The 144,179-nt window shown below is 37.6% G+C and overlaps 9 protein-coding genes across 21 annotated transcripts; 5 read left to right on the top strand and 4 right to left on the bottom strand.

The window, feature by feature from the left end:
• Positions 1-206: 206 nt before the first annotated feature.
• On the bottom strand, positions 207-8,462 carry mtdha (metadherin a). Of its 8 annotated transcripts, none has more exons than XM_081376642.1 (12): positions 7,902-8,462; positions 7,210-7,335; positions 5,975-6,059; positions 5,648-5,809; positions 5,449-5,496; positions 4,616-4,783; positions 4,220-4,300; positions 4,019-4,102; positions 3,456-3,577; positions 2,809-2,910; positions 2,590-2,704; positions 207-1,849 (listed from the first exon to the last, which is right to left on the bottom strand). In XM_081376642.1, exons 1-12 carry the CDS (start codon positions 8,250-8,252, stop codon positions 1,782-1,784), a joined length of 1,512 nt encoding a protein of 503 aa, XP_081232768.1. In that variant the 5' UTR covers positions 8,253-8,462; the 3' UTR covers positions 207-1,781. The 8 variants fall into 8 exon arrangements, with proteins under 8 accessions (XP_081232768.1, XP_081232767.1, XP_081232764.1 ...); XM_081376641.1 differs by having other exon boundaries at positions 5,648-5,812; XM_081376638.1 differs by having other exon boundaries at positions 5,963-6,059.
• A 1,033-nt stretch (positions 8,463-9,495) lies between these two features.
• rrm2b (ribonucleotide reductase M2 b) lies at positions 9,496-14,692 on the bottom strand. The gene is made up of 9 exons (XM_081376409.1): positions 14,492-14,692; positions 13,742-13,891; positions 12,435-12,551; positions 12,185-12,318; positions 10,981-11,075; positions 10,750-10,883; positions 10,486-10,590; positions 10,281-10,394; positions 9,496-10,193 (listed from the first exon to the last, which is right to left on the bottom strand). Exons 1-9 carry the CDS (start codon positions 14,537-14,539, stop codon positions 10,041-10,043), a joined length of 1,050 nt encoding a protein of 349 aa, XP_081232535.1. The 5' UTR covers positions 14,540-14,692; the 3' UTR covers positions 9,496-10,040.
• Positions 14,693-14,847: 155 nt separating this feature from the next.
• Positions 14,848-21,064, bottom strand: azin1b (antizyme inhibitor 1b). Its single transcript, XM_081377394.1, has 12 exons — positions 20,848-21,064; positions 19,609-19,752; positions 18,840-19,016; positions 18,556-18,729; positions 18,264-18,436; positions 17,189-17,317; positions 17,026-17,107; positions 16,868-16,942; positions 16,609-16,774; positions 16,412-16,527; positions 16,107-16,324; positions 14,848-15,973 (listed from the first exon to the last, which is right to left on the bottom strand). The coding sequence occupies exons 3-12, from the start codon at positions 18,939-18,941 to the stop codon at positions 15,898-15,900; spliced, it is 1,311 nt and encodes a 436-aa protein (XP_081233520.1). The 5' UTR covers positions 18,942-19,016; positions 19,609-19,752; positions 20,848-21,064; the 3' UTR covers positions 14,848-15,897.
• A 1,517-nt stretch (positions 21,065-22,581) lies between these two features.
• atp6v1c1b (ATPase H+ transporting V1 subunit C1b) lies at positions 22,582-31,441 on the top strand. 3 transcript variants are annotated; one of them, XM_081377673.1, is made up of 13 exons: positions 22,582-22,792; positions 23,336-23,475; positions 23,562-23,629; positions 23,819-23,904; positions 24,142-24,236; positions 24,320-24,411; positions 24,669-24,767; positions 27,973-28,041; positions 28,899-28,991; positions 29,746-29,839; positions 30,031-30,128; positions 30,208-30,331; positions 30,918-31,441. In XM_081377673.1, the coding sequence occupies exons 2-13, from the start codon at positions 23,341-23,343 to the stop codon at positions 31,011-31,013; spliced, it is 1,149 nt and encodes a 382-aa protein (XP_081233799.1). In that variant the 5' UTR covers positions 22,582-22,792; positions 23,336-23,340; the 3' UTR covers positions 31,014-31,441. The 3 variants fall into 3 exon arrangements, with proteins under 3 accessions (XP_081233799.1, XP_081233801.1, XP_081233800.1); XM_081377675.1 differs by having other exon boundaries at positions 22,649-22,792; positions 23,542-23,629; XM_081377674.1 differs by having other exon boundaries at positions 22,686-22,792; positions 23,339-23,475.
• A 1,274-nt stretch (positions 31,442-32,715) lies between these two features.
• LOC308696868 (brain and acute leukemia cytoplasmic protein) lies at positions 32,716-34,664 on the top strand. Its single transcript, XM_081375785.1, has 3 exons — positions 32,716-33,024; positions 33,294-33,418; positions 33,599-34,664. The coding sequence occupies exons 1-3, from the start codon at positions 32,841-32,843 to the stop codon at positions 33,713-33,715; spliced, it is 426 nt and encodes a 141-aa protein (XP_081231911.1). The 5' UTR covers positions 32,716-32,840; the 3' UTR covers positions 33,716-34,664.
• A 2,229-nt stretch (positions 34,665-36,893) lies between these two features.
• Positions 36,894-82,344, top strand: spire1a (spire-type actin nucleation factor 1a). Of its 4 annotated transcripts, none has more exons than XM_081377553.1 (18): positions 36,894-37,360; positions 40,813-40,847; positions 57,076-57,309; positions 60,124-60,249; positions 65,229-65,300; positions 65,398-65,562; positions 66,257-66,343; positions 66,501-66,630; positions 71,090-71,137; positions 72,820-72,989; positions 73,102-73,195; positions 73,312-73,454; positions 74,296-74,313; positions 76,808-76,945; positions 77,107-77,177; positions 77,269-77,296; positions 80,351-80,505; positions 80,588-82,338. In XM_081377553.1, the coding sequence occupies exons 1-18, from the start codon at positions 37,048-37,050 to the stop codon at positions 80,835-80,837; spliced, it is 2,277 nt and encodes a 758-aa protein (XP_081233679.1). In that variant the 5' UTR covers positions 36,894-37,047; the 3' UTR covers positions 80,838-82,338. The 4 variants fall into 4 exon arrangements, with proteins under 4 accessions (XP_081233679.1, XP_081233678.1, XP_081233680.1 ...); XM_081377552.1 differs by lacking the exon at positions 74,296-74,313 and adding an exon at positions 75,527-75,553; XM_081377554.1 differs by lacking the exons at positions 71,090-71,137; positions 74,296-74,313 and adding an exon at positions 75,527-75,553.
• A 2,714-nt stretch (positions 82,345-85,058) lies between these two features.
• klhl38a (kelch-like family member 38a) lies at positions 85,059-89,426 on the bottom strand. The gene is made up of 4 exons (XM_081377557.1): positions 89,052-89,426; positions 86,887-88,243; positions 86,703-86,808; positions 85,059-86,474 (listed from the first exon to the last, which is right to left on the bottom strand). The coding sequence occupies exons 2-4, from the start codon at positions 88,240-88,242 to the stop codon at positions 86,185-86,187; spliced, it is 1,752 nt and encodes a 583-aa protein (XP_081233683.1). The 5' UTR covers position 88,243; positions 89,052-89,426; the 3' UTR covers positions 85,059-86,184.
• Positions 89,427-89,932: 506 nt separating this feature from the next.
• fam91a1 (family with sequence similarity 91 member A1) lies at positions 89,933-111,273 on the top strand. Its single transcript, XM_081377556.1, has 24 exons — positions 89,933-91,126; positions 92,306-92,390; positions 92,580-92,731; positions 94,466-94,523; positions 95,829-95,896; positions 96,104-96,217; positions 96,369-96,459; positions 97,273-97,335; positions 97,555-97,661; positions 97,771-97,809; positions 99,244-99,356; positions 100,441-100,550; positions 100,713-100,822; positions 103,621-103,707; positions 104,012-104,141; positions 105,527-105,675; positions 106,090-106,224; positions 106,477-106,590; positions 106,695-106,767; positions 106,982-107,119; positions 107,432-107,539; positions 107,659-107,782; positions 109,157-109,226; positions 109,747-111,273. Exons 1-24 carry the CDS (start codon positions 91,055-91,057, stop codon positions 109,930-109,932), a joined length of 2,496 nt encoding a protein of 831 aa, XP_081233682.1. The 5' UTR covers positions 89,933-91,054; the 3' UTR covers positions 109,933-111,273.
• A 2,137-nt stretch (positions 111,274-113,410) lies between these two features.
• lratd2a (LRAT domain containing 2a) lies at positions 113,411-116,451 on the top strand. The gene has a single exon (XM_081376922.1). It carries the CDS (start codon positions 113,878-113,880, stop codon positions 114,685-114,687), a length of 810 nt encoding a protein of 269 aa, XP_081233048.1. The 5' UTR covers positions 113,411-113,877; the 3' UTR covers positions 114,688-116,451.
• The last annotated feature ends 27,728 nt before the right edge of the window (positions 116,452-144,179 follow it).

Here is a 144,179-nt window from a genome sequence, read left to right on the forward strand (position 1 = left end):
TGCAGCAAAATAGTGTAAAATTGAGTTAGAAATGTTATCAACCCAAATATCGATGGATAAATGAAGACACAATGTGCTGTGTTTGCAGTCTAAAGATGAAAATATTATGACTTTGCTGTGGGGTTTTTAAGCAGATTGGATACTTTTAAACTATAACATTAAATTTCTTAAATATAACAAAATAAATACACTTTAGGGTTTAAGACTACAAGATGAGCCCAAACGGCATTTTCTTTTATTTAACAAATCAGCAGCTCAATAAGCAATCTTCTTTTATTTAACAAATCAACATAGAAATATTGCATTGACTTAAGTAAACATGATCATTCTTAAATCCATAAATTTGTAGAAATACATAGTTTGAGTATCGTCTAGAATGATAAACTAAGGCAGGCATCCGATGCTAGACCAGAGTCCCTCAGAGACACATAATCTACTGAAATTTACAAAACAACCATGGGCAAAACACCACTAAGTCAACCCAAATATGAATAAGCATTTTATCCCCCCCCCCTCCCTCCCACATCCATTCATCATCATCATTCATTAAAGCCTATTTACAGTGAGTGGTACTTGCACAAGTGGACAGAGAATCAGGACGTTGTTCATCACTATATAAATGGTTAAGTTCATGCAAGTGCAACACTGACATCAATCAAATCTGAAAGGAAAGGTAATGCCAAACCTGCTAAAAAGACTTGAAAATGAGGAAGAGAACAGAAAGCATACACTATTAAGTATAGATTAAGGCAACAGATTCCTGATACTGATACTGTTTTAGTGTCATGGAATTAAAGCTGCGCTAATCATCAACAACTTTCCCAATCAAAATCACATAAACCTACTAACTTACTCAGTCAAAACAAACATGAACAAAAATGTAATGTTCACATTGTGCAAGAAACAAAAAAGTAAATACACTTGGTATTTTACAACCTTCAGCACAGTGCAATTACAAAGAGTTTTACCATATAAAAAAAGCCCTTATAGTTCTATACATATGGCGTGGCTTTTTCTACTTTAGTTTGCAGGAAATAAAGCATTAGAGTCAACTAGTAGTTGATTAAAAAGGAAAGAGTTGTAACTCTAAACATCTCCAAGATCCACATACCCAGTTACATGGGTAAAATACATATACTCAGGACGGAAGAAAGGCTCTAAGAAAATAGGTTTAGCATTAAAAAAGGTTCTCTGTAATAGAACTGTTCTCTGATTTTCCACCACAGCGATCTAGAGGATTACAGTAATTCATCTCACAGAAGAACTGCTGGAGGATACGTGGGCTCACAGCGCCTGTCTGTGGCTTCTAACAGCAACTGCAACACTTCAGAAACTGCTGGACGGCAAAGTGCAATTCAGCACAACTAAAGTGCCACAGGAACAGTAATAGATGGAAAGAAAGTCGATTTCCCAAATGGTATCAACCCTCCACGTTCAAAATCAATTAAGCATCTGTTGGAAAATAATGATCATGAATGTTTTGCTCCACTGAAAGCATGTCTGATATTAACAAACCTCAGTGTGGCGTAATAGTGCACATAAGTAGTGTTCCAGCCCACGGACTGCTCACCTTTACTCTATAGTTTTCATTCTTTCATTTCATTTCATTTCATTTCATTTCTTTTTTTCTTTTTTTTTTTGCCGAGTTCTTCCAACTCAGTTTTGTTTCTATTTTGGATTTTATTTTAAAAGCACAGTCTTTTTCAGTATAAAATTCTGTACTGTGGAATTATTGCATAAACAATCTATTTGCATAAGCTTTCCTGGATTTTATTCACAGTTCATGTTTCTCTCCTGGCCTTTTTCTTCTGAACTTGCTTCGGTGGTTCCCAATTCTGATCAGATTTCTCTGTGGGAGCAAAAATAAATAAATCAGCAAGATTATCATACATTATTAATATAATTATATAGCATCCAAAAGTCAAATCTGAAAATTCTATTTTCTATTTTCAATCTATTATTTTTTTGTGGGGAGAAAAGTGTGGATAAATGACATATAAACAATATTCTGAAATGTGTGTATAAAAAAAGCATCAATATTGGTCTGTGTGGTAAAATGCATTTACTTCACACATTATATTGATGGTAAAGAGGACTAATTACGCCCTTTTACAAAGTATTAATTCTGTTTTTGGGGTCTAATAGAATGTGTTTTTATGCTTGAATGTAAAAAAAAAAAAAAAACTCTTTTTACATATTTCACATTGTTGCAGGACCTCTCTTTTCAATCTGTCAGTAATGCTCTGTTCTCTATGAAGCCCCTCCTGCCTGAAAAGGGCAATGTGCTCGGATTGGTCAGCTGGACCTGTGTGTTATGATTGGTCAATGCTTTGAACAACTCAACTAGGTCTCACCCCTTTTTTCCAGTATGCCTTTGAGAGAAATTATTTAAATGAAGAATATTATGTTGTACATGTTCCTGAAAGAAACCTCAAGGTGTTTAGAAACAGTGTTTACTGATATAGAGAATACCTCCCTTTAGAGTGGACTTTGTGCTTTGTAAACAGGGACATCACATACTAAAAAAGCCTAATATGCCCTCTTTAAACAATCTCACTAGATTCACCATTTCATTTGTGATTTACTCACTTGAAGAAGACTGTGGAGGGATGTTTTGCTTGGATCCCTCATCCTTTGGAACATGAGGAGGATGAAGCTTGACAGTCACGCTCTTCTCTGCAGGAGCAGAACCTTCTTGAGTCACCTTGAAGAGGAACATACAATTTGGTCAGTCATGCAGAATTCACAAAGTGTTGACGTTTAAGTGTTCGCATGTCGATTCTCGGTTTATTAAAACACGATTTTTACCTCAGCGGTTGAACCTTCTTCCTCTGGTCTCTTCTTTTTCTTTCGTCTCTTAGATTTTCCACCTCCTGCAGGATCTGCCTGCTCCTTGTCATCATTTGATTCCTGCAACCAGAACGAACAAACATTTAGAAAAATCTACTAAAAGTACATTTATAAAAGAGTAACATCAATTAAGATACTGAATCATACACATTTTCTATTACTTTATGTTTCATGTTTTAAACCTTGTATGATAATGATAGACTATTATTTCTCTGTAAGATGGCAAGCATTCATGCATTCTTTCCAGATTTGCATTTGTAAAAGTAGTTTTTGTGATTTTTTACCACTGAATATTTGCGCTCAATTTCCATGTTCTCTAATCAGCCATTTTATATAGAGTCCGACTCGTACATAAAGTTTAAGTACGTAAAAACAACTTTTCTTTATTTAACATTCAGTATTATAATTAGAAGATATTTAATTATGTATTTATCGAAATCAGAATTAGATTTTAAACTGTCTTCCCAGTTAATTTTAGCTTCTGGTTAAATCCCCACCCACTTCCGGTTTTATCCAAATAGATTAAAATCATTTAGTGATTTTTACAGATACATATCCAAATACGCGCTCCACTGCACACCCCGAATTATAACTGTTTTTTATACCACAAGTGGGTTGGAGACTGGAATCTCTTTCAAAACAGGAGCATCAACTTTGGGCTCATAATTCCCCCATATCTCAGCTGGAGCGTTCCAGTCCGAGCTCGGGTCCACAGCGGAAAGACCATCTGAAATCATACGGAGACACAGGAAATGTTAACAGTCCTTTATGATATATACACTATCATTTAGAAGTTTGGGGTCAATATGATTTTTCTTTTTTTCAGCACGGACACAGTGAATTCATCAAGTGTCAGTAAAGACAATTCTAATTCTGTTCTTCTGAACTTTCTATTCATCAAAGTATCTTGAAAAAATATGCATCACAGTTTCCACACAAATATTAGGCAGCACAACTGTTTTTAACATTAATAATAATCATAAATGTTTCTTGAGCAGAAAATCAGCATATTAAAATGATTTCTGAAGGATCATGTGACACATAAATGCAGCCTTGGTGATTTTTGGTGATTCAAAATTTTACTGACCACAAACCGATCTTTTGTATTAAAATGTAATCTAGAAAATACTGTCTCTCATTTCTGAGTCTAAATAAGTTTTGATCTTACTGGAGCTGGACCATTCATTGTCAGGGGCGGGTGGATTGTCCCATTTCCCAATTTCAATGTTTGATTTAGGCCGAGTCTCTCCACCTGTAAAACACATGGGAAAAGATGATTAATACTTGTAGTGTTTATTAGCATACAAGGACAAAATGATGTGCTCCTTAAAAGAATGTCCTCTTAGTGAAAATAAAAGGTTACACATACCTGATGGGTTCAGTCTAAGCATTGTTAAGTTCACTGGGTTTGGTTCTGCCTTAATTTTTCCATCAAAACTAGTCCATGCCCCTGACAAATAACAAGACAGCATGTTTATCCACAGCGGCTGTAAAATTGAAAAATATTACTTGATAAACCAAATTTTAGTCAACTGCTCATTTGCAAAATATAAAGTACTGTGATAAAGGTGTTGTTACTATGCTAAACATCTTTATATAAAATTAAGTAAAGCGTAATAACCTTAAGGTTTGAATTCATTGGAACTACCATCTAATCATTTACTACACATGCTCGGTCACAATTATCTGAAAGCTAAAAGCCCTCAAATGCAGCCGTCACTGTTACAAACTCAAGGCAGGGTCATAAACAACTGTGATCTATTACCTTCGGGCTCTAGTTTCCAGGTGGCGTTATCACGGTTCTTTTGCCCAAGGGTCTTTCTCCCAGTAGACCACTTCTCGTTGTTTAAAGCGCTTGTTTGCGTTGACTTCACAGGCTCCTCCATCAATCCTCCACCGTTAACAGAGTTCACATCATTACAGTTAGACGTCACTAAAGAAAAAGGTGAAATTTGTAAGGTATATTCTGAGTGACACCGTTCAGGGTTTCAAGTTTAGGGCTGCTAAAATGTTTTTGAAAAGTCTCGTGTTGACAAATAATGCATTTGTTTGATCAAAAATACAGTAACAACCGTAGGGTTTTGAAATATTACTACTTAAATGAAATGAATAATTGTATCGGTTTCTTTTTGAATATATTTTGAAATGTATTCCTGAGATGGCAAAGCTGAATTTGAAGTTTTCAGTGTCATAATCCGTTTAGATATCATTCTGAAGATGATCTGGTGCTCAACAAAACATTTTTATGATTATCAATGTTGAAAACTGCTGATTTTTTGTGGAAACCATTATAATTTTTTTTCCCCATAATTCTTTGATGCCTTAAGTTCAAAAGAACAGCATTTATTTGAAATAGAAATCTTTAGTAACATTAACGTTGTCAATGACATTTTTAATCATTGCATAATTTCTGAATAGAATTGTACATGGAATCTATGCCTTTTCAAAGTGTATAAAAATACATAACAGCAATTCTGTAAATTCTTTTAGTTGACAAGTCAGTCTATTATATTATCTTTAAATAATTTACTACACTTTACACAGGAAAAAAAGGAATGATCACATTTTTTATTCTGTAAATTCTTTTTTTTTTTTTACCTGGGGCTGTGATGACGTCACCCTTCCCGGCCTTGGCACGTGATGACTCTACAATAAGTAAAAAAAAAAAAGATCTCTAATGACTAAAAATACTTTGCATCTTAGAGGAAACTCTTGTGTATTCACATTTTCTTCAATGCCATCAGCACAGAAATGTCCCCAGTAAAATCTAAAAAAAGGATTCAAAGGAAAGGCGTACCTTTGTTCTTCTTGGTGCCAGCTGCGGCTGTAACCACAGGTTGCTCCACTTTCTGGCTGGCATGATCTCCAGCTTCAGGGCTCCCAGAGCTGTCGCCAGGGCCCTTCTCCTTTTTGCGCTGCTGACGTTTCTCTCGATTACTGACCTTGGTTTCCCAAGCACCTGCTAAACACAGTCATACTGAAAAAGAACCTTCTCAAAGCAGCTCATTTGAATTTATTTAAGCAAGATATTTTGCATTTCAACTTCTAAGTCTGATTACCAACAAACAATTTTCATACTGAAAAAGTGAAGTTGCCACTACAGTTTGGTTACCTAGTTTCATACCTTCATCGGGTTCCTTGCCATCGGTGGAGGAAACAGCTTTGGTTGGCTTCACCTCTGGTTTTGTTTTCTTCTTGTTTTTCTTTGTCTACATAGGAACCAAAAAAACACTCATTTACAACTTCCTGACAAGTCAGAAAGCAAGAACCTTCTTATTCTCACACTTACTACAGATACAAAGTGCCATTTCGGACATATTAAGATATCTTAAAAAGCTTATTTGGTCTTGTAAAACGTATGCCTAAAGTTTGAGGCCTTGGGACAAAGTACATAGTTTCCCCTCTGGATGTACCCTACATTTGCTGTATCTGCATTATCAAATTACAGCCTGATACTGACACCCGACCTCTCTCAATCACTGTTTACACACTGAACCAAGGCTGATGCAAACGTTCAGAGCACTACTGAGCAAAAGAGTCAAACTTACTTTCAGAAATGGTCTATACAGTTAGCTTTAATGTGCCCTTGAAGTGGAGTTGGAAATAACATTTACAAGTTCTGAGCACAAGAATGAACAAGCAAAGTCATATTTACAAGCGTTGGAAGGGGTGTACATTTGAAACACTATGGAAGGAGTGTGAACTAATATAGATAATATCCAGGGCTTATAGGGATAATATCAGCTACTGTGGCTAGCAGTTTTCCAAATTTACTAGCCACGAAGTATTTTCACTGGCAACAATTTTGACATCGATACCATAGGGAAAAACTAGATATTTTTAATATTATCTCATAACTTGGAAGCAGGTATATTAGGTATATATTTATAGCATTTTGCGGGTTGGCGGGTGTTAATGTCAAGCATATATATATATAACATTATATATCTATAATGTTTTGTATACATTTAGATCAGTGAGCAGAATGCAAGTCTGTAGTGCAGGGAATGGGATGACATGAAATATAAGTACCCCACAAGATTTTTAGTTAATATTTCAATAACTTAACAGGATATTTATACATTCACAGATTTCTTATGTCGGTTAATAATCAAATGAAATGTAGGTACATTAAGTTTTTTTGTTATCTCAAAGTTACGCATAAACATTCGGAAAAGATAAATCATTGCATAATTATGCTTAATGATGTTAGAAAAAATGTTTTGCAGAGCAAACCACCCTTTCCTAAAGTAGCTGCCAAAATGCTTTGAATACTACTAAAGTTATTGTTACTACAAATATATAAACAACCCAATAGACTTCCTCTATGAAACCAGAATGAATACTAGGTGGAACAACCTTTGTATCAGCAGGTGTCTGTGCTGGAGCTGGTGCTGGTGAAGAAGGGGGTTTCTTCTTCTTCTCCTCGGTGACTTTGATTTCCTGCTGAGGTTCAGCCACCGTCTGTCCATTCGCCTGGGCCTTCTGCTGCGAGCACATGACAGTTACAAACCAACAAACTCCACATTTCCTTCCTCTATGAACTGACAGTGCTTGAAAACTTCCCTTAGGGCACGAAAACTATCACAATGTGCGTAAACCTTACACAAGGTGGTGTTTAGCAAAACCGAAAGTTATGAAAGCGTGAGTTAACCGGTCAACTCTACAGTGCTACGTGGCTCTTATATCGCCTTCGTGTCTCTTGTAGCACGACACTCGTAATATAACAACAACGCCTGATTTGTTCATTTAATCTTAAAGGGGACGATAAACAATTTAGAATGAAATAATTCAGATAGGGAAAAGATTTCTATATCAGCAGCGGTTTCTAACTGGTTTTGACAGGTTAGCACGTTAGCAGCTACTCGTGCTAATCTCTAACAAGTTGCATATGATTTATAGGACTGCATCTCAAAACCTTAACAAGCTGCCTCTCCATCTTAAATTCGGGTGTCACATAAGTGTCCAAAAGAGCTGTCTAGGAAGGCAGTTGTCTTGGTTTTGAGATAACAGCCATTAGCTCTAGGAAATCACGATCACAGGCCGCTTACCTTATCGGATGCTTTCTTTTTGTTCTTCTTCTTCGGTTCGCTCGGCTCGGTCTTCACCGTCTTCGGTGGCAGGGCGGTCTTGACCGGGATCTCGGCGACGGTGCTGGGACTCACAGTAACAGGGACCGCTCGGCGCTTCCTCCGTCCACAGGCCGCGAGCACCACCAGCACAATCAGCCCGATAAGAGCCGTGCTCAGAATCAGCCACGACGGATACTGCTCCGGCTTTATCCCCAGATCAACCCCCAGCTCGGCTCGGAGGAAATCCAGGCCGGAGGACAGCAGCCCGCGGATACGATCGGACACGTATTCGGCTCGCTGTGTGGCTAAAGTTCGCCAGTCCTGGTCCATTTTAAGCAAGCGGACAAGAACCGCACGAAGAGACGAATAATGAGCTCCTGCTGCTGGCAGGGGGAGAGAGTCAGTGAACGGCAGGAGGGAGTGGCTTTAGAATTGCTTGCTTTCTTACATGATAGTTGTGTCTCAATACCTATCGATCTGGCTACCTAGACAACACTTTCGGGCGTCATATGAGGGCGCTGCATTGTTGGACTGGAAATCAAAGAGAAGGGAATCGAACGGAATGTAAATATTCTAGTTCCGATTCTGGTTTATCTGAACGAGTTATGTCGTAGTAGCTCAACTGCTATTACTGTTGCGAAAAAGTATATATTTTTCTTTTAAATTATGCCTATTGCCAAATTATGAGATCATTTCCGATTTCAGCAGAAAAGATAACACAAAAATAAGTACATAAAAGTGAAATGAATCTAATTCATAGATGGTTATGATTCATTAAAAAGTCAAACGAGTCATTCATTCAGAAATCCGACTAAACACTCTCAAGACAAGAGTATATTCTGCGGAATCACTTTCAAGATACATTTACGCAGCCGAAAGTCTTATAATTCTGTACAAATATCTTTGACTTACATGTCATTAACCGGTTAACGAAATATTTAACCGGTTCTGAATAAGATCAGGTTCTCGATCCTCTTAACCCTGAACACAAGTGCGTTCAAAGTCCACTCAAGTTAAAGTTCACCCAATTTTTTTTTTGGTAATTTCCTCACCCTCAAGTTGTTCCAGACCTGTATGAATGTATGAATTATTTATTCTGCTGGCCACAAAAGAAGATATTTTGAAGAATGTCAGTAACCAAAAAGTTGATGGGCCCCATTGGCTGCCATAGTATTTTTTACTATGGAAGTCAATGGGGTCCATCAACTGTTTGGTCAAAATATCTTCTTTTGGGTTCAGCATAAGAATTAAATTCCAAAAGGGTTGGAACAACATGGGGGTGGGTGTAAATGATGACAGAATTTTCTTTTTTGGGTGAACTACAGATACCTTTAAGATGTCCAAAATGCTGTCTATGTAGGCAACTAGCTACTAAAAAAATCATGGTTTTAGTTCAATCAATTTGAACGCTCACTGTTGGGTTGAGAGAAAAAAAGCAATACCTTTTACCTAAAATCTTAATATAAAAAATGAAAATTACATGGCGTACCAACCTATCTATAAAAGTGTCTCTCTGTGTTCTTCTATATTTTTACTTCTTTCTTTGTATTTCTTCTATTTTTTTCTGTTCTTTAATATTGCTTAGCTGTCTGCAGTTTCTATTCGCACCCAGACAAATTTCTTGCAGCCGACATCTTATAGGCTAATTTGACAAACTTTTATTGTAATATAAACCTCAATGTTTCAAGCTTTTCTCTGAAACGGAATATAATGGATTTTCACACTTGACAACATCAACCCAAGGTCATTTTCAGCCCTTGTTAATGTAACTGTAAATTTGAATGCCCTCGTGTCATGGGTTATCATCTTCCATGTTACACAAGTATCAATATTCATGTTTTAATCTAAAACATCTTTGAAATTCTAAAAGATTTACACCACAAAATATTTGTTTTTGTTTCTGCTTATGAGAACCCATAATTAGTTTTCTGCCTGCCTGTGTAACATGGAGTCCATCACTTTCATAAAAATAAAAACCTAAATAAAACTTGAAAAGTCAACTGTTTAAGCTGTTTAAGCTTGGACTTAAACAAAAAGTCGTCAATTGACGACTTTATTTTCTGTAGAAAGTAATAAAACACTGTCCAATAAATAAACACAATTTCTTCTAGCTCGTCGTTAGAAATCTGCATCAAGAGTGAATTCACAGTCCATCATGTTTGACATCACCCCAAGTCGCTGGTATTCGCCAACTCGCTTCTCGAAGAAATTGGTTTTTCCCTCCAATGAGATTGACTCCATGAAGTCGAAGGGGTTTTCTGAACGGTAAACCTTTTGAAACATAAATTATAAAGCAGTTATATACATATACAGATTATCAGACAAAATAAATAAAAAAAATCTTGATAAAATACTGACTTTGGGCAATCCTAAGTCTGTTAGCAATCGGTCAGCCACAAACTCAATGTACTGCTTCATGAGAGAGCAGTTCATCCCGATCAGATTGACCGGTAAGGCTTCTGTGAGAAACTCCTTCAGGAAAGACAAGCAAAGACAAATAAAATGACATTCATGCCTGAAACAATGCATTCCACATTACTAGAGCACAGCAATGTGAACTTACCTGTTCAATGCTCACAGCTTTTTTGATGATGTCATTCACTCTGTCAGCAGAAGGTTTTTTCACCAAGTAGCTGTACATTAGACAGGCGAAATTACAGTGCAGACCCTGTGAAGGTTCAGAATAAACAACAATAGCCTTGATTAGTTTTTCACTGTTATCTCCACTATATTTGTATCATTGACCCAAGATAACACACTTTGATCAAACCATGATCTAATTATCTTAAAGCCTCTACTGATAACATTATCATATTTCTGTTTTAACCTCGTCTCTGCTGATGAGTTCATTGGAGTAGGTGAGTCCGGGCATCAGGCCTCTTTTCTTCAACCAGTAGATGGCAGCAAATGATCCGGAAAAGAAGATGCCTTCCACCGCAGCAAAAGCTACTAATCGCTCTCCTAAGAATAAATGAACAAACAAAAGCTGCAGTTGATTAAGTCTAATAATAATAATACATTTTGTACTCTTATTTTAGGAAAGAAAATTCCCACACACCAAAAGTTGAGTTTGTGTCAGAGATCCACTTTAAGGCCCAGTCTGCTTTCCGCCTTACAAGAGGCATGGTCTGAATTGCATTAAACAAATAGTCCCTTTAAGAAGAAGAGATTTGGATTTAGAGAGGATCCTTACATTGTATTAAAATAGCATTTTGTACTAATTTGGGGAGGAAAAAGCTATTACCTATTTGAGTTCAAAAAATGACTTTTCAGCTTTAATGCACTTATCATAATAACAAAAGCAGTCAAATGTCAAAAGTTTTATATAATTCAGCCTATTATTCAACTTACAATCTGCAAAGGAGTGGAAAAATATGCTCAAATACTCTTTTTAGCTTTAGATTTTTTCACAAAATCTGTAATTTTCTATATTTCTGGCTCATGTTTGCATCCTCTTCTGTCATTGGCCATAATTCTAAGCTTGCAATCAGGATTAGGCATAAAATAGTGTCATACATGTGAAAATTGTCTGAGAATTCAGAGGAAGGTAGGAATCATGCTGCTGAACACAAAAAAAAAAGATATTTTGAAGAATGTCGGTAACCAGTAAGCAGTTGATGGACCCCATTGACTTCCATAGTGGGTTTTTTTTCCAGTCAATGGGGTCCATCAACTGTTTGGTTACCGACATTCTTCAAAATATCTTTTTTTGTGTTCAGCAGAAGACAGAAATTCATACAGGTTTGAAATAACTTTAGGGTGAGTAAATGATTTTCATTTTTAAGTGAACTATTCCTTTAAGGGATAATACAAGACTTCAACTTGCAAATGGTTGTCGAAAGCAAAAAAATGCTTTGAAAATCATTTCGTGTTTTGTGAGAAAAGTGTGGAATTTTTGGAATCAGCACCCCAAAATGAGTGAGAAAAAGTATTGGATTTCATTCAGAAAATATTATGAAAGGCAGTGCAATTTATGTTGTTATGTTTAAAGTCACTAGTATGTATGAACGTTTATAACACAAGTTGTTTTTAAGACGATTATAATCTTGCTCATGATATTCATATAAAACACAAGTAGAACAATCAATACCTTCATATCTCTTACGTGTTTAAGACGTGTTTTGAGGCTCATAAACCACATAAGGAAAATGTTCGCAAAAACTGCTTAACTGAATCTTGCACCTGTCACCTGTGCGTAAGCGCATTAAAAGCTGTAACTGACATTGTTAAAAGAAGAAAAGTACACTTCATTTTCATCTCACCTCTCTTTCAGATCCCTTATGTAAGTGTTGATGAGCATGCTGTACATTTCGGAGTGCACATTCTCGATGAGGATCTGAAACCCGTAGAAGGATCGAGCCTCCGGGAGCTGCACCTCTTGACTGAACCTCTGCACCTGTGAGAAATAAAGACATTATGTTTATTGGAAACATCTTGTTCGGCTGATCTATTTCATTACATTTTATATAGGTTTCCGTCATCTTAATGGGGGTTAGAAGGAGATGCACTTGCCAGGTTCTCGTTTACTATCCCATCACTTGCTGCGAAGAAAGCCAGTATATGGGATATGAAGTGTTTCTCTTCAGGCTTCAGGTTGTCCCAGTGAACCAAGTCCTTTGATAAATCCACCTATACAAACCCATTAAAACGTTTAGTGGTTTCACATTCAGCAGTGACAAGTGCAAATACTCATTTTAATTAAAAGAACAGATCACCAAAAATAATAATTTATTATAATGTAAATTCTTACATTAATGGACAGGTAAAAAAAAAAAAAAAAAAAAAAATTGTATTCATCAGATGGAAAAAATCATTCTGAAAGTGACACTGAGTTAATTCCTCTGTGTCGTTATTGTTTAAGTTGTGGTGTGGACTTTCCTATTCTTAAAGAATAAGGAGGATTATTAAAATGTTGTAGTTATTACGGTGTCATGACAAATCGGGTTAATTATTACATTAAGCACAAACAAACAATATTAATTTAGCTTACTATACAGTGCATAAAACAAATTGAACATAACATGATTTGATAAACTGTTATTTATAAATTATAGCCTAATAGCCTATGAAGTGAATAATTGAACATCATTACATTCTTTTTATAACTGAAATACTTAACACTTAAATTAACAGTAATTACATTAAAGATGATTGTGAATAAAATGTAGGGCGCATATAAACTAAACTATCTGGCTAATCGGATATCTCAATGCTATGCTAGTACATAAGCTAATTTAAATAATACAGACATTAATTGTCATTATAACGTAGTTCAACTTCAAACAGCATTTATCATAACATGGTTTTGTCTTGTAAAAAGGAATTGTGATCAGGCGCTAAATATAGTTATTGAAAGTAATTTGAGCAAATGGGAATGCTTGGGGTCCTAACAGAGACCCGATTTGTCACGACAACAGTCCATGAGCAAACATGCACTGTAGTTATGTCTTTTGCTGTTTTAAATGCTCGAGCTCTTAAAATTTGGGTGGATTCTTATTGGCTGTTAATGTTTTTATTGTTTATCAGCTGTAAAATCATTCTAAAAGTGATTCTAAGAATATTCCGTTAACCGGATGTTATCATTATAGTTGTGATGTGGACTTCCATATTCTCACGGAATTTGAACAATTATTAAAAATATATAGTTATCATAGAATAGGCCTTAAAATCACATAATTTTGTATTTTTATATTTAGGTGTACTGTACCTTTAATAACACTTTGGTTTGGTGATCGCACATTCTTGGACTTTTATCACAATAAACCCTTGCCAAAATTATAATCTTAATATTAAATTGATAATTCAAAAATAACATTCACCTCCTCAACTGTCCAGAATGAAGCTTGAGCTTGTTTGTACATTTTCCAGATGTCTGGATATTGAATGGGGAAAATGACAAATCGTTTGGGGTTCTCTCTGAGGAGGGGCTCGTCTTCAATACTGCTTGGGTCAACATCCTTGTGACCATTCTGCAAGAGAAACATGACTGTTAATAGCGGATTTAACTTCACTGCAGTCTTATTACATCGGCTATTCGTTATTAAAGCGCAAAGCGAACAGGTAAACAAAGTTGTCACTGACTGAGGAATGTGGGGCGGACTGATGACGAATCTGCTTACGAAAAATTTAAATGGACATTTTCATTCACGTGTGATTTAAAGAATTAATAATAACATTACAATTTTCAACTATATTTACATTTTAACATATCAAAATAAATATTTAAATAATCTCTATATAATTCACTTTATTCATAACTTAAAGTTGCCACTTTTTCAAATCGCTTTCGCGATTCGCAACACATAACACCCTTTTTACTGAATCTGTCATTATGACGCACACTCCTTTCGAAATTGTATTACTATTAACGCTTATTCATTCATTATTATTAAATATCGCTTTATTTAGCGCTAAGGTCACCTTTTTCGGTGCGCGAGGCTCTTTGTTATGAACAGACTGTAAAAGGTTATGAAAGCTTACAGCCGCACACATATTCAGGCAGGCAGATTCAACATTTATTCAAAGGCGTAAAATCGTCCTTAAATGCTGCATAATAATTGTATTATTACCTGATATTCCGTAATGTCCGTCGGAGTGTTGCTTTTACAGGAGTTCATGATTATAATCGTCTTTGCTCAGCAGCGATCAAGCTGCGAACTCTCTACGTCGACTGTCATTGAAAATGTCTTAACTAACTGAAGCAAGAATAACACGCTTATCGCTCCTCCTCCTCCAGTCCACAGTTGTATAAAAATTAACCCTTTCGATTCTTCAGTAAAGGTAAAATTGCTGTAAAATAAAACCACCCGTCAGCTAGTCCAATGAAAAAAACAATAATATGGGTGCCTTGTGTAATACAGTTTAATTATTTCACACAGGATTTTAAAAGTGAGACAAAAATTACTCGATAGTATTTGCTCAGAAATGTATTAAATTAATATTTTAATCACTTTTACAAGCACAATTTTACAGTCAAAAACAGGCAATGGTCCATTAGTGCCTTAGACAAAAGTATATATTTCATTACTAAGGGGTGTGATTTTATAAAACCGTGAGCTGTTATAATCAAACTTGGACACCATGCTAGACACACGAGGTATAACATGAATTTAAAATATACACCATTTGACTTTTCAATTTTAGACTGAGAACTAGTGCCTTGCAGTATTTAATCTGATTGTGGTGAAACTTGTATTTTAGCTGTAACTTGAGGTAAATGTCATCTCCAAGCAGGTTATCAGCAGAGTCATAACGGCACGCCGTTTTTCTAGTTTTATAAAATATACAATAGGGAAAACATGAAACCAATTTACATCTGCCTTCTACTAACAACCTGGCAGAAGGTTCAAAATCTTTTGAAGGGACACTGCAAATTATAGCACACTCTACCATAGAGCACTATGTAATATATATATAACAACCTTTGGAAATACTGTCACGTGACGCACCACATGTAATTAGGAAATCATAATTTGGCATGAGGAGCGAAGAGAAGTTCCCTACTACTAGAAGTCATAAAACCATGGAAAACAAAAAAAGAGAGAACAAGGACATATTGCTAAACCAATGTACACTTGTTCACACACTGAGGGTCATGGCCTATTTGTGCAGAATCTAAAATCCATCATGATTTGAAACAAATGCATCTTGTACAGACAACTCATTTACAAGACTGTCAGTAGATCATCTATATCAATATATGTATACATAATAAAAATTAAATTAGTTGAACATTTATGTAAACGGTGTTTAAGAAACCCAGGATTTGGGTGCCATCTCCACAGTCATCCATTTTGTTGCATATGTTATCTTATATGGGTTTTCTGTCATTTTTGAGCAAAAGGGAAAGTGAGCCTGTTGTAATTGTGAGAAACTGAGGTAACAATGTCAATCAATTAGTTTTTGACCAATAACATCAAGTCGAATAGAATTTTTCCACCCATGGAATGTTGACTCTGCAAGCAATTCACATCTGTTACAAGCCATACTGGACCAAAGAGAGGTTTTTCATGGTGTCATCAAGAGAAATCCCAGCCTCTTGCATCTCAAACCTGGAGGAAAGAGGAAAAAAACAGCATCATATTCACTTTAAAATCACTCCTTAGAATGGGTGAAATGAAAAAGGGATGACAAAAACAGTCTGCAAACAGCACAAAAGGTCAAATGAAACATGATCATAATCACCAGTCATCTGTGGAGATGGTGTAATACACAGGTGGCTGGTCCGTGTCGCTGAGGGTTGCTGGGCCCTCCTGACCGCTTGTCCCCATGTTGCTGAAAATGAGCCAGTCCCCAACAGCGAGCTCAGGGAGCAGGCAATGCTCCACCACCTGGTCCAGTGGGTCACACGATGGACCCCACAGGCTGCTGGAGAACACAGGCTCATCAAGGGTGAGCGACATCTGAAATACACAAAACATCCGGTTTAAAAACCTCAGGTAACTGGTACAAATATCATTCATGTGTTCTGGTGCGTGCATGTTTTTTACCTTGTGGACAGAGGGTGTGGCGATGATATTTCCAAACAACTTCCCAACAAAAGTTCCATAAACACCATCATTCATGTAATACACAAATTCTGGTTCGTCGTTTGGGGTCAGCTCATCTGAAAATGCAAAAGACACTGAGAATATAAGATAAGGCAGATGTATATTGTGGCATACGCATCAAATATGATGAGGCTCACCATGTGTGCTGCTAAGGAGATCCCGGCATGCCGCTTTTTTGCCAATAACATTGACAGCCAGGGTGAAGGAAGAAAACACAAAGAAGTTCCCTGGTTCAGCAATGACGCTCACTCCAGACGCTGAGGGGAAATAGGCTTCCAGCAGGGGTCTGACAACAGAATGTACCTAATCAAACAGACATAAAAGAAGAGCTTAGAGTAACATCTACGCTGGATGATATATAAAAAAGAAAAACTATGAGATGCATGCTTGCTGTACCTGTTGCAACTGAAACTCAGAACCACTGAATCCTCCACCAATATCTAGGATGTTCATGTCAAAGCCTAATTCCTTCTGTAGAATCAAGGAAGACTCAGCACTCCAATAGATACATGAAATTAACTAATAAATCAAAATTGAATTCTCTTAAAACTGACCCCCATGTCAAAGATGCAGCGGGCGTCTGACAGTGCATGGGTGTATGCTTGGGGATCTCTGCATGATGCTAGTACCTGGAAACTGCAAAAAATATCCCATTTTATAAAAACTCTGAAAAAGCAAGTCATAGCAGATTCATGGTGATCAAATCCTTTCACTTACGTGACTCCAACCACATTTACACTCAACTCCTTGGCCATTTCTAGAAGGTGTCTACAGCCCTTCAGGGAGCAACCAATGGTCACACTCGCCTCTTCCACCTGTGCTTCAGTAGACACTTGAAGCAAAAGCCTGTTAAGACAAGAACGGTGCCACAGGAGAATTTCATAAATAGTCGTTCACACAGAATGCATTTTCTGCCCTGCTGTTCTGTTGTTTTCTATGTAGACATGCACTAGACTAGACAGACATCTTTGACCGTTGCACTCTCGCTTGCATGAGAGACACACGTTTAAAAAGCCATGATAAGTTGAAAAAAGTTCAACCTTTAAAAAAAAAAACATTTCGAGACTTTGTGTTTCCCCCATTCCACTCCATCTCATGTTTTTTTAAAACAAAAAGTGTGTGATCAATGCTTCGGTTCTTTATATCAAACAAAGCTAAATGCATAACTACAAGATGCTGTTCTGTTCATAATTTTTTATGCAATTTACAAAGTTATATTTGATTTATAAACATTAGTTTAAACTATGTTTTTTTTTACAGACAGTCATGTTATTTTATTGCTTTGAATAAACAATTTAATGAGAAGCATTCATATTTTGCTCCTTTCGCCCTCTTGTGGCCTCAGGAGACAAGCCAAAAGCTTTTTTCTCCTAACTGAAATTAATCTTTTTATATTCGAATACAATTCTAACATTATGTATTATATAGTATTATTTTCAGCCATTTTGACAGCCCTAGTCTTCATTGTCACATGACCCTTCAGAAATCATTATAATATGCTAATTTGATGATCAAGAAACTTTTCTTATTATTATCAATGTTGAAAACAGTTGTGCTGCTTCATATTTTTGGAAATCACGATACATTTTGTTCAGGATTCTTCGATGAATAGAAAATTTAAAAGAACAGCATTTATCTAAAATATAAATCTTTTGTAACATTATAAATGTCTATACATTTACTTCTGATCAATGTAAGTATCCTTGCTGAATAAAGCATTATTTAAAATATTTTTTTTACTGAGCCCAAACTTTTAAACCGTATTGTACGTGTATGGGTTTAAAAGACTTACTTGGCCTCAGGATGGGCACGGGCAATTTTGCGAAGGTCTGCCTCATTTTCACACACCAGATAGTTAATGCCGGTCTTGGCAGCGTGTTTAATGAGTGAGAGCTGCTTGCAAACTCCAGAGAGGATTATGTTTTCAGGAGGGACATCATGATCCATCACCAATATGGTTTCAGCCTGAAAGCAATCAATACATTTCTATTAGATAACGTGCCTCAAAATCCAATGAGATGTTTCAAAATATATGTTTTGAGATCTTTCTAATATCTTCATGTAAGATAAAATGTAAATGTTACCTTATTTGCACAGACAAAACCAACACCAAGTGCAGACAGGACTTCAATGACTACAGGGCTGCTGTTACAACAGACCGGGTAGAAGGGTCGAACTAGGGGCATAGTGGTCTTCCACAGGACATGCTGTCGCATTAGGGCCCCAAGGTCGGCCACAACAAATGCATTTTTTTCAGCCTGAGGAACAAAATCGGATCAAACAATGAAAAAGATGAAAAAACACCAGTGTTTTATTTCTTAACTTAGACATTCATCATGCAACTTGACAACCCATTTTCTGAACTCACCAGATTTTGTTCATAGACATGGTTGTCGATAACATCTTCAAGGGTCGTTCCTCCCTCAAGTAGTTCTATAAAGTAGTTTGGTGCATCAACGAATCCTTTCATCTCAACCGTATTCCGCAAATCCGACAATCATAGAGAGTTTAATGAGCCGCTGGGGTATTCTGGGTATGCAACAAACTGTTTAAGGGAAAACAAACGGTTTTATAACAAAAACTTGCATAACATTCAAATAACCTTGCGCTTTCAGACAAAACTTGACGTCAAGGCGTACAATTACAACACCTACCCATATATTACCAAACACAGTGTTTTATGAGCAAACTCTGAACAGGAAGTTGAAATTCTTTATTAATCTAAATTTGGTTTCTACAACACCAACAAGGCTAATAAGTACACAAGCACGGATAACTAATCACATAGCTAGAGAAGGTATCACATGAGTCCATCTTTAGAGATGACGACAACACATAGGCTTTAAGAATGTGACCTACAGGCTACTTTTTTTACTCAGACCCAATCAAAATAAATCCCTGTGGCTTTGAAGCACAATGAAGTATTTGATGGTATTACCAATGGATTTGTGCAGTATGAATGGGGGGCAAAGGTGTTAAATATAATCTACCAATAGTGTTATGTAAAACCAAAAACAATCCACTACAGTTGGGTGCGTAAAGACACAGATTTTTATGTGCAGTTAAATAAATAATGTTATTATATAATTGTCTATAACCGGTACTTCAGGAGCAGGGTGTAATATTTAGGTACTCACATGGACAAGGTGGGAGATGGTCCTCTCCCGCTATCAACTAGGATCCCAAGGCGGCTCAGCGTTGAAGTCGAACAGCTCGCGGTAGAGGGCCTCCCCTAGGCCTTCTGGGTAGCGCTTATACACTCGCAGAGAGAGTGGGGAGCCCTGTGGAGTCACAAAAACAGGTGTATAAATATTTGATTTACAAGAGCAGCTGATGGATAATATAAACTGTTATAGAACCAATTAAAAATAGCCGGACAGAAATAATTCTTCACAGATAAGCAACCAGTTTTCTAATACAGGTGCATTATAGATTTTCAGCATCCCTTCATTTGTAGGCTATAACGCTTTTATCAAGTCACTGCTTATTTACTGTTGTACTTTGTACTTGACCTGGGTGATGTTACTCTATGTTCTCATTTTTAAGCATTAAACAACACTGTCTTATCTTCATCTTCCCACATGGGATCAATAAATGAAGTAACTTGTTGTTGAACATTTATCAGAGGTCATGGTGTTTGTTTCTTCATGTGGACACCGCCTTAACCTATAAAACCTACTGTATCATATTTAATACATGACTTTCTAGGGCCATGACCAAAACTTTGCTGAAAAATCTGTTGTTTAATTGTTTCATATGGCCTTACTAATTGGTTAAGAAATAGTTTTTTTAACTTGATCAACTTTACTAAGTATAATAAATACTAATCCACTAAGGCGTAGGAAATTGTGGTAATATAGTGTTATTATGGTATAATAAACATTGTGTATTGTGGGCATGAGGTAATGTTTTACCAATACAAGAGTTTCTGCAGGAAAACAAAATTTTAACTCACATAAATTATGCAAGTATAATATATTTTGTGACCATATGTATGAATGTCATATCTAAAAATATTAAGAACAAGGTAAACTAGTCTATATTTTAATGTGTAATACTCTCATCATTCAATAACCTGACATGACATGTCGTAAGCACCTGGGTTTGGTCCACTGAACAGCTCACTAACTATTTACCCAACTAACGTTACACCCGTCATACTCCGACAACTAATTATTTATACCAATAAACGCGTGTAATCCTTATAAAATGTGAGATTTAAATCAATGTCTCGTTGTCCTTCATGGAGCACTGCCATTGCCCGTATAACAAGCGCAACTACAGCCAACCGCCATGTTGTGTCACGGCTCCTCACAGCAAACGGCGAATTTTTTTCCGGGACGAAGACTAAAAACAACAACAAACGCTGTACTTACGTGAGATAACGGCCTGAAAGATTTGGAAAATCGTCTTCTCTTTTTCGGCGGAATTTTTAAAGAGTGGTGGGGACCCAAATAGAAGAAAGAAAAGAGGCTTTATGTGCCATATGCCTGGGTGAGAGGGCTCGGTCGAACACGAGAGCGCTGCTGTCTGTCTCAGGAAGATTCAGAAATGGTTGGTGGAAGAAGGCGGGCGCCGTTTGTTAGAGAACACGGGGAGGAGCCTAAGACCATGTCCTACTACAGCGAAGGCTTGGCTTATGAATATTAATTAGGTTACGTAACCGGCTCGTGACTGGTTGTTCTGGAGAGGATTTCCAAGAAAGTCCAGCCCACTCTGATTAATATTCATAAGATCAGCCTTTCGCTTAGTGGGATTCCAATTTCGAAGGCAGAGCGGTGGGCGTGGCCATTTGTACTCACGAAAGAATTATGATTTATTAGCAAATTCCTTTTGGAGAAATGCGCTCCTTTAGACATGTATGGGCCAACGTGGGTTCTGTTTATGTAGCTTAATACACTTCTTATGCTTTCTGATTCACCCCTCCCTTTTTATTTAGTTATCATTATATAGGCATGGAAGTCATTGTTGTTATTTTTAGATTCATATTGTAGCCTATATTTCTTTATATACAACTAGCATATTGTATGTTGTTATACTGTATAAAACCCGTTCAGAACGTTGTGTTCTCTTTAATATGTTCTCTGTCAACACAGACTGCATTCATCAGTTTTATTTCATCTGATAATGTAGAAAACAATAATGACTTGAAGTAACAATGTACTGCTGGCAAAGCTGTCATAACATACCCGTACACAATGATACATAAACACACAAAGCACAAGGTGCAATTGTTTTCATAGCCTTTTGCTGGGTAAAAGGTCATATTTTAAGGTTTTGGGTTGAATTTGTTTGCCAATTTGTTTTTAGATAATTCCCCAAACAGACTAAACAGCTTAATTTTCAGACAAATCACTTGTTAGAGTGCACATGCCTACACTAAAGGTCTTGTTTTGTTTCAGTAAATCGTTACAAAATATGTTGGCCACTTTATATTCAACCACAAATCATGTTATTTACAGTAAATTGCATATTTTTAATTGATTTGAACTGAATTTGCACATTATCCTGTATCAACTGAGTAGTAACATAAAGGTGGATCATCTGGATACCGTAGGCCTATTGTGCTTAAATAACATTATATTGTATATATATATTGTGATTTTACATTGTTTGAGAAAAACGGAAACTGCATAGTGTGCCTTTAAAGGGATAGTTCACTTTGAAACATTTAATACATTTATTTTGTGCAGCCTGAATTCTTGAAGAAAGTTTTGTATTATTTGCACAGTCATGTTAAATGGTAGGCTAATTGAAAGACGTAATTTCTCATATTGTTAAGTTTAGTAACTGAGTAAGGTTTAATAGGCCAACATTTTGTCAAAAATAATCAATTATTTTCTAAAACTGTATTATTGTTAAGTGCTTTAAGGACAGAATATTTAGTTGCAAAGAATGCAACCTGCTTTTGATCAAATTGTTCATTTTGGTGTTTTTATGCAAAACAGAGTAGTTGCAGGGTTTAGCCTATTGCCTACTCCCTTTAAGTTTAATTTAATTTGTTATAATTTAATATAATATATTATCTCGCTATAAATGCTGTTTGGATTTGTGTTATTTGTTAGCCTATTTGAAGAGGTTTAAGAGGGGGGGAATAAAGTTTAGTAACCGTGCAAAAATCCACTTTGCGCTGCGCATCCTGAACGCATTGTCAACTGAACGAAACAACCTCAGCTCAGATCAGCTGACTGGAAGTGTGATGCGGTCTGAAGGGTTTTCAACACAGCGACTCAATTAACTGTGTATTCAACAATGCTTTATTAAAACAATTTACAGTTTTATCAGATTGTTTTGTTGTTAACTAAAGGGACTACATCATCGGTAAGTATCGCCGAAAATGATTTCAATTTCATAGTCGTGACTGACAGCCGTGAACGCTGCTCATACAATATTTACAGGCTTTAAAAAAATAGAAGCGTCTAAGTCACGTATGCGTATATACCATGTTAATGTACACATTTAAGAAAATATATATGTATATATGTATTCAAATTTTAAATAGCTACACGAGCAGGACACATTTTGCCTATCTGATGATGGAGCCATATTGCGGAATGACTCGTGACTGGTCATTTTTATGGGATGAAATGAAGAAGTGTGAATTTGCTCATGCGGTCAATCTGGAAAAGAGCTGTTTATTTTATTTGACTGTTATTTTTGTGTCTCTGATACCAGAATTTATGCTGTCTTCATGAATTATCGTAAATACTAGTTTCCTAGTTAAAACAAAATTGGACATGAACGCCCTCTCATGCGACGAGCTCGTAATCACGACTACAGAAGTGGGAAGTAGAAAATATCCGATAGCACGTGAAGGCAGCATTAATCTACATGTTTTTATGAGCCTTTCCGTTATCATTTAAGAAGTCATGATGACAGAGTTTTGGTTGATCTCTGCTCCTGGAGAGAAGACCTGCCAGCAGACATGGGACAAGATGAACATGGCCACAACCCAGACTAGCAACCTGTCCACTAACCACAAGTTCAACATGCCTGAACTGAAGGTAAATTACTCCTCATTTTCTATTTCAGTTAAAATATGAACAGATTTGACATCCTCTATCTCATAGGTTTTGGTGTTTCTAAACAGGTGGGAACTTTGGATGTCCTCGTAGGACTGTCAGATGATCTGGCCAAGTTGGACTCTTTCGTAGAAAGGTTTCATGTCTACATTAATGATTCATTTGATTCTTTTTCTTTAATATTTTGTTCAGTATCACTGTGGTTTTTAACTTATTAAGTTCACGTCATGCATTTTATAGCTTCTGTCACATTATAGTTCTCCATATAGTTATGTAGCCTATATTTACCCTGTGGCTTTGATATATTTTTTTTTTAATTTTCCAGTGTAGTGAAGAAAGTGGCCCAGTACATGGCTGACGTGTTAGAAGACAGTCGAGATAAAGTTCAGGAGAATCTTTTGGCCAATGGAGGCAAGTGAACTCAATCCTCAATACACACTAACCACAATATTGATGGTAAACTACTATGACCAACATCACATACAGATATTTAATAGGTAGTAATGTTAAACTAACTTTTATATAAAATATTGTTAAAGAAAAATGATGTAATCGCTCATAGTCTAGTCAGTCATATTTGAAAGTTGTCTTATAAACCTTATTTTATATGATTATAAATATTTATAATCGATAATTATTTCCATACAGTTGATCTGGTGACATATGTTACACGGTTCCAGTGGGATATGGCCAAGTATCCCATCAAACAGTCCCTTAAGAACATCTCAGAGATCATGTCCAAGGTGAAGCATGTTCAAATCAGTTTTAATATGCACAAAGAGATTGATCTTTCATTAAACATCATGTTTTGGTTCTCTGTTCATAGCAAGTGAGTCAGATTGACAATGATCTTAAAGCCAGAGCTTCGTCTTATAATAGCTTAAAGGGGAACCTTCAGAGTCTGGAGAGGAAGAATGTGTAAGTGGGAGGACTTTTACATACTCAATTTCCATTCTGTGTGACATTATTCCATAGACTGTAAAAAAGATGAACGACGTGTCTCCACTTCCTTCCACTGTTGAAGAATGAAGCCAAAATATCTGTTCCATAAGTTGTATTATGTTATGACAATGACAATAATTGTTGTTAATGTTTTTTTATTTTATTTCTTTAAACATTTAATTAATTTTTTTTTTTTTAAGTGGCATCAAATAATAACATGTCTTGTCCACTAGGGGGAGTCTTTTGACCAGGAGTTTGGCTGATATAGTCAAGAAGGATGATTTTATACTAGACTCTGAATACCTTACTACTCTACTTGTAGTCGTTCCAAAGTAAGTCAAGCTTAGGTATTTGTGCTCCTTTGTAAAGGATTTTGAAATGTTTCTTCATTGCATTAAAGGGATAGTTTATCCACCCAAAATCTGAAAATTCTGTCATTTAGTCACCCTCATGTCATTCCAAACCTGTGTGACTTTCTTTCTTCTGCAGTAAATAAGAGAATATATTTTGAAAAATGTTGTTAAAGGGATAGTTCAAAAAAAATTGTACTCACTATCAAGTTGCTCCAAACCCACATGAATTTCTTTCTTCTGTTGAACTAAGAAGAAGATATTTTGAAGAATGTTGGTAACCAGACAGTTGACGGTAGCCATTGACTTCCATAGTATTTTTTTCTATACTATGGAAGTCAATGAGGCCCATCAACTGTTTGGTTACCGACATTCTTTAAAATATCTTCTTTTGTGTTCAACAGAAGAAAGAAATTCATGTGGGTTTGGAACAACTTGTGGGTGAGTAAATGATGACAACATTTTCATTTTTGGGTGAACTATCCCTTTAAGAAAAGCGTTTTGGTTCCCATTGACTTCCATAGTGTGGACGAAAATGCTATGGAAGTCAATGGGAACTGAACATTTTAAAAATGATCTTCCACAGAATAAATAAAGTAATTGAGGTTGGGGACGACATAAGGGGGAATAAATGATGACAGAATTTTCATTTTTGGGGGAACTATCCCTTTAAAGGCACACTATGCAAGATTTGTACCTTAATACAGGGGTGCCCAATCCTGCTCCTGGCGATCGACTGTCCTGCACAGTTCATCTCCAACCCTAATCAAACACACCTGCCTTTAATTTTCAAGTGATCCTGACCATAGATATCATATAAAGGCTAGATGTCTCGTCCGCGCTGCTGGCCAATGGAGGTCGACGTCCGCACACGGCGGCCATCTTATGACAGGGTGCTCGCTCACTCGTAACATGGTGCATGTGCTTTTAAATAACCATAACTTGCTCAATTTTCTACCGATTTTCAAACGGTTTGGTTTGTTATAAACGTCAGAGATGTAGCTATGAAACTGCATACATATGAAAAATTATACAAATGGACTTCCATATGAAAGAATTATAGCCATGGTAATGACGTTTTTAAGAAACCAAACCGTTTGTAAATCCGTCAAGATTTCACCGAGATAAGAGGATTTGTGTGCATGCTGATCACTCACCTTAATTCACAGAGCCCTGTAGTAAGATGGCCGCCGGTGATGCCGGAAGTGACTCCGCCTTAAGACATCTAGCCTTTATATGATATCTATGATCCTGACGTGCTCTGAAGACCTTAATTGGTTGCTTCAGGTGTGTTTGATTATGGTTGGAGATGAACTGTGCGGGACAGTCGATCGCCAGGAGCAGGATTGGGCACCCCTGCCTTAAAGGAGAACTCCGGTCAATTTTAACATTGAGCTCATTTTTTTGTACATTTGGAGTGCTGTCAATACAGAGAACAACGACAAAAATCGTTAATTTGCACCCTGTTGACTTAAATAGGGCAAGTAGTAAGCCTGCTTTTTAGCCTCTTAACATCCTTGATGTGTCATTACAAGTGCACAGAAAATGTGAGTGATTCCTTCTGAGTGAACACTAGTGGATCTGACTGCAGTAGATGTGAAAGAAATGTATAAAAATGATGTTATTTAAGCCAGCGCAAATACCTTTGTTTACATCCTGTTTTCGGGTGAAGTCCAAAGTAGTCGATTGCCGAGTTCACGCGCATAGGTTTAGTACCTATGATCACGCGCGTGAACTCAGATTCACTCGTGTTCACTCAGAAGGAATCACTCACATTTTCTGTGCACTTGTAATGACACATCAAGGATGTTAAGAGGCTAAAAGCAGGTTTAGTACTTGCCCCATTGAAGTCAACAGGGTGCAAATTTTAAAAATAGAATAACTCGGTGTAGGCAACACCGATTTTTGTCGTTGTTCTCTGTATTGGCAGCACTCCAAATGTACAAAAAAAATGAGCTCAATGTTAAAATTGACCGGAGTTCTCCTTTAATATAACAGCTTCGAAATCATTTCGATGGTAAACAAAATCTTAGTAGGGTGAAAGCAGGGGGGACGCCGCTGGCAAAACCAGCAATGCAGGTTTGACATACATCAACAACATATGAAGCAGCCTCTATGGAAGACACTAGCACGCATTTCAGACGTGAATCATGGCAGAGTTGAGGAAGAAAACGAAGAAAGCGCGGTCAAAAGAGTGCAGAGACGGCTCTGCCTGAGTGGTATTTACGACAGTAACGTTAAATACAAGTACTCCACAGCGACTCTAGGGGTCGCTGTTTGAGAAAAACGGAAACTGCATAGTGTGCCTTTAAAGGGATTGTTCACTTTGAAATAAAATGTTGGTATGTTTTAGCTTACCTCAAGGGCATCGAAGATGTGGGTGTCTTTTTTTCCGCAGTAGTTTCAATTTTGATATTTTTAGGTCAAACCGTTCTTTTAGGTCAAACAATTCCCCATCGTAAGTACACATTGATGGCCTAAGACACGAAAAGAGCGGTTTGTGTGAGAAAACGAACAGTATTTATATAGTTTATACCTCTTGTAACACAGCCATGTCCAAGTTATCTGAGGGCGCGCACTTCCTGCTGTGTGACGTGTGCGCAGACTGGTGCATAGATATATATACACTAGATGTCGCCCTAAAGACATTCGTTCCAATGAACTGCCGTAGACAAGGCGACATCTAGTGTATATATATATCTATGCACCAGTCTGCGCACACGTCACACAGCAGGAAGTGCGCGCCCTCAGATAACTTGGACATGGCTGTGTTACAAGAGGTATAAACTATATAAATACTGTTCGTTTTCTCACACAAACCGCTCGTTTCGTGTCTTAGGCCATCAATGTGTACTTACGATGGGGAATTGTTTAATTTGGACGATGGGGAATTGTTTTAATTTGGACTCTGTGCATGCTCTTTGCGACAGTGACCATAGACCTGCATTATACGACTGACAGACAAGAACGGTTTGACCTAAAAATATCAAAATTGAAACTACTGCGGAAAAAAAGACACCTACATCTTCGATGCCCTTGAGGTAAGCTAAAACATACCAAAAATTTTTTTCAAAGTGAACTATCCCTTTAACTCAGAATGTGCAAACTTTCGTTCATTATATCTATTGTTATCACTGCAAAAAACATTTTAAAAACCTTATTTTTGTCCATTTTATGGCTTAAAAAGGACAAGTTATCCTGACTGGCAGAAGGCATATGAAACTCTTTCTGAAATGGTTGTTCCAAGATCTACAAAGTGAGTAAAATCAAAATCCCTTTAAGGCAAGTCTTTTCACTTGACGGCAGCTATAGACCTTACTCAGTGCAGTGCCATAACAGATATAAAAGCGAGGCTGTGTGAGGGATAGACTTACCGTGTTATCATGTTATCCTATGTAAAAAGACGTATAAAGCTCCTAGATCACTTGTAATTTTACACAGCTTGTGTTGTCTGGAGTTTTTTGTCAACTCAAATTTCTTAGAAAGATTTTTTTGCAGTGTTTCGTTAGCAGAACAATCCAAAAACAAGTACAACCCACTAAAGAGATGTATGTCTATCCCTCACAGCCTCGCTGTCATTCCCGTTAAAAATCAAATATGGCTCTGCTGTGAATAAGGTCTATTTCAGTCATTCAAGTACAGCTTTTTGAATGGGGAAACATCAAGTTCTCACAAACCTGTTCACTGATTGGCTTTTTTATTTAGAAGGCGGGACTTATTCCGCCATATTGCTCGTTGCACTTTCTCCCATTCATAGGGGTGCTAACTGCCAAGTGCACCATCTTTGTATGTCTTAAAATTCTATTGCCTAAGTATAGAATTATGTACTTTCTGTAACCTATATTTGTTACTTGTCTAAAGCCTCACACCAATACTCCTTTATGTGCACAATTAATCGCATCTGAAGTAATCAACTCTAAAAGAAATCACAATGTAGACCAAAGACCAAAATATGTCTTTATAGACCTCTTGTTGTAATGAGATTACTGCTTTTAATGTTCAACCTTCACATGTGTTTTATATGTCCTTAGCAGTTTATTGTTGCCTCCCGTTGAATCAGGGAAAGCGCTGCTCTGTGATAGATCCTAAATCAGAGTTTTCATCTTCTGTTAGGCTTTTATTTGAAGACCACGACAGTGGGTTGTTTAGCGTCACACTCTTCAGAAAGGCTATTGATGACTTCAAACAAAAAGCACGAGAAAACAAGTGAGTGTCTGAACTCTCTGAATATTATATATATATATATATATATATATTTACTGTATAATTACCGTTAAGATTCACAAGATTCGTTAAGATTCTCAAGATTCGTTAAGATTCTCCAAGGCTGCATTTAGTTGTTCAAAAACTATTTTCTATTTTAATATATTTTAAAATGTAATTTATTTCTGCGATGGCAAAGCTGAATTTTTAGCATCATTCTCAAGTCTTCAGTCACATGATCCTTCAGAAATCATTCTAATATGCTTATTTGCAGCTCAAGAAACATTTCTTATTGTTATCAATGTTGAAAACAGTTGTGCTGCTTAATAGGTTTGTGGGAAATCATGATAAATTTTTCAGGATTCTTTGATGAATAGGAAGTTCAAAAGAGCAGGATTTATTTGAAATAGATATCTTTTGTAACTTTATAATTGTCTTTACTGTTACTTTTGATCAAATTAATACGTCCTTGCTGAATAAAAGTATTAAATTCTATAAAACACTTTTTACTGACTTTTAAACATCAGTGTCTACTTATAATCAAAATGGTATATATTAAAATCCCGTATCATGCTTTGAACACAAACTTTTATTTTTTCAGTTCTGTTGTCAGTTTTGTCATATTTCAAGAATCAATGTAAATATATCCCCAGATTATGTATGAAATACCGTTATAAGACTGCTATCAGTGCCTGTCAGTTTTTGATGCTCGTTGAATCAGAGGGAAGCTGACCTGACACTACAGATTTTTTTTCAGGTTCGTGGTACGTGACTTTCAGTACAATGAAGAGGAGATGAAAGCAGACAAAGAGGAGCTGACTCGCCTCTCCACTGACAAGAAAAAGCAGTTTGTATGCGTGCAGCTGTCTACATATTATTCACTATTGAACATTATAAAATCTTTCACAATAATGTTGATGAGGAACCTCAAAATCACAGCCAGCTTGAGAGGGCCAGAGCTTTGATTACTCTTCATTTGAAGTAACAGGAAAACAAAAAGATAAATAATGATAACAACTGTCAATCTGCTTCTGCACCTCAGGGTCCTTTGGTACGTTGGCTTAAAGTAAACTTCAGTGAGGCTTTCATCGCATGGATACACATCAAGGCACTTCGGGTTTTTACGGAGTCTGTCTTGAGGTACAATGTGGGGTATAAAACTGTTTCATGTGGAGATGCAGATTGTCAGATATATGACCTCCATGTTTGTATTTAACAGGTATGGGCTGCCAGTCAATTTCCAGGCCATGTTGCTGCAGCCCGGCAAGAAGAATGTAAAGAAACTCAGAGAAGTTCTGCAGGACCTTTACAAACACTTGGACAGCAGTGCTACTGTTATTGATGTGAGTTTCACTACCGGTCAAAAGTTAGGCTGAATTTTCAGCATCATTACTCCAGTCTTCAGTGTCACATGATCCTTCAGAAATCATTCTAATACGCTGATTTGCTGCTCAAGAAATATTTATTATTATTATCAATGTTGAAAACTGTTTTTTTGTTACACTACCATTCAGAAAAACTGGAGTAAGAAAGATTTTCTTTTTAAAAGAAGAAGAAAGTAATACTTTTATTCAGCGAAGATTGAGCACTAATAATAATTGATAAAATTAAGAACCAAATCAGCATATTAGAACGAGTTCTGAAGGACTGGATTTATGGCTGCTGAAAATTCAGCTTTGACATCACAAGAATAAATTACATTATTACTCACGATAATATCTCACAATATTACTGTTTTACTGCATTTTGATCAAATAAATGCAGCTCAGGCGAGCATAAGAGACTTTTTAAAAACCTTAATTATTGCAAACTTTTGAACGCTAGTGTACTTTCTACATGATCCACAGACCTAATTGAATATATATAATATTGAATATTAATTATATCTCTAAATCACAGCTGATTTGTTCTTTTTTTGTTGTGTTATAGGCAACTATGGACATCCCGGGTTTGAATCTCAGCCAGCAAGAGTATTATCCATATGTTTACTACAAGATCGACTGCAATCTCTTTGACTTCAAATAGAGTTCCTTTTTCATTCCTGCCTGCAGATCACTATTTTGAATAAGCAGTCACAGAGTTTTACCATCTGTGTTATTGGTTTAATGTGTTTACAAATGAAGGATTTTCAGGGGTTTTCAAATCTGTCCTTAGAGGGCATGTGCGGTCCAACATTGAACACTCCTCATTTACTGAGCCTGTAATGGTTGTGCACTCTGTTTTTTTCTGTCGGTGCTTACTCTGTGCCATTTGCAGGTAATGCAGTGATTATGTTTAATTGTGTTGTTGAGAACCACTATGTTTGTTTTTGTCTGTGTTTGTGCTTCTACTGTGAGATTAAATGTATTTATATTTTTGTTGGAAAAGGTGAAATACATGATCACATGCTGAATGTCAAGACCAATCAAAGTCAATAAAATTATAGCACATCATTATGCTTTTATTTTATGGTCAGAGGAGAATCTATATTCAAATTACTATATGCACTGTTACTCTTATTATATATCCACATATCATACGCACACACACTATTTGGTCTTGATATTTATGGGGATATTCCATAGATACAATGATTTTTATACTGCACAAATATTCCATACCCTAACCTGACCCCTAAACCTACCCATCACAGAAAACATTCTGCATTTTTACATTTTCAAAATACCACTAAGTATAATTTATAAGCTGGGGAGGAGAGGGGGGTTCCCTTATTATGAATATGTTATAGCCTTACTGTAATCTATAAGCTAGAGTGCTCCAAAACAATGACAAAATTCACATTTAGAATACCAAACCCAACGTTGTCAGTCAGGGAATGATTTTGGTTGCATTGTGGTTGGAAATGAAAGTCGGGTTGACGTTAGACGTCAGTCTACTCAAGGACCTTATCCTTGACAGAAATGTAGTGGAGTAAAAAGTACGCTATTTGTCTTTCAAAAGTTAAAGTAAAAAGTTTCCAGAAAAAATAATACTCAAGTAGGCTACAGATACCCAAAAAGTGTAGCCTACTAAGTGCAGCCTAGTAGCCTATTCAAGGCTATGTACTTTGTTACATGTCCATGTTACATGATTGATTTGTGAATTTGTTTTTAATGACACTACACGTTCATTTATAGTAGCCTATACATTTTATAGGTCTACCATAAAAATATTGAGAAAATATTTTATATTGTTTAAATATTTTAAATATGAGCGAAGAACCAAACACTAAACTTGGTTAGGGTATTCATCTGACATATTTATTTAGCAAAAAAATAGGTAAACTACAGCTCAGTAAGGCTACAGGTTTTATTTTACAATGCAAAAAAAAAAAAAATGCATAGAAAAACTCACAGGAAAAAGCATACATTGATAGGCTACAACATAATCAGTTATTAATATTTCGTTGGTTCTCTCTTGTTTTTGCATGTGTTCAATATTTTCTTTGTAGGCTAGCCTATGATGACAGCCTAGCCAGAAAATATCTCACAATTTGGCGTTTCATTGCGTTATCAGAACTAAAACAATTAACCTAACTCCAAGCACAACTACGCAAATTGCTTACAAAATCTTTAACACATTTTTAATCATTTGAATAAATGGTGAAGATGTCAATTGTTCTGGGCCGAACATTACTTTTGGCCACTAGGCCACTGTACATCTGTTTGGTAGTCAGTTTGTTTTCGTACAAATCGCCACTACACTGTCTCACAATAAACTGTAGCCGACCCTCGATGACGTAGGAGATCTCAAGTTAGACAACTACAACACGAGGGCACAGTTGCGCGTGGGACCACAGCACACACTCGCGCGCTCTTCTGCATCATCACAATTATCAGCGCATGCATCGCTCCATCTTATCTCACATTTTCAATGGGCTGCGGTGGGAGTCGAGCAGACGCTATTGAACCGCGATATCATGAGAGCTGGACCAGAGAAACCGAATCGACGTGGCTTACCAACACTGATGCTGAAATCCCCATCGGCGTGACTTATAAGAACCGCGTCGTTCGTGGAGAATGTAGCCAGCGTATTAAAGACAGTGCAAAACTATCAGGTAGCTTATATGCTGTTTTGTTGATGTTGGTGAAAAGTAATATATAGGCTATATTTATACGTGCATGAGCATATTCATATTTATCTGATTTAACTGCAAAACTCTATAGCTTTAAGATACTACGTTTTAATGCAGCATGCTCTGAAATCAAATCAAAGTTTGATTGGCTTATTATACTCTTTTGAAATATGATTTAGTCTTTAAATAACCTAGTATGTTATCAGGCAAAATCCAAGCTTCCAGAAGTTTTTGTGATATGATTTTCACAGGTACGGAGGCCAGGTCTTGTGGAGACAGAGGCAGACGGATGGTTAATACAGGAACTCAATGTGGGAAGCAGGGTTTGACTTCCAGCACCTGCACAAACCATCAAAGAACATCCTGTGGCCATGAGGTTTGAGTCACTGCTTCAAAAAGCTAGCAGCTATTAATGAAACATTATGGTCTCGGATGTATAATTCTTCAAACTTTAGAGTTCTGCCAATGTAGCCTACAGACAGATGTGTCAGTGTTTGAGTAACATTAAGTCTGTTTCCCAATCGATATGGTGAGCTTGTTTGTGTTTTTACAGCAGATAAGTGACTCAAACCCAAAAACATGGAAGGAGGAGACTTCTCATTCTGAGGGGGTTTCAGCTGATGCTGCGTCTCACCCCGGGGAGCCGATGGGGAACAAAATCATCTTCGCCTGATGGGGAGGATACGCTCTGAAACCTAGAGGAGTTCAGCCATGTGGATTACAGGCTGTATAAGAAATCATAAGCTGTCAAGAGAAATAGAGTTTTGTTGCTAAAATGGGCTAACAAGGTGCATCTGATCATTAGCATGTTAAATATAGATATTTGTCAGCTGGCACCCTGATATCCTTGATATGAGTTACTGAGCAAAGCATTATGTTCATATTGTTGCATATAGGAATTATTGCTGACAATGCACTGTGCAATTTTAATGCTAATGACACTGATTTTAAAAGAACAGGCTACTAAATATGTCATGCACAAATAATTGTACAAAAAATCAGTTGGTTAATATTATTTTTGGGTTATTCTGTTTTTGTAAATATGCATTTACTGGAAATTATACAGTATTTATTTATTTTATATTTACTAGTGATTCAGTATCATAGTAGTTTCTTTTTTATTTTAGAAATAAAGTTGCCTTCTTTGGAGGGTAACAACTTTTTTTTTTTTTTTTTTTTACAGTCTATGGTAACAACAGATCGATCAACCTTAGTTACAGGCATTGTGTACAACCAGCTATAAGTGCTGTAAAATAACCACTAGATGGAGCAGCTTATCTTATATGAACAGACTATTGCTATGTCTTGGACATTTATATCATTAAAATGAAATATGTAATATAGTATATATAAAAAAGCTTTTTAAAAATGCAATGCACTGTCTATACATGGTTTTGCCAGATCTTAATGCTGCATCACCAAACTGATGATAAACATTGATAATAGACAATCTAAAATAAGGAAGATCAGGGAGTTGTTTAAAAATTGCCTAAACTATGTAGGTTAATGTCAAGTACAAAGAGCACTGTTGTTACATCTACCCCACTAATGGGCTGAGTTGTAATGGTTTTGTGTATGAACATTTGAATTTAATTACCATATTAAATTCAAAATAATCATTATAACATCCGTTATCACCTTCATTTCACTTTAAACAATTGAAGTTCAACAGTTAACATATATGAAACATTTTTAAAATTCAAAACAATTAAAATAACAAATAGAGGAGTGCATGAAACATAATATACTCGGAAACATCTAACACATCACACTCTCCAGGCTGAAAACTGTACAGAATTCTGCTGCATGAAATTTGAAGTATAATGCTATTCTGTATTGCCCTTGTTCAAAACAAACAAACGAATAAATAAAACATTTGTTGAAAATTTAAGTCTATACTGATTTTGTGGAATTTGTTGCTCCAGTAGAATTACGTTTGGAAGTGCTACAACCACACTTTTTGGGTTAGACATTTTGACATGATGAAAAGCTTGTATGGATGTTGTCAAATTAAACAAGAGAACCTGCTGTTTCAGATAGTTATTTAATACCATCGATTAGCATGAGTGCAAATCATACTATAAATCAGACATGACATTTGACTTTCTTTCCCCTAACATTTTTTTGCCATTACCATTTTTTAGATTTTCAGTTATGACAATGATTTCACCTGTAGCTCACTTTTAATTGGTCAAACTGATGGTGTTACAGCACTCCCTGGGTCTCACACTGATTACACAGTTTAGTGCAATTTTGAGTTGTCACCTTTTTATAAAGAAAGGCGTGTAGTGATTATTTGTGAATCAGGTTTAATTGGGCAATCTAAATTCTAATCTATCTAAAATTAGCACAGGCCTATTGGTTTATTCCTCAGTTATTTGGCTGGCACTGCCCACAGCCAACAGTTTTAGAATTTGAATGAAGGGTTAACATAATCAGTTTGATTTAAATGTAACATTTTTATCCAAATATAGGTTAAGATTTAATTTAACTATAACTTTCAGATGTTTGTTCTTAAAACTACACTGTGTAATTTTTTAAGTTGGTTCTTAGCAAAAAACACTTTGTTCTTTCAAAATGATATGTGCTCATTAATGTGTAATTACTTCTACCAACTAATCAAGTATTCTCGTAAGCGTAGAATCTGCCATTTAGAATACATACGAGCGAGTCGCTCGAATGGCGGCAGCCATGTTGCACCTCCATCTTAAAAAAACATTAGCCAAAGAGGGACATACCTGGAAATTCAAGCTTCGCCTTTCGCGTTTTTAAACTCAGTGGCACCGTGACGAATGCGAGGGGGAGATTACTCGCGACTGCCGACAGATTTGAAATAATACGGCCACCGTAGGAGTTAAAACGCCCTCGGAATGGGAGGGGCTAGAAAGTAATATTCAGTAGTCATAAACAATTTCACCGCTAGATGGGAGAAAATCCTACTAAACAGTGTAGCTTTAACTATAACTTTCAGATGTTTGTTCTTAAAGTCACCGTACGATTTATGGGTGGACATCTTTGTTTTTGTTTGTTTTTTAAATAATGTGCCCTCATAAACTTGAATCAAAATTATAACTTCCTCTCTTTTCCTTGATGACGTGTTTACTGGCGTGAGGGCAAGCTTGTTCGACTTGAAACGGCGCTTCACGGACCGATCGGTTTGTGACATCAAAGTACCGCGAGAGCGATTCAAAACCATAAGGAGCCGTCTACTCTCTGTTCGCTCACCGATCGGTCTGTAAGTCGAACAAGCCTAAACACTGATATCACAGCAATAGTAAACCAATTATCCATCGAACCAAAAATTCCCGATGGACACAATGAAGTCCTTCCCTACATTTTTTCTTGTTCGAAAAGCCGTTTCATTTGGATACAAAGACTAACACAACTTCTATTTTATGAAGACTTTAATCAAAATAACTTTTTCCAGCTCTTGCACAGCTCTCTGATGATGTTTATTGGCGCAAAGGCGGGACACCAGGCACTCACATGAGATCGCAGCAATCGCAAATGACAATAAATTCCTGATGGACAAAATCAGTCCAGTTCTAATTTTTTTTCTTGGTCGAGAAGCTGTTTCACTCAGATGTAGCTATACGTCGCAAAAGGAAGAAAAGACTATCGCAACTTCCGTTTAATGCGGACTTTAACAACAGACGCTGTAAACAAACCATTTTCTAAAGGGCTACATAGGCCTTTTTAATTCTTATAATATTATTATATAATGTGGAAAAAATGCTATTTAAGATGAATCTTCTCTAATAGTTTGTATTGTCAATGAAGTGACTGAGGACATGACTGACTCTGAGACCATGCGGAAAAGTCATATGAGCGCCTCTCAGAGTCGACCAGCAGCAGCAGCTCGAGCTCAGAAGTATCGACACAGGCTTCAGAGGAGGACACGCGCGGTCCTTCTAGATGACAGACCTAACGTAAACATACCTTTTCTGTCTCTTTATCATCTCAACACACAGTCATTTCGTCTCCCTGGAAGCCTGGAGAAGAAGAATGACTGACGAAGGAATGTTAATCTCACCGTCGGCTCTCCAGGATCCCGGAGATGGAGCGAAAACTGAAGACATCAGTATGGATTGTACGGACGGGGAAGATGAATTGTGTTTGGAGGAGATTTTAACACTGTACAGTCAACCGATCAATGAGGAGCAAGCCTGGGCCGTGTGTTATCAGTGCTGCAGGTGGTTAACTCAAAAACAGAGACGGAAAGAGAAAGGTGTGAGTCCACCTGGACGGATTGCGGGTCCTGGAGATGTGAGGATCCGGAAGGACGGGACTGTTAAATTGTATCAAAAGAGCAGTCCAGGTAAATCATAATGTTTACATGAGAAGTCAAAGTAAATGCGCAGTAAATGGCGCAGCGTGAAGCCAAATGAACAGCAATAGCACTGAGATGCGTTATTATTCACAATGGCATTGCTTTGACACAGCTAAATATAAGCGATATTATGATTAATGGAGGCCATTTTAATTTTTTTTTAGACAGATTTAGGGATGTACCTAGGCTAACACCTCAATTCTAATGTACACCCATTATTTTACCTGTTTTATTCGAGACTTTAAATATAGGCCGATATTTGCATATAAAAATATTACATGATTTGATTTGATTTGATTTGATTTATTATCTCATTCATTGCAATACAAACCATTTACTCTATAATACCGGTTATATCGTAGGCTATTGACCATCGAGCCATTGTAAACAATGGGACCATGTGATGGATTCATCCATAAGCACCTTTAGGCATGGGGCAACAAAAGGGACCTGATCTTTGGCCTAGTGCTCCTGTGATATGCATACTTACCATATTGATTCAACATTTAGGCGTATTTATGTATGGTTCAGGATGCACAATTACAACATTTAATTTGTTAAATGAGGCTAGGCCTACATCTGATTTTATCGCCCACTCATATTTAGCACATTGAATGTTCTAGGCTAAAAATATGAATCAATTGTAAATTAAAAATATACAATCAGATTAACTGCAATATATTTTAAATCAATATATTTGAGGAAAAAATAGTATAGTGCTTTGAATAATAACTGTTTTCTATTAACCAAAAATTTATCAAATTTGAGAGAGGGATTTCACAGACAGAAGTAGTATAATTAAATTCTCAGCCATTATCTCATTTGGGTTCTTTCGCCTGAGGCTTTTGGATTTGGCTTCTGCTTCCATCTCTGTTTCTCCTTTGGGAGTTAATCTGACTGCCGTTCATAAGTATAATTATTGGGATGAATGTCTCAATCCTTCCATCTCCCTAACAAGGATTTAGACATGGGGTTCAGCAGTTATTTGAGTGTGTTTTAAATGGCTGGTACCATACAGTATAGTCCATGACCATGCATATACAACCTTTATGGTTGTTAAGAAATAACATAAGTCTTCTGCCTTAAGTATAAAAGTGTATAGTGCCAAATGACAAGCAAGTAACTAGATCAGATGGTCCTTCCTTACCAGGCAGGAAAATCAATTCTTATGTAACATGACAGTCTGCTGAATTCTGCTCTCCTGGGGAAGTTTGCTGTCCTGGCAAATGGGTACGTTCAAATTACGCTGACTGACCAATGATACCAGACTGTGAACCTGCCTGTTTCAGTCATGATCTATCCATGATGAATAGATCTGCCTCTCAAATTGAATAAAACAGCTTTAGAGCCGAGATGTGATTTGTGAAAAAAAGTCTATCTCCAAGCTCCAGACAATGCTTCATTGTTGTTTATGTCTCCTTTTCTGTTTTCTCTGCTTGCTATATAGTGATTCATAGTTGTTACAGCCTTGGAAACAGCATGTATCCCAACTAGAAAAATGAAATATGGAAGTGTAGATCTGAAGCTCCTGAGAAGCCTAACTCAAAGATATAGGTTAATCTGAGATAGATAAAGCTTTCACTCTCTGTCCTTACAAGGTGTTGCATCAAATGCATCAGAATATTGTGCAGATTTGTCACAGATGTTGTTAGTATTGTCTATTGAAAAATATTAATATACAAACATTACCATAGCCATACCATGTAGTAATATACTTGGTGTTTTTTTATTTTATTAAATGAACTGCCCTATTCATCTCCTGAAAAATAAATGAAGATTATATTTATATAAATAAATAGTCATAGTCACAGCTGGATGTGTACACATTTGCCCTTTTGTCCCAGTTTTAGTTTGTTACTGTCCTCCTGAGTCAAACACCCTTGTGAATTGATTTCCATGTTAACCAGGTCACAATGTAAAGGATGAATTATTTTCAGTGATTCTCCTTTCATCTTTACAGAAAGATAATATTACAGTACTCGTCTGTTTCATACAACAATGTGAATGGCATCCTATTGCACGAAATACAAAAGAACCTCTTGAAAATGCCTTCTTCCTCTCAGGATGCTGTATGTTAGACTCTATGAGGGTTCAAATTCAGACTTCTGTGGAAATTTATTTTCAGTTATATTTGATATTCAGTTGTTGAAAGTGGCCGTTGCAATGACACTGGGTTCATTCATTAGTGGCAGCAGTGAACTCTGGATCTCGGCCAATCCCAGAGGAGGCTCTTTCTATTAACACTGTAATATTATACCTCCAGTGCCACTAAAGGAAGGGCTAAAACAGACATTATGATTCTAAGCCCTTTGTAGTGTATCTCAGGCTCAACTGGCACAAATTGCGTCTCTGTCTGACTCCTATAGATTTGTGTTCAATATTTAATGTGAATGTTGTCTGAGGTGAACCCCATGGTCCCTCTCTGTAATATAGAAATGGGGGAGGGGGCTTTTCATGGTCAATTTCACTTCTATTAAATGTATTCATGGTTGCAACCCATACACCACTTCTCTAGAAAGATGCTGGCCTTATTGAGCGTCATTATTAAACAGCATCTTTTTTAGTATTCCGTAACTGTAAGTATTAAAATATCTCGTCCTGCATCTTTTGTGCTTTGGAAATGAATCAAAATGGTCTTGTGCTAATTGCTTTTTTCATTTTTGGCTGGTGTATGAAAAACGAGCAACAAAAAAGGACCTGAGTCATATTATATTAGAGACTTGAGGCTGGGCTCTTTTGACCAATAAGAAACCATCCATATCAACCTATTAACCATCTAGCAATTTAGCAACCTCTGTGAACACTTTGGCAATACAATATGTGCAAGTACAATTCTGGAAGTAAAAATCCTGTTCATTTTCTTCATAGGGGAGCTGATTTTTAATGATAACCTATAAACCTTTAAAAACAGACCTACTGTAAGCTATGAGGTTGTTAATAGATTACATGTGCTTTTGTTAAAGCCATCAGCCTGCATTATTTCAGCGTATTTTTTTAACAAATTGTTACAACAGCAGAATACCTAGTGAAAAACTACATTACCCATGATTCCTCAGAGAATCTACACCAATCATAGAATCAAAACAAACAGTTTGCGCCAAAATAACTCTTTAGTGCCCGCCCACTTCCATGAGGCACTGCAAACAACATAATCTCCCCATGCTCTCAAACCATTTAAATATTTGTTTAGATATGCATATTTTGCAACAAATGTAAAACAAATAGTTTCTAAGTATACTTAGTCACCTAACTGCTTTATGCATTGGCAAGAACCCAGAAATGAAAAAAATCTACTTATATCCTATTGACAAATTCAGTATCAGAAAATTGTTACGTACATGAAAAGTAAATATTTTGAGTTATGTGATTTTAAAAAATGGATTAGTTAGATATTATATATTTGATTTGTTTCTCTTTCTTTTTTCTTTTCCCCATTACAGATAAACACATTGAACCTCCCAGTTCATCAATAGAGGTGAGTCATCTTATTTACTTTTGTTGAGGAGCCAGACTGGTTTTTTACTTTTGAGAAAAATGAGTCATTCTGTTGCTATATTTGGTAAAGGGCATCGGCTTTACAAACCATCTGGAGGAAAAAGCTAGTATTCGTCTTCGTATGTTTGGTTTCTGAAGGTTTCTGGGTGCAGTGTTTTTTGCTGACTCTGGTGGTCACTCTGTCCGTGGTGTGGATGTTTGCCAGCTAGATTTAAGTGCGAGTGGTTTTCAGGAGTATTTGTTTCTGTGGGAACCTCATTGTCTTGATGGTATTCATTAGCTGTTAGTTCTTTGTTGGCGTGACAACTATGTGGATCTCTGCCTGCCTCAAAGTTTCCCTAAAGCTCCCTGCCACTCTGGGAAGTAGCCAAAGCTTTGCTGTAATACATTTGGAAATAGTTTTCCCAAGCTTTTCAGCACCATGAGATCTCCTGCTGCCTGACTCGGAACGGGACAAGACATTTGTACGGCTTTCCTATTTAGCAAATAGGACTGTGTGTTGTGTTAAGCTAAAAAATTTGAAGTATGATTTGTTGGCTAAATGTGATCGATTTTAAAATGCCCTCAGAGTTAACAGATGGGTCCACAGAGGGGATGCGAACATGCAAGCATGCGCCCACACAGCCACACACGCACAGACTTCCAAACAAAAAGAACACATGCGGCCATCTCTGAACGAGATTATCAACAGAGCACTAGACGGTAAACTCGTGACCGTGAATGGGAGGATATTCAAAGAGCAGAACAGCAGGGCCCTGCCTCCTCTGCACACAAACACTATATTTTTTTCCGATAGAGTTGATACACATCAAAGATAAGACATTTTGTAAACATAAAATATTCATAGACCGTGTGATTATGGCTGGCCGATATAGCCAAAAAAATTATCATGATAAAATGGGGAAAAGGACTCAACGATAAAATTAATCATCATCCATAGTATCATACATTTAAATCATGATAACCATTGGTAAAACCAGTGGCACATCACATATAGCACATCACTACTAAGGTAAAATGTAACTATAGTTTCTATGCTGTTTGTTATGAAAAACATCAGCCTAAATACATTTCTAGTCTAAACACAAATGCTATAGCTTAACAAAAAATACATGTCTACATTAATAATTTAATAGCATAAACTCGCAATTGCGAATTTATATCCCACAATTATTACTTTTTTTTTTCTCAGAATCGAGAAAAACTTGCAATTGCGAGAGTCAAATTCTGAGAGAAAAAAAAGTCAGCTCGCAATTCGGATATTTTCTCGCAATTGCGAGTTTATATCTCACAATTCTGACTTTATAACTCATAATTGCAAGTTTATATCTTGCAGTTCTGAGGTAAAAAAAGTCTCTTACCTTTTTTTATTTTTATTTAGTGGCGGAAACAACCTTCCATACTTTTGTTTAATTTGTATGGCTTCAGAAGGCTTTTAAAGTGGTACTTACTTTTTGAATCTTAAAAACCTTTTGTTTTCCACAGAAAAAAGAAAGTCATACAGGTTTGGAACGACATGAGGGTGAGTAAATTATGACAGGATCTTCATTTGTACATGTTTGATATGTACACACGGTGAGATCAGAGCATTGGGCGAAGGCGCCCTCCTCTTCATAAAGCCTACCCTGTCTTAGGGCAGTAATGAGAGGGTGTGTGTGTGTGCGCGCTCTGTTCTGCATGACTGCACCTCTCTCTCAGCGATCATGTGATGTTGCAGTATGCATGTTTAAGACCTCGCCCTCACGGCCAAGTTGAGCGCTGCCTCTACACTGACTGAACAAAGTATTCTGCTGCTCGCCACAGACACACCACATCCACAGCCCCGTCTGGCTGTGTGTGTCTCAGACTAACTGCCCTGTCCGTCAGCGACCGAACAGTAGTGTTTTTGCATGAACATATTTCCTAAGGAATCTGGTTTCAGACAGGCCACCTTAGGCATGATGTCACCCCTAACGGTCTACAACAGATTTAAGTGAGCTTTACAGATGAAAAAGTGACATTTTTATTGCTGTGCTTGTTTCTTAGTAAAAGATACAAGCAAAAATCTAGTTTAAAACATGTCAAGTTCTTAGAAATTTACTTCTTTTTTTTTTTTCATGTACATGGTTTTGTATTTGTTTGGCATTTTCAAGAAAAATTTAGTGACTTTAATATTATGTGGTCGAACACACATCTTAATCATTATGTAATCAAGTTTTGAAATATACCTATTTTTTTTTCTTTTACAATTATCATCAATTATTAATTCATAAATATCACAACATTTTTAGGGATCCACAACACATGACATTCATGAAAAGGTTAAATTATTTGACATGTTAAGAGAATTGTTGACTCTTAGACACAGTCTTGAGTGTCTTCTGTGATATTATTAGAAATTACAATAAAATATGATTATTTCCAAACTATCAAACTACGCAGTAAGTTTTTCTTTTTAGAAATGTAATTCCTTTGTCTTCATTAGGACTGTCATCACCCTGATATTTTTTACTTTGTCTCAAAAAATATCAAAATTAATTTTAGTTAAAATAGGTGTATTTAAGTCATCTTATGCAAATGCATTTTTAATTTTTGCGGTGTAGTATTATTTATTTACTATCATAGTATTTATTCATATTTTGAATGAACTGTTTATATTTTCAATTTTAATTTAAGTTTTAGTCAGTTTATGTTCTTTTGTCATTTTTATAAGTTATTTTTAATGCTATTTAGCTTTAATTTATTTTTATTTCAGTTTTAGTAGTAAGTTAAGTTTTTCTTTGATGTTTATATTTTATATTATATCAGCTTTATTTCTATTAACGAATGAACTAGTTTTAATAGTTTTTTGGTTTTAGTTAACAACAACACTGGCCTTGTGTCATTCAAGTGAAGGTCATATCTGTTCTGGCTTTAAAAAACAATCAGATGGAGGCATCTTAGATGTTATTCAACATTTTTCAGCTGTCTCTCAAAGATATTTGTCAATTTTTTTACCTTATCAATAAAGTTGTCAATAGCGAATCATATTGATCCATGCCCAAAATGGTGTTGATTTTAGGAAGTGCTCTCGGTTGGGCTTCATCCGGCTTCATCCTGGCTGACTTCAGCTGACCCAGTTTTTCCCCATTAACTCAGTACTATTGGCAGCACTCAATTCCTTTATAAATAGGAGAATAGTAATCACATTTAGATGCTTTGGCTTCTCACCAGGGTCCTTCAGCTAAAAACAAACCCACTCCATCAACATCAGACTGGGTTTCCAAGTGCTTCCATTATTCACTGATGTGCATCTGCCAACTGATCATTAAAGCTTTTTTTGATCTACATGATCTGAAGGGTGAAAGACACAGTCCATTTTGACCAATAGGCATCTTGGCAGCTTAATAAAAACTTGTAAAGATCACTGTGTTTCATCCACCAAGGTGCACTGACAAAGAGGATTACACCTAAGATCTAGTTCGGTGGCTAAAGTGGGATTATCAGAACTCTTAATGAGAGTTTCTTCAAGCTGCAGGTCATACCTGTCAGTGGATCTGGTCTCTCTCGAGAGGCTGCTGTTAGACAGGCTTTGGATGAGAAGGAATGTTGATGGTCTGTAAAACACCTGTTGAGACCCAAGTAAATTCCCATTACAACTTCCCCTTCAGTTTTTTAAAAACAATTCACCTCTGAAATACCCCTCATCTCACTTTTGCTTTCTCTTTTTTTAGTTGTTGTGTGGGTTTGGGGAACTTTTTTCGTTAGCTGTGAGCTTGATGCTCTCGTGGTTTATTCTCCGGAGGTTTTCTTATTCTTTGCACAAAGCCTGTTTCTTTCACCTCGCTGCATAACTTCCCTTCCTCAGCTGACTGTGTGAGTGTGTTTGTGTGTAAGGATGAGGTAGAATGTGTGAGTACTTTGGCCCGGTCACACACAGCCTTGACGCACAACGTTATTTTTAATTTTCACATTCGCATTTGGAGCCAATTTACGCACAACCATCACTTTTCAGCCACGTAATAAGCATAAAAAAACAAGTTGTTCCCTTATTCAACATATTGTCTTCTGGAAGATTATCAGTAATACTTTATTCCAGTAGTCCACTTTAGACATCCTACTGACTAGAATATAATAGTATCTTTGCAGTAACCTCTGAGAGTTATTACAATTAAACAAACACTTAAATATCCCTATCTGGAATGCTTTGATATAATCCACTGTTTAGTTTCAATAAGTAGGTTTGCTTAACCCTAACCTGTGGCTTCTGTGGCTTCTGTCACTGAGTGGTTGACTAAACTGCTGAATGGCTTTGTCTGATGAGATTTATGCTGGTTTGTCCATGAGTCAACCTTATAAAGATTTTCTATTCATTTTTCCATTCATTTTTTGCTTGAATGAGGTCAGAGAGAGTTGAGGCAGTAGGAACAATTCTTCCTACATTGGAACAGTAGCACAAGTCGTCCTCCTGTCAGTATGGCACAGTGAGTCACAGTGCTCGTCGGAGGGAAGCAAATGTCCACCTTGCTGTAGGGTTCTGGATGTGCCCAGATCATTATGTAACTGTTCGCTTTCTCTTTCATTCACTTTCTCATAGTGTTTTTTTGTAGTCCATTCTTTTGCTTTCAGCGGTTCATCTCTGTGCCAGTCTAGTGCTGAGTGGATGTCTTTCTGTACTTTAGGTTCCAAATGTTCCTGGGAAACAGTCCTTAAATGCCCCTTAAATACAGCTTGTGTTCTTATACAGCTTGTGAAATTTACTTTTTTTGTCCACCAAAGGGTGGCTGGTAGGGGTAGGGGTGGGGGAGAAGACCTATACAGCACAGTGGTGCATGTTTAAATCAAATGTGTAGACTTATTTTGGATTTTTTAACAAGGAAGGAATGAATGAGGTGGATATGACACATGGGATTTGGTTAGAGTGTCATGTGAAAATAATAAAACTCACCTCACACGCCACCATCCAGAGATAGCGTTAGCTTTAACCAAGTATGGCAAAGCTGTTGTTAAATCAGGTCTTTTGTGGGCATTTAATGCATTTAATAGCTGCTGTGCCTGAGCTGATGAGTGAAACGCAGAGTGGATTGAGCACGAGCTTATCGAGTGCTTCTCTTTTTTACAGACATCATTGTAAAATTTGCAGTTCGGTCGGCTGTGTCAATTGCAAAGAAAGTCAAACTTGACAATTTTAACATTTAAGCGCAAGAAGACACGGAAGAGAACTCAATTCAATACATGCGTGCTTTGTGAGAGGTTTCCTGTGCACAAACATCAGAAGTGCGCTCCCAGAAAGCCACCTCTTCGCATTGTCTTGTACTTGAACGGTAGCCTGGGAAAACCTAGACAAACATCCGGCAAATTTAGATTTGCTTTGCAAGTAGTCTGGCAAAGAGCTCATTCAAGGCCATTTCTAATCCGTCCAAATCGAGGCACCAATCAGAAACGTTGAGGTGAGCTTTACACGCTGACGATCGCTCTGATTGGTTTTAGGTCTATCCGATTGCGCCCAGAGGCATTTTGAGTGACGTCCGTTGGTGAAGCGCATCAACTTTTAAATGCATTATTATATTCAAATTGCAAACACATGAGAGGACAGTCTCCATGAAAGACCCACTGGCAGATGAACGTGCTACTACATTTCTCTCCGAAACGGTAGGAAATTAAATTTAATTTAATAGAGGATTTTAACTGTGACAAGATGATTGACAGGGCAGTTTACGTGACAGGATGTACGCGACAGATCAATCCAATAAAGATGACGAATTAGTATGTCCCAAAGCTTGCCTACTTTTTTGCTACACATTCAAAAGTAAATACCTTTTCTTCACAAAAAGAGTACATACTTTTATGCCGTAGTATAACTTAGGCGAATTGGGACGCAGCATATGGCTTTACAAGATGACGATCGCTCTGATTGGTTTTAGGTCTATCTAATTGCGCCCAGAGGCATTTGAGTGACGTCCATTGGGGACGCCCCTTTGGAAATGAGTTCTTAATGAAGCTTTGCCAGACCATAATTCAGTTACTACTGAGAATGGTCTGGTTTTTAACCAGGCTACTTGAACGGACAAATTCATTCATAACTGTCGAAGTGTCCATCTTGGCGATTATTCCAGTAAGCATAGTCGTTTGTCTTAAGTGAATGTAAACAGCTGAGAAAGAAAACGCATGTGTGTCCGTGGATTGGATCAGTACATTATCTTAAAGTGACAGCATCCTAATATTCCCGCTGCCAGCTGTGTTTTTAATGTTAATCAAACAACAACAATAGACAAGTAAATCACTCTCTGTTCTAGACTGATTAACTTTTGTAACTTTAATTAAGGATTAATCTATATTTTCAGTGAAGAGTGTGATTTTACATTTGATTAGGCTACTTTATTACATTTCTGTAGCCTAACTGAAACTACTGTAAGACTTACCTGAATAGCACTGTGTATTTTATTTGTATCTTTGTTGCTATTAAATGAAAGATAAAATACAATAGACCAATACAATGAACATTGAAAGTCATAGAAGCTTGTACAAAACATTTTAACAGGCATAATTAACTGTGAAAATTACTGAAGTAAAAATCTTTGCTAAATGAATTAAGCCAACTAATATGATTATAATTGTTTTGGTTATATCTATATTTATAAAAATTACAAATGCAATGAAAATACAGGCATCTGTACTTGGTATCGACAAGTATCTAAAATGAAAGTATCGGTATCGGACTCATTCTGGAAAAAGTGGTATCAGTGCAATATGATCAAAACTTTCCTGAGGAACCTGTTGTACATCTACTACACAATCATACTTTTTTTTTTTTTTTTAGCAAGGAAAAAGCCTTTTAGTATAATTATAAAAACATCCTCTTTCAGGTTGTGTATTTTATACTAAAACTTTATATTTCAAGATCAACACTTACTGGACTGAAGCAACTCAAGGTTTATTTGAAAAATCACGTTAAAATGTTCTCAATTATCATTTATCCTCTCTCAATTATCATTGCATTATGTTTTGTTTCCCAAAATGAAATCTACAGAGCTTTGATCATAAAATTAAGCATTTAAAGGAACGTAACGGAATGGGGCACAATAATCGCTTTATCTCGATTATCAGTTTATGATAGTTTATCTCAGTTTGGGAATCTGAGTAAAATTGAGGTGTTTTTACTTCCTCAACTATCTTTTTTTCCTTCTCAAGTCTCCATATTCTCCTTTTATCTTACTATATGAGGCATAAAAGCCCAACAAAAAACACATGCAACCTAAAAAAAAATATAAATTGACTTCTCGGACTATTGTTTCATATGTCATACGATAATATCGTTTATACCTGGGTGAATACTCGATTCTGATTGGCTGCAGGGTGTCCATTAAAAAGTGATAGAGGACACCTAGTAAATAAACCGTCAGGCGTAACCAGGGAAACCAAATTATTGTTTGTAAAAACTTTAGATTTCGATTGTAAAACTAATTAAAATATAAACTAATGTTTTAAAAGTGTGTTATTTGGCAAGTGACCATGGTATAAGCCGAAGTCGAATCGAAGTCCAAAATCGAAATCTTATATTCCCACTAGTGACTGGTGAATGCCAGATTTTACCAGCAACAGTAACAGTATATAGGCAAAATAATTTTGACACCCTGTTAGGCTTGCTGTGGTAGTCTGTGTTACCTGTGTTGTCTGATTTTTGTCCATACACCGATTACATTACTTGCCTACCGCAGCACCACCCCTACTTTTTATAGAAATAAAAACCATTTAGTTAAGTTGGACAACGAAAGCTACAATTATAAAACTAAAGCAACTGCTCTGTTATCTAGCCACTAAATGAAAAGTTCCAACATTTGGCTGGTGGTGGATGTTAATTTCACACCCTGTTCATGTACAGTAGGTTATCCAGGGTTGGAAAAAGGACCATGGGACCCTGGAGCACAACCGCCATTCCCCCCAACTTGTTTCATTCATATGTGATCGTGAAGATCGTGAAGATGTAAGTTTATCAAGGTGTGGTTGAGGCCCCTGGGCGTCTGCGGTCTTGGAGAATGTGCTCCTAATGCGTGGTCAGAAATCCTGCCCTGAGTTTATCTTCAAAGGTTCGACATGAGGCGGTTGAGTAAATTAGAGAAGAATGGCATTGTTCTGCTCCTCTCGAGTGGCTCATCTCCATATGATGCTGGTGAAATGGTGAAAAAAACTTTGCCTTGGAGCAGTGATGTCATGTGAGAAGGGCTCCGACAACAGTAGCCTGTGTCTTCATTGTTTTTTGTCACGTGAGAGACGGATAGAGCTCAGGAGAAAGGAAAACAACTGCATCTTACTGTGAATTTGTATGTCCTGAGTTGGATGAAATATCACTCCAAAAGTGGTTTTAGTTGAGGTGGGATGTCAAACCAGGCATATTGTTCATATTCTTTTTCATAGAGCTGCAATGTATATGCGTGGAAGAAGTGGCAGGATGTTTTTGTTCTCTCCTGTCAGCTCAGTTCACCTTTTCCCCTCCACCATCACTGATCTCACGGAGAAAGTCAAACCGACACGGACAGTTCAGATTTAACTATTCACATGGGAATGTTTGCTTAGTTCATCTTGGATGAGCAGAGATTTAGTGTTTATATAGTTTGTCCCTAGTACTGCTGGAAACCCACCTGGTGAATAAATAACTATTAATGGAATGTTGCTAAGGAAACACTTTTAAGTGGTTTGGAAAGTCTTTTGAAAAGTTTATGAATACAGAATCCAATTTTTGAATGAGCTGTCCATTTTAGCTTATATAGGTCACACTCAAAAAAATAATCTGTTGAACGAACTTAATTAAATTAAGGAAAGGTTTTCCACGAAATTGAATTACATTTTTCCAACAAAATCGAAATAGTTTGAAATAATTTGTCGTAATCTTGTTGTATGAATTTAAAATAATTTAGTCATTCCTGCTAGATAAAGTTTTGTCAGGTTAACTACATTTAGTTTTTGTCCTGCCTTAAATAACCAACATAGTAATTTTAGTTAATTTGACTCTATGGTTACTTCTAATGATAGACACTGCTAGTGTTCAATTGAATTATTACTTGTGCAGGTCTGTGAACGAGGTCTACACAGTGTATACTGAGTACCCACAGCCTGAACACAAGGTTTAATGCACATATAGCATAATACTGAGCCCACAGCCTAAACACAGTCGCCACTCTTCTGCATAGTGGTAACCAAAAAAAAATTCAAAAACATTACAGAAAGTCCTCTAAGTTTATAACATAACTGAACATTAAACACTAACATTAACTAACAGCATCTTTCCATTTACTGAAAAACACATAAAATAACACTTTTTCCCTAAATTGACCTTCTTAATGCAGTCCCTTGCAAAGCATGCTGGGAACTACAGATCCACTGCCCAGTTAGATGTCAACAACAATGATTCATGTAGTTTTCACACAAATGAATTAGGTTGATTGAACACAATTAAATTAAGTTGTGACAATATTAAACAATCGTGTTACTTTTGCTTATTGTAATTAATTATTTTAACAAGAGGCAAACATTCTTTTTTTGAGTGACATCCGGTTAAGACGAACGAAAAATATTCATGTTGACTCAATTAAAAAAAATTTGGTAAACCAAATTTTTAAAAAATTACATTGATTACATTTAATGAAATTAAGCTGGAATCATTTCTATGAAGGGTTGTGTTGTATATGCTCATTTTAATTAATGAAATTGAACAAAGAGCTAAAATCATTTTTTTGAGTGCATGAAAGGTAGTTTAGACGGGAAGTGAAACTGACTGCCATGTAGTGTTGTCATGATTCTGGATTTTCTTACCTTGATACAATACCTGGAAAAATATTGGTATTGGATACCATTTTCAATACCACAGGGACAAATTGCCACAACATTAAGGGCCAGTATCCAAGTTAATTTAGCCTACTTGTGACCATAGCCAAGTCAAAGTATTTTCTTATTAACTGTAACTCTGCTGTCTGAGATTCATCAGGCTCAGAGAGGGATTACATAATAATAATAATAATAATAACATTTTAAGTCAGAAGTATATTACTACCGTAATAAATTTTCATAAGTATATTAATTGTTTTAGTTTAGTAAACAATACTACAATACAATGCAATGTCTTAATTTCTTCACTTCCAAGAGTTAAAGTCCAACTGAAATCAAAATTGACCCTATTTACTTTGTTAGCGCATATTACTAGTCTTGTGGTGAACAATTAATCCGTGCAAGTTAAAACACAGAAAAAAATTGTTTGCCGTCGTAATCTTTAATCAAAGTCTGAAAAGTTACTTCCGGTCTGGAATTCTCTGATGACGTAGGTTTGACGGCTTGGGTTGGGAAACGCTTAACCACTCCCCTCAAACCGTTAGTCTGTAATGAGCGAGAGATGGAGAGGAGGAACGCTAGAGTAAAACCCTGCCCTCTGTTCAATATTCCTTTTCACTGGGAAATACGTCACAACACTGGAGAAAAGTCGTTTGCAACTTCCGGTTCATGCGGACTTTAAACCCTTGAACTTTTATTTTGGCAGAAACCTGCAGGGAGACCTTAAGTTGCTGATAGCAGGATTACAAATTCTTCTCATTATATATTTAGAGAGAAATGCTGTAATCATCTGTCCACAAAAATGTTGGAAAGTATGAGCTGCATCGATACTGCAGAAAATGAGTATTGAAAGAAACCATTTCAAATATTCATAATCTATAGCATCATAAAATTTTATATTTTTGATGACACTAAAGGAATCAGAATTTTTTTTTTTTTTTCCCCGTGGATATAGTTTGCCTGCTGCTTAAATGGGTTAGGTCACCCAAAAATGAAAATTCTATTTTTACTATTAATGACAGGGCCCCATTGACTTCCCCCATACTGTGGAAGTCAATGGGGCCCATCAACTACCATATTGTGTAAAGCCGAAGACAGAAATTCATGCAGGTTTAGAACAACTTGAGGGTGAGGAAATGATGGCACAATTTTTGGGTGAGCTATCCCTTTAATGTCTTAATCAATAATAGCATGAGTCTGAGGCTGAAACTAATGGATGGTTTCCGCCTTGGTCTTTATAAGAATTTCATCTTGTGTTTTGATGTTAATCCCTTCCCACTGTGCACTGATGATCAGCACAATAACCCCCTAGTGAATAGACATAATAACTGGTGTGAATGAACAGTGATGAAGAACCTGTCTCATCTTGTCTCACTCTCATCTGCACTGTTTAGATGGTCCATCTTAATAGGGTCAGCCATCTATAAATAAATAACCTGGAAACCTCCCCTCCCTTTTGCATAATGTGATTTGACTCAGGACAAGCTGTTCTATTGATTATGTGCCATTGAGGTCTGCTGTGGACGATTTGGCACAGCTGACCATCCTCTTAATATTGTTTCTGGAATGATTCAGATAAAGTCTAGAAATTTTTAGAATTTGAATGCTGTTTGTTTGTGGCACATTGTTAAGAGGTTACAGAAACACATGGCCTCTTATGTATGCGGCTGTGCACACATTGGTTCACGCATCATGTGCTTGTGTGTGTGCTGAGCCACATGCCGATGTTTCAGCAGACAGCTGACTGCTGCCCACATCTGTGTAAAGGCACTGGCATGCTAACTCAATAAGGGGAGGAGAGCGGTTCCCAACTGCGTCTGACAGGCTTGTTACTGTAAGAATGCTGTTTGCTAGTTGTAAAGATTCACGATCACAATATATCGGCCACCTTATCGGTATCTGCCGATATGCATTTATTTTTAATTAATGTTATCTTTATCGGCCCGATAAGAAGATTTGGCTGATATCACCGTTTTCAACTAAAAACGTACAACTTTTTATGCGTTTTGGCCGTTCATTTACACAACAACAGCGTTTTAGGTGCCTGAAAACGCAAACTTTTGAAAAGTGCAAGTCTTTGAAAACAGTCTCCGTGTAAACAACAAAACCGCGAATCTCTGAAGACAATGACGTCATGCGTATTACTTGTTCAATCTATAGTGTTTCATTGCCATCTAACAGCATGGCAGCAGAATACAGCGTTTTTTTTTTTGTCCTTTTCATGGATTCGTGTGAATGGAGATCGTTTTGACAATGGTGTCTTCTGTAAAACTCATTTTTTTAAGCATATCGTTGTTGTGTAAATGTACTTAAAGCTGATAAATAATAGATTATTTCCTTCAGCTGAGACACTTCAGATGCACACTGTTCGCCATGATGGTTTTTGAATTGCTTGAAATATAAATAGTATATTTGTAGTAAATATGGTAAGGAAAGTTAGCCATAGGAGTGTAAAATAAATTTTAAAACTTACACTGGTTCAAACAAGGCTACTGTACTTTTTTCTTTTTTTGTTGAAGTGCTTGGGACATGGCTTTTAATGGTGAGACTTTTGTTTTTGCTGCTTTAGTCATGTTCACTTATAATTCTGGTATACAAATACCATAGGAAAAGAATATAGTAAAGAAAAAAGAAAAAATAATAATTAGTGAATTTTAGTGGTATTACATATGAGTAGATTATATAATAATAACAATAATTATTATGGTTATTATATATAATTATTGGGCAGAGGCAATTTACAAAACAAGAAATTTTCTCAGTTATGCATGCACAAAACATATTTAAAAAATCAAGAGCAACAATTGTAACAAATTGTTAGGGTTATGAATATTGTTCATCCTTAAATCAGGCCTTGAGAACGGGCTTAACAAACTCAGGATTTGCCTCGGAGCAGTGATGTCATGTGAACTGGGCTGAGTGAACAGTAGCCTGTGTCTTCATTGTTTTGTGTAGCGTGAGACAGAGAGAGAGCTCACAAGAGAGGAAGGCAACTGCATCATTATTGTGAACGTAAACCGAGGGAGATGAAATATCACTCCAAAGTGGGTTTGTTGGGGGTTGAGGGCTTGGCATGACCAGGCATATGCATGGCATGACCAATACAACTAATGGTCTCCACTATCAGAAAATAAACAATGATTTAGAGCTGATCAGCATAAAAATTCCCTCATGCATGTCTAGTTCAAGTCTTGTGCTTCTGACTGGATTTAGCCCTGTATGTGTTAGTGTGTCAGGATGTTTGCTGTCTCTTCTACACTTTCTCTCCACCATCACTGCTCTCTCTCTAACTCATTTTTCCCTCATTCCTTCTGAGTCACAAGCCTGGAGAGAAAACTGCAGAGAGAATAGTCCTGTGTTCCTCCACTGTTTCAGGACGTCTGCAGGAACTCGATGTTCTCACAGTCACACCCTCCACTGCTTGTGAATTACATGCACGCAAGCATAAGGGTACAGTACCTTAAACTAGCACTGCTGCAGGAAAAAGCAGCATTATATATATATATATATATATATATATATATATATATATATATATATATATAATATGTATGTGTGTGTAGCAAGTAAGTCGAAAAAAATAGGCCTGTCATATGTGGATCTGTTGTCTGGGTGAAACAATCAGCAAAAGTGTTACATTCAGCTTTAGGGCTGTTAGTTACTGACGTGTGCCAAACAATCTCTCTATTATTTAATAAATGATGAGCCACTCGATAAGCTGTCACTGCATTTTGCATCATCATACAACGTCCTCCTCCTCCTGACTTCCCGTTTTCAGTGACCTTATGTTATGTAAAAGCTCTGCCTCTCCCAGATGTGTAACTGAGGTGGATGTCTGATGCCTTGTTGATGTTGACCACACCTGAAAATTATGGAATAATAGGACATCGATGGAAGAATGTTTATAACAGAGTTTTTATACTGAGGGCAGGACTTATGTTATGTGAGAGTGACAAAGAATCATGGCGCAAGGCTGGAAAACTGAACAGGACATGGTTTAAACAAGTCGATTTTATATATGTGTTTAGAAGTTGATCTGTATTGGTTGACTTTGACTATACTGATCTATATTGAAATTTATTTAGTTATTATATTATTTAAAATTAATTTTGCTTGCTCGTTTCCTCTATTTTTACATTTTGATTACCTTTTAAGTCATTGAATGATCAATTAAAGTCTAACTTTGCCAATTTTCAACCCGCTTTGTATTGTTACAATGTCGGTAGTATATGTAAATTAAGTTGTTTACTCATTCTCTATGTTTACTCAATGTTTACTCATTCTCCATGTTACCTAGGCCAAGAAATTTACATGTATTAACTTTTGGCTTTTGTGAAAACTACAAATTATACTTTTGCATTTTTGTATCCCCGCACACGGACAGCCGGATCTTTAATCTTTAAAACAGTAATAATTTTATAAAACTGTTAAATGTAATCTGGCAAATCTCAAACTGAATAGTATAAAATACAAAATAAACATTTTTATATTGACTATTTATTGTTAATAATTATCATCTGTATTAGTCAGAATTGTAATACTGTAGATTGATTCCTATTTATAACATTATGAGATATGAGAATTCTCTCATACTGCCCACTCCTAGCATTGAAGTGTTATTAAACAACTAAAAACAAGTCATGAAACCCTGACTGTTACACACACTTTTTAGGGTCCATTCTGTGTTTGCAGTCCTTTGCAGGCTGGACTTGAACCATGTAGCTGAGCTCTTGTGTAGTGTATTACATACATGATTAGATTACATAAGAGCAGGACACTTATAATATTTGTTTTCCTCATGACAAGGATTAACGTCTGGAACACAGCATGTTTAAGCGGGTATGAACTAGAAAATCCACGCCTGTAAAATGTCAATATTGATACAGAGATGAGCAACTCTGATGAGTCTTGGTTTGTACATCAGCGCTGGAAGTGGTGAAATGTTTAGGAGACATGATGGCGAAGCCTCATCTGTTTGAGCACTCTCTTACATAACAATAATTATGTTGGTTTTGTAACTCTTTTCGCTGATAAGGCGTTTCGTATAGCTCTCTTTATAAACAATTAATTCTCTATTGCATGTTAGAGTTTTGTTTAAGTTTATTGACAAAGGGTTGAGACTGAGAGTAAATCTTTATCTAGATTGTCTTGATTCTTTCTTATTTGAACTTCTTTATGCAGACCATCTTGTTGTTCTGAGATGTTTGCCAAACTTTTGCATTGGCAAAATAGTTGGTTTTACCACTCTTTCAGTAATTGCTTAATATAATTTGCCCTGCATGAGCTGTTCTTGCAGCTCAATTGTATTAGTTAGGTTTAATCGATTGCTTGTTGGGTCATGACAGTCTCCCGATGTGAACCCAGCTTCAGTTATTCCTAGTTGACTCACGAGTACGTCCGCTTCTGTTACATGAACCTTATATTGCGCTTGTACGAAACACTAGGCCAGTCAATCAACTCCTTGATGGCTCATGTGATAACAGAGGGCCTTTGTGTCCACAGAAACAGTCAGGCACTCGGTGGGCAATAGCATGGGTTCAGATTTATCTGGAAATTTGATTCACTGAAAGGTGTCCATGAGGCTCAAATTCATTTTTTTTGCTATATTTAGAAACGTTGTATATAATTTGTCAGAATATGGTTTAATATGAATGAAAGACTGAATAATTAAATGTCCTTAAGACTAATAATATTAACAGAATAATATATTTTTATATAATGTCAGAGTATCTTTAAATGAATAAATAAATAAATATCAAATGCATTATTTATTATATTAAAAATTATTTAAAAATGATATTTCTTCATGTGACAAATTTACAAAAAAAATAATTATAAAGCATAAATAACTGATAAGGGATAATAAATATTGTTGCTACTTTTTTTAATAAACAGCAAGATGAAAATATTCTTCTTGTTTTAAATACAATTAATTTATTAATAATAATTCATCAATTGACATTTAATTAGCATAAATAATTGTATATAATTATATATAAAAAAATTGCAAAAATAAAAATTGTTGCTTTTTTTACTATTTTTTTTATTATTGTATTTAAATACAATTAATTTATTTATAATAATTCATCAATTGACATTCATTAGCATAAATCCTATAGCCTAATGTATCTTGACAAGACAGGTTTACAACAGATAACATAAATGCATCACTATTGTCAAGCCCTATTTGAGCCAAGTAACCAGCGTTTGTCACATCTGAACATCTGAATTCCCCCTCCATTAAACCATGCAGGCCTCTGAGAGTCATAAGACTGTAATGAGGCTTATCCAAGAGGCTCTTTCTCTTGAGCTAGCTTCTGATGCCTTTTATCAGTGGTCATGATACGGGTTGTAAAATAAAGTTTTGCTTCTGACTTTATGGTTATTTATTCAGCAATGCTTGACGAATGTGACTGTGTGTGTTACAGATCATCGAGTCTCTGGGTATAATGATCTACAAGGCTTTGGATTACGGGCTGAAGGAGCATGAGGAGCGAGAACTCAGCCCTCCTCTGGAGCAGCTCATCGACCTCATGACCAACATGGCAGACACGGAGACAGACTGTCCTGATGAGGGATACGAGGCAACGGAAGAGGAGGATGAGGGAGAGGAAGAACCTGCAGAAGTCTCCAACATTCGTGGCTACCGTGACATCATTTCTGTAAGTATTAATAGATCATTATACATCAGGTTATACAGGTTATAATCAATTTGGTTACACTTTATTTTAGGGTTTCATTGTTACAGTGTAATTATATATTTAAGTACTGAGTAATATTAATTAAGTGCATGTATTTACTATAGAGTAGGGTAGGATTAGGGTTTGGTTGAGGGTTGGTTGCATGTAATTATGCATAATTACCTAACTGTTAATACTATTGTAAGTACATGTAACTTTTGTAACAAGTGTTACTATCAATTTTATCATAATTTTATTAAATGTTATCGTATCATAATTTTATTAACTCTTTCCCTGCCATTGATGGAATTTTCCATAATTTATGACACAACACTTGGAATTTTGGACACTCTGGAGATTATCACGTGAAACAAAACAATATCCAATCAGAAAGCGAGCTTTAACATGTAAGGTCCATGTTCACACCGTCTCCATGACTTCATCTAAACATTTTCCTTTCAATTTCTCTGTAAAAAGCAGTCCATCCATACACTATAAATGCCATTTCTTCTTGCCGGTCGTCCGCCATGTTTGTTTACTTTAAAGTCACGTTTGATGCGAGAGATTTTGCGAGATTTCCTGTGTTCAGAGGCGGGACTCTGGTTGTTTGTGAATGGAATCTGTAAGTGTGTGTTGTGCTTTCCTGGTCACATTGATGCTCTCTACACACTAGAGGAACAAAATGGTTAAATTAATGATTTCTTATCGTCATGTTTGTGGTCTCTCACATTTGAAAAGTCTTTTAGTGTGGCCCCAGCTTAAGCAGCATATAAATCAAAACTGCCTAATGTTACCGAATAAAATAACAAACCCATGAAAAGTTGTTTTGAAGCAGAGGCTCTGTTCTTTGTTTTGATGTATTGTATGTTCAGATATTCATACAACAAAATAATATGCTGGGGGGAACAAAAATTCAAGCGCTGACTGACAACATAAAAAAAAAAAAAAACACTGGCGGGGAAAGAGTTAAAATCTTATTGAAATATAGATTTTTAATTATGTGTAATGTATACAATATAATCCATATCGAATTTTTATACATTTTTACATGAATAAAAAAGTCCAGTTTTCCCCCTTTGTGGGTCTTGGGAAGCAAGATCTTGGATTAATCTATTCTCTCTTAAGATCTGTGAATGTTATTTACTGAGAGATACTCTCTCAGCTGGTATTCATTATACTGCTCCCTCAGGCCCACTCCAGTAACACATTACCCAGAGACTCCATAAAGGGCTTTAGACACTTAGCAGCAGTTATTTTAAATTACAGTCATATTTATCAATATGCTAATGGAGGAACTCTTTACGAGCTGTGGACAGAAAGAATATGTCCAGACTGAGTGCACACATATACTAGCTTTAGCATGAGTCAACATCGTAATAAGCAGTACCTTTAACTTGTTGTCCGCAATGAAAATACCCATGGAAAGATAAACCACATGCATCAAACAACAACATGCATCTGGTAATGGTCAGTGTGGGTCACAGTACGTTCTGCATTATTCTGCAGGGCCTTTTCAGGACAAGTTAGATAATATCTGTCCTTTCATTCCTCCTTTCTGTCTTTGACTTTAGTGTTGAGGTCGAGCACAGAAACGAACCATGACATTAGATTTCTTCAAGCTGACTGACTGACTGTATTTATACTCTGCCTGGTGAAACCTTTTAAATTCTTTAATTAGACAGAGAAAGGTTTACAAAAAGATAAAGATAGTGTACTACCGTTGAGACGTGCCTCTTTTATTATATCGGCCCATTCGCTTGGAATGGGAAAGTAAAAGGACTTTGTGGAGCATTCTTTTAACATCCTCTGCCACATTCTCCTTAAACGCTGATCCATTTTTTTCACTTCTTATCTTCCTCCCGTCAAGTCTAGCAGGTTTCCTCCCCTTAGTTGTATTCACTTTCCCTTGGCGTAGTCAGTATTCTCGTCAAACGTGATTCCTCAGCAAAACACGTCATGGAGATAGTGAATCTACACTGTGTAAGACATTCCTGAAGAGGGCAGAGCTCAAGGAAGGTGTGGGGAAAATGTCATTAAGCCGGTTGGAGGTGTCTTTGGTCGGAGTAATTGTATATTTAAAATGCGTGTCATGCTCAAACTATTATACCTGGGACAGTGAACTTTAAACGGGCCTGTGTTTTTGAGTTGCTAGGCATGCAAGCTTTGGGTTTGGCTCTCAGCTATGTGCCAAATCATAATGTGTAATGCAAGAATTAACTTGAACTGATACAGAAGATGATTTTCTGTAAAAGATGCAAGGATTAACTTATCAGACAGAGACATGCATTGACCTTAAAATGCACTTCTCTCCTCTAAAAACCCTGCGAACTATTTTAGGAAAGAGACTTCTTGACAAACAGAGCAATTAGTAAAGATTTGTAGTCGTGATGTAACCAATTTGCTTGTGAATGGGGCAAACAGTGGAATGTTTGGGAGCATTTTTGTGTATAGTATATTTATAGCAACATTCAAATGGTAAATAATTAAAATTTTAAAATTACATTTCCCCTGTCATTGCTTGTTTGGTCTCAGTCTATGATGGTTGCCCAAACAAATCAATGGTACTCTAGTGCAGGGTTTCATAAACCTCAACTGCACGGGGTTTGTGAGTAGATAAAAAATTAATAATGAATTGAAATTCGAAAAATGTATAATTTAAATAAATAGATACTTTTAAAATAATAGAAATCTAAATAAAACACTTGAAATATTGCTAGTAAAATAATAATAAAAAATGGAAATAACTTAAGGTTCAGTTTGGGAATACCTGGTCTCATGCTGCTTTCTCCTCTCCAGCTCTGCTTGTCTCACCTCCCCAGCCCAACGGATGCTCCCAACCACTACCAGGCTGTATGTCGAGCCCTGTACGCAGAGACCAAGGAGCTACGCACCTTCTTGGAGAAGATCAAGTGTGCCAAAGAGGTAATGACCCTCATATGACACTTATATCTACACAGTTATTTATGGCACAACTGCCAATAGTGGGTAAATAAAAAATATATATATATAAACACACACACACACACACACACACACACACACACACACACACACACACACACACACACACACACACACACACACACACACACACACACACACACACACACACACACACACACACACACACACACACGCACGCACACACACATATTATCAGGGTTGTGTTCTCAGTTCTGTGTCACTTATGCCAAAAAAAAAAAAAAATGAAACCGTCACTGTCTTACAACAATATTGGTATGATTGGGTGAAAATCAGAACAGCTGTATATTTACATTGCTGAAAGTCTCATGAGGCTGTTTGTGTTTATCAGATAGCATAGAGTGAGTGGGCTGACCGCATAAGTGACTCATAAACAGCCGTGGACTGTGAAGGTGGATTGAAACCAACAATGCTTTAGTGCGTTATTACCTAACGCATTGCCATACGCTTGTTTAATCAGGTTTTAATACTGTAAATCTTGTACCAATGTTTTCCTACAGGGCTTTTAGTATTCTCAGACATTTACATATACATTATCTACACAGATCTGGTATTTCTGTTCAATATTTAATGAAATTCTTCTATAATCCACTACAATAAATAATTTGCTAAAGTATGGATGTGTAATTATTATGAAAAAAAAGTCTAACCATATATTGATTATTATAAATATGTTCTTATTTACCTTTTACCTTTACATATTTGATTTCACGTGCCTCATCATTATTATTATTATATTATTATATCTCAAATATTTTCAGAGCCATTTTTAAAAATAAAGCCTTTAGTTTGGCAAGCTCTTAACTTTGTAAGTTAAGCCAATTATTATTGATATAACTGTCAAAAAAGTGTTCCAGTGATTTATTAACAAACATTATAATGAAGTGTTGTACTTCTATGACATGGTTTTATTTAGATGCTATTAACTCTTAAAAACAATATTTGCATATAGCATGGCCCTCATACCATTCATTGGCTAAATGGAGGAGGGACTAAATGTTACATTCAAGTCATGCAGAAACTTTTTTGAAGAGATTCGCTCTGATCTTTTCATGGATATCAGTTATGAACATCTTTACCTGTCAGTACTTGACATTTCATTAATAAACACAGCATGCACTGCACTCCATCCATCCATCCATCCATCCATCCATCCATCCATCCATCCATCCATCCATCCATCCATCCATCCATCCATCCATCCATCCATCCATCCATCCATCCATCCATCCATCCATCCATCCATCCATCCATCCATCCATCCATCCATCCATCCATCCATCCATCCATCCATCCATCCATCCATCCATCCATCATGGACAAAAGTATTGGGACACCTGACCATTACACTAACAGGGACTGTGATAAAATCACATTCTAAATACATAGACATTATTACGGAGTTGGTCCCCCCGTTTCAGCTATAACAGCTACCACTATTCTGGGAAGGCTTCCCAGTTGGAGTGCTTCTGTGGGAAATTTTGCCCATTCATTCAGTAGAGCATTTGTGAGATCAGGCTTGGACGAGAAGGACTGACCCGTAATCTCCATTCCAGTTCTTCCCAAATGCTGTGGCACATCTACACATATCTCACAGCCTGTGCTGCTGTCTGTCCCTATATTATCTTTATTTGTTCTACTTCAGTCATGGCTGTATAAACTTCTTTATTAAGTTTATGAATTTTCGAACTTTTTTATGTGTAGGTCTCTTATTGATTTAAATCTGTGACAGTGAAGGAGGAAGTGCATCTCTGTCTCAATCTCTCCTGTCCTGCAGTGAGCACACAGTCTTTGCTCTCTGGATAACCAGCTCTTTCTAGACTAGACTGTGCTCACTGAAGCCTGTACATGGTCAGGATCAGTCTCTGCTTTGTCTCTGACACTCTGAGATATTCTTTCAATTCATAATTTGATTTTAGAGTTCAGTTGAATTGTAATTGTGTTTTACCTTCCTGATCCCAGTGTTCTATATATACACATACATATATATAATAGTGTGCATTTAATTTTATTACAAAGGCTCGTAAGAAGCAGTTTTAAGGGGAAAGCGGTTTGATCTCCCTAGTCAGACAGGCATGTTTAGCCCATTTTTGTGTAATGTGTTGTTTGTTTAAACTGTCACATGTAATCAAATGTCTTGTGAACATGTAACATAAGCCTTATCCCACTGAATGTGTTCTTTCTCTCAAAGGCATTAGTTTGCATTAACCTGCTTGCTATAGCTCCTAATCCTCAAGCACCAAGTGGCACTGGGTGGAGGTCACATGTTGGCGGGTCGTGGCCACGTGGGTGAAACATGAGCACTTATCATGGGTCTAGAGCAGGGCTGCTCAATCCTAAACCCTAATTTAGTCCTATCTCTAGTCAAACACATCTTAAACAGCTAATCCAGGACCAATTTCACATGCTATCTGTCCTAAATAGTATGCAAGATTAGAATGAGTGCATCTTTAAACATTTAATTTAGTGTGGTTCCTGGATGGTTTATTGTTTCTAGTGGATTTTCAAAGCGACTCCCATTTCCCACAACGTTTGCAGAAAGAGTTTGTGGTGATTTTCTGTCTCTTTTTTTTTCCCGTTGTCAAAAATGTCAGTTTTTCAATGTATGAACCTAAAAGTAAAGTAATAATGAATTAAGATAAATGTTACAGAGGTTAACACTCACACTCAACAAATTTGGTGTGGAAACAATTTTCACTTGGAAGTTGCAAGTACATTTCACAAACAATTACAAAGAAAAGAACAAGTAACACATTGAATAAAACAAGAAATTTTAAAGTAGAAGGAATGAAACCGCATTTTCTTGTAAAATGTACTCCAGTAATCTTTATTTATTAACAAAAAAAAACAAGCCAATTTATAGTGTGCAACAGCTTATCAAAATAAAATTTTTATGACATGGTCGTCTTTTTGCATGTTTTATATTGCTAGTGAAAAGTTCATGCACACCTACTCAATCTTAATAGTTCTGATTTTCACATGTTAAATAATAGTGAAGTCATCAAAAGTGTGAAATAACATTGACAAATTGCACACTGATTGTGAGTAATAGAAGTATGAGAATTTCTTTGCAGCCTAGATCAGTTAACTCAGTTAAATAAATTTACATCTAATCTAGTTAGATGAAGTTTTGAACTGAATGCTACACCATTTTTAGATTTTTAGAAGCTGGATTGAATGAGCACCCTGCTTTTAGAGGAGAAGAGGAGTGAAAAGAGCGAGTGGAAAGGGGCAGAAAAAGGCAGAATCTGCTGTGTGGTTCTTTTGATCTTAGCTAGATTGACAACAATAGTCTCGCTCTGATGATTCAGAGCTTTTTTTCTGTGTCTGTTTCTTTTTCTGTCTTATGCATCAATGAATTCCTCCTTTTTAGATTGTTTTGTGATGCAGCACAGTTGTGTTTGATTTAAGAGATCTGACTCATTCTGCTCAGATATTAGCTCTGTCTGTATGTTCCTGTTCATTCATGCTAAATCCGCGTCAGGGCTGGGTAAAGCCCAGAGGGGACGCACACTTCTACTTTGAGGAGGGGGAAAGTCTGCAAAATCACCAAAGGAATTTGATAAGCAATCCATGCGCCAGCAAAAGAATGATTTATTGTTCTGACCATAAGCCTGGCTTATATAATTTGAAGGCAATGCCAGAAAACATCCTAATTTAATCGTACACATTTTCATTTGTCCTGTGATGGTAAATCTCATTTATTTAGTTGTGAATGTCAAACCACTTAAACTCAAAACAAACAGGATGAGAGCATATTCTGAGCTAAAGTCTACTAAACACGTTTTTATAGTTTGTCGATTGGTTGCGGGTGATAGCCATTACCACCATCATGGATGCTGTTGTCCCAACTTCAACCCTGTGTGGAAATGACCTTTTTCCAGTGTAATGTAGACTAGTTAAAGTAGTTAAAGATGGATTAGCTGCGTATTGATCATGCTACAATATTGATGGATTAATATTGTCATCCTTACTGGGACCATCTGTCACATGAGAACAATCGATTTACAAACAAGCCAGACCCACAATGGTTAAAGCGACATTGACTTTTTCTTATTTTAACACTAGACTGAGGACAATCTAGGCCATCTGTTACACTAATTCGGGATACATTTTATTGAATAGTTCCAGTACATTGTACTCACTTTTGTTTCCAGCTATTTTGACAATCATGTCTGTATGTTGAGTTATTTTCAAAGGACAGTAAATATATAGTGCTATACAAGCAGCACATTGACTACTCTAAAATATATCAAAGTTTCATTTCTATAGTAATTGAAATGTTTGCTGAAATGTGAGGGGATACTCACTTTTGTGAGATACTGTATATATAATACATTTATTTTTATTTAGACATTATAAAATATGTTTTAAGAAATATTTGGGGGAAAACTACATTTCTACATAAATAAAATTTTATATATATTTTTTGCGCAATTTTCCACCGGACAAAATTGCGCTTGTTAACTCATGATTTCTGTTCTGTGCGTCTGTGCGCACCAATCTTGCACTTCTATCTACTCCTCAACCAGACCACCTAGAGACTTCGGGTTTTCGGCATTATGTTAAGGAAGGTCTAATCTCGGGAATGCACAAAAAAAAATCCTGGAAAAGATTTACTTTCTCTTAGTGTTGTAATCCCATGAGGTGAGAAAATTGCGCTAAAAAACTCACCAAGTTTTTATTGTTTTTTTCTTCAGTTTTGAGAATTATTTATATATATATATATATATATATATATATATATATATATATATATATATATATATATATATATATATATATATATATATATATATATATATATATATATATATATATATATATATGTCTATGGACCCCTTGCAGGATCTTCACAGCCCTCTTCTGAAACCTTAGGAATATGTCTTAAGATCTTTTTCTGTCTTTTTTTTCCTCAGAATTTGCGAAAGATGGAAGGAGAAACACAGGAGCCCGTCAAAGACCTGAATGAGTTGCAAAATGCTGACTGGGTAAGAGCAATCCCACAAGCCAAAATAATGGTGCTGAAAGTATTCAGACTGGGCTCTGTTAAGAGTGCACTTTGGTTCAGGACGTATTTTTCCACAGGCAAGGTTTTGGGTGCAGGTAATGAGGGACCTAAGACATGGTGTGAAGCTGAAGAAGGTCCAAGAGCGTCTATATAACCCTCTACCCTTCGAGTACCAGCTCACGCCTTATGAGATGCTCATGGACGACATCCGCTCGCAACGCTACAAACTTCGCAAAGTCATGGTTAGTGTGTGGATGTATAGATAAATATATGAATTGATGAATCCTGAATTGGGTTGCATGACTGAATACTGACTGATTTCAGAGCATATCTTGTGATTTCAGCATCTTTTTGAACTTTATTTCTCCATGAACAAACAAGCATGAGTCACTTTTTTTTTGTACCAACATTACAGTCACACAGTTCAATTCATTTTTATTGGTGTTTGTTACAGGCATCATAAACCACAACAATGTTTACTTTGCTTATCAGAATTCAAGCAGGGTTATTTCTGAAGCTGCAGGGTAAAAAAAAAATGTATAGGGTTGAACTGGATCAAGTAAATGACACTGAAAACAATATATCAAGATGGCTGGAGGTTATTGTGTGGAAATAGACATATGGTTGCAAACCTTTCAGAGAGCTGCCACGTCAGAGTCACGCCTTGCATGATAGGCCAATTTGAACCTAGTGAGGTAATGGGTCAAATTTTTACTCAACAAGCCTCCACTTATTAATGCAGAGACAATAGCACATAGCTGTCACTAATGATATTTTAACACATCCTTCAGACAGGACACTTGTTTGAAATGTGTCCAGTGCATTCTTTTCTGACTCATTGCAAATGACTTTGGGTTTTAGTTTACTGACAACATGTGCTTATTTTAAAGAGCCTGTCTGACCTTTGATCCCTGCTGTGCCTTCTTTTTACTGTAGGTCAATGGTGACATTCCTCCGAGGTTAAAGAAGAGTGCCCATGAGGTCATACTGGAGTTCATTCGATCCAGGCCTCCACTGAATCCTGTGAGCATTAAAGCATACAAAAATACACTTACTTTTGGTCATTTGTGAGCTGGGCTGGAATATCTTTAAAATTAAATGAATCTATTCAAACAAATTATACACCTATTAACACAAACCTTTCAACCATTGTTCCTTGTGTGTTTGGATGTGCTTTAAGGCTTCTGCTCGTAAACTTAAGCCTCATCCTCAAATACCTCCAAGTCTTCATGAACGTATCCTGGAAGAGATCAAGTCGGAGAGAAAGCTGAGGCCTGTCTCACCTGACATGCTCCGTAGAAGTCGACTCGGTAAGTGCACTTTCACGCACTTCTTCACATCATTTAAGCATATGACTAAAAACATAAGCTGGACTACATATACTAATAAAACACTTTTTATTTTTTATTCTGCCATTATATACATTATACACATTTTCCATTTTTTCCAATTTTACAATAATAATAAAGTTATTAGAACTATGAAATAACACAAATGGAAGTATGGGATTTATATAGTGACCAAAAATGTTGCTTTTCCTTCACTAACTAGTCCAACTTATCCATAAAAAAAGAAAACATTACACATAATTATGTTATAAACAACTGTTAATAATAATCATTGGCTAGTGTGTGTATCTATATATCTATATATATATCTATATATATATATATATATATATATATATATATATATATATATATATATATATATATATATATATATATATATATATATATACACACTAGCCAATGATTATTATTAACAGTTGTCCACATTTTTGACTGCTAGTGTTCATCATTTATCAGTGCACCATTTCTCCATGTTTATTGTTCTGTGCACAATTTTTTTTCCAAATACATTCTATTCACATTCTGTATACATTATTTATTTTAAGTAGCATTGTATTTACGTTAAAACCTTGCTTCATGCTGTTAACCTAAATATCAAGTATATCAGTCATGTGGAGGGAGGTGAGTACTGTATGTGTCGATGTGATCGAGATTGACCTCAGGTCATGACAGACAGCAGTACAGATGTGTGACAGTGTGTCATTCTCATGCATGGCTGCTTGTGTCAAACTGAACCATTGCAGTTTTCAATTGCCTCTAACAGTGTCTGTAGTAAAGCCCTGCGTCTCTAACTCTGTGCTGCCCATTTAATCTACAGCTGTAAATCTTTAATATTTCTCACCTTGGACTGATACTGTAGGTTTTTAAAATGTATTTATTCACCCTGTTACACAACATTAGATTCATGTAACATCAGCTCCATTGATGTTTACAAGGTTATAGAGAGGGTATGTAATCCTAATAATGTATTTGCCCTGAGATTTGCTCTGTAGAATTCAATAGTTAAAGATTGTAAGGTTTTAAGTTGAATGTGTGCATATACATAAAGCCCTTTAGGCTCTTTGTGTGGATGATTGTACAGTTACACAAGCACAAATCTGCCGATCATTATATCAGACTGATCCATATTGGATAAATGTCTCAAGATTTAAGTCGCTTGCAGCAGAATTAATAAAGCTTAAAGTTTGCATGGACGTATTTTCAGTTTGCGTGGTGAAAAGAGTATTGTTTTCTCCATCTGCCTCAAGAGACAAAGTTCAGTGTCTACAGTCTATAAACCTTTAAAATTTAAAGGAGATTATCATAATAATATCTACTGTATGTTTTGTGAATAGTTGGACTGAACTTCAGTATTTTCTCACATTTTAACTTTAAGGTTAAATAGTGGTTGCCCGGTGCAAGATTGTGAGAATAAATTTTTTCTTGATCTTAAAATAGTTTTAAAAAGTTGATTGTATGCCACTGGTTGTGTGAATGTGCTATCCATTATATGTTGTCAGAAAGCTTCATCAGTCCTCAGTTTCGTAATGTGAATCATAGCTTTGTCAGTTTTACTTGTATAGTGGTTGTCTCTGGTATAAAATTGTAAAAAATAACATGGATTCTTTCTTGATCCTAAAAGAATTACATGTTATTTGGCTGCTCAATTGTAGAATTGTGTTCCTGCTTATTAACAGATTTACAGAACAGCATCCTTTATATCTGACATTGAATGCATTTACATTTAATACCTTGTTTTAACCCATGGCTTTATTTATCTTCTCCTCCCTCTCTTTTCATCCATAACCTCTGCCTCTCTCTCACAGTAATTCGCCCACTTAGCATGTCTGTCAGTTTTGATTCATCAGGTAAAGACTTCACTGTGGCTTTACTGCTGTTAGCTCACTGACCCTGCTTCTGTGGTTGTGCCTGACCTCCTCGGTCGCCCCTACCCTCATGTCACGCTCCTCTGCTGGTGGGGTCGAGGCATTGATCCTGATAGTCCTCAGAGGAGGAAGAGGACAAGGCAGTGCCTTCAGTCTAAAGGAAATCCTTCTTATATTGTTTAGACCAGGATCGCATTCTGGAAAGGCTGGAATACACTACACAGCTTTTGCCCCTATTTGCAGTCTGATGGTTGTTGACAAATGTCAAAGTCAGTCTGCAGTCTGTAGGATGAATATAGACAAAAAAAAGTATGTTTTGAGACTATTTTAGAACACATTGTTTTCATTTGTCATGCATTTTCTAGCAATAAGGCACGTTTTTGTGCAAGTTTGTTGTGTTCGGAACGACTTGAAAGTCTGGTGGTGTGTGTGATCCTCAGTCACTGTGACGCAACAAAGCGACCATTGCAAATCCATTTGCTTTTCTTGTCAGAAGTAGCATGAGCGCTTGAAGTACTGCAGAAATTGGGGCATCAGTTTACTGTCGGTAATTTGTCGCGCCGCGCATCCAGTGTAGACAGCATCACTGATTATAATGGGTTGTATGTGCTTTTGTCACGTCGTGTCACGCCGTGGTATGGTTCTTGTAAGTGTGAATTAACTTAATGTAATGCAAGACAAATTTCCGACTTTGTCTGACTATAAAGTTATATATCATATAATATATCTGGTGTAGACACGGTGTTAGTGTATGATGCACAGAGTTTCTTTAACCATTCACTGAGTTGTCAAGTGTATGATGCCTCGTGTTTTAAAATCTGTTCAGATTTGAGAAAGTCATGTAGTGTATTCCAGTTTCAGGAATATCAGTTATTAACTGTGTACGATATATAAAGGTTTATTCTGAAACTTCAGGCTGACCAAGTAAGACACATTCAAACAAATAAAACTCAGATATAGAGAATAAATCTAGGTTTTTATAAGATTTTCTGTAAGCAATGACTTACAGTATTTGCTTATCAGTCAAATCTATTAAATTATGGACTCTCTTCCATGTGTGTAGCCATCTTTAATACATTTGGTTATGGTTGTTAAGATTGACTTGGATATCCATTGCTGTGGCCTGTGAATAGAGAGTAACTCTCATGTCCTGGTTCTTATTGTAATTCTTAATAACCAGATGATATTCTTATCTATGAATAGACTTTGGTTATATAAATATATACCATATTTAATTTGACGCCAATGAAAATGAGGCATACATGGGGATATACATCTCATTTAATTAATAATTTATGGTGGTATCATGTTTTTTTGTTTTTTTCCATCCACAAATGTTATGAACAAGAAAATTCTCCCTAGAAAGTAACAACCAAATACATTTTTAGTTATTGCCGTTAAAACAACGTAATAAAATGATTTGTTAAATAGATTTAAACTATTGCGTTATTTAATTGATAGCACGATGCAAGTATATTCATTTTGACAGCCCTAAAAATACATGTTGTCCACTTCCCCCCTGGAGGTTTCCAGACACCGTTTTTAAAAACCTTGATACAAGGAGTGTTCACACTAGGTATGTTTCCATCCAAAATTGCTAATTAAACTTTGAAGAATTAAACTATCGTATAAAATAAACACTGTCATGTTATCTTGCATTCAGAGGCGTGAAACAGTTCTGGCATTTAATTATACCAAATCATTTTGATGACACTTTGGCTTTTAGATGGTGTGCACTGTGCATTGAGTTTGTTCTGCAGGTTAGTCCAGTTATCCAATCGCATGATCTGTTGAGACAGTCATGTGATTTCTTTCTTTTTGCGCATCCAGAAATTTTCAGGTAAATGCGTTTCCATCATAGTTTATGCAAATGTTTTGTTACAGAATAATAAATTATTCACCTCAACTGAGCACGTTTTTTTATGCGTATTTTGAGAATTTATGTGCATCTCGTCAATGCCATATTCTAAAATTTGCATATAAATATGTGGATGGAAACATAGCTACTGGCTGCATTTTGCAGCAGCATATTTCATTTCCAATGAGAGTTGGCAATTTCTGACAACATTAGTGACCGCAAGCTTAGCTTTTACGCAAATGGAAGCAATGCGGAGTTAATCATTGTCGGTGTTTAATGAATAAAGCCCACTGTATTTCCTTCTCTTGCAGCCTTGTTTTCATTTGCGTTATATTAAACAAACCATATACACTAAGGCCAATAGTTTTTAATCTAAAACCGTTTTTCCTAGCCTCCAATATGGCTGTTTGCACTGGACTTTCCTCTATAATTCCTCCCTCTGCTATAGCGCACACTTCTTTCCACCTCCATATCCCACTAATCCTCTGTCATGTATGGCTGCTGCTTCTCTGTGGATGCACTGTGTTTGTGCTTTATTGTGCTGATGTCACAGTCACAAGTTAGCCTCAAAGCTGCTGATTGGTTAACCTAAGTGTGGTTTACAGTGATATATTACCTTACTGTGTGAAAGTCAGGTACAGAAAGACCTGTTTTGTGCTGTTGGGATCATATTGAAAAATATGTTCCTTTTTAGGCGCAGGCAAAAGTATGAGCACCCCACAAGACTTGTTCCGAAGCTCAGGTAAAGTATTCCTGATGCAAGCATGACTGTCACATCACCTCTGAGCCCAGTGCGAGAAATGCCTGGGTTCTGAGAGCTTGTGTATGAATCAAACACAGATCTCACAGAATTCATTTCTGAATGAGGATTAGTCTAGTTTAAGAGGGGTTATGTAACTCTGAGTCCGCAGGCATCAATATTTAATATGCTGCAGTTTATTTTTATACTCTGTCTGTCCATATAAAAAAATCGCTGTTCTAGAAATATCTAGAGGAACATTGACAGATGGAGGGGTTTTTTTTATATTGTATATTTGTTTTCTAAATATAGAAATGATCAGCATCTCAGCTGTAGTATACTGGTGAATGCTTTTTGTTGTGTGAGAGTCCCATACATTGTATGTAATGAGACCATTGTCTCATTACATTACATTACATGAGAACTGTCTGTATGAGACCATCTAATGTTTGGTGTGAGAGAATTTTTTTTTTATTATTATTATTATTTTTAGAAGAAATTAATACTTATATCCTGCAAGGATGCTTTAAATTGATCAAAAGGGACAATAAGGACATTTGTAATGTTACGAAATATTTGTATTTCAAATATATGCTGTTTTTTTTTTTTTTTACTTTCTATTCATCAAAGAATTCTGGAAAAAAAATGTATCAAAGTTTCCAGAAAAATATTAAGCAGCACAACTTCTTTTCAATAAAAACAAATATTCGATAAAAATATAAACTGTTTAATGAGCACCAAATCAGCATATTAAAATGATTGATGAATATATATAATTATTTTTATTTTTTTTAAATAGAAAAGTAATTTTTAAATTGTAATAATATTTCACAATACCACTGCTTTACTGTATCAAATTAATGCACACTTTTGAGCATAGGTGACTTCTTTTAAAAACATAATCAAAATCTCAACGACCCAAAACTATTCAACCATATTGTTTTTAAACATCGTCAATCCATATCCATAATGTCAATTGTGACTTTTTGTTTCAGTCACACTGTGGCCTAATTGTCTTCTATTGACTTGATTTTGTGAATTACACCATTTTAATTTGCTATGGACATCAATGCTATGCAATTTCATCACTAGATTCTACCGTGCATAACCTTTCACCCTGATATTACCTAGGCCATTTGTTGCTGAGTGCAAAAAAAAATATGTTTTTAATAATTCAAAATACATTAGATATATGATTTGAAATTTATTTTTACCTCTAAATTGTCATATTGGATTTCAAATGTTTGAGACATGTATTGTATTACTAGCTGTGTCTGAATACATTAATTTTCCCTTATAGTGAAATTGTAGTAAAAGAGTGAACAAGTGAGTGAACCGCTTCTTTTACAGTATATCCATGAACATGTAAATCATGCGCCTTACACAGCGAGATGCCTTGATGGACAGCATTTCCAGTTTTCCTTCCTTACTTCCCACTTACTGTTTGGAAACTTCCCAGTTTCTTAGCATCAGGCTGATGCTTAAGACATGGCTACCAGACAGATGCAATTTCAGTGCGAACAATCTCAATGCGAACAATTTCAATGTGAACTGTTAGTGCTCAAGATCAGATAAACTATTTGTAGTTGGGTGCAGTGTAAACAAAGTCTACTTTTTCCTAATGTGCAAGCCATTGCTGTTCTGATTGGTGCCTGATTATGTCCATAATGTCCATCCACACACAGACCTCCCTGACGGACCCCGAAAGTTGGCCGTCAGCACACTGTCCCTGGCCAATGGCACGACGCCGGCTCGGAGCCCTGTAAACGGTGTAGCCGGAGGTCAGCCGCTGTCCCAGAGGAAGAGGTTGCTCAAAGCACCTACACTGGCCGAGCTCGACAGCTCAGACTCTGACGTGAGTGTGTTTTGTATTTTCTATATTGCAATAACCCTGCCAAAATGTTGAACCAAACTTCTAGGTGAAGCCCGTGGGAGTCAATTGCATTAGCCTCTTTTTCTTACTCCAGGAGGACCAAAACACTCGAAAATCCGACAGCAGCTCCAGCATATCCACCTCACTGGTTGAGGACACATCTCCAGAGTCCGTCATGGACAAAAAGAGTAAGAACCATCATGAAATATGCAGAACTTTGTATTTGCAGTCCAACAAAAACATGTCATTGACTCTCTGGTTCGTCTTCAACTGAATTTTTGCACTCCGTTTTGTCTTTTCCCAGTTCCCCCAAAGTTCCTGCCCATATCTTCCACTCCTCAACCCGACAAACGCTTCGCTCCGCAGAGGAGGCACTCCATAGAGAAGGAAGCACCCACCAGTGTACAGTCTTTCCTGCCTCCATCTCGCCAGAACTCCAAATCTCTGGTAATGGCAACACAACCTTTCTTTAGCTCCTGCCTGTAAAGTTGTTTTCCTTGTTGAGTGGATCCCAGGACAGTAAATGAGAAGAACTTGGTGTAGATCAGTCAGTTGGCTGCAGGCTGTGGTCACACTTAACTGTCCTGAGTCTTGTGAAAGTATAATTAGATTCTCAGGAGTCTGTCCATTGCCGCAGCATTGCAGGCCCTGAGTGTGGAGAGAGAGAGAGTTAAAGGAGAACTTGTGCTTTCATTTTCAATTTAGAAGACCAACTAAAGGCTACTCGATGCCATACAGCTGCTTAGGGGGCTTGGGCGTATTGTTAGGGGAACGGTCTGGGACTGCTCTAGTTTCTCGTCTCATTCTCATTCACACATTGAAAGCAGCTATGCTGACGATACACATGCCAAAAGGGAAAGATTTTCTGTAAATAATGTCTTGCACTACCGTTTAAAAGTTTGGGGTCTTTTTTTATTGTATTTTTGATCAAATATAAGTCTTCTTTCAAAAAAGAAAGAAAGTACCTTAAACATTGAACGTTAGTGCAAAATATAATCTATCCGCCTTGATAGATTTACTACATGAAGCTTAATTTATGAAAAATGGACTGGTTCAGATTTAGCCATGCTTGACTGTGTTAGGTCCTGCCTAAAGGACTGTAACTGATCAGTGCTGATTGCGAAACCTCTGAGGTCTTTGAACGGTTGTAAATTTGACAATCACAGACCTTTTACATGAAAATGATTATTAAACCATTCTAGATAGTGAGTGATACTGTAGTTTTATTGCAGTACACTAGATAGAGAGCTGTAACTGCTCTACTTTCCTTTCCTGCCTTACACTGAAGCTGTCTTCAGACAACAAGGTAAAGCACACATCTTCCACATTCTCATGCCCACAGATTATGTTGCATTATGTTGGAGGAGTCATTTCATCACTATTTCATCTGCAGTGAGATCGCTTTATAGTCTTTCAGCTGGGCTGTTGCTTCATGTGTGTATGTTGCACAATGTTGCATGGCCAGTAGGGAGAACTGCAAAAGGAAGTGGGCCGACACTAAAATCACTTCAGTTACCCGTCATCAAGATGATTTTATGATCATAATGGAAGACAACATTGCTCAACGAACTTCCTCCTTTTGAATAATGCTTAAGTTATGTGCGTCATTCAAAGAGTGTTAGATTTTGATAAGTTATAATTAAGATTTAAATAAAAAGGTGAAGTAAGGGATAATATAGAGATAGCCAGCCATATTTGCAAAGTAATAATATAATATAATATAATATAATATAATATAATATAATATAATATAATATAATATAATATAATATAATATAATATAATATAATATAATATAATATAATATGATATAATATAGTATAATATAATATAATACAATAATTATATTTAGTGCTGTCAAATCGATTAATTGTGATTAATCACATCTAACATAAAAGTTTGTTTACATAATATATGTGTGTGTATATTTTATATTTATATATACATATGTCTCTGTGTATGCGTCTATACTGTATATACACTCACACATATATATATACATATATATATATACACACACACACACACACACACACATATACACACATATTATATAAACAGACTTTTATGTTAGATGCAATATTAATCACAATTAATCGATTTGACAGCACTAATTATTATATTATATTATATTATATTATATTATATTATATTATATTATATTATATTATATTATATTATATTATATTATATTATATTATATTATATTATATTATATTATATTATATTATATACCAGTGGATAGATATGCCTCATTTTCTTTTTTCCCCATAATTTATAATTTAACAACAATTTAACAGTGTGTGCTTTTAAAATAGGTTTGTCTTTGCTTTCTTTCTTACAGTGTCTTAGTGTTTCTTAGACTTTCTGCCCATTTAAAATATACTTTAATTTAACATTTTCTTGTTTTATAACATTTAGGGAGTATCAGTGACACTTTTTGTTTTTGTACATGAAACTATACTCCAGTCAGTTTTCAACAAATATCAAATAATAGCCATGTTGTTTTCTTTGGTCAGGCTCACGCATTAGGCAGCGGTCGTGTGGTACGTCCTATGAAACTACATATTGATGATGCTACACTAACACTGGGTGACAAGGGGCATAAAAGCCAATATGAGTCTATTTTGTAGTGATGATTTGTCTTGTCGAGTGGTAGTTAAGGTGATTGAATGTGAGTATTAGAGATGTCTATTGGCTTTTATGTGTGCTTAAAACAGTGTTCCTTATTAAATTGGGTAAAGACTAGTCTTGGGGCGCCGTGCATTTTTTTTTTAGCACAGAGCATGAAGATTCCCACTCATCTTCATATGCAAATTTTGCATACAAGTCTTGACCTATTGGTGAATCTTGCATAGCAACATGAACAGTGTTTAACATTCCTTTAAAGGGTTAGTTCACCCAAAAATGAAAATTCTACCAGTAATTACTCACCCTCATGTTGATCCAACCCCGTAAGACTTTCGTTCATCTTCGGAACACAAATTAAGATATTTTGATTAAATCTGAGAGCTGGATCACTCCTCCATAGGCTTCTATGTAAATTAAACTTGCCGGCCCAGAAAGTTAGTAAAGACAATATTTAAAAAAGCCCAAATGACTACAGTGGCTCAACCACTGAGACGAGCAACAAGAATACTTTTTCACACTTTTCCACCAGCATCATGATCACACACATCACACACATGACCAGCGTCGGTCAATAGTGAGCTTACGTTCTGACGTACAACCCAGAAGCGCTGCGTTGTTACACTACATGAACTCACTCAGAGGCCCACACAGAAGAAAATTAATAGTTGAATAAAGTCGTTATTTTTGTGTGTTTTTTTTTGCGCACAAAAAGTATTCTCGTCGCTTGATAAACTTATGGTTGAGCCACTTTAGTCACTTGGACTATTTTAAATATTGTCTTTACTAACTTTCTGGGCCAGCAAGTTTCAATTACATAGAAGCCTATGGAGGAGTGAGACAGCTCTCAGATTGAATCAAAAATATCTTAATTTGTGTTCCGAAGATGAACGAAAGTCTTACGGGGTTGGAACAACATGAGGGTGAGTAATTACTGACAGAATTTTTATTTTTAGGTGAACTAACCCTTTAACATTGCTTAGCCACCATCTGCATTGTGTTGTTGGTTTTGTTTCGTGTTGTGTTTGTTTGGCAGTGGGTGAAACCCTGCAGAGTCATGGTCTAGCATGTAATAGATTTTCCATCCCTCATTCTTGGGTGTGACAGCATGGCATGTTTAAATATGCAGCGTATCCTTCGGCATGTTTGTGAAAGTGATGTGTTTGTTTCAGGAGGAGTTCTGCTACCCTGTCGAGTGCCTGACTTTGACCGTCGAGGAAGTGATGCATATCAGACAGGTTCTTGTTAAAGCCGAGCTGGAGAAGTTCCAACAGTATAAAGAGGTTTATAATGCGCTGAAGAAAGGAAAGGTACATTTTCTCTACTCTTGTACATTCACTGCCCACTGTAAATGTACAGCCCAAGCTTTATTGAAATACTCTTCTATTTTTGGAGCACACCTACTGTATGATACTTAAAATACTGGCAGCTCACTACAGTAAGTGTTTAATTGTGCAATCTATTCCGTTAGCTTTGCTTCTCGTGTCGGACGAAGAAGTTCTCGTTCTTCACCTGGTCCTACACCTGCCAGTTCTGTAAGAGGTGGGTGGAGCTTTTCATTCGGAATTTAAATAATGAAAACAAAGTAGCGATGTGCAGTGGAATCATATTTCTTCTCCTTTTACTCTCACAGGCCTGTTTGTTCACAGTGTTGTAAGAAGGTAAATGTAACATCTTTAACTCATTGCTACTTTTGCATTCATATTTATTTATTTAAAGAGGACCTATTATGGTTTTTGCACATTTTCAACCAACTATCTTTAATGTGTAATGTTGCTGTTTGAGCATGAAAAATGTCTGCAAAGTTACAATGTACACAGGGAGTTGTTCTCCATATCAGTGTGCACTTTTTCTGAACTCCCTGAAACACCTCCATTGTATTCATTTAAAATATTCATGTCCAAGCCAAAAAAGGGGGCAAGACCTGGTTTAATTGTGCTAGTAGTGTGTCAAAACCAAGCGGCAACCTCCCCGTCTCTCTCTTGAAACCAACACGGAAGTGAGTTAAACTGCAATTCATTGACTGGCCGCTTGGCCTGGCTGCAGAAGTGAGTCAAATCTGTATCTCCCTCATGTTAAAATTACCAACTTTACAGGAGAAAAAAATATGTTTACAGCCTGGATCTCTATGTGGCTTTGGTCTACACAGCTAATTTTGCCCTTCATAACAACTGTGAGGGGGGTGAATTATTTTATAACTCGTCCGTTTAGTTGATTAATATTTAAATTTAAGGGTGTGGCAAGTGGCCACTTCAGTGACAGATGGATTGCCGCTGTCAGTGCTAGCCGTTTGTTTGCTGTTACTAGCCGTCACTTCACCTCAGCAAATGTAAGCTGCTGAACTTGCCATCTCTGCAGTGTTTGTGCTTTTTTCGGGATTATTTCATACAATTTAATACTTGGGTACAAAGCCCACGTCTTTGGATTCCGTCGTTATCGTTCGAGAGAACAACCAGCGCTGTATTTCAGTTGTTTTCCTCCGTGAACATGCACTAATGGATGTCTGACAATTTCGTTGCTTTTTGGGGTTTTCAAATTTAAAACGTCAATAAATGCTCGTTCGTTCTGCTCTCACAGAACAGATGGATTATAATATGCTTATGTACCGTCAGATGAATTCATGCAGGCGTCGGCGCTTTCTCCGTCCATGCAATAAATGCACATGAATGAGCGCGGATTTTCTAGCGCATTTACTTGCACTTCAAAGGCAATATATCTATGGTTTAACCCATTTGAGAGACGGCCAAAATCAGAATTTAAAATGGACTGAATAAGCTCTCTACGAACTTGAGCAATGCCGCGCTGACGGACCATGAAAGAGTGACGGACATGTATGCACATAAATCACTCACACACAAACACTCTCGAAGTAATACACAGTCTTGTAGCCATGTCTTTTAACTATTATAATATTTCGAAGGGCAAAAATAGGAACGTTTAATTGGCTTTACATCATCAGCTAACTCGATCACGTCGAGCTAGGTGATTTCAGACAGCCAGGCCAGGCTCCGCTCCTCAGCTCCACTCACGCCCCGCCTGTTTGCCTATTTTCTGTTACCCGGGAGTGACGCAAGGCCAAGAAGGCGACGGTCGGCTCCGCCCACTTTAGGCTTCAAAAATGCTCTTCAGAAACCTACGGGTGACGTCACGGACACTACGTCCATATTTTTTTACAGTCTATCGTCAAAACTCGCAGATAGGAACGTGCTGAAGCAGTTGATCAGTCACAACACAATCAGAGACCAATCAGAGAACAGTGTGCTTATTGGAAGGAGGAGCTTCATATAGACAGGAACTAAACAGCACTACTGAGAAGAGAGTTGCTGCAATAATGTAAAATATGTGAAAAATTATGTGTATTTTGAACAGTCAAGCATGAAAATTCTAGTTGACCCCAAAAACGATATCAAGCCTTTGTAAAAAGGGCATAATAGGTCATCTTTAATCATGTTTTTAAAAGAAGTCTCTTTTGTTCAAAAAGGCTGCATTTATTTGATCAAAATGCAGTAAAAACAGTATTATTGTGCAGTATTAACTGTTTTCTATATTAATACATTTTAAAATGCAATTTATTCCTGTGAAGGCAAAGCTGAATATTCAGCAGCCATTACTCTAGTTTTGTGTGTCACATGATACTTTGGAAATAAATCAGTCATTAATATGCTAATTTGGTGCTTAAGAAACCTTATTTTTATTATCCGTGTTGAAAACAGTTACTTGAAAACTTTTTTTCATGTTCTTTGATAAATAGAAAAATCAAAAGAACAGCATTTATTGTAAATATATATATATATTGTGACATTATCAATGTTTTACTGTCACTTTTGGTCAATTTGTTGCATCCTTGCTGAATAAAGGTATTAAAGGGTTAGTTCACCCAAAAATGAAAATTCTGTCAGTAATTACTCACCCTCATGTTGTTCCAACCCCGTAAAACCTTTGTTCATCTTCGGAACACAAATTAAGATATTTTTGATTAAATCTGAGAGCTGGATCACTCCTCCATTGGCTTCTAAGGCATTATAACTTGCTGGCCCAGAAAATGCATTAAAGACATCGTTAATATAGTCCAAGTGACTCCAGTGGCTCAATCTTAAGTTTATAAAGCGGCGAGAATACTTTTTGTGCGCAAAAAAAAAAGACTTTATTCCACTTTTCATTTGCTCGAGTTTTTTCACGTAGTGTTTTAGCGTAGCGCATCTGCGTTGTACGTCAAACGTAGGCTCACTATTGGCCGACGCTGGTCATGTGTGTGATGCGTGTGACGTACAACACAGACGCGCTGCGCTAAAACACTACATGAAAAAACTCGAGGCCCAGAGAGAAGGAAATGAAAAGTGGAATAAAGTCATTTTTTGGGGGTATTTTTGCGCACAAAAAGTATTCTCGTCGCTTTATAAACTTAAGATTGAGCCACTGTAGTCACTTGGACTATATTAACGATGTCTTTAATACATTTTCTGGGCCAGCAAGTTATAATGTCTTAGAAGACTATGGAGGAGTGATCCAGCTCTCAGATTTCATCAAAAATATCTTAATTTGTGTTCCGAAGATGAACGAAAGTCTTACGGAGTTGGAACAACATGAGGGTGAGTAATTACTGACAGAATTTTCATTTTTGGGGGAACTAACCCTTTAATCTGACTAACCTCACACATTTGAACGGTTGTGTGCATTTTACAATTTGCTAATGACCTCATATCCTCTCATCTCAGATGAAGTTGCCCTCCAAGCCCCATGCCAGCCTGCCCATCTCCTCTCTGGGCCCCAGCATTCTGCCCAAAAAGGAGTCTGGAGCATCAGCCCCGGCAGAGAAGACCTCCTCCGCATCCAGCCACAAGCGCAACAGCTTCCAGCGATCCTTGTCCAGGTGAGCTTCAGAAATCATGAGTATCATCTGTGCCACAGTAAGAGCTTCCAGTAAGAGTGTTTCCTGTCACGATCCCTCTCAGATCATCAAAGCATGGCGAGCGCTCGTCCTCCAAAGACGAGCTGGAGCTTCCCGAGCAGTTCACGGAGGACTGGAGCACCATGGAGGTCTGCGTGGACTGCAAGAAGTTCATCAACGACATCATCAGCAACAGCAGGCGTAACCTGACCACCAAACGTGCCCGTCTGCACCGCAGGACCCATTCCGTCTACATGTCCAACACCAGTTCTTCCCACTTCAAACCTTCTGAACGGACTATCAAAGAGGTTTAGGATCCCAAGTGCTTTCACGGTGTGGTCCTTCCTATTAAAGCGTTCCTGTTTAAAATGTTCTCGCCTGTTGTGAACGTGCCAGACAGAAATAAGCTTGCTATGTAAAAGGTGTTTTGTTACGTATGACAGTACGGCCACTTTTATTAGCTTTGTAAAGTACCTTCGATACCTCTTCTTTTCCATTTTAAAAAGTGCCAGAGGTGAAGGAATAAAGCCGTCCCTCTTCCAGCATGAGTCCTTAAGCACCAGCCTTCTCAGGAAATGGTTTGATTCTGTGATTGGAGCTTTGGAATGTAGTTTAACACACTTTAAACTTATTTTGACCAGCTTTTCTCAAAAACAGATGAATCTGAATTAACACGCAAGGAAATGAAAATGACAGTGTGAAAAAGAAAACGCAAGGCTGCTTTGATTACTGAAAGAACCAAGGCCTGAATGTACATTTTTCAATATAGTAAAGAAAAGTGGTTCAATTGTATGTAAATAGTAGCTGAATGATCAGCCTAAATGATATAGATGTAAATAGGCATCCAAACGGACTAATTTTCCCCTTTTAGGAAGAACTAGTCGACCAAGAGACTGTTGATGAACTCAGCCTCCACAACAATTCAAGATCAAGTCTTACCAAATGTTTTTCTTATTGTTCGTTAAAATCGCTGCTGTAATAGTGACACGGTCCAAATGAATGGCGTTTTAGATAATTACAGAGAGTACTTACAGATATATATTTTTCCTCTGTCTGATGGTTTTTGAGCTTTTAGTCAAAGACGAGGGTAAAGATGTGGGTTTTTTTAGAGCGGATGCTAAAAGCTGTGTTTCATAAAGGAGTGATCGGCTGTGCCAAACAAATCTCCACGATCTGAGCAATATGTGTCTTGGACCTGATGTACATAGTCAATAACACTTAGCGGAGATAGTGACGGCCCAAACGGGAAAGTGACTTTTGTAGGATATGATGTTTATGTACATGCTGTATATCTGAATCTCATCTGATCCACTGATCTTTTAAAATAGGCTCTATTGTTATAAAGTTCTATGATTTATATTATTAATAATTTTATTTTTAAGTGTCAAATTTTGCTTGTCTTTTCATGTTCATTTTGAACCTTCTCTCAACTTCGAAATATATTTTGTAATATTTCAACAACGTTTATTTTGATGTCTTAAAACTTTGTAAATTATGTTATATTATATTATTAATTACCCATTTTGTGCAATGAAAGACCCTAGGCGTCTCTCGTAATATGAAGGTACTTAAGTCATGTCAGGGTTTTTGGAAAGATTTGTTCAGTTTTTCCTTACTTAAAACCCATGCACACTTATAAATACGCATGCACTGCGATGGTATACAGGCCTGTTGACTTGTTCTTCTGTTTTGTGCAAAACTGACTGTACTGCCTTCCTCTAAGTTAAAGAATGATTGGTGTGCATGATGAAATCTGAATTTTTTTTTTTTTTTTTTAGAATAAGAAACAGAATTGCCAATAAATAAAGCATTTGAAATTTCAACATTTGAAATTGCATTTGATATTATAACATTCATCATCAGCCTGGATATGTCAAGGAATAATACTGTCTCATATGAGAGATAACATCACTAGGATATATTAAAACCGTAATCTCTAATAAAGAATAAAGAAAAATAATAAAGAAAAATAATATAATCAGTGAGGATGTATTTAATGATGCTGGCAGTTTAAACAAGATCCATTTTATGAAATGTACTCAAGCCTCAAGATAATGCATACTTTTCCACTTATGGATAAATTTATGGATAAACTGTAGGGTTTCTAGAGTCATTTAGGATGTTTTCTCCTTATGATTTTTACATTTGACTATCCAAATAGCTGTGGATGCAAGACATAAACTAGCAGTGGAGAGACAGAATTGAAATTCTCCACTAGAGGGCAGAAAAACATCACTTTCAACAGCTGACTTCTGGCATATTTTACATTTCTTAAAGGCATAGTTCACCCCAAAATGTAGTCATCCCTTACTCATCCTCAAGTTGTTCCAAACCTGTGTGAGTTTCTGTCTTCTGTTGAACACAAAAGTGGATATTTTAAAGAATGTTGGCAATCAAACAGTTGACGGTAGCCATTGACTTCAATAGTAGGGGAAAAAAATACTATGGAAGTCAATGGCTACCGTCAGCTGTTTGATTACCAACATTCTTCAACATATACCTTCTTTTGTGTTCAACAGAAGAAAGAAACTCATAACGTTACAGGTTTGGAACAACTTGAGGGTGAGTAAATTACAGAATTTTTTTTTTTTTGGGTGAACTATCCCTTTAAGAAGCTTGTGAGCAGATATGCAGAATGAACAGAAACATATGGTGATTGTTAGGAAAAATCTTAATTAAATCTTATTTGAGAAACACATGTAGGCTATATGCCTCAATATGAGTTATTTTCTGTCATTTGAGTAACAGTATGTAAAAACTAGCGGTCTCAATATTTTATTTTGAGGCTTATTTGTAGCTGTACAGTCAACTTGTTTCATTAGGCCTGAATAGTTAATGCCTACTCATTTACAAACAAACAGATTCCCACTGAGGTTCAGCTGAAAGAGAGATGATAGTGAACTGTAACCCTAAACTGAGATGACAGTGGCAAAACAAGCCTGTCCGGCGGTCTGATTCGTTGTTACCAAGACAACAGTTGTCAAGGGCTATGTACGCTTGAGGTGAGTGTACTTTCTTTGCGCGAGACCAGCTGTGCTTCCGGTTACGCTGACCCTCCCGCGGTCAGACCTCTTTGTTATGCTCAGTGTGTAGTTGTGCAGTGAAAACTAAGCTGAATCGATCGGTTTGTATGAATGAAAAGACTAGAAATCCTTCAACATTTCTTTCATTCACTAGTCCAGTTCAAACAGATATTTCTTACCATATTTCATCAAAGGTAAGGTCAAAAGACAGCTTCAAAGCAGCATTACATCTTGACTGAATCTATATCCATTGGTCCTTTGTGTCTTCAAAGATGTCAGGGCTCTTCAAGCCCACATCTTTTATTTAATAATCGAGTTTGCATACAAAATAACTTCTTCCAACTGTTGGCAAGGCACAGGGCTTTGAGATCAACACAATGCAGCAAACACAAATCATTACTAACAAGCACTTCCTGTTCTTTCAAAAGTCATATTTTCATTTCTTAAAGTTAAAGCTATTTTGACACAAAGGGGAAATAAACTACATGGCCAAAATAATGTGTTAACCTGAACACCACACACACACACACACGTGTTTTCATGTGGGGACTTGGTCACCCATAATGACACATAATGATTTTTATACTGTACAAACTGTATATTCTATCCCCTTGTGTATATAAACCTAACCCTCCTGCATCACATGTTTCATCAATAAGCTGTTTTACTCATGGGGATAAAAAAATGTCCACACAAGGACAAGGATTTCAGATATTACCATCTGTGTAGGGACATTTTGTCCCCATAATGTAGGGTTATAATCTATATATAATCTAGTGCTGCGTGAATTATCCCTTCTGCAAATAATGTACATGTACAGTAGAACTTATTGTCTTCAGAAGAAAATGTAATTAGGCCTAAAACGAGCAACCCAATATTTTAAAGTCTTATTTTAATGGATTTAGGCCTATTATTAACATTAAATTAATTTACTATGTTAATTCATGATGCACCTAATTGGATCGCATGGCTTACCGTAATGCCACATCTGCATTTCCACAATAACTGACATATAAATCTTGTTCATTTTTTTATATTTTCAATTTAAAATAAAAGTTTCTCTAAAGTTGGAAAGTTGTTGAAATGCAGTGGTTACTCGGGAGTCTTAAAATTATTTATATTTAGTTACATCAACTTAATCTTTATTAAAATGTAATATATATATATATATATATATATATATATATATATATATATATATATAATAAGATGTACAACATTAAACTGACATATTTTTTTATTTAGTTGATTTATTACAACTGTTAAGGAGTGTCTTCAAATACTGTCTCGGATAAAGGGGGGCATTGGAGTCATTGAAAAAGTTGATTGTTTTGCTGTTGGAGCAAATGGGAATGCAAAATATATATACAGTATTTATACTGGAGTTTACCCTATTATTAACTTCCAAGTTACAAACAGAAAGGGGTCCATTGTCCTGCTGGAACAGAAAAGGGCCCCATACTATAAATGTTTGCTGGGTCATTCCGTGTCAACTCAACTTTTTTTTTTTTTGTCTGGGGAAAGAAATACATAATATTAAATGTAATAAATGTATATTGACTGAGTAATCCACTAGAGGGGCGTCAAATTTACAACTTTCACCTGAGATTTGGAGCCACATTACAGGATGGTAAAAATATCTTTAGAAAGATGGCAGCATCATTATTTTATTTTTACACTGAGATTGGTAGGTCTTTCAGTAAAATCTGTTGACTTTAGCAATCTTTGATGCATTATATACAACGGTGACAGTTCAAAATGGGAAAAAGCATTTCATCGAATTTTTCATGCGTAAATAGTGGATTACATCATAAATATTCATCCGTAACATTTAATATTTTGGCTTTCATCTCTATTTATGTTTGTCTTCCTTCAGAAAAAATATAAACAAAATCAAATACTTGAGCCGGGGAAGTTTCTGAAATTTGGTTGATTTGAAATGCATGACCCTGTTGTATGCTTGATTTTATGCATCTGTTAATGTGTGTAGCAGAAATAATAAACTCTGTTCATTAGAAGCAGGTGTCCACATACTTTTAGCGTACATGGTACATCAAGCATTTCATGATCCATTAGGTTTGTTTTGAGCCTTTATTAATTACACAGAACCGACCACACACCATAGCTCCGAGGGAATGCTCTCTTCACCTCATCAATTACTCCATCACATACTCATGTCCTTATGCTTCAGATTTTACACTGGCTAAAAAGATTGTCACATCTCCTGGATTCTAATTAAATTCAGGCTAACAAGGCACTATTGGCTAAAAAATTGGCTGCTCGAGCTGTTCTGATGAGAAACATCTGTCTAAAGATTTTTGGGTCGCAGTTCTTCAGGGACAGCTGTGCATTGCGTAAGTCTGCCATTTTGCTCTGAGGTCCTGGGCTCACTCCCTGAGGTCCACTGTGACACTTGCAATTGCCAGCTCAAATCTCTTTTGATTAAGACAGCACAGATGCTGGCGAGCACCAGCAGCATACCATCAAAGCCACAGCTGAGATATACTCAACCCACAAACCAGTGCAACCTTCCTCAGATGGTTTCCAGTCTCAGCTGTGGCCTCATATTTTTCATTTCCCTTAATGAGCAGGGGAGCGAACGGGACGCCCAAGCAGAGATGTTGCACCCCCTGAGCAATCATGGTGGGTTGGGGCGGTTGGAGACGCAGATCAGCGATAGTGAACCGTGATCAAACAGTTTGTACGGTAGAGATCCTTTAGAAGTCCACACGTCTGTTTTAGGGTCATAGCACTCAAAGCAGTCGGAGTCCTCGATGACATCATGAGCGTTGAGGAAGCGTCCTCCGGTCACGTAGAGTTTGTTATTGATGACTGTGGCCGCATGGTGCATCCTCCTCTCTTTCATGTTTGCACACTTCACAAATTTATTAGCTTTCGTGTCGTAGGCAATCACTCTACTTGTGTATCCTAAAAAGATTGTCAAAACACAGCAGTTTAATTAATGCATCAACTCAACAGATGTTTCATGGCTGGAAAATTGTATGATCCTATAGGAAGGGGCAAGAATTTTCCTCTTGACTTATTTCATTTCAACATTTATTGAATGTTGCTCTATTCATTGAATTATGCTCTGATTAATCATGCAAACTAAAATTGCAATGTATGTTGCATATTTTTCTTACAATATTTACTCACCTCCAACAATAAAAATCTTGTCTTCTATCACTGCAGCAGGTGCGCAGACGTTCTTCACCGTCCTGGTTTCCAGTCTAGACCACAAGTTGCGGGAGATGTGATAAACCTTGGAAAGATGAGAGGTATTTGTGGGATCACACCTTGAGCGAAGCACAGATTATCTTTTCCGAATGACTTTTGTTACCTGTATTAGTCTCACTGGGTTCTGCAAGGCATCCTCGCCTCCAAACACATAAACTCTCTGGTCGTTGGCCGCCACTGCAGGGTGTAGGACAGCTGTGGGCATCGGCGCCATGGCCTCCCATTGATTGAACATGCTGTTGTAGCGCTCTACCGCATTTGAGATCTGCTTATTCGGCCCTATTCCACCAAGAGCGAAGATAAGGTGAAGGTAGGAGACGCATTGGTGGGCGTACCTTGGCACCAGCATGGGTTCGGCAGTCCTCCATTGGTTTGTCTTCAATGAGAGTGTGTACACTGTGGCACTAACCGCACTGTCTCCAGAGACCAGACTAAGACTGAGGCCACCCACCACATACAGAATGCTGTGAATACAGACATAAGCCGCCTTATAGAGTCGCAAAGGTAGTTTAGCGAGCCACTGCCAACGTTGTGTCCTTTCGTCGTAGAGAAGTGCCTCCCTAGATGTCTGTTCATTGTTTTTGCGGCCTCCGACCACCACCAGAGTCTCTCGCCAAGTGTAGCGACGCGGTGTGGTCCAGAGAGGCTTCAGCTCTCGAGTGCATTTGGCGCTTACGGAAAACATCAGACGTCGCACAGACTCGATGATCTCAGTGCACAGTGTAGACGACTGGACGAGCGGATCGTTGGCGATGAACTGGAAGAGGTACGTCGGATGGATGAACCGCAAACGGACCTTCTTGAAGAGGTCGTGAATGGCTCCTCGACGGGAGAAGGGGTCGTGGTGGATCCATGCAAGTAACGTCTCAAAAACCTGCTCCTCCTCCGCGCACAGTCGGTCGTCCTCCAGGTAGCACATTAGCTCGGGAAGGGAAAGTTCGCAGAAGTCCTCGGAAGCAGCTACGTCCGAGAAACACCGCACGGCCATCTCTTTGGCTCTCTCCTTGAGGCTTTCACAGTGAAGGATCTCCGAGAGGCGGATCATGCTCAGGCAGTTTTCCGGATTGAGCTGTTCCTGTAGGAAGTTGGAGCAGGCCTCAAAGAGCCTCCCGTACTGCAGCATGGAGGCCGCCTGCATCAGTGGCAGCACAAGCTCCATGGTGATGGTGATGGCACCAGTATAGATGTAATCCACGACACCTTCAATGACTTCCGATGCGATCCCTTTCAGGTCCACTCTAGTCTGGTTGCTCTCCCGAAAGTTGCTGCAGAACATGGCTCGGAAGTATGGGCTGCTGGAAACCAAGACGTTTCTGTGGCACGGGATCTCCCTGTCTTCGATGCACAAGATCACATCGGTAAAGATCTGCTCCTGTCTCAGTATGTTCAACTGAAACAGGAGGTGAGCAGGGAGCTCCTGGTCCTTGAACGGAAAGATCTCTGTTGATGTACTAGCCATGCTGCAAAGGGTAAGGATTGAGAGTTTAATGGCAAATAAACATTCCCGTTCAGTCACTATGAGTAAGAAGTTACCATTTGCTTTTGTCATGGCCACTACACAGCCTATCCTCCCTCCCTTTAAGCTCTCTTTCTCTGTTACTTTATCACCCCGGATGTTCTATTCCAGTGTCCCTTAAATCATTTGAATGCATTCACGTGTAACCCTTGGCTACATTTCCCAATCAAAGCTAAGTTTATCAACGCCGTTGTATCACTTGCCAGCTGTTTCTGATCCCCTCGGTAGGTTTGCCCTTGACAGCCTAACCATTTAGACCAGGACATTTCATGGGCCTATTATCAACACTAAGTCGTCTAATCACCCCAGAGACAGCTACCGATTTTATTTCACTCCAAGTCACATGGGCCGGTCTGACGTCTATTTTGGGATGCTAATTGTTTTTTCTTATTATTAATCACCATTCTGAGACACCACAACAAGGCTGAAAGTATTCCCCAGAGAAAAAAGATCCCATATCACATTTCAGTGGCACTCATTTAAAAAAAAAAAAGACAGCTTCAAAATAGACAACAAACTATCAGTTGTGAAAATGGCTGAGTAACAATAACTGCCGTAAGAGAACCTCAGTAAATAAGGATTTTAATATAATTCTCTAGTTCATCAAACGTAACAAAAAATAACTAGATTTGAACTACATATAAAGTAGCAGGAAACTACAATTCAGGAAAAGCACATGCCCTATATCAGAATTTGCAATCTGTACATGAATTCAATCCTGTTTATATTTTTAAAGTAGCTCTTGAGCTCACCTGTTTGTTCTTAAGTTCCAATGTGAATCAGACAGAGTTCAGCAGGATAAAAGCAAATACATTTCTCCCGAATTTCTTTCTCAAAGACGACAGTCAAAAGTGGCATGGAGAAAGACATGAGGTCTCAAGTTTGGAGTCTGCCATGAGGTCGCTGTATACATTCCAGTTACCTAGAATAGTCTGGAGGGCTGCTGTCCTCCGGGTCTCACATGTGACCCTCCCCTTGTTTGTTCCCTCAGCGGTAGGCCGTGCGCCATTCTTTTTGTGTGTTTACTATGGCAGTGACAAGAGAACTAGGCTTATCCGGAGGACAGAGGAAGGGGTCGAGGGCTTGAGCACACCCCTTGGCAGGCTTGTGTAACCCAGGAAGCTGGTAAATATAGTGCAGTGCTGATGGCTAGGATGAATGTGGTGAACAGCTGAACCGTTAGGCCCGGTTACCTTGGTTTGCCTCTTGTTTGAGAAGAAAAGGAGAAGACCATAACAGGCTGCTGTTTACCTGCCTATTAAGATGGACATTCATATACGCCTTTCAGCATTTTCCATACATTCTTTAGCTTGTTTTTATGTTCATGTCTTTTTATATTGATATGACAATTTTGTTTTATTTTGAAGTATCCTGGGGGTTCTCATTATTTAGTCTGGTTTCATCATTGGATCTTGTTTATTAGTCTTGTTAAATGGTTAAGTTCATCAGTGTATTTAAACCCCTCATGTTTGCTGTATATCAGATGTTTTCAAGATATTTTGTTCTCCAAGTCAAGTTCATGTCAAGTCATGGTTTTTGGTTTCTTGAATGTAAAGTTTTATTGTTTGTTACTTATTATTTGGGTTATCAATTTATCTAGTCTCGAGGGCTTTATGTAACAGTCATAGAGACTTACAAAAACATCAAAATAAAATGAGCAGTAAGAATTGCAAATCTCAACTGGAAGTCATACTGACAGATTAACAAAGAATTACTTTTATAAAATTATACTAACGTTTACAAACAATATAAAGGCAAACAATAAAGATGGCACAGAAATAAAATGGAAAATAAAACCCATCTCAGACGAACTGAACACTATATACTGGAGCAGTCTGTATGTATACATATCATCAGCTGTATGTTGGGAGAAGATGAATTACTGTCATGTTTAGATTGCTGGAGAGGGAAAGAAAAACAAACATGCATCTAGGCAGATTATATGACAGTCCTTGAATGCCATGGAGTCTGGAATGTCAGCAAGGGAGCATCATCTTTAGCAATGCCACCTCTTCCCTGGGATGACAACAGCTGTGTTTGCTTTTCCTACTGCATGCTTTATACCTGGCATTACCAGGCTCATGTGGTTAATTCGTTTATCTAAACACAAACAGTCCCACTAAGGATATTTCTCATTTTAGGGAGCATTTTGAAAGCTTTATATGCGAATAATATGCAATTTGCACGTGTCGAACAATTATTTCACGAATCGGATTAAATCGGTCCGAGCACTCCGAATTTATAACCTATTTATGTTCTAAAAGAATACAACCCGAATCAGGATACAGGAAATTACAGCAGAACCCTGATTAATAAAACATAACAGGGACACCCATAAAGAAACAGCGATATGTGCACGCCAGGCTGTAGCCTATGTCAGAAAGAACCGCAAGAACCGCCAAATCAGTTTTTCGAGCCCGTTCATAGAAATGAACCGTTTGAAAGAGAGATACCAGAACCCGTCTACGGATTCTCTGGAGATACACAAAAATGAGTCGGACTTCCCATCACTATCTGGCGTCACGCGCTGGGCGGAAGTGACGTACATAGCCAGAAACGTGACGAAGGCTCGCTTAGAAATACAACAAGGAAGTAGACGTTCACTGTCAAGGCTAAAATAACATTTATAAAGGAGACATTTAATAGTCCAACGGTGACCTATAATTGAATAAGTTCCGGGAGGGTATAGTCATCTCGGACTTACCCGAAAGCCCGTAAGTATCTGTTTGAATAACCGTGGAGCTCGAGTCCAGCAATGAACACGGACGTTGAATTTCACATCAGGCAGAATTACCCGTGGAACAAACTGCCAGCAAATGTCAAACAGGTACAGTAACACACAGCACACATGTCTTCATCACACACGTACATTTGGCATCATTGCCTGTCCTACCTGCGTAATAATTCACAGCATCAGCACGATTTACAGATATTCTGTCATTCATCTCATTCATTCATCCGTAAATACACTCACTCACACACACACACACACACACACACACACACACACACACACACACACACACACACACACACACACACACACACACACATCATCATCATCGTCGTCGTCGTCGTGACTGCCATCAGATTCCTCTGCATGACACTAGTCCATGTGTAAGATCAATAGATGTTGGAAGGCTAATTATAGAAAGTTGAAAGTTTTTTTGTGTTAAAGACAATTGGAATTGCCATTTTGTTCCAATAATTAATTTTACCTTGCCAGGAAATGAATTATTGCATAAGATGTGTGCATGTCAACTTTGTATCGTTATGTATCTTTAAAATTCCTTCGGAGACCGTAACCCTGTGATGCATGAGTTATTTTGAAACGATGCATGTTAAATTTCACAATATATTAATAAAATAATGTTTATTTAAAAAATATATATATACAAAATGTATTTATGTATTATGATCCATAATTTTAATTTATATTGTAGTGGACATAATATATAAACAATTTATAATATGTATTTATTTGTTTTATTGTTTGTTTATTAGTATTTATTGAATTATTTATTGAGTAGTTCATTAATTTATCGATTGATTGATTGATTGATTGATTGATTGATTGATTTATCAAAATTATATATTTTGAGTCATCCACTGTCTACTGCAATAAAAACTAATATAGAATAATTATGGGAATGGAAATTGGAAACCTGGCATCAGAGGGTTAAAAAGGAAACAAAATGAGTTGAAAATTTGTTGACATACAGTAGGAATATTGGGTTATACAGTAACGTTAAATGTTTATAATATAGAAAATTTGGCTTTTGAAATACTTGATAAAATGTTGAAATTGATTTTTCATGTGGCAATTGATTTTTCTTTCACATTCAATTCATATTCACACAGTCAAATTCACATTCTCATAAACAGTGTTAAACATTGTGTTTTCTGACCATTAATTATTCAATTAATTGTTTAAATGAATTAAATGTTTTCGCACTTTCTCTCATACCTGCTTTGCATTTTAATTGTCATCTTGCTTAATTTATAGAGTCTTGGAAACTCGCAGCGTGAATATGACAAGCAGGTTCTTCTGTACAGTATCCGAAACCAGCTACGCTTCCGCAATAACCTAGGTAAGCGTTAGATCAACTATTGCTCTTCTCTTCCATAACTCCTATTTTTCATTCCATTCCGGACCAAAAAGCTCATTGTAGCTTCTGTTAGCAGATGTAATTACATTGAAATAATGACCTGAAGGAGTGACTGAATCATCGCCCTGATTTAGTGTCCCACAACACTGTCAAAAACCTCTTCTTTTACAGTCAGGCATGTGAAGAAGGATGAACGCAAGTATTACGAAGAGCTGTTGAAGTACAGCCGAGAGCATCTGATGCTTTACCCCTACCACCTGTCTGACATCATGGTCAAGGGTCTGCGGGTCACCCCCTTCTCCTACTACATCAGCATTATGGAGGTTCGCTCTTACACTCTTAAAGTCTTAAACTGTTTTGAATGTGATTTAACATATTTTTGTACTTTTTTGTTTTGTAATTGTTTGTAAAGAGAGAATAAACAATAATGGGGAGAATAGGGAGGAACTGCAAATGATGAACCTGCACTGCCCACCTAAGCACCACAGCTCAATGTGTAGGCCACATCTAACAATTAATTTAATTTTCTCAAACAGCCCTTCCAAATTATTTGGTCTACAGTTTCCACTAATGCTGTGAAAACCGTTGCAACATATGGTAGACATGGGCTGTCATCCAAGCGGTGTGTTTTACTGATCTAGTATGCAATTGTTTTTCTTCCTCTAATGATAGAGAAGTATTAACTGTTTACCATTTTATTGTTGCTCTTGTTAATGATCATTACAGTATAAGTTCTGCATTCTGACAATGCTCCAGAGTCCAGACATGTAATTTGGTTAGACGGGTAGTTTTTTTGTTTGCGCTTATGAAGATTACTGTAGATGACTCATGCAGTGTGTCAGCTTACCATATTTAATTGTATAAAACAACAGTGTCTGCTTTCTATCTCTTGTGACTTAATCAAATTCATTTACCATCAGTAAGTTTTAGTCTTAGTTCGTTTTTAAATATATACTCTGATGTTCTGAGAGCATCAAGGGAAAGTTCACTCTCATTTTTTTACTCACTCTCACGTCATTTCAAACCTGTATGACATTCTTTCTTCTGAGAAACGCAAAAGGAAAGGTTTTAATGCTGCTCTTTTCCATGCAATGAAAGCGTCAGGGTTATGTTTGGTTTGTCTGTGTTTGAGGGGCCATTTACACAACACCATTTTCAACTAAAAATGTACAACTTTTTATGCGCTTTGGCCATTTATTTACACAACAACAGCGTTTTGGCAGCCTGAAAGCGCAAACTTTTGAAAGCGATACCGTTATCATCTCCATGTAAACTAGAAAATCACGAGATTGTGAAAACGGTGGCGTCATGTGCATGCATATCATGTGTTCAGTCTATGTGCTCGCAGTGTTTCTTTACAAAGTGACATCGCCAACTTCTGGCCCAGTATGCATATTACAGCGTTTTTAGTCGTTTTTGTGGAGCTGTGTGAACAAGAATCGTTCTGACAATATTGTCGTCTGTACATGAAAAACGCAAAGGAAAAACATTTCTGTTTTTTAGTACATCATTGTCATGTAAACTTACCCTTAGTTTTGGTATTTGCTTGCATGCCTGTCTGATTTCCTTGTTAGTTGCCGTGGTTACTGATTTTAGTTACGCACCTGTTTGTAGTTGAGTTCTACATATTTACTCCTCTGTATCCTCTTGTCATTATAAAGAGGTTGTTCTGTTTGTGTCAAGTGTTTAAAGTTACCTGTAATTTTGTTATTTTTGTATTTTTTCATTAAACACCTAATTGCTGCAATTAGATCCTTTATTTTTCATTCTCTGCGTCAACCCAGTGTGACAGAAAGTGTATGTATGGTAACAAGGCAGTATTTTAAATCATCTGAAGCTCTAAGATAGCTTTGTGTGACGAAAATAATCCATAGTCATCATTCATCATTCAAAAGAGGAGCTTGGACATTCTGCTGTAATCAATTTCTTTTGATTTGCATGGAAGAAAGAAGGTCATATGGTTTTTGAAAGGCATAAGGACGACATAATCATAACTCTTGATTTGAAAGTTCATTTCAGTTGAATAATACAACCCAATCTCTTTCCTCTTCTTTCAGGACATCATGAACTGTGAGAAGAGTTATGATTCCCTGCCCAACTTCACTGCTGCTGATTGTAAGTTATTTTCTCTCTGTCTGAACAGGGAATCATTATTTGTTACTGTTGCTGACTGTTCATGCACAATAACGAGGCCACAAACCACTAGAGACGACTGAACATTGCCCACTCAAAATGAAGCGGCACTTCAAAATGAGTTATTCTGACTAAAATGAAAGTACAGTAAATATTTGAATTAGTATGTTTTGCTATTGCTTTGAAAGTAATTAATTTAGCAATGCCGTCTTTACGCTACAAAGTTGCCATATATATACTACAAAGGTTACAGGTACGTTTACTGAAAACGTCAGATTATAAAAAATGAAATAAAATGATGCAGTTGAATCTGTTCAAGCTATAGAGTGGTAAAACTAAAAAATGAGTACGTAAATTGCAATCAATCAATGTAATTTCTGAAGGTAATGTTTTTTTTATTATTATAAATATCATATATCACGGAAGACCCATTCAATTGAATGTTAAATGCAGTTTAGAAGCACAGTATGCCTAGTATTCAACAATCACTGAATTTATAGCACTGAAATCAATAGTTTTGCAGGTTCAAGTGTAAAATACTGTGTAAATACTAGACATCAACATAAAATGTGACTTTGAGGAAAGACTTTGGACTGGTATTTTCTATAGCTTGCTGGATTATGCATTTATGAATATGAGTTTTGAAATCGCCACGAAGGAGCAATATAATAGTCTACATTATTACATTACATACATTATTTTGTGGAAAAAGAAGTCATTTAATTTTTAGAGTATTTTACGAAACTCTTACATTTAGCCATATGTCTTTTCATTATTCACATGAAAGACACGTGCTGGCGTATCCTATGGGAATTGAAGTCATCCCTTTTATGTGAATTGCAGGCACAGATTAAAGTGAATTGTGTAGAAGGCATTACAGTGTAACCACTCATACATACTGTACATATTATGCACTCCAAAGCATCTGGGTACAACATCAATGGTGTAATAGCACAACATTAAACCATGTTATGAAACAAATAATTGTATTTGAAACAATAATTGTCCACCATAGCTGGTTAGGCTGTGCATGCTCAGAGATCTCAGAGAACATGGTCTTTAGGTTGGGTAGACAGAAGGCAGCCAGCAGGCTATCCATGGGTCTCTCGCTCTAATCTCTTAGTCTGAAGTGATGCTGCTCTCCTGCCCTTCACAGCTCACTCCACAGCCTTTGGCATCATGCCTGGCATGTCTCGGTCAGGCCTGACCTTCTCTAATTATACACGTATAGTATTTGAAAATTAGCATCCATTAGCATATTAATTGATCTAACTATTGTCCTTTCAGGTCTGAGGCTACTTGGAATTGGCAGGAACCAGTACATTGACCTAATGAACCAATGCAGGTCTTCCAAAGTAAGTCGTTCTTGGTTTTACACTGTAGATCAATTAGGATCCAAGCTCTTCTGGGATTTCAACATGATGTTCATTAGATGATTCTCAAATCTGGATGGTTTCATGGGTCCCTTTGAAGATGAAAGACATAAATCCATAGAGAGCAGTGCTTTGCACACACAGTGATAACCTCACACTGTTGCCTAAGCAGCATCTGTCTGTGGCTAGAAATTCTTCCGGAGGAAAACGGCTCGGGATCTCCTGCCAGCAAAACCTGTGGAGATCACAGTAGAGCCCTGGTGGGTGGTACAGACTGGATACATCACAGAGGACGACATGAGGGTAAGACGGATTAATTCAACAATGTTTCTTCAGTCTTATTTATTAGGCTATTTAGGATATTAGGCTTTTGGAAGTGGAAAAAAGGAAAGAATATTAAGAAATGGAATGGCTGAGTGAAATACCTGTGACCTTTTGTGCTGGATGATTCCAGATCTGCTCTGTGGCGGAGAAGTCTGCCATTGATAAGCTGATAGATTCTGGACCACAGCTGGCTGGATCAATGGAGTACAACGTGGTTCTGAGTGAGTGTCACTGAGAGAGTTTCAGACTTTTAGGAGGCCAACTTAAATGAAAAACCAATAATATACTGATTAAGCCAGGATATGATCTATGCGTGAATTCAAGTCACTGTACTGATTAATCTGGATGTTTTACCATTAATGGTATAATGCAATCAATGTAGTGATGATGACTTTGATTCAGTACTGCAGATGTTGAAACTTGCTGAATAGGTAGCACTGGTGACAAATAATAGTTGTGACCAATAAATGCAATCACCATATATTTTGTCCCATAAAATCACATATTTGGCTGTAAAGCATTGATGAAGTTGGGACACAGATAAAAAGGTACACATTTTAACAACTCTTAATATATAGTTTTTATATAGGCCTAATTTTGATACACTTCAAACATTTTGACAGTGAGTTTATGAAATGAGACTATATAACGGCCAGATATAAAATGAAAAGTAAATTATATTATGCCACTCCACTTAAATATTACATTATTATTTGAATAAGATAATAATAAAAATAGTAAAAACAACATAATATTTACTGAATATTTAACATTTGAGTCAAATGACCATAGTTACTACATTAACGTCTGGTCTGTACTGGACTGTGCCGAGGATTGGTTTCCATGCCAGCAGATAATGGCAGCACACAAACAAAACAAAAAGTGTGGGGCCAGTAACAGTACGACCTCTAACAAAAATGTAGTCTCACATGCAGAAAAAGTGGTTTCAAAATGCCACAGTTTAGTCACAGCTCTTATAGATGGTGCGTTGAGTACAAGAAAATTCCTACCTATTCATTTTCTCATTTTCTCAGGTTTGTACAACCGGGGCTATATATATCTTGATGTGCCCATATCAGACGACAGCTGTATTTCAGGTATGCCCAGCAGTTTATCAAATAGGCTTTATTTATAAGCTCTCTGGTGAGTTTGTATGAAACCCAAAGTCTGTTTGTTTTGTATGACCCTTTTGAAAGTATTTTGCTTATCCATCCCGAGTTTCGCTTAGATTGTACGCAATAGAGGATGGGAGAATCATTGATCAAAAAGGGATGATGGCTCACCCACACAAACCTCTACTTGGTTCTCATTTTCAGTGCCTCCGCTTGAGGGGTTTGTCATGAACAGAGTCCAGGGTGATTATTTCGAAACGCTTCTCTACAAAATCTTCGTTTCCATCGACGAGCAGACTAACGTGTCTGAGGTACGTATTCAGTTTTCACTTTGCAGTGCTCTTGAAATGCTGTCTCGTTTCTTCAGTGATTCTGATTGTCTTTGAGCCCCTCATACCACTTTTCTATTTGTCATTTCAGCTGGCTAATGTACTGGAGATTGACTTGGGCCTGGTGAAGGTACGTGTCTTGCAGGGATGAAAATGGAAGGCCATTGACATGGAGTGTTTGATATGAAATTATGCTTTTATAGCTGACTGGGAGGGCGGTGAATCCAGGATGCACCAGTGCTGGAATTACCGGCACTGCAAAAAAAGAAAAAAAAGAAAATGAAAGGCAATTTTTTAAATCCTTTGCCCTTTTGATGGGTTATGAAATGAGTCCTTCTTTTAATGTATGATGCAGACTGAGGAGAATGAAGATTGGACCATTGTGTTCACACATTTTCTTTGTAGCTGTTTAGCCCCATTTCAGTATCTGGCAGAGTGGAAAGCAAGCTTATTCATAAGATCCGTCATGAAAAACCATCACTCCTTATTAGAAAAACCAACACTGACGTGACTCAAAGGACACGATCTTTACCAATGAATTTATTTTTACGCAGGATAGGTAGTATTCATTTTCATTATCTCGTTGACATTTTGCCAGAGATAAATAGAATGAAACGTTTCCTGCAGTGATCCTATTAGAGAAAACCTATTCATTTAGTAAATGATGATGAAATGGAGCATGTTTGAATAGACCCATTGCCGTCAGTGTTTACGTGGCAGACATGGTCCCTTTTGATAGGGATGTGCCTGAAGACAAATACCTAAGTTGGCAAAGCTTGACTATTGGACCTCATTCATGAAACATGAGCAAATTATTTTTTGGTGTAAACCTAAAACCAGTCAATGCAACAATTTATGTAATGATTTAATGGACATTATTAATTAATGATTTACACACAATTTAATTCCTTTCATGATTTGTGAAGAAAATAAAAATATTCAAAAATATCAGTGTAGAGTGAGAAATCTAATCAACTCATCTAAAAATAGAGTGCAGTGATATTCAAATATCATCATAATCTATAGCACAATGAAGGCATGTAATATCAGGCTGTTTGGAGCCCAAATCCTGACCTACTTTCTCCAGCACCATTCAATCTTTCTCAGAGCCAACAGTGTTATCTTCATATGTGACAGTACTGCAATTTTCTTTTCTGTTCCACTTCACCTGGAACCATTCTGAGTTGTGCTTATGGCCATGTAGAGAATAACCTTTGGAAAAATAAGGGAATATGTATTCATAACCTTAGCTCGTTTGGCCTAGCTGCAAAATGAGTTGGATGCAACAGATTTTTATGCTTCTTGTTGTCAGGTGAAAAGGGCAGATGGAAATTGTGTTTTTGGCTGAATGCTGCTGTGATAATGTTTATTATTATAAAGCTGTGTCCGATGTTGCTATGGATTATTCATGAAGATGTGTGGATGCTGTCCAAACATAATTCAGAGACTGGACGACTTGCCCATAAAGTTATGGTGTTAACATGCAAATATAGTTGCCAATAATCATCATTGGTTTGTGTATGAATGCTGAGTGAATATTGGACTTCTCTCTGTTTTCTTCTAGAATGCAGTGTCCATGTATTGTCGCCTGGGGTTTGCCATCAAAAAGGGTCAGGTGATCAGCCCGGACCAGCTGCACCTCTCATGGAAGAGTGCCCCTTCGGTCAATAGACTCAAGTATGAGAAGACATTCCTGACACTGATGAATAGGCTATTAGTGCTGGCTCATGTCTGAGAAAAAACAAAACTGTTGTGGGAACCTCAAGCTCAGCCAGATAGACCATTCAGACATGCAGAGACTCTATCTGAATGGTTGGTGTTAGTGGCCATTGCTGGTGGGCCATTATTATTGGTGGGCTACACAGCTGGCCATTTCTTTTGATAAAAAAAAGGGCAATAGTGCTGGGTTAATATCCATTTTCTGATTTAGTCCTTCCAATGAATAAAAAATGAGTGAAATAAATAGATACTTAGAATCTATTTATTATAGAATCCGAAGATTGGTCTTTTAAAATATGCATTTTTAGAGTTGATGCATGAACATTTCTGCCAAAAATAATTTGTCCAGATTTTGCTGGGTTGCTGGCTGAACTACTTGACACAGACGCATACTCTACCTCTATTCATCATTTTATTTATGTATTTATAATATTATTTATTTATTTATTCATTCATTCATCTATTTTTATTTATTCATAATCTGATTGTATTCATAATGTTCTAGTGATGTTGATCTAATTAGTTTAATAATAAATTCAAATAATATAATATAAATAAAAAAATCTATGAAAATATAATGTTATATAATACTTTTAATAATTATTATAGTTGATAATGCAATAATATATAATACTTAACAATAATGCAGATTAATAATACTTTTTTATTCATTTTCCATGAAGGAAAGAGTTTCTGTGTTATTGATAGTGACATCCAAAAAAAAAACTAAAAACTCCTCCTCTGTACTATTGTGTTGTGCTAGCTTTGCATCACAAAAAATATTTGGACATGTTAAAATAAAGAGAACCTGTAGTGTGACAGTCACAATGCATATTATGCAATTGAGTAATTAGTAAAACACTCCTGTCATTGTAATTTAAATATTTCCAAAATTTACACTAACAAATTGAATTGAGAGCTTGTGATTCAGAGTCAAATCGAATCAGGAAAAAATTTTGTTGGCTGCAGTTGCTGTATGTGTGAACGTCCTGTAAAAAGCTTATTGTGTTTTAATATGAGATTGTTTGTCTGAACTTGACAGGGGCACTATGGACCCTCAGAAGATGCTGCTGTCATGGGAGGGTGGCAGTCCAGTGATGGAGGCAGGTTCCTCAGCCACTGACACAGACACCACCAGCCTAGAGGACCAGGGTGAGAGCACAACTGCATTCATTAAATCATAAACAGCTTTCCACTCATCCGTTAAACACTAACTCACTCTACTGCGGTTTACTGTTAAACATTAGTCTGGCTCCAATCAGTACATAAATCATAATAATGTGGATGAAATTACTGATTTTCCTAACCCTCTAGACACAGCAAGTGTGAGCAGTCTAAGTATTCCAGCGGCCCCGACTAAGAGGATCGCCTTCCTGTTTGACTCCACCCTCACCGCCTTCCTCATGATGGGCAATCTCTCCCCTGTTAGTGTCTCACTCACAGATTTTTGTATTTCTGTTTTACAGTTGACAGATTTATTGTGTATTTTTAAGGTGCTTGATATCATTTATTGCAGATTGCATGCCTGGTTTCATAATTAAATGCAACTGACAAGGTTTGTACCAATGCTAAAATTATGACTGATATAGTAAGCCAATAATTATATTTAGGTTTTGTATGATAACCGCTAAATGGATGATATAATTTTTTTGTAACCATTTTTTGCAAATTAGGAATAAAACAATCAATTGTTTTAAATGATTCAAGTGAATTTAGGCATCACAACATTATAATGCAAAGTGTGTGAAATGGATAAAGTTTACATTTAACAGTGTTAATGATTAACTTTAAGTGAACGTTAAGCAGTGTTGGGGAAGTTACTTTTAAAAAGTAGTGTTTGCTCGTTACTCGTTACTTTTTAAAAAAGTAATCCGTTACTTTACTTAGTTACCCCATTTGGAAAGTAACTTTTTACGTTACTCGTTACTATTACGTTACTTTTATGTTGCTTGACTTTGGGCAGAACCCAATATCTGTTCCTAAATATGTAGACATAAAGTTATAAAATGGAGGACATAACAGGTAATTATTTTGTGCTCTTTATTATAAAAAATAGTATCAATTTCGAAAGAAAAAAAGTCCTTCTCATTGGCGCTGCTGTGTGCGGCAACTTTTATTCTCAGCCGGCTCTGCATCATGGGGTAGAGTGCGACACTCCGCGTTGAGCAGCGCGCCCGCACCACTTCTCTCCTCTCCGCTCCGCTCCCCCTATCCACCGAACTTTAAATTTCGGCAACAGCCAATAAAGCGCTCCTGCTCTCTAACACCGGTGCTAATCGCGTCTTGATAGCATAGGACAAAATGATATAGAAGACATAAGCTTAGTTTTCAGACATACGACTCACTCTAAGGGAGTAGGAGAAAAAAAAGAGATTTTGAGAAAAAAAAATATTTTGTTTAAAAGTACACATATTCAAGCTTTCTATATATTTCTTAGGTCTGTGAGACAAGTATAGCTTATCTGAGTTTCGGTTAATTTACAGTATGGAGACGAGCTCCAGTTCACGCGCTGGTGCCGTCATGATTATTTTGCATGCCATATTTACTTACTTATTAAATTCAGGCAATTGATTGATAAAACATTGATTAAAATTAAGATACAATTAATACAAAACGAAATTCACTTTAAATACAGGTTTTCTACAAAAACAAACTTAATAAAGTGGTCAAAATCATTTCTCCACACAAAATTGTTATTTTATTTAATTTAAACATAAATATGAAACTAAATCGTTTTCTTCAGTTCTCAACAGTTCTCTTCTCTCAAGCGCACAGCGGAGGCAGTGTCGCTGTCAAATATATCCATGGGAAAAGTAACGTTGCGCCGAATTGAAAAAGGAACTACGTTTCGTTACCAAATTTTTAGTAGTAACGCGTTACACTACTTTTTACCCGAAAAAGTTACGTTACTGTAACGCGTTACACACAACACTGACGTTAAGTTACAGCAAAGGTCATCAAAATGTAAAAATGTGGGAAAGGAGGCAATATCGACTATCGAATGTCAAATTAAAAAAACTCTAATATCGGCTGATATCTATGGAAGCTTGTTTCCGCCACTGAATAATAAATAAATAATAATAATTGCGACTTTTTATCTCATAATTCTGACTTTTTTTCTCACAATTGCGATATATCAAGTCAGAATTGTGACTTTTTTTCTCAGAATTGCGAGATATGAAGTCAGAATTGTGAGAAATAAAGTCGCAATTCTGAGAAATAAAGTCGCAATTCTGAGAAATAAAGTCGCAATTGGGAGATATAAAGTCAGAATTGCATGATATAAAGTCGCAATTGCGTGTTATAAAGTCAGAATTGTGAGATATAAACTATTCTGAGGTAAAAACCCTTTTTTTCACCCTTAGAATTGGACTTTATATCTCACAATTCTGAGAAAAGATGTCAGAATTGTGAGATATAAACTCGCAATTATGTGTTATAAAGTCAGAATTGCGTGATATAAAGTCACAATTGTGAGAAAAGAAGTCAGAATTCTGACTTTTTAACACGCAATTCTGACTTTATATCTCGCAATTCTGACTTTATAACACGCAATTGCGACTTTATTTCACGCAATTCTGACTTTATATCTCGCAATTCTGAGAAATAAAGTCAGAATTGCGAGATGTAAACTCGCAATTGTGAGATAAAAAGTCGCAATTATTATTATTTATTTATTATTCAGTGGCGGAAACAAGCTTCCATTGATATCTGATCTTGTACTGATCATATAATTGTTTTCTATGGCATTTTGACACAGATTCATTTGTCACTTGATAAAAGCAGCCAAATTAGGAAGATATGCCTTAAGGGCTTAATGCCTCATGCCTTTTATTCTTTAAAAAACCATGAACAAAACTACTCAAGTTAAAGAAAAACAACCAGAATACGTTAAATATGAGTTCACTTGCAACAAGTACAAAACACGATTTGTGCCCTCCACAATGTGTTTAGTGTGGTGAATTATTGCCTGCCGAGAGCATGAAACCTTCGAAATTTAATTTTGTACACTAAACAATTTTAGCACTGTTATGTCACCACTTGAACTCAGTGTAAAAGCTGGACCCTGAAGCTAAACCAGTTGATAACCACTGATTTAGTTAACTTAGAGGAGGATTATACTCAAGGATTTTCCAAAATTGTCTAAGATTTAACTATTATCAAAGATGTTTTGTATATCATCTATAAATACCGGGATGTCATGTGGTTCTTTTCATCTCAGAACTTGAAGAGCCACGCCGTGACGATGTTTGAGGTGGGGAAATTGTCTGATGAGACCTTGGACAGTTTTCTCATGGAATTGGAGAAGGTAATACCCTTATTATAGGACACAAAATAGGCTGAGGGACACACACAGTGGACAGACATTCTCCGTCTCTGTGCTTGTATTGAAATAGAAAGGGGCCACCGCCAGGAGCTGATTATACAACACACAGACTCGCATTTTTCACTTTGGCACTGCTCTCACATCTCTTGCACACACAAAAGCATAAAGGCTATTGCATTTCTCCCTTAATATCTCTTTTCTTGTTTGCACACGTTCTCACACTCACACACATATAATGACTGCCTTTGTGTTGCTGAGGTTGATAAGGATGCTTTCATGTTATAAGGTGGAGAGCACTGCTGAAGGAGAGGCTCAGAGATATTTTGACCATGCGCTGACCCTCAGGAACACAATACTTTTTCTGCGCTACAACAAAGATCTCACGCCTGATCAGGGACCTGATTTACCAAATATAGGTATGTGTCAGTATCTGAGGGCTTGAATGTGCAAAACCTTGGCGATAAATCAAATATTTATGCATTAAATATTAAATCGTCACTTGACAAAAATGTATTCATTTTCACAAATCAGGCCTTCTGAATTGTTCAAGAATTCATTCATCTTTACTGATGCATTTTTAAGAATACAATGAATGATTGAATGAATGAATGAAAAATTATACAACATATATATACAACACAAAAATATTGGTATGTATAAAAATGTATTGTTTAATTATTACAGATAAATAAAAATGATTAAAAAATTATACTTTTGTTTATTTAGTTAAAATCAATGTGTGAAATATGCCTTAATTCTGCATTTTGCTCCTTTTTTAAAGGGATAGTTCACTTTGAAATAAAATTTTGGTATGTTTTAGCTTACCTCAAGGGCATCCAAGATGTAGGTGTCTTTTTTTCCGCAGTAGTTTCAATTTTGATATTTTTAGGTCAAACCGTTCTTGTCTGTCAGTCGTATAATGCAGGTCTATGTTCACTGTCTCAAAGAGCATGCACAGAGTCCAAATTAAACAATTACCCATCGTAAGTACACAATGATGGCCTAAGACACGAAACGAGTCACACGTCACACACCAGGATGCGCACGCGCCCTCAGATCATTTGGACGTGGCTGTGTATAAGAGGTAAAAACGATATAAATACTGTTCGTTTTCTCACACAAACCGCTCGTTTCGTGTCTTAGGCCATCAATGTGTACTTACGATGGGGAACTGTTTAATTTGGACAATGGGGAATTGTTTTAATTTGGACTCTGTGCATGCTCTTTGAGACCGTGGCCATAGACCTGCATTATACGACTGACAGACAAGAACGGTTTGAAAATAAAAATAACAAAATAACTAAAAATAACAAAATTTAAACTACTGCGGACAAAAAGACACCTACATCTTGGATGCCCTTGAGGTAAGCTAAAACATACCAAAATTTAATTTCAAAGTGAATTATCCCTTTAAGTTCTCGCATTAACATTTGAATCATTTTTAAGTATTTAAATGTAAGTATTTTCAGGGCAAATGCAAATATATGTATATCAAATATAGTATACATATTGAGTACGCCAAATGTAATGTTTAAATTACAAAAATATTTGTATATTTCTAAGCCTTGGTCTGTAGGTTTTTTCAAACATCAGCAAATATTTTATTAAAATTCGAATGAGGTATTGTATTAATGGTATATTGTTTTATTCCCTTTGGTAATCATTATCAATGTCCTTATTTAAACTGTATCACTGTTTGATCTTTATTGAATTTAATTTTCTTTTAATTATGGAGAGGTACAAGTCCATGCATGTTCACACGTTCTGGTTGGCACTAATATATGTTTGTGTTTCCCCTCAGGCCTGCCTCTGGACCTCCTCCGCTGTGAAAGCCTGCTGGGATTGGACCCTGCCACCTGCAGCCGTGTTTTGAACAAGAACTACAAACTACTAGTTTCCATGGCGCCACTCAGCAACGAGATCCGGCCAATCAGCAGCTGCACGCCTCAGGTAGTCCCGACTCACCCAGGAGACTGTAGTCAGACCCGTAGAGAGGGATGTGCGATCACTGGGACTCACAAGACTTTGTGTGTGCTCAGTGAGCAGTGAGATCCCTGTCCTCTTGAGAGTATGATTCAAGCTAAATAGGTCTTTCTTTGCCTCTGGGTTTCTTTACAAAAGTTGCACGTTGTATAAAATATACCCACTGACTACATCTCTGCATTTCCATAATGTTCTTTGCTGTTTAGATGTCTTTCATTTTGAACAGCACAAATAAGGTCAGCATTTGGCCTTGGGATAAGTTTCAGTGTGCGTTTAGAACAACTTCACTTCGCATTACATGTTTTGTCACTAGGTGCTGTTGGTTTTAAGTTAGGCTTGTATGTTAGAGTATCTTTATATTGTCTGGTCTGTTTCTTTCAGCACATCGGTCCAGCCATTCCTGAGGTCAGCTCCATCTGGTTCAAGCTGTATCTGTATTCTGTTACTGGTCAAGGCCCTCCTTCACTGCTGCTGTCCAAGGGCTCCAGGCTCCGGAAGCTGCCAGATATCTTCCAGGTCAGTCTCAGCATTCAAATGTTTTTTTAAAAAATTCTTTTACTTTATTGTGCATTCCAGTTTAATACAATTCTTATTGCATCATTATTCCTTTTAAATATTTAAATGCATTTATTTTAATATTTTAATGCATTTTTTTATCTCTTATGCGCACCAAGACTGCATTTATTTGATGCATTTAAATGCATAAAAAATCACGTACATCTTTTAAAGCGAAATAACGCTTACATTTTAATTTGGCATGTTACTCAGGCCTACGATCGACTGCTTATTACATCATGGGGTCATGACCCCGGGGTAGTCCCATCATCCAACGTGCTAACAATGTTGAATGACGCCCTGACCCACTCTGCTGTGCTCATTCAGGTAATGCAGGGAGACCCTAAACAACTAAGAGTTACATATTCATATACCTACTATATAACATATTCCCATATCCAAGTTATACCAAAATGTATCACTCTATTCAGGGACATGGAATGCACGGACATGGTGAGACTGTCTATGTCCCCTTCCCATTTGGTGAGGAAGACCTTAAAGCAGGTAAAATCTCTGATATCTATACACACAGTGGCCCAAAATAGTATTTGGACATAAAAATGTCTGAATGTCATTAGTTAAACCTAAAAAAAGTGATTATATTTTGTGTTTAAATATTTTTTTGGGTCACTAAAGATGTGTCTTTGTGCCTCATTTTAGCACTCTGAATAGCCGAGCCATTATAACTGGCCGCTCTTATTTGTGTTGCCTCTCCCAGAGTTCTCGTATTCCAATATGTGTGTGCACAAAGCCCTTAAGATCTTGCGGGACAAAGTGGATCTGGAGCACCAGTGTGGCTACATCACCATGCTCAACCACAACAACAGACATCGCAGACGACCCAGTGACGCCGACGGTGGGGCTAAGAGCTTCTTCTGAATCCACACTGTCCATTTAACCAATCTGTGAAAGGCCTGATAAGGACAGCACCTACGCTGATTATTAGCCACTCCAGGCTGTATCGATAAGTGCTGCAATTAGAGTAGAATGAGAACAACAACCAGTTCAAGCTCTCACCAGTGTGTTTTATTAGAGCAGGTCTCTAATTCAATTAATGTTTTAATTGCAGTCCACATGTTTGATTGCATCACTAATCAGAGTGAAACTTGAACGCTACCTTCAGGGTCTCAAAGAAACATGAGATTCACTCTCTTTACTTTCCTCACAGGAGACCCTGATCTTAGCGGAGTGCTTGAAACCAACGGGAGCAATGAATCTTTCGAGCTGGTTACAGAGGAGAATAACGGAGATGGCAGCAAGAAACAGGGAACAGAAGGTAGGTGTTCTTTGACTGATTTGAACATGCCAGAATGTGTTAAACAGAGCTGAGAGTACTAGTGGGGAATGCTAATCAATACGAGGCGCTCAGAAAATCATGTTTGCTCACTCTCCCAGGGACGTCCAGTGAGGATGAATGGGTTCCTCTGGAGCTTTGCTTTGGGATGCCTCTTTTTAGCTCTGAGCTAAACCGCAAAGTGTGTCAGAGGATCGTCTCCCACAAACTCTGCAGCAAAGACAGGTGACAACTTGAACAAATGTCGCTTTTTTTTTTTACTGTGCTTAAAAGTTTTAAAAATACTGTGGTTGCATGTCTGCAAATATTTCTGGCTAAGCGCATATGAATCCAGCCCATTTACTTTCCCTTTAACCATTTCCTTTTGCCTGTACACTATCCATATCAGTAAAAGTAGCACTATACTGTATATATATTAACATTAAGCCGATTCAGACTGCACTTGAACGCAAAACAACACACACAATTATGCCAAAATGCCAGTTTTGTCGAGTATCCTCGCAAGCACAGTTAAATGAAGTCTTAAATGTATGCAAAGAGTTGTGAGAAAATAGGATGTGCGTCTGATCCGCTTCATATGGGTCAGGTGACAGCATATGTGACGGCATCCTATTAAACCTGCTGCTGTGATCTCTGTCATTAAAGTTAATCAAAGAACAAAAGACAGAGAAAATCACTCACTGCTTGACAGGGCAAGCTTGAAATTGAGCCCTGATATATTGAAGGGCAGGTAAATGGGGCATTTATTATATTGGTTTATGTAAAGATTGTTTTAAGTTTGCTTAAATTAAAAGTTGTTACATTTATAGCTTTCAATTATACGGTTGAGATAAAAAATCAATTTCATAGAGACATCCGTAGCGGTATTGGTGGTTGGTGATGCCTTCTTTCATGAAAAGAAGCCATTAAACAAATATTTAAAATATAAGCTACTGTCTACTGTTGTTTCTACCTTAATTTGGAGATTAAATGTGAAATTATTACAATATAAAAATATATTAAAAACATTAATATTAGGTTGCATTAATTCCGAATTAATTACAGAAAAACGTATTCCGTAAAATTATTACGGTATTGACCGTACTAAAATATGTTATATTTTGGTACAGTGATATAATTAATCTGTTATAATTAAATAATAATTAAATAATTACCTTCTCATTCATGTTTGTCTAAATGAATGTTTGTTGGGCTTGTCTGAAATGTTATAAATAAACTTGGTATTTTGGAATACCAATTCAATGTGTGAATTCCAAAAAAAAATAAAAAAAAATCCACCTTTGCCATGTTTCATTATCACTGCTACCATTTTTCGATTATCGTCCCAACTACACTGACAGGTAACACTAAAAATAGTTGGTGTGAGAAATCACACCTGTTCTCTGTGACAGCCTGCGGCTGACCTGTGCTTTTTAATCGGAAACAGTGTCTGCTTGCATAATGACATATTGAATAAATGCATTAACAATATTAAGAAAAATTAAGCATATTTAAGCAGTGTTAAGCGTATTTAATCATGTTAGTTTTGACAGCTTTAATTACAACTGATATGGTCAAATTGGACTAAAGAATAATGAACATACTCTGTTTCTTTTGCAGTCTTCAAGAGTTACTACATTCCAGTCGAAAACTGGCATTAAAAGTTCTCAGTTTTGTTCATTCATTCCAGGTAAATATTCACTGATTTATTTTATTTTGTTGTTCCTAATATAATGTGGATGTAGTTCATAGTAGCAGTGCTAATGTCGTATTCAAAGATTTCATTCAGCTGTATTACACTGTCATGGAAAACCTGGAAGTATCATGGAGTTTAATGAAATCAGGAACTTCAAAAGTCATGGAAATTTCTATGCATGTCATTTTTTTCTAGTTACCCTGTGAAAAATCCAGCACGTTTTGTACGCTGGGATCAGCATGCTACACAAGCTCTGTTTTGCTTGTCCACCAGCTAGACCAGCACCATACCAGCTCTAACCAGCCTGGACCAACATGAAATTCATGATGCTTTATGCTGGTTTTTCTTTAGCTGGGTATGCCCTGCTGTAAAATATTTCATCAGCTAAAAATTACTCTTTGGGAGTGCAATCTCTATAAAAATGGGCAAGAAGTGCGAGACTCCAGGTGTTCTTTCACAGTGAGATGTTTTTTGTATGTGTGTTGAGTTTACCATTTTTCACCGTCCCTCACAGGATGGAAAACAGCCTGCGGACCCTGACAGTGGGGTCTCGGGTCCCCTGTGTCAGCCCCCGGCAGAGTCTGGCGTCCCCCTCCCTGCGATCAACCTGTTCTTCAAGGACGGCGAGCTGAGGGAATGGAGCGGCCGAGCGCCTCCCTCCCTACACCTCTCTGCCCCACAGAGAGATCAGCCCACATAAAATACCACTCTCAAAATAACCCTGTTCACATCCACACCATGCTCCACTCACTTATGTCATGAGTTACCATGTTACATGTGGCACTCAATCACACACAGCCATCAAGTGCTGCCGCCACCCGTCACATCTGGATGCGAGCGTCCAGAGTAACTCAAAAATCCCAACGGTTTCAATCAAACATTCCATTCACCCAACGTCACACGATTACAAAATAGAAAAGCTATTTACACATGATCCTATATTGACCTTTTAATGTGTATATAGACTTTGCTTGGAAAACGTAGGACCAATCCTGGGGTTGGATAAAGTCACCCTACTCGTATTGTCATGTTTTGTGACCTGATGCATGACATCACTGCACAAAATCTCAAAAACTACTTGACTGAGGGTTTGAAAACATGAAGTAGAGGTTTACTTTTTGCACAAAGCCTGTGGACGACATTCAGGTATAATCGATTAGTTTTTTATTTTCTTTGTAAATCAAGACCTTTGTTGGAACTTGATTACAGTCTATTTGGTTGTTGAGTCGTATTCCAGCTGGAAAACCTGTCTCTCAATTCTGCTTAGCAGAGGAGCATTTCTGCTCCACTGAGACCAAAGACCAACTTGTTTTATGTTGATTTTTACCATTATTTTACTTTCTTGCTGCCTTATTTGCGTTGTACAGACTGCTTTATCACCAAATTCATTTTTTTTCTTCCACTTGGCCAGTTTGAACACGTTCACGTTTAGTCTAGCTCAGGCACACAAAACTGCAATTAGTGACAACAAGGTTATTGAATATCAAATCAGTACCTAGATGTGTTGAATATCAGTATAGGTTTAGAGTTTGTTGTGCAAATAATATGCAGTAATTAAAATCCCCCTCAGTGGCCTGACCTTTTCCCTCATGCCTTTACTTAGGGTGCTGCCAGTGTTTCCCCAAACAAACCTTATAGTGGTGTATGACGAAGACCGATAAGAGATCTTGATGCTGCATGATGAGTGTGTAGAGTCGTTGTGTGTATTGTGCGCCGTTCTCTCCTCATCTCTTTATTTCCCCTGTCCATTCTTTCCTGCATCTATAAGATCCAAAACAACACCGGCCCCGTGCCTGACCCTGTCACAGTGTTAGGGAAAAAAAATAACCAATAGTTTTATAAAGTTCATAAAAAGCATTTTAGGAACTCTCTGTTGTAGTGTACTTGATGGGACTGTGTACATGCTCTTGTAATTAAATGGGTACAGAAGTTACATTTCCCCTCTCACGTCATCCCATTCTCCAAAATATATGTCATAACAAATGAATATGTAAAAAGTATATGAAAGTACTAATAAATATGTTACAAAAACACCAATTACAAGTGTTAGCATGCGGTTTTTCATTTCGAAAGCTGTTTTCTTCAGGTTGTTGATGGCTCAGCTACAGGCAGGCCGGCTCCCCGGTGACTGTAATTACTATAGCAACCCAAATTCGGGGTGTCACCAGGGGGCAGTGAGGCCCTGAAATGGGGCATGTCATCATGGGGGGGGGGGGGGGGGGGTTGAGCATCTGATGATGCCTGTCAACAATTTGTGTTGAGCAGTTCTGTATTTTCCAGTGGTTTTACTTTTTGTCATTAATTTTATAATTAATCTTCTTGTAGCTTAATAATTGAAATTGGTTTTATCTGGAGACTTGCTCTTTAAAACTAGGTCAGTAACTGAAGTCAGAAACTTTCAATAAGAAATATGTGTATGGGAGGAAATTTGACACAGCGGGCGGTTACTCGGTTACATTTTTATTGTAGATGTTCCTGCAACCTATGAAACTTTTACACAGAGAAATACAGACTTGTATAAAAGGAATATAACCATCATTTTCAGCCTTTATTAATAACATTAATATTAATATTAATAACTATGTCGATGTAATTTGTCACTTATTTGGATACATTTATTTACAGTTGAAAAGACTTGTGAGGCTTACTATAAAATTCATAGACCTCATTTGTGAACAGGGGTGTTTGTAGACTTTCATCAGTAGCAAAATCCCCATTAAAATGTGTCCCAATATTATACTCTTGTAATAATGTTATGGATATAAATTGCAATTTGCATTCGCAACCTGTACACGCAATAAAGAGATGCTAAGGTGCGTTTACACCAAGGACGACAACTATAATATAACTACTATACTGATAACTATAATGATAACTGTTTTCACGTCCACGCCAAGACAATGACGCTCCGTTTATTATACAGTAAGCGCTGTTTATGTCGTCTATGTTTTTAATTTGCAAGCACAGTTGGATTCTGACTGGCTGTCAATGGTTTTATTGTTCATCAGCTGGAAAAAAAGCTGCAGTTATGTTGTCTGTTGCTTTGCTGCCCTCACATGTTATCAGAAATGATCTTTTTCCCACTTCTGAAGTTGTGATTACAATCTGTTGATGGAGAGAATGGGAATCATAGAGCACAACATGGTTTAGTCTTGCCTATTTCCTGGGGAAATCTTATTAAAGTCAAAATGTTTTGAAGAAATTTGATGTCACATTATTCTATCAGATTCTTGAATTTCGGTCAGATACATGCTACTTTCTTTTTTTTTATGAAACTGTGTTGTCTCTAGGTCTAGGACGTTCCCGTTCTGACGTTAAACTGACATTTAGAAAATGTCTTTAAGATGTTTATGATTTAGAATGAATGTAAAACTGACACCTTAAAGACATTTCTCAGATGTTTGTACACAGCAATTATTAAAATGTTATATTAGTTATCCTTAGCTATCCTCCTTTTTCGCTGACAAAAGATAGTAGACATTTGCTAGTTTTGTTTCTTACAGTATAGATTATAGATACACATTCACCTCATCCTCCAGCACTCTTTTTATTTTCTGTCTTGTTTCCCATTACTTTTTATTTTGGAGTGAGTAAGTGGTGAAAAATAATTCAGTGAGTGAATGCGTTCAAATGAATCAATCTGAATCACAAACAGTTTTGCAGACCATTTTGAAAACCCGCTTGATCGATTAGATCAAGTGATTTATTGGCGAATTGTTCTGATTCAAAAACACAACATTGCTGAAATATTTTGGTTTACTGTAAAAAATACAGTGAAATATGGCTGAAATATCGCTTTGCCAAGGATTTATCAGTATAAAGGGTCTAGCAATGCCCCAAAATTTACTTTATATAGGGATTAAGTAGGCTACATTATTTTATATTGCATAAGTTAATAGCCTATATGCCTATATTTTTGCTTATTTGTTTTAGACAGCAGTTAGTTTCAGTGGCGTTGCAGTAGGCCTACTTATATTTAGTAAAACAAGAGCACAAATGCGAGTTGATAAAGCTACTTCCACATATTAATGATGGTTTCTGTCTAAACCGCTTTATACCGTGTTATGCTTTTCCAGTATTGTCTCTTTAAATGAGGGAGCGCGTGTAAGTGTGTCTGTGGTTTTATTTCTTCAGCTCTGCGTCTGCCTGTTAGTTTAGTTCGCATATCTGACACACCAGAGCAACACACGGCAGCAGGTGCAGTTCAAAACATCGGGAACATTTTGACATTCGCTGCACGAGAGACAAACAACCCGCTTTACGGTACTGTAAAGACGCGAATAACGTGTTTGCCTTTCTCTATTCGGATACCGCAGAAACCTTTTTTATTCATTTCATCAGTATGAAGCTTTGAAGAACTTGGAAACATCAGGTGTGATGTGACTAAACTAACTAACAGCGTGGAGCAACAACACGAATCATTGGATGTAATGCATCTTACTTATACTAAACAATAACACAACTCTTCTTATATAAAGTAATTGGTTTTGGTCTGTTTTTGTGATGCGCGCGGATCTAGCTTTAGTAAGCCACCGTATGCGCAGACGGAGCATCGCAGCGAATCTACTTCCAGATGTCCATCTCTCTCTGCTCGTAACAGGTGGAGCTCATTTCACTCCATCTGTCCGCTGCTGAAGTGGCATATATGGGCAACCAGGTTGACAAACTGTCACACCTAAGTTACGCCGAAGTTCCCACGACCGACCCGAACGGACTGGACACGGAGGAAGACGGCCCGCGGATCGGGGTCTCGTACATTTTCGCGACCGACGACGACGAACTGGACGATAATCTTCATCAACATGTCGATGGACCGGAGCAAAAGGAGGAAGAGAAGCAGTACAACGAGCTGGGCTGCGCAGTTTACCACCGAGACGAGTGCATTTATGAGAAGAGTGGCAACACGAGGGAACAGGAGACGTTTAGCCCGGAGAATTTACTGAACAAATGTAAGCCCGGAGACGTTCTGGAGTTCGTGTCCACCGGCCAGTACCCGCACTGGGTTGTGTACGTCGGGGACTTCCAGGTGGTGCACCTGCATCGGGCGGAGGTCAAGAACAGTTTTCTGACCGATGCTAGTCAGGGCAGGAGGGGCAGGATCGTAAACGAGCTGTACAAATTCAAACCCCTGAGTTCTGACATGGTGGTGCAGAACGCTATGGAGCAGGTGGGAGCGAAAGACAGAGAATTAAGTTGGAGAAATTCGGAGTGTTTCGCCGCCTGGTGCAAATTCGGTAAGCGGGAGTTCAAGATGGGATTGGAGATACGGATAGGAAAACAGCCGTACAGATTAAAGCTCCATTTGCCTGACAAACGGTTTCATGTGCTGGAGTTTCAGAGTTTGGAGGATTTGATCATGGAAAAGAGGAGAAATGATCAGATCGGTAAAGCGGCTGTTATACAGGAGTTGGCGCATCATTTAAGCCATAGCGGAAGTGAAGCGAACGTTCATTGACAAGCAACAGGTAGCGGAAAGAAATTGTATCACAACAATATAAACATATCCGTGATTCTCATGAAACCCGTCCAGAACATTTCCCTGCAAAATCAAAAGAAATATATAAGAATTATTATTATAATTTTTACTTAAAGAACTGTTTTAAGGACATAGGTTGGCCCCATTACAGCACATCAGTGATACAGTAGCTCTTCATCATATCACTGCGCCGCTCACATAGATGTTCTGTCATATCAGGGACTATATCTTCTAGGGGAAGGATGTCACTTAAAGAATTTGCCAAAAATTGTGTCCCTAAAAAAAAAAAATAATAATTCACAACCGTTTTCATAAAAACAGTAAAGCACTCTAGGCAATGTTAAAAAAAAAAAAATTGTTCAATGCAAAACATCGTAATGTTCCTATATGCTTCATGTGGCCTACTTTCAGCCAAAAATGTTTTTTTTTTTTTTTTCTAAATTTTGGGGCTTCGTGAGATTCATGACATCACATATTATGATGACAAATTATGTTAAATTTTTTTACACTCAGTTATTAACAAATTTCTAGTCGGATGATGGTATTGTTTTCAAAATGGCTCTCATGTTGTAAGCTGTTCTTTATAATGTATAATCGGGCTCTCTATGAATGGCAAAATAGCCATAAATCATCATATGTGAACTAGGGCTGGGCGATATGACGAAATATATCGTCTGGACGATAGAAAATGTCTATCGTTTTATATAAGGCTCTATCGTTTACGCCACGATAAGGCGTTTTACGGCAGAATTAACCTCACGGCATGCCCATGCACGCTGCAATACATAAACAAACATGGAGGAAGACGGTAGTAGACGCGGTTCAGACCAGGGTAAGTTAATTCTCAACTAGATGACCAGCCAACCCAACCCGTTAGTAGCTCCACAACAGCGCGCATCTGTGCATTCATTCATTCACACACACACACACACACACACACACACACACACACACACACAGAGAGAAACGCGATTCATATTTAATCAGTCTTTTTGCGTGTACAGACACTATTGCGATTAGAACAAAGCAAATATAGAACTGACCTATTCCTCAACCGGATCCGTTGCTCCTCGAAATGAAAACGAGGTGAACCTGAAAGTGAACATATCCAACTGATTGTAGGTGTTCTGTTCACATGTTTGCGTGAATCGCCTCAGATTATTTCCGTTTGAATAGCGCGCACTCTCCGTAAGATCAAAGTCAACAGAATATTTTTAATCTCTTTTGCACTTATAATAATAAAAAAAAACCTATCGCGCCGGCGCGATTGTCGAACCCAGGGGGTTAAAAAAATAGATTTTCGCCAAAAATCCTCTTTGGCTCCGCGGCTGCCATGGTAAACAACGTTAGCCGACTGAAGTCTCACGTCACGTGCGAGTCAAGAGCGAAGTGATTGACATGACCAGGCTACCGTAGCTATGGCTTGGATTCGTTAGCAAACATTGCCCCCCTGTGGTATTTGCATATTACTATCACAAGCATAATGTTGCAACAGCGAGACCGGCCAATGTTAGAGACCCGGCCGGTAATGGAATACAGGCCAATATTAGAGGATTTACGGTAGACTATTCATGAACTGAATTAACAGAAAAATTGCTATATCGTTATGTATATCGTTATCGGGATATCAAATGAGCTATATCGGGATATGAAATTTTGGCCATATCGCCCAGCCCTAATGTGAACCTTCCTTTCTAAAAGTTTTGGCACAGATGAAATTGCAGCAAGTAAACTGTGACTGAAATCATCTATTTACCCTCTCTCTCAGTTATTCCTGTTTTTCTCATTATACATGAACATAGCTGACCACACATTTAGCTCTTTAGTGGGGTCAGTATGGTGTATTTCTTAAAGGTTCTTAAAGATTTTTTCCAGAATTTTTTTTTTTTTGTTATGCTGGTCGAGTGGTATTTGTATTTATAGGCCTATATATAAGTGGTATAAATGTGTTTTATATCATTTGTGGAAGGCATAGGACCATACAATGTTCGCACTCAAATGCAATGATACAGTGTCCTACCTGCCTGTTAAAACATGTATTTTCATACCTCCGCGCACCCTGCTCGTGCAGACATCACACGTCATCAGCGCATTTAATGCTATGCAGAGTTAGACAGACGTCAGTCATCAAACACCTTTAAAGGTAGGGTTGGCAATTTTCGAAGAGGTTAGCATAGCGAGCTAGCTTTGAAAGCATAAAATCCCACCCTCCCTTCAGTGTCTCTAAAGCCACGCCTCTTCCAAAACACATGAATGCACACAGCAGGGAGCAAACAACAGCGTCACGAGAGACGGCGTTAAACTACCTCGTGTCTCAAAGCACATAACATTACAATAATAATAAACATAAACAACTTAAAGAGCACTGGCCCGTATTACCTGACATGCGGCAGATTCATTTTGGCGTTGATAGTGTTGCCATTGAAATGCATAAATTCGAGTCGTAGGTTTCCATCTCTTCCAAATTACAGCAGTTATGGCATGAACGCAGCATAAGCTTGTTGTTTAGGTTCAGGAGGAACTGTAAAAGGTGGCTGCTGTTTCGGTTGCGGTGCTCGGCGACTGACGTCTGTCTAACTCATAGCTTGAAACGCTCTGATGACGTGTGATGTCTGCGTGAGGAGGTATGGAAATACATAGGCAGGTGTGACATCGTATAATTGCATTCAAACCAAATTAAATGATTGATGAACATTTTATGGTCCTACGCTTTACACAGAAGATATACATATAAATACATTTAGACTAATTCACTTACTGATTGCTATCATGTGAAGAGACTTTCAACCAGCATAACAAAAAAAGTTTCTGGAACAAATCACCTATCCCCTGCCTTTAAGTAAATGAACAATATTTTGTTTTTCCTTTGACGTTACTATACAGGTCTCATTTTTCCATCTGTTTATATTTTTGGATTTTTTTTTTTTTTTTGCCAGAGGCCACTTAATATGGTTGGGCTGCTAGACTGCAGGTGTAAACAAGAGCTTTTTTTTTTTTTATCTGATAGAAATCATTTGATTTAGTGTTTTAATATTCAGCAAATGCTTTAATCCTGAGCCTCTTCAATACCCTGCAAACTCTGCACGACTCTCATTTGCAAGCCTGCCAAAGTTGGCTTACCTTCTAATTGTCCTCCCACTTGTGAAGTTTACAATTTTCTCTTAGTGCGTGAATTGAATTGATGATGTGAGGCTGTAGTAAAAACACTTTACTAAGACTGGATTAAATAAATGTATCAAAGGCCAAGGCATAAAATGCCACATCTCTGCTCCGACACTCAATAATAAGAGCCCTAACAAATGCCAAAGGCAGTATTTCATAGCAGTGAGCCGTTCAGTCGTGAGATCATGAGATGTTGATCAGGCAATTGCTTCATCCAAACTGGACTTTGACCTCATGAGAAAACATCAGGTGGTCAAACATGAAATGCATGGACAATCTGAAGGGTCAAAACACAGTGTCACAGAAACTCATTATGACTTATCTCTCTACACAGTAGCCGTGCCTTTGAGATACGCCACAGGTGACGCATTTTGTTAGAGGAGGAAAGCTTGTTTTATGATTTGAGCCCAATCGCACTGCCACAGGTCCACACTGAGTAAACACGAGATGCTGGGAAACAGGGAAGTAATTACAACTGCCATACTGTGAGTGAGTAATGGTTGCCCGCAAAGGCAACAAGACAGTCTTTGTGAATCACTGGAAAGCCAACACTATTGCCAGCTTGAGACAACAGCCCCCTAATGAGCACTTAGTCTGTGATGTTTTGAATTGTGATCTGACTCAGTGACATTGCTCTTTGTGCTGTGAGTACAGGTTTCTGCCTAGTCCTTTCAGCTCTTCTGTGAATAGTTAGCCATTTCAGCCACAGGGCTGTTTTCATTTTGTCGTACTAAATCCCAGAATAGAATTAGCATTAGAAATTCCTTTGGGAACCCATGGCAACATCCCAGGTTGGCCAACCCATTGCCATTATTATCAAACAGCTCTTTTGGTTTGGACTATGCAAGTGTAATATTAGGCCATGGATACTGTAGGGGTTTCATATTTCACTGAGATCTTTAAAACAATTAGAAATGAAAGCAATTTTAAGTAACCATTGACATTCATCAAATTCCAGTATCATGCGTCATACAGTATGCATAGATTCTCTTATTTAAAGGAGTCATATGATTTTCCTTTTTCTTTAGTGTGTTAGTAGTTGTTTGTTCATGTATAAGATCCGCAGAGTTACGGTGAACGTGATATCACCAAGTACCACATGTTCCTGGATCAACATCTTTGTTGATCCTGGAACAACTTTCCAATCAACCAATCAGATTTGAGGAACACGTTTACAGTTTATGTCAAGTTTAGGCTTAGAACCAGGGTGAGGTGCTTCATCATCAGTGTTATTCACCTATCATTTCCCTCTGATTTTAGGGAAAAGTTAAGGGTAGTTTTAGGTTTAGGGGTAGGGATAGGGTAAGGACTAAATTTTGGGACAGGAATGTTGTTCCAGGATCAACAAAATATGTTGATCCAGGAACATGTCTTACTTGGCAAAATCACGGTGACCGCTGAGTTACAAAGCTCAAAATCTCAAACCCAAAGAGTTATTCTTTGTAAAAGTTAAGTCTTCCTAAACGCTTCGTTCAAACACGCCACCACAAATCTACGTCAGTGTGTGGGGGCAGCGTTTCATAACACTGCCCAAATGTATACGCAAAGAAAGAAGGCGTAACTTTTATTCTCGCTGTTGCCGCCGGCGCCGCCATGTCGTGGAGACGCTGTGTTTTTCGTTGCGAAAGCCAAACTACTTTGTAACAGTGGTTACGCTTTATTTACAACACTGTTTCAGAACAGTACAACCAAAATATTCGACTGTGTGCTGCGCATTTTTCGGAGGACTGTTTCCAGAACCTGCGAGAGTGCAAGGCTTACATATGTACATACATAAAAATCGAAATATTTAAAAAGAGTAGTCCTGTGCCATTTGTAAAATCCCAGTGTACACATTGTAGCAGTATTGATTCTCTATGTTAAATAAAATAAAGAAAGGAAAATCTAAATAATTGAAAGTGTATTCAAGTGACATTCATCAAAATCCCAGTATTGTAGCTGCATATTCACTAATCAACCAAAAAATAAATATTATGTAATATTTAAAAGAATAGTCCAGTGACACTTATCAAATCCACTGTCCTTATCATAGCCGCATGGTTTTTGGCAGATCTTTACATCACATGACTGGTTGAGGTGAACTTGTGAAGCTCTTTTGTCAATGCTTAAATTATCAACTTTGTCAAACGTGCTTATTTAACCACAGCAAAACCTTTTCCTTGCTTCTCATTATCTCATTATCAGGCTCTTCACACCTGAGTCATTATGTAAATCTCCTTTATGGTGTAATGTCTAAAGCATTCAATAGACTTTCATAATAATATTTAATTAATATTATAAGTCACAGTTTTCTTGCAAATTTCCATGCAAGTTAAAAGCGTGTCCTTTAATGATATACCTTTGATATCCTCAGGGCTTAACACAATGCTTTTTTTAAAATCGTGTTTAAATTATGCTAATATTGGAGATTAAGCCTGAACCACCTTTTTGAACCCTATTTATAACACTATAGCCTCTCCTTCAGTGGCATAACAGTGAATTTAGGTTTAACGGCAAAAACAAGCAGGAAGGAAGTTGCTTGCTGTCAATTTGCTTTGTCACTTCTTGTATGTATCTTCCTGTTGCAAAGAGGTAAACATGAAGCAGCTGCAGTGTGTTGAATTTTTATTTATTTTTTTGGTGGTGGTGGTGGGTATGTTTTTTTGTGTTAAAGATTATAAAACAAAAGTAAAAAAATAAATAAATACCATATCTAGACAAAATATTCTTCCCCTTTCTATTTCCAATCTGTACATTTCCTCCCTCAACAACACATTTATAGACCAAAACATTTATTTCTCTGAAATGAAAAACACATTTCTCCCTTACAAAAGTACCTTTCCAATCCCAGTTAATTCTTTGTACATATCTCAAACAGCCGTGAATCTTCTTGGGTCTGTCTGTTTGAGCGTCACACATTTACATTTGGCATTTTTACCCGCTCTTCAATGCAAATTTGTTCTGCTAGATCAGAGGAGAGCGTCGGTGGACAGCAATTGTCGAGTCATAGTACCAAATATTTTCGATTGGATTCAAGCCTGGCTCCAGCCGCAGCAATTCCAGAGCACAAAACCTTTTTTCCCAAGCCATCCTTTTATCCTTTTTGTTGTGTGATTTGTGTCATTGTCCTGATGGGAAATTAATCTTCACCCTAGACGCAGATCTCTGACCAACTGAAACAGGTTCTCATATACTGGTGAAAATCATCCCCACAGCGTGAGACTGTGCGGAGCGTTTGGTTTGTTCCAAATATAATGCTTCACTCTTCAGAGAGCTCAATTTTAGTCTCATCAGTCCACAAATTTGGCTTCAAAACGTTTTGAGATGTTCTCAAACTCCAGGCATGATTTAAAACTGCTTTCAAGTGTCTTCCTTCTAGCCACTCTCAAAGAGTCGTGAGCTGTGAAGTGCTGTAGTGAGTGTTGATATCTGGGCTGTTTCTCTATTTCTGCAAAAAAAAAAAAAAAAGCCTGCAGCTCCTCTGGTGTTGTAACCTGCCTCTCTGTCATTTTTCTTAAAGCATGCCCTTGTTCTGTTTGATAAGACAGTCTGATTGCTCTATCACCTTGACAGTCTTCTCCAACTTCACCTCAAAGTTTCACTGGAATACATGCACTGTTTTAGTTGAGACCTCGCACGGTCAACAGCATCGATGAACATTGTGTAAATTTGCAACAGGGGGCAATGCAATGTTTAAAGGAGAAATATAAGTAGGGAGTTCTGAATCATCCCAGTAAGTCTAACTGAATTTGATCGGCAAGTCCGTTCAGATCCGTTGAGTGACTTTTCCACTCAAGCTGCGTCTGAAATTGCATACTCTCTAGGTACTTATTTTGAATTGGTAATTATGACCGCTACAAAGTATGTTCTATCCACCTTATTCATGTACCTACACTTGCGTGAACGTGCAGGAAGAAAGTGTGCGAGACTGTCCCATGTCTTAAAAATGTTAAAATGCAGTGCCCTTAATGCACACTAAACCCACACCATTTCAAACACTGCTTCGGAGCGGTATTCGAGGCTAAGCGTATCCCATTATGCATTATGTTCGGGAACTCGCGTGCCCCGAAATCACGAGATGTCGAGGAAAACGTTCCACTGTAAGTTAAATTAATTCGATATTACTTATAATTTGGTAGTAAAACACGAAGTGTTGCATTTTATTGGTGCAAAGATGAGTAGGTGGGTGTATTTTGTACAACACGTGCAACTGCTTTTTATCACTTGATTAGAAGCACCACCAAGGGCGTAGATTTGGTTTGAACATTGGGGGGGTTGAAGTTTGGGTATGCCTCCTTTTCATGTGATCATGGTATAAATATTAGGGGGGTTGTAATGCATAGATTTAAATATTGGGGGGGTTATCTCCCCCCCAACCCCCCCACAAACTACGCCCCTGCGCACCACTATTTTAAAATTGTGTCTTCTGTTAGTTACATAGCGACTATTGAACAGACATTTAGAAGTTTATTTTAAAATGCAAAGTGTTGAATTTTTTTTTAAATAAAACTGTTAACACTTACATTTTTTGCAAGCCTATAAGTATGTCCCATCGGCCGGGTAATCAAAAGTTCTGAACACACTTGCAGTCTTAATCAACATTTTATTATAAGTTTCAGCTGTGTCTTCAAATCTACTTGAACACTTGGGCCAAATACAGGAAATATGTCATGCAAGTAGAAGAGTGGTCAAGTGCAAAGACCGCAAGTGTGGGTATTTGGACAGGGCATTGTCCCAAATGGCACCCTAAACACTCGCAGTCTTCCTACGAGTCTTCCTTCTGAAACTTAAAATGACAAACGGGCCACCCTATGGTCTCATGGACTTAACGGACACGTCTAAGTCATTGTAAGTCCACAAGACCGAAAGTGCATATGAAGTGTGCCATTTGGGACAGGGCCAATGAATGTGTGTAGTATGAATGTAATTCGGGCAATCTACATTCGCCATGTTGTCGTTATCAGTGTTGGGGGTAACTCATTACAAGTAACTTGAGTTACGTAATCAGATTACTTTTTCAAGTAACTAGTAAAGTAATGCATTACTTTTTCAATTTGCAATAAAATATCTAAGTTACTTTTCCAAATATTTCCAAACATTTATTGACTGACAGCTCTCCTGTCCCCATGTTGAGAGAAACAAAGTGAGGTGGTGGTGTGTGCGCTGTGTAAACATGATGGTTTTTGTAGTTCTAGAGTAAATGTGAACTTACTCATCTCACTACTCAAAATAAATAAAAACAGTAAAATGCAATCTCAGAATTTTACTCAACTTTTATAATTAACTATTGAATTACACAAATATACTTTGTGAATTTAATCTCACTTTATTAATGTCTTTGCTACTGACCTTCAATGATCTAATTCAACTATACTAATAAGCAAAAATTACTTTATAAGATTTAGAAATAAGAGTGTTGAACTTCCTTCTCCTGTATATTATTGTTCTTTAATCCAGAACAGCAGCGCAGCTGAAAGGTTACTTTGAGCGGCACCCTTTACTGTACAAGCGTAAATATACATTTCCTTCAGCCTGAGGCTTATTCAATTCACTTTTGGTGTGAAAGGGCCTTAACATTTGCCAAAAATATAACTTTTTTGTTGGTCTTGTTATTAAAAAAACAAACAAGCAAGCCCTGCCCAGGTGAGAAGAAAAAGTAACGTAAAAGTAACGTAACACATTACTTTTCATAAAAAGTAACTATGCAATTAGTTACTTTTTTGGGGGAGTAACGCAATATTGTAATGCATATAATTCGTTATAATGTGATCTAGCAGCGTCAGTTCACAAATCCTTTCCCATGGCCTCATGGGATAATAAAGTTTCTCGCCGGAAGAAGGACAATATGGTTACTTTTTGCCGACTCTTTTATGAGTAGGCAAATTCTGACATACTTATTTAGTCTCATACTGTTTTTTGCCTACTATATACTTGGGAAGTATGCGATTTCGGACGGAGCCTCGCTTTATGAGTGAGTCATTTAAATCATTCATTTATCCGATACCTTCAAAAATACTGATTATACTCATTCAGGAAACAAACAAGAGACTGTCTTTATGCAATAATGTCCTATAACCATGCGTTGTGTACGGTTATCAGTCATTTTTACACATTTGTGAATCATCACATGACAAACTGAATGAGCAACAACCCCCCTCATGTTCAGTGGAGGGAGTTATTGGAAGTGAATGAAAAGAATTCGTTCACTTAAAAGATTATTCATGAACGAAACACCACTAAACAGAAGATGTATTTTCCTCATTTAAAAGGCTTTGCTGTATTTTTTTTTTTTTTAAAGATGAAACAAGACCTCTTTAATTCTTCCTTGCTATGCCTTAAAAAAGACCTTTGTTGGATATAAAGGCAAGTGGCCTTTTCTACATGAACTAGTAATTGCAACAAATATAGAGATACTCTATGTGAGAACAATCTAGCTTATTATTATTATTATTAATAAAAAAATGAATATTACTTATAATAAACTTTTATTTTAAAATGCAAAAACTAGTGGCTGAATATAAACTTATTTAGTTATTTAAGTGCTTGTTTTATCTTGTATTTAATTACTTATTCTTCCACATGAAAGACAAACATGCCATGAAACAATTTTGTCAGCCTACGTTGTAAAATTAACTTTTACCCACTGTCTGTGTTTTGCTTTGAACATCCTAGAAAGAGGAAAGCTTGTTTGATTATTTATCTCATTTCTCCAGAAGAAAAACCCATTTGATCGACAACATAAAAGCTATCTAGAGGAACATGGAAGCCAGTGCTGGACTGAAATATTGTTTTTTCCCAGTCTTAGAGAAACCACATCAATCCATTTTTTATAAAGGTAGATTGAATCCAGGCCTTTTCCTGCATGGGCCATATGAAAGAGTGCCGATATTCTTAAAAGCTTTTAAAGGTTTTAGAGTTTGTCCTTCAGAACTGCCGTTTAAACAGCGTAATGACACTGAATTTAAAGGATGAAATGACTTCTAAAGCTGGTGATAATTAATAAAGGGCCTGAAGCGTAATAAAGTGACATAAAAAAACGGCAAACTCGCCTATCAATCATCCAGACTCCATGAGACATATTTTCATTCTGGATATGTAATAAACTCACATGGATGTATTTGGATCACTTTTACTTTGAGTACCTGCTGGCTCAATCAAAGCTATGGAAATTCCAGGGCTTCAAGGGGGCCTCATTGTGATGCCGGGCACCATCGAAACACTGGGCGCACAGTGAAAAGTCCCTGCATGTGGTGCTGATAGATGGAGCGCCTTATTCTAATTTGATTAATGTTGATTTTTCTCTTCTTTATGAGACAAACGTGATATGTCTGATAATACAAGACATTAGCATATAAATCATATCAGATGCCTCTGTCAGCATTGTGAATGGATGCGTTAAATATTTCATGATGATAACGGTTTAGAATTGGGATAATGTGAGAAGATAATGTCAGAATATCTCATTCAGATATCTGTTAAATTATTGTTGGCTGTACTTCATTTAATCATTTTTAATGTATTTATAAAGGATCATTAGGACGTGAATTAAAATGACTAAAAGCTGTAAGGGTCAAATGACTAGCCTAGATTCACACAGTGTTGTTCAAAAGTTTGGGGGCATAAATTATGTATAATATTTATATAAAACATTTATAATATTACGAAATATTTGTGCTGCATTTAAATGCTGTTCTTTTGAACTTTCTATTGATCAAAGAATCCTGAAAAAAAGTATCAGTTTCCACAAAAATATTAAGCAGCAACATTGATAATAATAATAAATGTTTCTTGAGCAGCAAATCAGCGTATTAGAATGATTTCTGAAGATCGTGTTGCACTGAAGATGGAGTAATGGCTACTGAAAATTCAGCTATTATTTCACAATATGACTTTTTACCACACACACACACACACACACACACACACACACACACGCACACACACACACTGTATATACATACTGTAGGCCTATATGGATCAGTCTCTTTAGGAAGTGTATAGTTTAGTGTGGTTGATCACATGGGATTTGGCCTGGGATTATTTTTGAAAAATTAAATTGAAATGACACTGACTGATTATAACTGACTGATGATGATTAACCTCAGATCTTAGGTCAGTTTGAAAGGTTTATGCACACTTGTTTTCTCTATGGCAAAACTGAATGGAATTCTCCTTCCAGAAAACACGTATTTCTTTCTGAGCTATTGAGTGCTTGTGAACAACAGCCTAATGTATTTGTGAGAGCCCTTTAATGTGTTGGGAAAAATCAACGCTTCTTTCTGTGTGATGAGACAGGAATTGGTTATGCATTAATACATTTAAGAGAAGAGGGCGTCTTGAGGTCTGCCTCATGCAGATAAGTGCTGTGGAGGACTGACCTTATCTTTCATTAGAGCACTTTCACTTCTCCTGTCTGACTCATAAAAGCCCCTCCAACCCAAACCTCCATCATTCATAATAGTACACCTTTACTGCTAAGAAGACCCAATGGTGGCCGAGTTAAAAGATTTATGACAGAGAAGTAAATGACTTTGAGGAAGGTAATTGATAGAGAATGTGTTCTGCTGAACTTCAGAGCCCCTGCTGTGCACGGAGGACTGTGATAGTGAGTAGAGGAGCGCGGGGCACCTAACACATTTTGCTTTTGGCTCAAGTATTAAAAAACATAAGTTAGATTAATCTCTTTTTTTTACACAAGCAACATCTCTGCTACAAATGAACACTTAAAGTCTTTTTCTAGAACCTACCATTTTTGTACAGTTGCACTGAAAGTGACAAGTGCAAATGTTACAACTTACCCCATGTGGGGTTAATTGTAACAGACAGAGGGATTAGTTGTAACACTTAAAATAATTCAGTACTATTTTATTTGTATGGTTTGATATTGTTTGTGGATCTGTATAGATAGATATCCATACATCCATCCCTCATCCAATCATCATTATTTTATGGATCAATTATCATCAATATCATGGATAGAGATATAGGAAAAGGGCTGCAGTTTTGCAATAAATAAATAAATAAATAAAATTATCAAATATTGTAATCGCAATTGAATTATATTTGTGTGTGGCGGCAGCTGCATGCAAAATTATTATTATTAATAATAATAATAGTAATAATAATAAAAATGAGCTCAAAATCACATTTTAAAGGGTTTACTGCATGAAAAACAGGCTATATTTTTAATAAATAAACAAGTGATCAATGCATAGTAAACAAATTTAAATTCCAACATTGTTTGTGAAAGTCCAATATGTAGCAAAATAAATATATAAATAAATACTCAAACCTGAAAAGTTGTGTGGCTCCCTGTTTTCATTTCATTATTGCTGTGCACTTGGCGGCTTAATTGTAACACTGCGCTACAACTAACCCTGCTGTGTAAAACATATTTTAAGCCTATAGTTGCTAGGATTTGCTGACATGTTTCAAAATGGTGCTGTGTTGTAGCAAACAAGACAGTGATTAGATTAAAGTTAGATTTGGTGACGTACACACCCAACTCAGAAACCGAAAAAACGTATGATGTATGATTTACTAGCATGGTGTCAAAACATTCTTTGTCCAGTATCTTCACGAAATCTTATCAACACTTTCCACAAATCAGCAGCCATTTGAATGGCACTGGAGAGTTTGCAAAGAAACTTTTGTTAAAAAGATGAAGTCATCTCTATTGGATTTGACAGCAGTTACATGATTGCAAACCGTAAGTAAACAATTTCACAATGTCTTAAATTATGATTTTACATGGATAATGTTTTCAGAACACATACTCGTGTGCAATAGTGCGGAGGCGTTTATACATTTTTTCATATGCAATGACCTTAGTCAATTATAACAGTGGCTGTTTATTGAAAAGACTTCATATCAGACAAAGGGTCGAATGAGGGTCGAAAAATATTTCCACATACGAATTAGATTTTTGTGTGTTTGCAACAAACTTTATTAACATAATAAGAAGTGAACTTCATGATAAAACAATAATTTAAATGTCATGTCATGACCCCTTTAATATTATTAATATTTTAGTTTTTTATCTGTTACAGACATTGTTGAGCAAAACGAGACAATGGTCAAATATAATAATGCACTTTTTTCAAAAATCGAATGTGAACACCTTCATCAATTTACTGTCATGTTTTCACAAAAATGTTCTTACACTACATAGACCAGGAACTGTCAATCTCCAAAAACAAACAAACATAATATTTACATTTTTCATAGCCATTTTTCATTGAAAATCTTAAAAATGATGGCAACTGTCATATCTCTCAAAACAATACATATTCAAACTTGGCAAATTAGTAATGATAACAGAATGTTCATGTTTGGAGAACTATCCCTTTAACTGAAACTAATTGTTTTTGGATGTTTACACACACTCCTGACATTACTGATGCTTAGCAACCATAACAAATGTTGACATGCTAATGCCTACGAGTAGGATGCTGGGAAATGAGGCCCATTTTGTGTTTTAGGGGAGATTAAATGGTTGCCAAGATACAAAAACCTGTCTGACACCAAACATCTGAGAATGTAAGTGTAAAAGCTTTATTTTGGCGATGGATTAATGCCAATAGTCACATACTCCAGGATCTAATCAAGCCTTCCCTGATGTATGAATTCACTGGGTAATCTGCTTTGCATTTAATTACATGGTTCCAGTAAACAGGAACATATTCTCCCTCCACAGCTTGTTTCTTAGTCACTTGTTTCACACTTGCCTCAATAATAGAATGAATGGAGGAGACGCAAAAATGTTGATGTCTGCATGTTTGAGCACTGTTAAAATAAATCACTGAATCAAACGGAAAGCTATATCAGCGATTAAGTTTGCTTTTTCCAGTCCAGTGTAATTTCAAATTTAGTTGTTCAATTAAGCCTAAGCAAGATCACAGAATGCTTCTTGTCTGAATATCAGCCCAGCTCTGGAGTTAATCACAACCCTGATCATTCAAACCAATAACACAGTGTGATATTGCTTTTATAGGCCTACAACAGTTTAATAAACTAGACGTTATTATTGCTGAACTTATATTTAGGCACAATATTGACAGTGATTTTGCTCTGCCAGTGAATAGTTCTAAACGAAGAATGATACACCAAGAATGATAACTATAAAGATATCTGATATTAGCGTCCACACCAACAGACGATAACGTAAATGCTTATGCGTATAAGTGCGCTGCAGTTATATTGACTGCTTTAAATTCTCAAGCTTTTTAAAGTTTGAGCTGTGGTATTTCTGATTTAGCTGTGGCTGTGGCTGATTTAGCTGTGGTATTTCTCCATGCAAAGTTGCAAATTTAACTTATGCGCAAAACTGGACTATCGCATTCAACATTTGCAAATAAAGCACAGTCTCATTCCATGTGTTCAAGAGAACAAAATCGTCACTTCCTGGGAAATTGGCACAAAATATCTGAAATAAAAATGGAAGTTGCTGCAATCGGGGAAGCCACTGTGGCTCTTTTATCCTACATCATAAATTACCTCAAATCGCACAGATGAAACTTATCAGATGAACTAACTCAATTGAGCGCATTTTTAGAATTTAGGCCAACTTGCATGCAACATTTCATGCAAAATCCCCAAATTAGCATAAAAATAGGTGGATGGAAACACGGCTAATGTTTTTGTAGTTCACCAGCTCGAAAAAAATCGTTCTGAAAATGATTTAGATGATATTGTTCTGTATAGTTATCATAGATATGGCGTGCACTTCCATATTGTTATAGAATTATTATGATTATAAAAACTTTACAGTTATCGCCCTTGCTGTGAACATCAAGTCTACACTAGACACATACTCGTGAATGTTCCAAATCTATTTGTACAGTTGTAGGAAGTAGCGCTAGTGTGTAACCTACATCAAAAATAGAACGAATGAATACTGTCGACGGCGCAATGTCTCTAGACAGTATCATTGATTTTATGTCTCTTAACACATTCTGTTGACTATATACAGTGCTATGCATAAGTTTAGACACCCATACTAAAGTTGACTAAAAAGAGGAATAAAAAATCATCTTTTGGAAATTGAACTTAATGCCTTAATTTAAAAAATTAGGAAAAATCCAACCTTTAAGGACACCAATTTTCTTTGTGAATGAATAATGTATCATAAATAAATAAATGTTCTTCCTTAAAATGCAGGGTGCATAAGTTTGGACACCCCTATGTTAAATTCCCATAGAGGCAGGCAGATTTTTATTTTTAAGTATTTTTTTTTATTTCTTTTTTAGGATACTATGCATCCTGATAAAGTTCCCTTGGCCTTTGGAATTAAAATAGCCGCACATCATCACATAGCCTTCACCATACCTAGAGATTGGCATGGTTTTATTTCAGTTAGCCTAATAGCTAGTTTGATTTGCATTGAGAGATGATCTTATGGAAAGTACTCAATATCTATCGCTATGTGATGATGTGGGGCTATTTTAATTCCAAAGGCCAAGGGAACTTTATCAGGATGCATAGTATCCTGGATCCATGAAGTAACTGGCCTTTAAAAATAAAAATCTGCCTGCCTCTATGGGAATTTAACATAGGGGTGTCCAAACTTATGCACCCTGTATTTTAAGGAAGAACATTTATTTATTTACAATACATTATTCATTCACAAAGAAAATTGGTGTCCTTAAAGGTTGGATTTTTCCTAATTTTTTTAATTAAGGCATTAAGTTCAATTTCCAAAAGATGATTTTTTATTCCTCTTTTTAGTCAACTTTAGCATGGGTGTCTAAACTTATGCATAGCACTGTAAGTAACGTCGGACCTGTCTACTAACTCTCATTAGAGTGTTAGTAGAGTATTAGTAGACTGTTAGGGTTAGAATAAGTTGACATGTACTTGCAAAGATACTTACAGACAGTAGAATGTCTGTTGGGGAGCATCAAAATAAAGTGTTAGCATAATAGGTTCTCTTTGCTCTTGATTTGGAACGTTGGCAATTTTGAACATTCACATTGATGCGTCCAGTAATACTGAAGGTCTACAGTATCACCAATTCGATTGATGATTGATTGGATCACTCATTCATAAAATCAATCACTTGAAAAATGGCACAAAACAAGCAGAGTTATGCAAACTGTAAAAATAGCTAGATACACTTTTCAAATGCTTTCAAAATTCTAATTTAAAATGATCTGTTTGGTTACTTTTCAGTGTTAAAAGTGGATTCTGTCTGTAATTAATCTAATGAACTACACCTGTGTTTACTTTCCTTGGACACTTGGAAACTGAAACTTGGAAGCTGACTTGGTTAAAAGTAATTAGAATTTAAATTAGTTTGGTTCTGCCACTTGGTAAATCAAATGCAAATGAAATGAGTGTCTAAATACATTCCAGGATTGTTTTATTTCCCTTAGCGAACAAGACGCTTAATATCAGGTCTAATACCAAGCTACTTTCACAGTGTTTATCCTGTCTGACTGTGTTTTGATAGCTGTCATGTTACTTTCTGGTACTGCAGACTGCAGGAGTCACTATGATGAATGGCAAATGCTGAATCATACATTTCTCAAGTTATAGCAAATGCAAAATCTCTGTCAATTTAAAGATTTTATTCGTTGCTGGTTCTGCAGGTAAGGCCTGAATGATCGGATCATTGCTCCTGTTCACTTTCCCATGGGCAGCCTGAATGATTCATTCACAGGGCCTTACTGGTGCCCAGCGGTGATTGCCTCAGATGCATTTTAAGTACATCAATATTTGGAGAACTGAATACAGCAAGCTCAGGGTCAGAACTATCAGAGCGGAACGTTAATTTCACATCACAGCCTCCTCCATGTGCCCAATCATGTCAAGAGAAACTCATGTGGGGGAGACCATAAAGCTTCATATCTAATATCAAGTCTAATATCAACTAGCAAAACACTCTGGTCCAAAGAAACAGAATGATACCGGGGGGTTTTAAAAAGCCATTTAGCTTTGTTGAAAGAACAGACTGTTTCATATTATTGTCAGGAGTGATACTGAAGCTATCTTTTCAAGATGGTTTTCAGTATCTGTGTAGACATGTAATGCGACACAAACGACACAAATATATAAAGGTTTTTCTTCTCTTCAGTAACTGGTTTATTGCTGTTAACATTAACAGATTTCAATATTTGTCTTTTTGATCACATTAAAACTAATTTGGAAAATCAAATTCCCTTTAGATTTAGATTTTATTATTTGTATTGTGTGCCATTTCCAATCAAGCTGTAATTTTGTCCAATTATGAAAGAATTTGTGTCACTTAGGATACATAAAATGTTACCTATGAAATTAGCTTTAGCAAGACCAATTTTTTCGGCCTTTTCCCCAAATTGTTTGGTTTCTACTACCAATATATTCACCACAAACACAATACATAATTTCAGATAAATGTATGTCCACTGTTGACGAAATTAGTCAAAGTAACCAGAACAACTAATTAATAAACTAGACTAACTAATATAAATGTTAAACATTATTAAAGAAAAGTATACAGTCCGTATTTGCAATAGCACAAATAAAAACAACTGAACAAAGTTCAGAAATTGGAATCAAACAGTTTTCTTTTTATAAATAAAATATAGATTAATCCTTATTAAAAAGTTATTTAATAAAGATCTCAGTGAGTGATTTTATTTTGCTCTTTGACAGACGGCAGCAGGTTTATTAGGCTGCTGTCACTTAAAGACCGAATGCATGGATCCAATATACTGTTACACATGTGTTTTCTTTCTCAACTGTTTGTTTACTCAAGACATAACCGACTGTGTTTATGAGGATATTTTGACATAATGTCGTGAGTATTGTTCCTTTCAAGTGCAACAAGACGCAAAAGAGAACTCAATTCAGCATTTGTGCACTATATGAGAGGCGGCTTTCTGTGCGCGCTCTGGATGTGCATTTGAATGGTTTAAAACCACAATAAAATGCGCTCACAGGAATCGATAAGCGGAATCGAATTTTTTATTTTACAACAAGTATCCGATTCCTGAATTTGAATCGATTTTAGATTCCCAACCCATGATGTGATGTCATTCTGCCTGAATAGAAGTCAAATCAAGTCATATTCAGTGGTGGCTGGCTATTTAAAATAGAGGAGGCACACACAAAAAACAATGTTTAACTACTTTAAAATGGCTTTTTTAGTCACTTATATACCTGAATATTTATAGAAAATGACAGACATCAATACAATATAAATTTCACTCACCTTATCCTAACCTATCTATCACTTGAAGCAAAAAAATCCATCCATCTGTACTGAGCACGTTCGGTCGTTTAGTGAAGCTGATTGATAGCCTATATCCAACTTGCATGGGATCTTAGTTTATTTTTAATTTGTAGCTGTTGTTTCAATGGTAGTTTAGTTAATTTGTTTGCGATCCAATATTCAATATCTCTCCCCAGGCCCAGTTACATCAGCAGTAGCAGTTCAAACTAACATCATGTAATTTACGTCTTGTCGATGATTGTTTGATATACCAAGGGACGCTAGCCTCCTCTGCCATGTTACTTATCTCAACACACCTAATCGCTGAAAGTGAAATACTCGATGGTGATTGGCTAAAAATTTTTTTTTTTTAAAGTCTCCGGTTATGGATTTGCCTCCCCCTCCCTTTCTCTGTCCCCTCAGACTCGCGTTTCGGCACATTATGTGAAGAAGCGCGCGCTGGTTACACTTAAAGAGGTGAAATTACAAAGAAAAAAATCACATTTTGTGACAAACTTTTGGGTTGGCTGTGCCTCCCTTGTCTCGCCTGACGACACATCAAATGAGAACCTCTTAGTGAATAGCTTTTGTTAATACTATATTTACAATTCAAAACCTGTATACAGTCTATAACAATCGTTGCCCTGAGAGCACATCTCACTTAGTAGATGGGGAGCATGAAGCACCTCTCAGTTTGATGCCAACTTGGAGACAGAGATGAGAGTAATTCACTCAAAGCTCTGCAGCAGCTGTTTGAAGCCTTCTGTCCACCCAATGGGTGAAGGACCTTCAGTCAACACAGGTGAAGGGAATTGTGGGATACAGAGCTTTGGACACTGTTGGACATCTATGAACACCTGCTGCGTGCTGTGGTCCAGTTGAAAGGTATTGTGGCACATAAGAGGATAATCTAGATGAGCAAGATTTGGCACAAGCATTGCAACAGATCATAATTTATAGATAATATATATATAAATAACAAATAACTACAGAAATGATCATGTTCCATAAGCTTGGTTGATTTTTGATATTTCTTTACTACACTGAGAAAAATGAAAAAGATTTATTTATGTCACAGCTTCATGGCAATACCTTTGCTTGCGATAAGCCTTCTCTTGTTGATGTTTTTATAGCTGCTTCTGACAGAATGGATGATTCACATTAAGAAGTTCTCACTCTCCCATCCTCTGAACTGCTTCTTTTATCTTTACCTCAATGATGCCAATCCACTTTTATCAAACGTCTTTTTATTAAAACATATAATTTAACATACAATTCACTTGTACATTCTGAGAATTTTTCCATAACTAATTAAATAAATAAAAAATAAAATAAAAATGAATAAATAAACAGTAAACTTAACCCTCTACTGCATAGCGTTGCCCTCAGGCAACGGAAAGTTTTCTTAAGCCCTGTGTTCAGTACATTTTTCTTTAAATGATTGCAACCAATTAGAATGTTTGAAAAAGTATCAAAGAACAGTCCAATAAGGTTTGGAAGTCACTATCAAGCACCATTTGAAGGCGGGACGTCCTTTTCTGACACATGGTCACAGGAGCACATGGTGTGAGATGAAAGCAAGATTATTTGCTTTAGTAATCATATTTAAAATGACATGAACTGTACATAAAAAATATGTGTGTGTGTATGAAGGTGTAGAGAAGCCTTTTGGTAGGTTTTGTGAATTTTTTTTTATTTTGCATGTTCACAAATTCAGTTTTTCTTTTTGTTGCCTCAGGGCAACGTTATGCAATAAGGGGTACTTTTCAAGGATGTCTTGGACAATACCTCACAATGGCAAATAATGTGTTACAAGTAGGGAAGATGTAGGGTTCCTGGGTGCACAGGAACGACCAAAGTCACCAAAGTGACACTAATGTGCAGCATCCACAGTCATTTTAGAACAGAAAGGGGCCATCTACAAACTGTTCCCACAAAGTTGGGAGCATGAAATTGTCCAAATTGTCTTGGTATGCTAAAGCATTAGGAGTTCCTTTCACTGGACCTAAGGGGCAAAGCCCAACCCCTGAAAAACAACCCCACACCATAATCCCCCCTCCACCAAACAACCCCACACCATAATCCCCTCTCCACCAAACAACCCCACACCATAATCCCCCCTCTACAAAACTTTACACTTGGCACAATGCAGTCAGGCAAGTACCGTTTTCCTGCCAAACCCAGACTCGTCCATTGGATTGCCAGTCAGAGAAGCATGATTGGTCACTCCAGAGTCCAGTGGCGGCGTGCTTTACACCACTGCATCCCACACTTTACATTGCACTTGGTGATGTAAGGCTTGGAAGCAGCTGCTCAGCCATGGAAACCCATTCCATGAAGCTCTCTACAAAGTTTGGAGGTCTGTAGCTATTGACTCTGCAGAAAGTTGGCGACTTCTGTGCGCCTCAGCATGTACTGACCCCACTCTGTGGCCTAGTTGCTGTTGTTCCCAATTGCTTCCACTTTGTTATAATACCACTAACAGTTGACCGTGGAATATTTTGTAGTGAGGAAATATCACGAATGGACTTATTGCACAGGTGGCAACCTATCACCGCGCTTGAATTGACTGAGCTCCTGAGAGTGTTTGTTGAAGCATCTGTATGCCTAGGTTCTTGATTTTAAACAACTGTGGCCATGGAAGTGATTGGAACACCTGAATTCAATGATTTGTAGGGGTCCCAATACTTTTGTCATTATACAGTAGTGTATATGGGGTTGATTAGGATACATGAAGTACATGATATGACATGACGCACTACATGATACAAACCTATGTCTGTATCAAATCAAGTATATTGATGTGTTTCAAGTGTTTTTCCCTTTTTACTTAAATGATTTCTTGACATTTTTTTATTATTTTTTTATTTTTGTATTGCTCTCTGAGAATTGTATAATGATCATTTTCTCTATGATTCTTTACCATTGTTGCATAACGTTGCCCTCAGGCAACAAAAAAATATTTTGGGTTGGGGGGGTTGGGGGAGGGACATTTTTCAATAAATCAATAAAATGTTCCCAAATGAGCCAGGAAATGATGTGAAATAATTTTTATCATGCGTCATCAAAATTCATGCAGTAGAGGGTTAAAGTGGTAAAACATTAGAACAAGGCAAAGCAAAGTGGTACAACATTAAAACAAGGCAAAACAAAACAGGACAAATATCAACAATACAAGAACGATTAAGAAAAAAAAAAAAATGGCTGACCACGACCCCCACACTATCCCAAACCCCCTATCTGCCCGTCTAACCCTTTCCCATGTATCACCACCCCACCACCCTTCCTCGTAGAGACCATCACTCAAGAACCGTTACAATTGTCATATATCGTGTGTTAGGATGCGGACTGTTGTACTGAATTTGTAGTTTTTAGGTATGATATGAGGGGTTTCCATGTTTTATTGAATAAGTTGAGCGTGTCTCTCAGCGTATACCTTATCCTTTCTAAATGAAGTGTATTAGTTAAATCCTCTAACCACATCTTAGAGGTAGGTACAGTTGTGCTCTTCCATAAAATAAGGATTAATCTCTTTGCTATAATAAAACAATAAGAGAGAAAACGCTGCCACGCCACACTCAAATTCCTGAAGGTCTCCGATATTCCAAGAATGATAAACAGGGGCTCAGGTTTGATTGAAGTATTTATGACCTCAGACATAATGTTGAATATATTAATCCAGAACAATTGAACCCTTGGGCATAGAGCAAAACTACTGTATGTAGAAGTGTTGCTACGGAAGAGTGGCATTTATCACACATAGGTGACACCTCTGGGTATATGTTATGTAGTTTCTCCTTTGAGTAATGAAGCCTATGTATAATTTTAAATTGGACAAGACAATGTCTTGCGTTATCTGAACAATTATGTACATTTTCAAGACTTTCATTCTCATCTGGAATAGATTCACCAAGTTCCTCTTCCCACTTACGTTTATAATGTTCAGTCGATGCGGAGCTTATTAATAAGAGATTGTTATAAACGCGGGATATCAGTTTACTTTCATTAGGAGACAATTTCAGACAGTCATCTATTTTAGATTGTGGTTCAGTCTCAAATTCTCTCGAGTGTTTCCGAACGTAGTCCCTAACTTGTAGGTAACGAAAGAAGTTGTTATTCCCCAGCTCATACTTCCTCTGTAGTTGTGTGAATGAAGCAAATACGCCTCCCACGTATAAATCACCAATACATTGGACATCCCTCTCACTCCATGTAGAAAAGGCTCCATCCAGGCTGGAGGGGGCAAATGTGGGATTTCTAGTGATGGGTAACAGAAGAGAAATTGGTTTAAGATTAAAGGTGATCTTGCTTTGTTTCCAGGTACAGATCATGCTATGTATGATGGGATTGTTATTATAAAGGGACTTATTAACCGCGTCCGGAGCTAGTAGGACTGCGGCCATAGAACACGGGTGGCAGTCCCCCCGCTCTAGCAATAGCCAATCATACATTGGTATTGAAGTGTCCAACTAAAAGGTAAACATCTTAATCGCTGAGGCCCAGTAATATAGCAAAAAGTCTGGAAGTGCCAATCCACTTTTGACCAACTTTCCATAGTTCACTCAAATAAAAAGATCCTGTCATTATTTACTTTCAAGATGTTTAAACCCATGGCCTATATGTGTGACAGAAAGTCTAAGTTGTTCTTTTCCCCATAGGCTTTTGCACCGGATAGTTATAAGAACTCAGTTATAGGAACTAGCCAGGGCGGTCCCCTGAGAACTAAATGTTCCCTTAGAACCATTTTCCTGGTTGCATTCGCACCGCCAGTAGGAACTCTGAAGTGACGTAAACCGGCCGACAGCGACGTCATTTAAGCGCGCCATTCAACAACATCAACTACTGGAGTAATGGAGGACTCCATGATCAGAGCTGTGTTTTTGTTGTGGGTCATGGGTTTCATGACAATGGATATGGAATGTTGACGTAAAAGTTATGCGATTGAAAGAGCAAAAAGGAGGGCTAAGAGACAAAATCTCCTATGACAACTTGCAGTATACATTTCATTCAGGCTGAGAAATGAACACAACGCCGCAGACAAAGGCAACAGGCAAATACTATCTATCGCTGTTTAACATGTTCTTGGAATTAGTTCCTGGAGAAAGTACTGTCACGGTTGTTGAATGCATTGTTTCCTTCTTGCCTCGTGTCGTTGTTGTTTATGTGTGAGTGGGCGTTGTCCCGCTCACGTGTCTGTCAGCGCTCCAGCTGATCATCATCATCATCACAATCACTGTTCACAGCTGCGATTCATTTCCATTCCCTATATATACGCACACCATTCTCTGTTCCAGTGTCGGATTGTTTGTTGAGGTCCTGTGATTGCCGTGTCTGTGATCCCGTGGAGTTGCCGTGTCTGTGTTCGCCTGCCTTGTCTTCCTGCCGTTCTTGTTCTTCGTCATTGGGTTCACCGCACTCCAGCACCGGGATCGGGATTCATCACCGTCACAGCACCAGCGCACCACAGACCATCAAGTCCCTGCACGAGCCTGAGTCGCCGCCCTCCGTTGTTCTGAACTGTTTGTCTGACCCTTTTTGAGCTTAATAAACACTTTTGAGAACCTGCAACTGTTTCCAGTTTTGTCCGACCATGACAGAACAATCCGACCAATCCATGGAAGCAGCAGGTGGCGCCGCGGCAACGATGGATGACTTTGTTCGTGCAAGTATTCAAAGGATGGACGCTCAGGACCGCCATCAAGGGGATGCGGCGCGAGCAATTCAGGCTCTCGTCACGCAGGTGTCCGAGCTGACCCAGCGTTTTCAACAGCTGCAACCTCCAGCTGCGCCATCCGCGCCGCCCGTCCCTCCCACACCACCGATGCCCGCCTCCCAGTCGGAACCTCGCCTTCCGACTCCTGAGCCATACTCTGGTGAGCCTAACTTTTGCCGGCCGTTTTTGACTCGATGCGGCATGCATTTTGCACTCCAGCCCCGGACATTTGAGAGAGAGGAGACGAAGGTGGCATTCGTACTCACTCTACTGACTGGGAGAGCGACACTATGGGGGACGGCGGTGTGGGAGAACCAAGAACCATGCTGTTCCTCGTTCCAGGAGCTCTCCTCGGAGATGAAAAGAGTTTTCGACTGCGCGGTCGCGGGGAGAGAGGCTGCCAGGGTCTTGTCTGATCTACGCCAGCGAGAACAATCTGTTTCAGATTATGCCATTGAGTTCAAGACCCTGGCGGCCGAGTGTCGCTGGAACGAGGAAGCGCAGTGGGATAGGTTCCTGCATGGGCTGGCCGACCGCGTCCAGAGGGAGATCTATGCCCTGGACCTACCCCCCTCACTGAACGGACTCATCGATCTGGCTCTGAGGGTGGACGCCCGACTAGCCCGGGTCGGACCACGCGCTCCACCCAGCCTGCCTCGTGGGGGGGTGGAACATCAGCGGTCCAGCGGCATGGACGCGGCCGGTCCCTCCGATCCCGAGCCCATGCAGGTGGGTCGCGCTCGACTTTCCCGGGAGGAAAGGGAGAGGCGGAGATCCCTTGGCCTTTGCCTGTACTGCGGGGGAGCGGGACACTTTGCTAACAACTGCCCGGTAAAAGGTCAAGCCCGATAGTAAGCATGAGGCTACTATCGGGTGGGATCTCCGCCGAAAAGTCCTCATCTACATCCACCATCCTCCCGGGAAGACTTAGATGGTCTGTCCACGATCATCACTGCACCGCACTGGTGGACTCCGGGGCCGAAGGTAATTTCATGGATCGCACCTTTGCACTACAGTTTCAAGTCCCACTCAGAACACTTCCCCAGAGAATCACCGTACATGCACTCAATGGACAGTCACTACCAACCATCTCCCAGGCCACCGAGAACATTACACTCATCACCTCAGGGAACCATGCAGAGACAATATCATTCTACATCACGGACTCCCATCACACCCCCATTGTCTTGGGTCACCCCTGGCTCCATCAACACAACCCCCGCATTGACTGGAAACAGAGAACCATATCAGCCTGGAGCACTGAATGTCATAGTTCTTGTCTTGTGTCTGCCTGTTCTGTTGTCTCTGTTCCTGTGTTGCAGGAGGAAGCAGTGGATTTATCAAACGTGCCCGCGGAGTACCGTGACCTGAGGGAAGTGTTCAGTAAGTCAAGGGCTGCTTCTCTCCCTCCGCACCGTCCCTACGACTGTGCTATAGATTTACTGTCAGGTAAGTCTCCGCCTAAGGGCAAGATTTATTCACTCTCGGTTTCGGAGAGGGAGGCTATGGAGAAATATATTTCTGATTCTCTAGCATCCAGGTTCATCCAACCTTCCTCATCTCCAGCGGGGATGGGGTTCTTTTTTGTGGGGAAGAAGGATGGATCGCTGCGACCTTGTATTGATTACCGGGGGCTGAACAACATCACGGTAAAGAATACTTATCCTTTGCCGCTGATGTCTTCAGCCTTCGAGAGGTTGCAGGGAGCATCCATCTTCACAAAGCTGGACTTACGTAATGCTTATCGTTTGGTCCGTATCAGGAAGGGGGATGAATGGAAGACTGCCTTCAACACCCCTAGGGGGCACTTTGAATACTTGGTCATGCCCTTCGGTTTGTCCAACAGTCCCGCAGTCTTCCAAGCATCGTCAATGACGTGCTGCGAGACATGATCGATCAGTTTATTTATGTTTACCTGGATGACATTCTGATTTTTTCCTCGTCTCTCCAGGAACACGTGCAGCACGTCCGACGAGTACTCCAAAGGTTGCTAGAGAATGGGCTTTTTGTCAAGGCGGAGAAATGCGCTTTTCATGCACAGTCGGTTCCTTTCTTAGGACACATCGTGTCGGCTGAGGGTATGCGTATGGATCCTGACAAAGTTAAGGCTGTGGTAGAGTGGCCAAACCCAGATTCCCGTAAGGCCCTACAGAGGTTTCTGGGGTTCGCCAATTTCTACCGGCGTTTTATTCGCAACTTTAGCCAACTAGCCGCACCTCTGACTGCCTTGACCTCCCCCAGAACTGCGTTCAGGTGGTCGGAAGCAGCCGAAACTGCTTTTTCCAACCTCAAGAGCCGCTTTGTTTCGGCTCCCATCTTAATCGCCCCTGATTCCTCACGTCAGTTTGTGGTGGAGGTCGACGCGTCAGAGGTGGGGGTAGGCGCAGTTCTTTCACAACGCTCACCCTCAGACAACAAGATGCATCCATGCGCGTTTTTATCCCATCGCTTATCACCTGCTGAACGAAATTACGACATTGGCAACAGGGAGTTGTTGGCGGTCAAGTTAGCCTTGGAAGAATGGCGTCATTGGTTAGAGGGGTCCGGGGTACCCTTTATCGTCTGGACGGATCATAAGAATCTGGAGTACATTAGATCCGCCAAAAGGTTGAACTCCAGGCAGGCGCGGTGGGCACTTTTTTTCGGCCGTTTTGATTTTACCCTCTCGTATCGTCCGGGTTCCAAAAACATCAAACCCGATTCTTTGTCGCGTATTTTTGATCGATCCGAACACGCACCTACTCCCGAGCGTATTTTTCCTGAGACCCTAATTATCTCTACGCACACTTGGGAGGTCGAATCGAGAGTCAAGAAGGCTCTAGAAGGGGTAACGCCTCCGATCCGGTGCCCACCGAACTGCTTATTTGTGCCGGAGGAACTACGTCCAGACGTTATTCGGTGGGGCCATTGTTCTAGTCTAGCCTGTCATCCAGGAGTTAGTCGCACCCTCTATTTGGTCAAACAACGATTCTGGTGGCCGCTTATGGCTCGCGACGTTCACGATTTTGTTTTGGCTTGCTCAGTTTGTGCTATTGGTAAGTCGTCTAATTGACCCCCAGATGGGTTACTCCAACTGCTGTCAGTGCCTTCGAGACCCTGGTCCCATATCGCTCTAGATTTTGTTACCGCCCTCCCACCCTCCCAGGGTAACACGGTAGTTTTAACCGTGGTGGACCGATTCTCGAAGGCAGCCCACTTTGTTCCCTTGCCCAAATTACCCTCAGCCAAGGAGACAGCGGTTGCAGTCGTTAATCACGTCTTTCGGTTACATGGCCTCCCGACAGACGTGGTTTCCGACAGGGGTCCCCAATTTGTGTCCAAATTTTGGCTAGAGTTTTGTAAGTTACTGGGGGCGACGGTCAGTCTGTCTTCCGGGTTTCACCCTCAGAGCAATGGTCAAACTGAGAGAGCCAACCAAGACCTGGAGAGAACCTTGCGATGTACGGCTGCCAGGAATCCTTCCTCCTGGAGTCAGCAACTGCCTATGGTGGAGTACGCCCACAATTCGTTGCCAGTGTCAGCTACGGGCCTATCTCCTTTTGAGTGTAGTATAGGATACCAGCCACCGGTCTTTCCCAGTCTGGAATCCGAAGTCGCGGTCCCCTCCGCTCACGCCTTTGTCCAGAGGTGTCACCGCACATGGACAAGAGCCCGTGAGACTCTCCTCCGTGTGCGGGCGCGCACCAAGGCCAAAGCCGATCGCCACCGGTCTAGGCCTCCCGTATACGTCGTCGGTTCCAAAGTGTGGCTTTCTACTAAGAACATTCCGCTCCGCTCCGTATCCAATAAACTGGCTCCTAAATCCATTGGCCCGTTTGCTGTCACCAAAATTGTTAGTCCGGTGGCAGTCCGCCTCAACCTCCCTCCAGTGTACAGGAGAATTCATCCGGTATTCCACGTGTCCAAAATTAAACCCGTTTTTTTTTCCCGCATTAATCCGCCTGCCCCGGTTCCCCCACCGCCGCGACTCGTAGATGGGGAACCATCCTATTCGGTCCGTCGCATTATGGACTCTAGGCGGAGGGGACGCGGATTCCAGTACCTGGTGGACTGGGAAGGTTACGGTCCGGAGGAGAGAAGTTGGGTTCCGGCTCGTGACATCCTGGATCACTCTCTTATCGATGATTACAATCGACAGGTAAGGGAGTCTGGGAACGCTGTAAGGCGTTCCTAGAGGAGGGGGTACTGTCACGGTTGTTGAATGCATTGTTTCCTTCTTGCCTCGTGTCGTTTTTGTTTATGTGTGAGTGGGCATTGTCCCGCTCACGTGTCTGTCAGCGCTCCAGCTGATCATCATCATCATCACAATCACTGTTCACAGCTGCGATTCATTTCCATTCCCTATATATACGCACACCATTCTCTGTTCCAGTGTCGGATTGTTTGTTGAGGTCCTGTGATTGCCGTGTCTGTGTTTCCCGTGGAGTTGCCGTGTCTGTGTTCGCCTGCCTTGTCTTCCTGCCGTTCTTGTTCTTCGTCATTGGGTTCACCGCACTCCAGCACCGGGATCGGGATTCATCACCGTCACAGCACCAGCGCACCACAGACCATCAAGTCCCTGCACGAGCCTGAGTCGCCGCCCTCCGTTGTTCTGAACTGTTTGTCTGACCCTTTTTGAGCTTAATAAACACTTTTGAGAACCTGCAACTGTTTCCAGTTTTGTCCGACCATGACAAGTACATGAAAACTGTGTGTTTATATGCCTTTTTTTTTTTAAATGGCAGGTGCCGCCCGGTGTGTCATATGGCATGCGTTTGGCCAATCAACGTACACTTAAGTCACTGGTAGTTCCTATAGAGTGCTACAGTGCTAAGCAGTGCTAATTCGTTACTGTACTTAAGTAGTTTTTTTGCGTATCTGTACTTTACTTGAGTATTTAAATTTTGGAAGACTTTTACTTTAACTCCACTACATTTCAAAGTCAAATATCTTACTTTTTACTCTACTACATTTTCAAAATCAGTCGTTCCTTTTTATTTATGAGTGGATAAAAACTTAACTGGTCAAACGAGCCACCAATCACTAGCCTACAACGTGCGTGCTTTGTTTTGAACTTGCCTTGGCGCTATCTGCGTGAACCAGAGCTGTTAAATATGAGAGTTGCGACCATAGACAGTATAAGGTTGCGACACACTTGTTCGACTTGAACCGGAGCTGCACAGACCGATCAGTTTATGACATCGCGAGAGTGATTGAAAAGCATACAGAGCCGTCTACACTAGTACACTCTAATCGATCTCGCAGTATTTTAATATCATTCGAATGGCCTGTGCAGTGTGCAGCCGCTGTGATCTCGCCGCCGCGCGGTCACGTGATTCGTGTAGCTCTCAATACATAGTTCCTACAGGCCGATTAATGTCACGTGACCTCCCCGGAGGCGCCATCTTTGAGGGCAAAAGCTGCTGTGTTTACATTGTTTTACCA

Source organism: Scardinius erythrophthalmus, assembly GCF_964197995.2.
Source record: "Scardinius erythrophthalmus genome assembly, chromosome: 10".
NCBI lineage: Eukaryota > Metazoa > Chordata > Actinopteri > Cypriniformes > Leuciscidae > Scardinius > Scardinius erythrophthalmus.

Coding starts and splice junctions, on each gene's coding strand:
- azin1b (XM_081377394.1), bottom strand. CDS start 18,941: ATGAAAGGATTCGTTGATGCACCAAACTACTTTATAGAACTACTTGAG. Junction 17,108..17,188: donor GTAAATGTGGTTGGAGTCAC/GTAAGTGAAAGG, acceptor TATTTTTTGCAG/TTTCCAGGTACTAGCATCAT. Junction 16,528..16,608: donor TCTCCTTAGCAGCACACATG/GTGAGCCTCATC, acceptor TTGCATTTTCAG/ATGAGCTGACCCCAAACGAC.
- rrm2b (XM_081376409.1), bottom strand. CDS start 14,539: ATGAACTCCTGTAAAAGCAACACTCCGACGGACATTACGGAATATCAG. Junction 10,884..10,980: donor TGACACAAACTCAACTTTTG/GTGTGTGGGAAT, acceptor ATTTATTCTTAG/GAGAGCGATTAGTAGCTTTT. Junction 10,194..10,280: donor CAGACTTAGGATTGCCCAAA/GTCAGTATTTTA, acceptor ATGTTTCAAAAG/GTTTACCGTTCAGAAAACCC.
- atp6v1c1b (XM_081377673.1), top strand. CDS start 23,341: ATGATGACAGAGTTTTGGTTGATCTCTGCTCCTGGAGAGAAGACCTGC. Junction 23,905..24,141: donor GAATCTTTTGGCCAATGGAG/GCAAGTGAACTC, acceptor ATTTCCATACAG/TTGATCTGGTGACATATGTT. Junction 29,840..30,030: donor CTGACAAGAAAAAGCAGTTT/GTATGCGTGCAG, acceptor TCTGCACCTCAG/GGTCCTTTGGTACGTTGGCT.
- fam91a1 (XM_081377556.1), top strand. CDS start 91,055: ATGAACACGGACGTTGAATTTCACATCAGGCAGAATTACCCGTGGAAC. Junction 100,551..100,712: donor CACCAGCCTAGAGGACCAGG/GTGAGAGCACAA, acceptor CTAACCCTCTAG/ACACAGCAAGTGTGAGCAGT. Junction 106,768..106,981: donor TGAGGAAGACCTTAAAGCAG/GTAAAATCTCTG, acceptor TGCCTCTCCCAG/AGTTCTCGTATTCCAATATG.
- lratd2a (XM_081376922.1), top strand. CDS start 113,878: ATGGGCAACCAGGTTGACAAACTGTCACACCTAAGTTACGCCGAAGTT.
- spire1a (XM_081377552.1), top strand. CDS start 37,048: ATGACTGACGAAGGAATGTTAATCTCACCGTCGGCTCTCCAGGATCCC. Junction 73,196..73,311: donor GTCCGTCATGGACAAAAAGA/GTAAGAACCATC, acceptor GTCTTTTCCCAG/TTCCCCCAAAGTTCCTGCCC. Junction 77,297..80,350: donor GTTCACAGTGTTGTAAGAAG/GTAAATGTAACA, acceptor CTCTCATCTCAG/ATGAAGTTGCCCTCCAAGCC.
- mtdha (XM_081376635.1), bottom strand. CDS start 8,252: ATGGACCAGGACTGGCGAACTTTAGCCACACAGCGAGCCGAATACGTG. Junction 4,784..5,448: donor TGACGTCATCACAGCCCCAG/GTAAAAAAAAAA, acceptor CTTTTTCTTTAG/TGACGTCTAACTGTAATGAT. Junction 4,301..4,615: donor CTGGAAACTAGAGCCCGAAG/GTAATAGATCAC, acceptor GTTATTTGTCAG/GGGCATGGACTAGTTTTGAT.
- LOC308696868 (XM_081375785.1), top strand. CDS start 32,841: ATGGGCTGCGGTGGGAGTCGAGCAGACGCTATTGAACCGCGATATCAT. Junction 33,025..33,293: donor AGACAGTGCAAAACTATCAG/GTAGCTTATATG, acceptor TGATTTTCACAG/GTACGGAGGCCAGGTCTTGT. Junction 33,419..33,598: donor GAACATCCTGTGGCCATGAG/GTTTGAGTCACT, acceptor TTTTTACAGCAG/ATAAGTGACTCAAACCCAAA.
- klhl38a (XM_081377557.1), bottom strand. CDS start 88,242: ATGGCTAGTACATCAACAGAGATCTTTCCGTTCAAGGACCAGGAGCTC. Junction 86,809..86,886: donor ACCCAGTGAGACTAATACAG/GTAACAAAAGTC, acceptor CATCTTTCCAAG/GTTTATCACATCTCCCGCAA. Junction 86,475..86,702: donor CAAGATTTTTATTGTTGGAG/GTGAGTAAATAT, acceptor CAATCTTTTTAG/GATACACAAGTAGAGTGATT.